Consider the following 121,896-nt stretch of genomic DNA (forward strand, 5'->3'; position numbering starts at 1 on the left):
CGTTACTGACCTTTCTCCATGCCAAAAACAACAGGGCAAAGACAACACTGCTGTCACATTTCTCCTTTTCTCATCAGGTCTCCCTTCTTGAAAGCTTCACTACCAAGCTCTCCGCAGCACACTCAACCTACTAAGCTGTACTTGTGCCATGAGAGATGCTCCCAGTAGCACCAGAGTGCACGTGACTTTCTTGGAAATGCTCACCTTTGGGCTGCTGCGAACACATCTCCAACTCACATCTCAGATGATGAGTTGGATAATCCAGTCAGCATTTCTTCTTGTGGTTTCAGCAATTATATTTATTCCTTGGTTTAAAAGGTTTTGGTTCAACAGTTTTATAAACAGCTGTCACAAAAATGTGCAACATTTATAAACACAGTTCTTAGTCGCAGTGGTAGTAGGAATTTTTACTTGCATCATAAAGTTCACTTCAGCTGCGCAACACAAGGTTGATTTTTCCCACCCCCTTCTCCCTCCCACAACTGGCACTTCATCGTTAATAGGAGAAACTTTAAAAAGAGACAAAGAGTTAATCTAAGCATGATGTTATAAGCACCTTGCCACGGTATTACATTATAATAAGGCGCATTTATTGTTTTGTAAAGTCTGATTGTGCAACTCAGAGACCTATAAAAGGTGACAGAAATGTCAGCCTCCTCCTGTACGGAGCAGGCCTTCGGTTTTGCTTCAGTTTTCACCCTTCCGCACCATCCCCTTTAAAAAACAACAAAGTACAGATGGTAATACAGCAGAATATACCCCTCAAAGGGCAAAAGGAAATTACAGTAGACAAAGGCTGAAAACACAGTGCATAGTAGACAAAAATATGACTGTTCTTCAAAATAAAAAAGAAAGAAAAGAAGAAAAAGGGACTCAACAAGTTACAATCGAATTGTTTCTAGTGGATAAGGATTTAGGGGCTTCATAAATAAGTGGAAAATTACTAAAATACTTTGCTATATAATAAAAAAAAAAGCACTGAGTGTTTTCCAGTTGTCACCTAAGCACTAGATGCAACTTTGTAGGAGTAAGTATTTGGAGGCAGCTTTGAGCTGTGGTTGGTACAGGCATTCCAGCAGGGTAATGCTGCCAACAGCAGAAGAAGTCCTCCCAGTAAGACACACAAGCCACTGAAATAGAAGGCAGTGTCATACTCCTGCGTCCAGTCGTAAAACCAGCCTGAGGGGGAAAGCAAAAGAGAGAAGCATGTCAGTGAAGGGTTCAGTTTTAATGCAGCGTGGTAAGTAAGACTGATGGCACGGGGAGGGCAGCTGGGGAAAGCTGAAGCTAAAATGCAGCTTGACCACCTGTCCTGGTTTTGGCTAGGAGAGAGGGAATTCCTTTCTAGCAGCAGATGCAATGCTGTGTCTGGGAGTTGGGATGAGAGCAGTGCTGATAACACAGGGATGTTTCTAGTTGTTGCCAAGCAATCAAGGGCTTTTCAGTTGTTCATATTTTCCTGCTAACGAGAAGGGAGGGGACATAGCTAGGGCAGGTGACCCAAACTGACCAAAGGGGGTATTCCATGTCAATTAGGTCATGCTCAACATAAAACAGGGGCTGGTGGGGGAGGAGCAGGCAGCTCCAGCATGCGCATTTCTGGGGACAGTCTGGTTTCAGCCTGAGCTGCATGGTTTGGTGAGACACTGCATCATGTATCACCAGTATCATATATTTTACTATAAAGTGTTGTTATTATTATTATCTCTCTTTCTGCTGTCCCAGTAAACTGTCCTTATCCCAACCAGTGAGGTTTTGGTTCCTTGGGTTTTCTTCTCGTTCCCTTTCCCTCTCCCTCAATTACCACCTCCCACCAACCCACACTCCTTCATAAAGAACAGGCGGCTGCATGGTGCCTGGCTCTCAGGTGGGGCAAAACCACAATGCCACCCAGACAAGGGAACGTGCTTTTTGTCAGAGCCAAAACAAGAACATGATCAGCTTGGACAGCTCAAGCAAAACAGGCTTCCGTCTTTGTTGAAGACCCCAACCGCATCTTTCCATCGGTATTAGGACCAAACTGAAGTACTCGTGTGCAAATTAAGCCTATCTGGTCCTAATGGGCTCGTGTTAATTTTATACCATCTACTTCACCCTTACCTACAATCGGTGGTCCGAGGCTGTTTCCAAGCCCAGCAAAGAACATCAGTACCCCGTATGCGTGAGTCAGTTTCTCGATTCCCACAGTCTTTGTTGTTACATACGGAAAAATTGACCAGTTCCCAGTGAGAAAACCCAAAAACCCAGAAAGCATCACTAAGGTAAGGTAATTTTTGGCAAATGGAATTGCAAACAAGGCCACTCCTGTCATGAGCAAGGTAATTACGTATAGATACAAAGTGTTAATCCATTTAAAATCTGCCAGTATTCCTAAAGTAAGCTTGCCAACAGCAGTCATAATGCCTAAAATGGAAATAAGGGGCATATGATAGTCATCTTCGTCAATGCTCGCACTTCTCGCTACGTCTTCCATGAGCAGAGAAGGCGGAAATCCACCAATATCAAAGAGCAAGATGGCAACAAAAAGAGCTGAGAAGACTTTGTTCTTAAAAAGGACCACGGTTTCCTCCCAGTAATTCAGATAGAGCTGCCACTTCCTTTTGGCAAGTTGCTTGCACAAGTTTTTCTGTTCCACAACTTTCTTTTTGTAACTGTCTTTTTCATTTACATTTATTGAGCTTAAAACATTCTTAGCTAGTTTTAGCTCCTGTTTGTAATCCGACATGTGGTTCATGCATTTTCCATTGACATAGCCCTTTTCAAGGATGTTTATATTTTCTTCAACAGTCTTATCTTTTTCCTGATATACAAAATATTGATCTGGGACTTTGTCCACGCAGGTTTTTTCTGGTGGAGGGGAATCGGATGACTCCAGGGGCCTCATTAGGCTGCCACATGCCAATATATTTAGAGATAGCGCACCAACTACTAGCAGACAGCCATCCAGTCCATATAGGTCTATAAGCTCTCTTTGCAGTGCTGCGTATATAAAGAGTCCAACACTTGAGCCTACAAAAGGAAAACATGATCATTTTAAACTGAAGAACTAAAAACATTTCTCAACACTTCTCAACATCAGCAGCTACAAACATACTGTTGCAGGAATGGCAAGTCATTTGTGTGCCTCCCTACACAGTTGAGCAAACTGGTATGTTTGTTCATAATCAACCCCCCCTTGATGTTACAGCTTCTGTATGGAGTATGCACAAAATAAAAAGCCTTTCAAAACACCTGAACATCTAACAATGAGGAACACTAACAGACACTTTAGAAACAAGTCAGATTGATACCGTATCTGAGGATATATGATACTAAGCCATCCTCTTGTGCAGCCACATAGATATATGCCTTCAGGGACCCCTCTACTCTGCCCTGCTCAGACCCCACCAGGAGTACTGTACCCAGTTCTGAGCTCCCCAGTACTAAAAAAGACAGGGATCTCCTGGAAAGAGTCCAGCGGAGGGGTACAAAGATGATTAAGGGCCTGGAGCATCTCCCCTGCAAGAAAAGGCTGAGCGAGCTGGGACTGTTCAGCCTGGAGAAAAGAAGACTGAGATGGGATCTGATCAATGTTTACAAATATCTGAAGTGCGGGACACGGGAAATGGCCAGTCTCTTCTTAGTGTCTGTGGGGACAGGACAAGGGGCGATGGCACAGGAAGTTCTGCACCGATCTGGGGAAGAAATTCTTCCCGGTGAGGGTGATGGAGCCCTGGGACAGGATGCCCAGGGGAGTGTGGAGTCTCCTTCTCTGGAGACATTCATGACCCATTTGGATGCCGACCTGTGCAACCTGTCCTAGGGACCCTGCTTTGGCAGGGGGTTGGACTCAATGATCTCTGGAGGGCCCTTCCAACCACTGCAGTTCTGTGAGTCTGTGATCAATGAATGTGCATTCAAAAATACACAGAATTGGTTTTTCAATTTAAAGACAAACTTTAAATTAAAATGATTTGCTGAAGACCGGCTCTAGGGTCAATTAAAGCCATTTATGTACTTCAGTGCTAAACTCGGGGAAAAATAATTATAAAAATTCTGACTTCTTTTTCTTCCAGGTAACTCAGTAAGATCAGGCCTTAAGGCAAATTATCTGGAATCCCAACAAAAGCCACTCGGAGTGATCCCAATGAACATTTCTGCCGAAGTTCCTCTTTATTCCACTGGTATGGATCTGGCATCGATCTTTCATGAGACTGCCTGTACTGACCAGGCCTCATTACCAGATTTTTCCTTGTATTATTGGCGGTCCGTGTTTCTAGAATCCTTTTAACATACATGGACAAAAAGTAGATTTGGAATTTAGTCTCCTTTTACCTTAAAAAATACGCAATCCTCATCATCAATCCAGGCTGGGAGATGAAGTGATAGGAAGCAGCCCTGCAGAGAAGTACTTGGGGGTGATGATGGATAAGAAGCTTGACCCATGCTGACAATGTGCACTCACAGCCCAGAAGGCCAACTGTGTCCTGGGCTGCATCAAAAGGAGTGTGGCCAGCAGGTTGAGTGAGATGATTCTGCCCCTCTGCTCTGCTCTCATGAGACCCCACCTGGAGTACTGTGTCCAGTTCTGGAGTCCCCAACATAAGAAGGACAGGGAACTGCTGGAACAGGTCCAGGGGAAGCCATGAAGATGACTGGAGGGCTGGAGCACCTTTCCTGTGGGGACAGGTTGGGAGAGTTGGGCTTGTTCAGCCTGGAGAAGAGAAAGCTCAGGGGAGACCTTATAGCGGCCTTCCAGTCCCTGAAGGGCCCCACAAGGAAGCTGGGGAGGGATCTTTTAGAAGGGCATGGAGTGATAGGATGAGGGGGAGCAGTTTTAAATTGGAAGGGGTAGATTTAGATTGGATATTAGGAAGAAATTCTTCACTACAAGGGCGGTGAGGCCCTGGCACAGGCTGCCCAGGGAAGTGGTGGCTGCCACCTCCCTGGAGGTGTTCAAGGCTGGGTTGGATGCGGCCTAGGGCAGCCTGGTCTGGTAAGAGGTGTCCCTGCCCATGGCAGGGGGGTTGGGACTTGATGATCTTTAAGGTCCCTACCAACCCTCACCATCCTATGATGAAAAATGTAAGCTCAAACTTCAACCATCCCTTTAAAAATACAACTGATGTGAGGTTATAGTGATCCAGCATTTATATCCTGCATATTGAGCCTTTTTCTCACCTCATTTTGTATAAGACGCACAAGAAGAGCACTCTACGGAAAGTCTTCCCTCATTACCCATGATGTACAGCCCAAGCTACTCATAAGGCTACTTTCACTTCAGTGAGTATCCTTTTCCTATCGATATGGCTAACCTATGCCATATGCCTGCCAGTGTAGGTACTATTTTATCTGAAGCCTGATTTTATCTGCTTATCACTACTGATGCTTTGGCTCAAGAACTACTTCAGGAAATAACCAAGGAAAATATATCTCCTGTTTTCTACTTCCAGGTTACAGAGTCAAAAATGTTAGGGAGAGTGACAAGTAGAAGTCGTACCTGTTGAAATCAGACCAAGCGCAAGGCCTCTGCGTTTGTCAAAATAGTGGCAAGTGATGGTAACTGTTGCAGTGTACAAAAGGCCACATCCAAGCCCTTCAGAAAGAGAGAGAAATGAAGCATGCACCACTCTCTGGGAAACAAACTCCCCCTTTTATTCTCTAGACACTACAGTGGGGTACCCTGGGTACAGAGGCACCTTTTCACTCTGGCTCAGCATCAGCCATGCAGCCTCATCCTGGCAGGATGTTGAGGCTGCCTGCCCTGTCCCATCTGCCTCTCCTGTGTCCGTTCCCGGCTGCAGGACCTGCATGGACAAGGCTGGCTTTGAGGAACCTACCACCCCAGGTTCCATCCTATGTGAAAGGGTTAACATAGCTTTTGGTCCAGGGGCTAGCCTCAGAAGACAGCAGAGCTACATCTGCGTGGCATGGTGAGCGAGCCAGTGCACCGCTGCTGCCCAGCCAGGTGCCCGCATTCCTGACACAGGGAATTTGGTAAGCTACCTACAGCAGCCCTCTGCAGCGCAGAGGGCCAGGGCACCACCTGCCAGCAGAACAGGACTTCCGTGTCTCTGGCACAGCAGTTGAAGTGCAATCCAGTTATGTAGAGAACAAGAATGCTCCCTAATGATCCCTAATTTATCCAATTAGTGAGTACATGGCAAAATTCCTGAAGAGCTGCTATTCCTTTAAGCCTGGCACTTCACACCTGCAGAAAGCCTGCTTGATCCCATCCCTTATGTGAAGACTCAGTTTCTCCCTCTCTGACCACCACATCAACAGAGGACAGACAGTTTTTAAACCCTGCTGGACATATGCATTCTCTTTTTTCTTTCACTACGTGGTAACAGCCTGCCTGTGCAAAGCCCCTCCCTGCCCCAAGCAAACTATTCCTTGACAGACCAAGTCCCAGGCTGCCTCCCTGAATCAGCTTCCCATTCCAGATTCATAAGCCAAAAGTAATTCAGGTTAAGTCTCTGTATGAAAGGGAGGTGTTTCTTACCAACAACAATCCCGTAGGAAATATATAGAAAGTATATATTAGGTGCAAAACTGCTCATCATGAGACCCCCGGCCACCATAAAGCCACTGAAAATTGCCACTGGTCTTGCTCCAAAAGATGATACGCATATGCTGCAGACAGGACCTAGAGGAAAAACAGAAGCATTCCTGATAAATACTGGCACCAGTTAAGGGCTTCTGAAGCATCTCCATCTGCAGAAATGTTTCCTGAGAAAAATGTTTAAATACATATTTATATTATGCATCAATTCAGAATACTCATTTTTTACAGGATTCGTTTAAAGACTTGGTTATCAAAACATACAAGAACAGGACTGCAAGTTTTTTGCTCATGGATAAACTGACATCAAGGCCATGACATGGTACCAAGGCCAAGAGTGCAACAGCAAGCAAGGCATCCTTTAAATGCAGGATAATACACACGTACTAGGCTGTAATATGGCCACTGCACACCCAAGTACAAAGGTTCTGAAAAGAATCTTCCTCTTTAGGTACCAAACGAAGTTAGGCCATTGGCCAGGCTTGGACCAGGCAGGTGCTTTCTGACAGACCAAAACCTGTTTCAGAAAAGGCAGTATCTGCATTCAGCTTGGCATAAGGTGACATTGATAAAGCGGAAATGGAAGATAGTAACCATGATAATGGTAAGAATGCCACCTGGTGCTGAGATATCTGTGCAGATACCAGATAAAGACACACAGTACTCTTCCTTCGTTTTCTAGGGAAATGGAATACCTGATTGGTAGCACTCTACCTAATACCTGTGTATTACCTACCCAATATTTGTGTACTACTGATCTTGGTTTCTGCTATGGAAAATAAAAGGCATTTATTGAGAAGGTGCAGAGCAATGTTCATGAAGTTTGGAAGAGGTTTCTCCCTTTCTTTAACCCACTCACAATATTTCCTGGTTGGTTAGCTTTTCAAAACAAGAACAAAGTGCAGGCAGCATTCATGCTCTGCCTGTACTCAGCCAGTTCTCCTCTCACAGACGTTGTACAACAAGCACCTACTTTGAGCTGTATGGCCTGGAGTACACCTTGTAGTCTGAAGTAATGTGCAAGCTTGGTGCCATGCATAAATAAGCAACCAGCAAGGGACTTGGCTTGTAAAAGACAATCTCTCATCTGCAGCCCTGCAGTTCCAAATGTTCACAGACTTCTATATTAGCCCCAGGATCCTAAAGTCGGCAACTCTGAGATTAGAAGTCAGATACAGAGATGAATGGCAGTATTTAAAAGCCAACCCCGAACCCTACCACCTCTGTACCTCCTTCGCAGTGGTACAAAGCGTGATCGATACAATCTGCAAAAGCAGTAACTTTAGAGTCTTGTTTGTTAAGGTTTGGTCCTCCCTGACTCACACATAACTCTGATTCTCAGCAGATGAGAGGTGAGCCCAGAGAGGTGATACGAGGTGAACGACAGTTGGAGCTGAGCACATGGTACTTGCCTAGGTCCGCAGACAGGAGCTAGCAGCTGGGAATGTAGGCAAGGTTTTCATGTGGTTACCAGCCACGGGACAAGCAGTCCTGGCAGACAGGAGCGCAGATGCATCAGCAGGTGAAAACATCCTCAAAGGGGAGGCAGGTCAGAACTTTGGCTCTACATAAGAGCTATCTGCCTCGGAAGCGCAAAGGGACACAAGTCTGAATTGGGGCTGATCCAGGCAAAAAGCCAGAGGTAAAGAAGTAGTGAGACAGATCTTCTGAGGAAGTGGAGTATGTTTGGATTTTGGAAATGATGAAAAAAGGAAGATATCAAGGTCAAGGCTCTCTTTCTCAAGAGTCAGCACACACTGTGGGACTGAAAGCCAGCCAGAATAACTTGGGCAGAGCAACTTGCCAAGAACAAAAGCTCAGAGTGTCAGATTGTTGCCGATTCTTAGACTTAAATACTAGAACTGGCAAATTAAGATTGGTATGTTTCCTAAACCCACGGGATTTAAAATAAACAAAGGATTGGATCTGTACTTTATAAAAAAAGATCTTCTATGCTTAAAGAACATTGGGTAGTGATAACACAACTCAATTAAGCAGAGGAATTTGCACTCTTTCTATTCTTTGTTTCTCACCCACTGCCTTGTTAAAACAGACGGTATTTAACTTCCCCCAGACTCACTCTATTTGGACACAGCTACTATCAGAGAGTCTCTGTTCAGCCTAGGGTGGCGGTACCAGTACAGAGTGCCTTGACTGCTAGCAAAGGATCTGGGGTGAAGCTGGACCCTCTGACCCCAGGCCAGAACAAGGGAGAGACAGAGCGGAAGGTAAAACACATCTTCATATTCTGACAATGCCACTCTCCCCTGGAACAGCATCAAAAGCATCTCTGACAGAGTCCAAGAAAAAATCCCAAAGGGAATAGAAAGTACACTTTGTACTTTCTGCTTGGACATGGAAAACAACCTGAACAGAACCAAAGAACCTGCTCCAATAGGCTCAGTATTAATGTGTCATCTCACATAGCAAGAGAGCTGGCAACTCAGCAACAACCCTGTTTATAAGAAGGAACATCAGTACAAGCATTAAAATAGTTATTATAGGTCTCCAGGACGAGAAGGAAAAGAGCTCCATCTTCCCCTATGCACTAGGCCACTACTTTCACTTTCCCCTTGTCATACTGCTAGAAAATAGAGGCCACAAAAGAGAACCCCACATGGCAGCCAGAAGCTTTGTTCTCCCTGCCTCCTCACATTCCTTCTTTCTGTGTTGCCCAAACAGCTGGAGTGGGGGGGGGGGGGGGGTTGGATTTTATTACAATTCACCAGGCACAGCACCTTTGGTTATCACCATGGTGTTTGCACAGGAGTTTGCTGCACAAAACCATGATTCTCTACAAGTAATTCAAGCACAATGGGTTCAAGGCGGTTCATTCCGGTCAAGCAACCAACTTTTCCCAGAGCAGGACTAAGGCTTGCTCTGGGAATTCCTGCCCTGTGGGATTTGTTCAAAGTGGACATTCCAAAGAGTCGATGTGCAGCCACATAAAAAACAGCTCTCCCGGCAGCAGAAGGGTTTGCACTTAGCTGATTCTCTTTCAGAAAGGTCCTTCCACCGACAGTGTACTTGCCACCATAACGTGAGCAGGACAAAAATAAAGTCCCAGTGACCATCCTCAACAGAAAGCATGGGAAATGGCTTTTGAGCCAGTATTTTCTTCAGTTCGCTGAGCAATGCTGGGGGTAGGACAGCATTTGAAGACATCAACAAATATGTACCTCCTTTACAAACAAAATCCCTGGGGCTTTTTTCCTTCCAAATGATCTGTCTTAAACCCAAATTCTAGCAACAAAAAGATGCCAGCCCAGTTTACTTCCAGGAAGAAAACTGCATTGTTCTGAAAGACTACGAAGCCAGTGCAGGCACAGTTGCTGCCCTTCTGTACACAGCCTGTCAGGGCTCAGTTGCCAGCAGAGCAATTATCAGGCTGGGAGGAGTCAAGAAGGTCCCTACACGAAATGGGAAGAAGCAGCGGAAGGAAGATGGGCTCTCACAGATCTTCATGCAGAGAAACCAAAGAAGAAGGACTGCTAGGAAGAATAATATCTACACTGATGTTTTCATTAAGATTTTAATATTTTTTAAATAAAAATCTTTACCCTCATGACTGTGAGTCCTTCCTGAGACAAAAACAATCCAGCTGCTGCTCACACAAGAACTTTACAACTACCGGAATCTACTGCCCTCCTGACAAGTACAAAGTTATTTGGTTTAACAGGCATCAGGAGCTAACACTCTCTTCCTCAATTTCCTCACATGATGAGACAGATTTTGCCAACTAATACTCCTGTCCTCTGCTCACCCATCTCAAGGGTGAAGCTCCTTCACTTCATACACAGATAAAACCTTTTGCCAAACAAACAACACTGGACAGCCCAGCTCTCCTTCTTATCACCTGCATTAATCTGATGCACCCTACTTGTTGGTATCTGTCCAAGCCTGCTGAAACTGTACAGGAGAAGCAACACTCATGGGCCGTAGGTAAAATCCACCGGACAGAAAGCGGTAATATTTGTTTGCATATTAAATGCATTTCTAAAACCCTGTCATAATACGTACAGCATTCTGCACGTGTTTGGCTAAGAATATAGACCAGAAAAAGCCTTTTTCCACTGGACAGTAACCCGCTCCAAACAGGCTGAAAAGACTGCTCCTTTCTGGTAAAGTTATTAAATGAACTGGGCTCCTCTTTGGACGAATCTTTAGGATATCTTCTCCCCTCCCCCCAAACTATGTACAGCTTCCATACTTCATAGCATCATAGAATCATAGAACAGTCTGTGTTGGAAGGGACCCCAAAGAGCACAGAGTTGCAACCCCCTGCCACAGGTAGGGACACCATCCTCCATGCATGACCTAGACAAGGTTGCCCAGGGCCCCATCCAACCTGGCCTTGAACACCTCCAGGGATGGGGCATCCACCACCACTCTGGGCAGCCCATTCCAGACCCTCACCACTCTTCTTGTAAAGAGCTTCCCCTTAATACCCCATCTAAACCTTCCCTCCCTCAGCTTCAATCCATCCCCCTTGTCCTAACATTGCCTGCCCTTTGAAAAAGCTGATTCTCCTCATGTTTCTCTGCTCCCTTCAGGGACTGGACCGATGCAATGAGGTATTCCCGCAGCCTCCTCTCCTCTCCCTCTCCTCTCCCTTCTCCCTTCTCCCTTCTCTTTGCTGGACAAGCCCAGCTCCCTCAGCCTCTCTTCATAAGGGAGGTGCTTCAGCCCTCTGATCTGTCCAAGGTTTGTGTCCAGAAACATGAAGGTGCTGTACAGGTTTTTTTAGTTATGAAAATATTGCTTGAGAACACAAACATTTAACACTGAATGCCTCAGAGTGGGAGAAACACCCCACTGATTTATCAAGGCAAGCCTTTCAAGGGACAATCTTCCCTTTGATCTTTCTCTGTTAACAAAGGGGAGTGTGAAATGGACACATATTGCTGGTGTCTCCTCCTAGGCGAAATACTGTGGGCTCAACTCTTACTAAAAACAGCTGTGGTGCCAATTACAGGCACCAAGGTCTTTCTCTGTTTTGCTTTTAGCAAGTATAACACAGATCAAATTTAATTTCAGGCTCCAAATGGATGTAAAATTAAGAACACTCGGTGCAGGAGAAACACACGATCTTCAACAATGTAACAAATACCATCCTCCGGCCTTTTGTTGTAGGGGAAATGCACTAAGCTCTTCCAACCTTTTCCCTTATAATAAGCTCTACAACATCATCCCCGGAGCCTTGTACCACATTTTCTACGGTCTGATTGGCATTATGACACCTAATATTGTGAGGGTTCTCACCACTGCCCTGCACAATAACACTGATGCTTTCCTTTCACCATTTTAGGCACATTTCTTCCAAGACACTGTAAGGTCACGTATCACAGAAGGTTGTAACCCAAGCTTATCCTTCAAGGAAGAGATCAATCAGGTCCCTGTCCCATTCCCTTTTCCAGCTGATGAGCTCAACGCTCCAGCTCAGTGCTGAACACCGGCCTTAGCAACACTGTGCTGCAAGCAAAGAGGACAGAAACTGAACACCTGGCAGCTAGGAAATTCATGTCCATAAACAAGGTGCCTTGCTGGGTTTCTATGTCTTGGGTCTAAGTTTAGCTCTCACACAAGTGAGAAGTAAACACTGTAGAATGGATACCGACACAGCAAATGCGAAGGGACTCACCTGCATCAGCTACTTCAAAAAACACGTTCCAGACTGCATGTACAGAGGGAAAATGACACGCAGAACCTTTTTCGCTGCCAGCTGGCATACGTATAGGACATCTTCTTTTTGGTGAAATCACAGTACTGATGTAGGAACATCACTGGATCTGCCTCCCACAGTTAGGGAAGCTAGCTAACAGGATCTCCAGTCCCATCAGTGAGAAAAGTCTTCCTTAAGGAAATGGACACCAACTTATTTCCTGCATGTGGCTGAAAATCTACCATAGCCACCATTCTTTTTCCAATCCAGCATCTACAGCTTCAGAAAGGTGATGTTAAGCTGGAGAAGTCTTCAGAAGACCCTTAGTCAAAGCAGTGTAAGTCTCCTCGTATTGATGGCATGAAGACTGTAACAAGGTGTAGAATTAAAAAAAAATTTGGAAGTAATTTGATTGCAGTCTCTAGGCATACACCACATTTAGAGACACTTCAAAATACACCACCTGAAGATAACATCATTCACTGGTTGAAAACCTAAAACTAAAGAACTTGCATTGTAAGGTTTCATGCTTTTAATGAGGGAAATCACTACTGAGAAAAGCAATAAGAGATGGAGAGGGCACTAAACAAACGTGTTCTTAATCATTGAGAATTACAATACTCTCTGTATGCAATGTGGATTGCTTTAAAAGCACTGATACTTGAAAACAGGTCTTTGGATAACAACTAGATCAGAGACTGGAAACGAAAATAAAGGTGAAGACAAAGAACAATTCTGGAGGAGTCAAGGGGGCTACTGAAAGGCTCTGGGGAAAAGCTGTCCTGTTACGAACATTCCTATACACAACGCTGCTGCTGAAGTCAGCTTGTTTGGGGAGATTGTTAAGTAGTTATGTTACAGATAATATCTTCTCACATACACAAAAGGATGCTGATTTGCAAAAATTCAATTAGCTCAGTCATCTACTTAACATCGGCTGCAGTGCATAACGGTCCCACCTGGTCATTAACACTGGAACCTGCAAGAGCAGAAATAAGGACTGAAGTCCTTATTTCATCCCTCTCTGCAAATAAGAACAGAAGTTCTTATTTCTTCCTATATTTAAATGAAAAGGCTGAAAATCTCTCTCTAACCTAACCTTTGTCCCAGTGTTCCACTAAAAGCGCGTATGTCCTTTACACTAATTACCAGGCCTGAAAAAGGCCTGCTATGAAATCTGCGTGAAAAACAGTACCTTATCAAGAGAATTCTAGTTCATAGGCAGAGATTACAATACTTAACAGTGTCCCTCCAACAAGTAAAGTTATTGTTAATGTCAGCTTTTCTTTGAAGGCGTTAAAAATAGGGCTGATTAGTAAGCTTCCAAAGCCCAAATTGAAAGAATAAAAGCACACTGGCAGGCAACACTCCCCTGAGCCATCAAAATCTCAAGTAATTCAAGCATCCCGTACCAAAATCAAAGACAATAGCTTATATTTGCTACGAAGCATACTACTGACAATTGCTCACAGTGACAAGACAGAGGGCATTAAGAAATCGGTAAACTTGCATGGTGTTGACATTCAAGAAACGGGGCTTTAGTCAGAAGTGTCAAGACACTTCTGGTCTCCAGGGAGAGGGTTTTCCTTCAGTCCTTCTCTTGCAATCCCCTTCTAAGTTTTTTTTTTCTCCAGAAACTATCTTGTTCAGCCTTTTTTCCTCCCACTTCTTTCTTTCTCAAGTCTATTTAGGTCTTGATCCCTTAATAACATGAGTTAAACAACTACTAAAATGGGAAAATAAAAAAGTGACATGGAAGAGCAGCCTACAGTCCTTTGCCTACTTAGATCCTGGGAGTGAACAGTCTTCTTGTGGTTAATGATCCACCTTACTTCACCCATTTCTCTTCTGCCCAGCAATATAACACCCTAACACAAGCCTAACACCAGTATTTGGCCGGTTACAGTGCCGTACAAAAGAGTGGTCTTTATTCAGGTCGTATCACCACTTGAGCGCCAACTTTCTTTCGAGGAGAGATTTCAGCAGAATCCTGAGCTGCATTTTGTCCATTAAGCTACATAATTGCTTCTGCCCAGAGCAATTTCTCCACTGGCTGGCAATTTTTCCCAGCTTCAGCAAAATGGAGAATCTTCAAAAAGCAGACGTGATTGATACTACCCAGCACAATATCCATGCTCAATATTAAAACAACAGCAAAACGGATCTACAGACTTTCAAAGCGGTGCTTTATTTCCCTAAAATCCTGCTGTTCCTCTCTTACATTGTCAGTAAGACAATGTCTTACTGGAGAAAAGCTTCAGCTATTATCGTTTTTTATGTAATGCCACTGTTAGCCACAGCACTGCAGGCTTCAAAGAGTTTTTTTCGTCAAGGAGTGGAAAAAAGCCCCTCACCCACTCAAACTGGTGGGTTTCCTTCTAGAGGTGAAAAATTAGTGACTGGTTTATTAACTGACCTTTTCTTAAAGGGCTTGAACCATTTCGGGCTAACACTTTGCTCTGCTATTAAGAACAGTGATGCAAACGTTTGTCCTAAAGGGTCATTAAAGAAAATATTTTAAATCCCATCAACAAAATCACCATTCTGTTTACCAGAGTTTGCTTATTGCCCTAATTTATTCAAATGTAATAATTTTGAATTTTCTAAGGGTGATATTTTTCTTGCTCTTTTACCACTATGTTGGTTTAGTTTACGCGTAGTGGAACTACAAATGTAACCTTCTTACCCATCTTGACCTAAAGCAAAAATGCAGCACCCATGTTCTATCATACGTGGCTGTCTAAAATAATTAAAAAAAAATCAGACGCTGATGAAAGCATCTACTAGAAAGAAACCTTTGGATTTAAAGCAAACTGCATCCGCACTTACTGGCAAGCAATCCAATTCCATTTGCCAGGGATCCAACCCAAGCTGTCTTGCCTTTCCCTTCTCCAAAATTGTCCAGCCACTCTATGTACAAGACCCCCACCGCCAGCGGTGATCCATAACACAAGAACTGAGTGAAGAAGGAAACGACGACAATCACCCAGCCCCAGCCACCATCTGGTGGCTTCCGAAATCCCATCTCGTCAGGTAAGCACAGATGTACATGCAGAACCTGGGCAAACGAAACACAAAAGGAGAGAGCATTAAAAAACATGACCAATTGAAGTTTGCTACACAGGCAAGCTGCACAGAGAAGTACACATTCAGGCAGAGGTTTATTCCAACCCTCCTTCAAGAAGATATCTTCAACACAGCACACAGAAAATGGAAATCAGTTACTGACTGTACTTCTGCCTCTTCTGTGTAATACACAATAGTACACAAAGCATTAGTAAGTCACATGTGCATCAGCAGCGTAGGACAGGAAAGTGCAACATTTTATTTTCCAAGTGTTAAATAGGTTTTGTGAAGACCTCAGATACTAACGTCTGGCACAGTTCAACAAGAGAACCACCAGCTGTTGGGCTCTCAGATATCCCAAGTAAAGCGTAGAGGCTTGAAGGACAAGAAAAGCTATGAGTATAAAACAATCCCAATAAATAATTTAGAATTTTAAAATAAATAAATAAATAAATACCCAGAAGTACAAAAATACTAGTTCAAGGTCCAAAAAAACCCCACAACAAAATAAATAAATAAAATAAATTATCTAGCTGTAATCTGAGCAGAATACCTTGCAGTTCAGCAAGGTGTTTGCCACCAGACAGGGTACTTTGGGAAGGGCAGGCCAGGAGGAAGACTGATGTTCTGGAAACATTAACAGCTCAGTACTCTGCTCAGTCAATGAGACGATGCATGGAGGAGCAATGCATCCAGAAATCACTTTGTACATATCAGTAAGTGAAGAGTTGGCTTGTATGCCGAGATGTAGCAGTATTAAACATGCAGGCAAAATTCTCCTATAACCCACTGCTCTGTCCGCTCTCCACATGGGTTATACACATCACCTGTCCCAAACTGCCACTGGCTTTTCAGTCTCTGTAAACACCTTTGTATGGCAAGACTCACCATCTACACATCCGTGGTTTTAAATAACTGACTGTCCTCACACCTTCTCAATACTCTTCAAGTTTGTGAACTGATGCCTCTAACACCTAGCAAAGGAATTTGAAGTTTCCAGGCTAAAGTGTTTTGGAGTTCGGATGACTCCAGCAATACTGTGAGTTCCTGTGCACACAACTAATGCGCCTTCCCTCTCAGAAAGGGGCAATCTGTCAGAGCGATGATCACAAAACCCATGTTTTATTCCTGGCCCCTGTCACCAGCCGTGTGATTCTCAGCAGTTTTATTTCCCTTACCCTGTAGGATAAAACCAGAGAAGCTCCTTGCACTGTTTCCTTTGTGCGATACTCTCAAGGACCACCTTTGCAATGTAGCTTGCACATTAGGATGGCTGCAGCAACAATTCTGCTCTGGGATACCCCCAAGAAGTAAAGCACAGAAATAAATATGTTGCATTGCCTTTCTGACTTAAGGCCCAGAAGAAATGGGAACAAAAAAAGAATTGCTACATGAAAGCAATGTTGTAAGCAAGTAGACGATAACAGAACTCCCATTCAAGCTCCCCCATTCCCTTTGCTCAGGCAGTTTTTAAGAATTTGCATGGAAAATTTAACAAAAAAGCTATAGAAAAAAGAATAATTTGAGGTATAACTACTGCAGAGACATGAATGCTAGCTTCAGTTTACAGGCACACTTAAATGTTACTTTGAGAATAGAAACTTACAGATTATGACAAAAAATGGTCCTTCAGCTTCCTATAGACGTACTTTCACGTAGCAACTCTACCTGTGGGAAAAGAGCAGCAAAGCACGTTCTCAGAGGAAGTATCACTGCAACGGTGGATGCAACTCTGAGACTCAGACTGAGGTCCTCACATTCAATTCCTTCTTTTTAACAGCTTTTCAGAACAATTTCAGAAGTAATCAAATTATCTCAGTGGAGAAATACTGATCCCTCCTCAATTAATGAACAGCTGACAGCAGCCTTGGGCTCCAAAACAACAAAGACATTGTCTGCTAATGTAAAATAAACTTTGATGCTCTGGGTCCTTTAGGAGTGATGTACAGCTTTCACATGCAGTTGCAAGTGTTAGGAAGTTACATGTTTCCTTTCTACAGGTACAGCTCTGGTTTCTTTCCTCAAGTGTTTGGGAACTGTCCCTTGACTACATCAGATGCGAGGGTGACAGGCGGGACAGACAGAAATCATACCATGCCATAAGGTGTCAAAGCATTAAAAAGCTGCTTATAGGTACTCTCCCTACAACAACCGCCTTTATACAAAAGGGAAAACCTCTATTTCTACCCAAAATACTCAAACTCTGTGTGGGCGCACACCAAAAGACCCAACAGATGCATCTCTCTGAGCATTAAACGCCACTTGGTTTGTGTTTGTCCCTGACTGGAATAAAAACAGTGGGAATAAGCAATGGCTTCAAGAAAAGACACTTGCACAGAGACAAAGAAAGGAAGTTTTCAGGAAGCCACTAAAATAGAGGAAATAGTGAATAATCCAAACTCACATTTGTTTTAAAAGCAACCTTTAGAAAAAAAAAAAACAACCCAGTTTTAGCTGCTATATTGATTTCCATTATACCGGCGCCCTGAAATCTGGCACAGAAGCAACCCAGTTCAATTCTGCTGTTCTTGAACACTTGATAAGGAGAGAAAGGGAGGGCAAAGCAGGCAGGAGAGGAAAGTTTTCACAGTGTTAGGTCATCACATAGCCTTTTCTAACAAAGACTAAAAAAAACCAAACCAAACAAACCTCTGGATCAGTTCCTCATCTGCTGTGAGTCTGCACAGCTTCACTGACTAACCAACTGCTCTCAACCTACAGCAGCAAAAGATCTGACTTTCTATGGCCCAACAACCTCCCATTTTGCACCACCAATCTCCTTTGCATCTTTTAGTTAAATGTCAGTAGGTAGGAAGAACATCTCTGTTTTCTAAATGCTTCAAGTCATTTGCAGTCCGCAATTGTCAAGCAAAAAGTGAAAACCACCGTGGTTCTTCCCCCACCCCCAAAATTGACCTCAAAGGGAAAAGAGTCCCAGAATTTTGTTTTTAAGAGCCACACGACCTGGCTTTTCCTCCCCTTCCTTGTGGGTTGCTCCCACTGTGTGACAATCACCTAAAATAAGGTGTATTTTCTAACTCCCCTGAAGGCATGAAGCCCTCCCTGAAGAGAGCACGTAAGGTGGGAGCCCATTACCAGAGCCCTCAGCTACGATCTGTGGTTAAAGACATCCCAGTCAACCAGCCTCCTGCTGGACTCTAAATACTGTAAAACCTTGTGCCAGCAGGGTATTTAACGCTCCCCTAACAACTTTGCAGCACTGAGAAGAGCTGACACCAGGAGCTAAACCTCCGCAGCCCCCAGCACTGCCCATGTGGGCAATCAGGTCTGGGCATTGACTTGGGAGGGATCCAACACAACTTTTACTGTGCAGAAGGAGGGTGCAAACCTTACAGACACATGTGGTCATGAAAAAATAAAGCAGAAGGTCACGGAAAGGGACCAAAAATCGAGGGCTTCACATTGAGGTAGAAACCATTTCACAAACCTCCCCATTTGCAAAACCCAAGGACGTTGTTTCAGGCTCCAATAAACCTAGTCGCATCAAAAAAATACCAAAATGGAGAAACAAAGCATAAAGGATTAAACAGTAACCTAAAGTTTGCTCAGAAAAGAAGCTTTTCGGTGAGTTGCACTCACTGCGAATAGGAATCCAAGGAAGAGAGCTGCTTGATGAAAGTCTTGCCCTGCCAACAACAAAGAGAAATCCTAGAGAACGGACCCAACGACAGTTTTAATGCAGGAAAAGAGAGGTGTGTCTGACTATTTTTCTTTTATCTAAACAGCTTTATCACAATATCAAGTGTTTTTTCTATAAAATTTAAAATTTGTCTTACAAGACGACAGGAGCACAAAAATAGAACTGGTGCAAAGAACCCGAGCGTGGCTGAAACATTAACCCTCAACACAGAAACTGTATTCATCCATGGCAAAGGGAATCTTGAGAAAGGCAGCAGCGACGCAATTGTTAGCAGTTTTTTACTTGTGCAACTGGAGTCTGGTTCAAGTACGCTGCTTTCTGTAAGCAGCACACGGCTGCAAATAGCGCTGATGTCAGCAGAATCACAACGTGATTAACACGTTACTATTTCAGTTTTGCAAGGCACTGGTACAAATTAAGACGGTACCACCCAGAGCGCCAGCATCTCTCCTTTTTAAGCTGAAGAAGATTTTTGTGTAGATTTCTATTTACTTTTCAAGCCAGGTCCTTACAATTATCCTCTGAAGCTTGTGCTGCGCCTAACTTCCAAGTGCTGCCTAGAGAGTTAGAGCAGCAGCGACATGATACTGCTATTACTAGCATACTTGTTATCCGCATCTGTACTGACGGGACAGCAGAAGCACTGTACTAAACGTGCTTAAAATAAGAGACACATCTGTACTTTGATGACATTAGACTTTAACTGATGTTCTGCCTCCCTATGTTTGAATATTTGCCTTAAATATTTCCATATTGATCATATATTTTCCCTCTCAGCATTCAGGCCTGCATATTTCTCTGCTTTCCCTTTTTTTAAGTTAAGCAAGAGACTCATCAGCATCAATCTTTCCACCTGTTTCTGCCTGACCAGAAAAGAAGCATGGAGTTTAAAAACAAAACCAAGCATCAGAGCAAAACTTAACCCGCCGCATGCTGTTTTTCTATCATGCAAAGTAAGTTCACGTAAAGAAGCCTCAACAAGCGCAGCACATAAACCAACTGGCTTTGTACAAATCTACCCTCTGTGCAGAACCAGTCCTACCTGTTTCCAGAGCCTCACTGCCCCAGAGGGGATGGACACCCCCCACCCCACCCCACCTCATCACCCCGCCCCCCCTCTTCCCCCTCGCGTTAGACACTAGCACTCATCCGTATGGAGATCCAAGCTGACTAGAAATTGCCAGTCAACCTGATTTATCAGAGAACTCTGCAAGGGCATGGGCAGCACATCACAACCTGTGAGGGCTCCCCTCCGCATCCATTCTCTCAGCTGGTCCACACCCACCAGGCCAGGTTCTCCATGGGGAAGGATGTGCTCTTATAGCCCCTTGTTTCACCTTGTCTCTGCCCACGGTCTCCAGGACTGGCCCACATCCCGGCTCCAGAGGGCTGTGTTACACATTGACACCTTTCACCCCCAGACTCAGTTCAATGGGAAGTGCTAATTCGTGCAGCAACATGCGCCAAAAGGTGGCTGAAGGTTGCCCTCGCTGGCCCCATGCCAAGCACACAAGGCACACTGAATTGCCCTGCTCCCGGCCAGCCATAGCCTCTGAGATGCTGAGGAATGCCTTCCAGAGGTGCACAGTGATGCTGATAGGTGCCTACCATGGGCACTCAGCAGCAGCATGGAATCGGTGTCTGCTGTTAAGCACCCAGAAGCAGCATGGCATCAGTGCCTGCTGTACACTCCGCAGCAGGCACTGACACCACACTGCTGCTGGGTACCTACAGCCAGCACCGATGCCATCATGCTGACGCTGGGTACCCACGGAAGGCACTGATGCCAGGCTGCTGCTGGGTGCCTGCATGGTGGCACTTACGCCAAGCCACCAAAAGTCCACTGGATACCAAAGGCCCACTGGATGCAAGGCACACCAGGAGGTACCTGCAGCCAACACCGAGGGATCTTCACAGCAGGCTCCGAGGAATGGACGGCGGCAGGCACCAGGGAGCTGGCCACCCCCGCGGGCAATCAGGGGTGACGGCAGATCCTCAGCTAGCTCCTTTCTCACCGCACGGGAGTCGCGGAGGCGCCCGCAGAGCGCCCCCCCCACACACCCCCACCCCCACCCCGCACCGGGCACCCCCAGCCCCGACTCCCGAGGCCGGGACAGCCCCACCAGGCCTCCCACCCGAGCGCCGCGCCGAGTCGAGCCGGCGGCCCAGTCGGGGAACTCTCGTTGCCGTCCCCCGCGGCTACCGCCGGCTCGGCCCAGCTCGCTCGGTCCCCTCACCCGCAGCCCGGCGGCTCCCTGCGGCCCGGCTGAAGCCCGGAGTCCCCCTGAGGCAGCGCCGTCCCAGTTACCTGCGCCCCGCGCCGGCAGCAGCGGGCGGCCCGTGGGGCGGCCGGGCAGGGGTCAGGGGCTGCCACCGGGGCAGCCCCGCATCCCCGGCGCGGCGGGGCGGGGCACGGCCGACGCCGGCACGAACCGGTTGTAACCCAGGCGGAGGAGGGGGTGGGGAGGCGGGAAGGAGGAGCCGCCGGGGGCCGCCACCGCGTCCGCCCGCAGCCCCGGGGCGGAGGTGGGGGAGGGAGGAGAGGGGCTCCGCTGGCCTGGCCCCGCCCCTCGGACCGCTCACCCCTCGGCCTCTCCTCCGCGAACTGCTGCCCCTCCGCCTTCTGCTCCGCCGACAGACCACGGCCGCGTGGGGGAGAGGCGGACGCCAGTCCTTGGCCAAGGGTCGCTCCAGCCTGGGGCCGGGAAGGCAGCGCCGCAGCTACCCTCGTTCCCCGTGCGGCGGCGGGGCCAGGTTGCTCATCGTGGCGTCCCGCCTCTCAGCCCGTTCCCTGCGCTAACTCCGCCATCTGTACTTTGATGACATCAGACTTTAACTGATGTTCTACTTCACTATGTTTAAATATGTGCCTTAAGTACTTCAGTATGGAGGAGTTAAAGAACTCACACGAGTTCTCTAACCCCCCAGCCCGCAGGGTCTGGGACAGAATCTGGTTTAATACTGAACAAGCACCAGGCACAGCTAGTACCAGCTCTGGGTGCACGGTGTGGCTGCCATCTCTGCCCGAGCAGATCAGCGTGGGTAACTGCACAGCCTGCCTCCGTAAAGACAAACTTTCCTAGAGGTGAGGGAGATTCCAAGGGCCAAGGCGTTCCTAGAGCTGAAATCCTGAAGCAATACCACATTTGGAGGGCAAATCCTATGATGAGCCACTGAGGGAGCTGGGGATGTTTAGCCTGGAGAAGGCATTGAACCTTAGCAACGCCTACACTGACCTGACAGGAGGGTGCAGAGAGGTGGGCCAGGGGACAGGAGATGGGACAAGGGGAAATGGCCTCAAGCTGTGCCAGGGCAGGGTCAGCTCAGTTGTGAGGGAAAAATTCTTCACTGAAGGAGCTGTCGGGGCCTGGAACAGGCTGCAGAGGGAGGGGGTTCAGTCACCACCCCTGGGTGTGTTTAACAGAGGGGCAGATGAGGTGCTCAGGGATATGAGTCAGCACAGGACAGGAACAGTTGGAATTGATGATCTTTAAGGGCTTTTCCAACCGTGTGATTCTGGGATTCTGTGATGTTTAGAGCCTGCGCAGTTCCTACCAGTATGGCATAACTCCTTTGGCAGACCCGCAGTCCAGACCTACTCCTCTGTGCAACATTTACAAAGGTTTGTGACCTTCAAGTATCCATCAAGTGCCTAGATCCACCTCACAAGTGTTCAGACAAATACTGACATTAACGCTAACAAGTGGAAGGGCTGACAGAAGAACGCTATGGGCTCAAGACTTGCTTCCAAGACAGGTCTGAAGTGAAATGGCCTCCGCTGGCATATGGTTCAGTTTTGGGTATCTCATGCCAGAAAGGGCAGCCAACAGAAAATAAATAAAGAAAAAGAAAGTAAGAAAACAGAAACTATCAGAGCTCTAGAAAACTGGTCCAAGGAGGACAACTGAACGAATGTCATTTAATCCAGAGAGAAGACAAAGGAGAAGCATAACAACAGACTTCAAGATCTCTAAGAAGTCACCACAAAGAAAAAGGAAAGAATCCTTCCACAAGTATGTTGGACAATGCCAAGAGATGAGTGGGCTCAAACTCTACCACGAGATTTTGGTTTAGGTACAAGGGAAAGCAAGGCTAGCTTGACACTGGCAGAGATTTCTTTTGGGAGAGACTGGAGTTTCAGGAACACACGTGCACCAAGGTGCCAAAACAAGAAGTGAAGACAGCTGCCCAGATGGCAAACAGCCTGTTTACTTTGATCATTTCTTGGGTGCCATGACACAGCCTGAAACCAAAAGACTAACTGAAACCCACTTCAGATCATGGGCAGCTTTGGACCTGAATAGAGAAATCCCCTGCCTGAGAATTAAAATGCACTTTAAATGAATGCATTTGTCTTAATTGCTTTGACTTCTCTGGATGTCCTCCTGAGGACAAGCCCTCCACTCTTAATTAACTCTGTGAACCTGTGGTAAGTCTGAGAGGGCAACCTCACTGGCAAAAGAGAGACAGGTGAAAACAAGCCACAGAAACAAAAGGCTAGAGGGAAGCACCCCCTCCTGCACGTCTCCTTTGTCCTTGGGTTTCACATCGAGCAAGGCAGCTCCCTCCAATCTAGGTTTTTGCTTGCTCAGCCTACAGTATTTTGACAACTGTTTGGGGTATATTTCACATCACTATTTAATCTTTCTGAAATCCTTCCTACAGGGCCTTCAGCAGTAAGTGCGCTGCAGCAGGGTCATAGCCATGCCTTTCGTAACCGCAGCTTTGCCCCATGCATCGCCAGAATTCACTTTAAAATAGAACACAAAGGGAAGCCTTGAATAAGGCCTATGAACCCCTCCCTCCCCCGGGCTCTGGGGTTTAAGAAATGGAAAGCTAAAGGTACTCAAGTAGCATGGCTGGGGATGAGACCAGTGCCTGGTTAAGAAGTTACCTCATTTTTGGCAAGCCATGGCTGCAGGATGTGCAATTCGAGGTCACTAGCAGCTCTGGTGGCGTACAGGTGATCTAGAAATGTTCTCTACTCCACAGATGGGGCAACAGCAGCTCGTGAGGATACAGAGAGGAAATTTAGAGGGTATTCATGCAGCCATTCTACAAGAGGTCCTTCCCAGGACACAGTACAGCTGGTGTGCTGAACTCCCCAAAACTGTATTATCACCCTGGGTAAAAGAAGGGGGTTTTGGTTGGGGTTCAAGTGTTTGGTTTGATTTTTTTTTTTTTTTTAATAGCCAGAAGGTCCATAATCTGCAATGGAGGAAGAACTCAACCCATAAAATAACTCTAAATGCTTAATCTACTACTGTCCTGTAACCTGTTGTCCTTCTGTACACTTGTAGTCTTCACGCAGTCTGAGTAGGAGGAGAGAGTCTGGAACGAAAGGGCCAAACTGACACATATAAAGTTCATTGTGTTAGGTGCTTTGTTAACTCGCTCATGGAAAACGACCATTAATGATTGAAGGGGGGGGGGGGGGGGAAGGTGAGGGAAGCAATCAGTGGTTTGACTGGAGTTTAATTTAAGCAAATGCATTAAATATCTGTGCACCTATGGAGGCTAAAGGACACTCGTTGGTCTCCAGCAGCCTTAAAAGGCAATACTTCAACAGTTACAATTTAACCCTTCATGTGAGAGGTGGAAAGAGTGAGGCTTGGCAAGCACTGCTTCACTATGTCAAGCAGAGTCATTAAACCTTCTCTCACATTGGTCTGACAGGGAGTAAGATTGTTTAAGCTGCCAAGAATACAGCTGTCCCCCAAGATGCCCATAAAGTACTACACCACCACCCCCGGTATGGTCGTAGCTATGCGACACAATCAATTAATGTCGTTTCAAGGAATGTTTTTCTAATACATTGTATGTATTAGAACACTAAAGAAAATCACGGTAATTTGAGGCTATTTTAAAAAATCACATACACCTCAACTAAAATACGATAGCACACCTGAAATCATAAAATCACGGAATGGTCTGGGTTGGAAGGGACCCCAAGGATCATAAAGTTCCAACCCCCTGCCACAGACAGGGACACCAACCTCCAGGCCTGGATCTACACAAGGTTGCCCAGGGCCCCATCCACCCTGGCCTTGAACACCCCCAGGGATGGGGCATCCACCACCTCTCTGGGCAGCTCATTCCAGCCCCTCACCACTCTCTCTGTAAAGAACTTCCCCCTAATATCTCATCTAACCCTTCCCTCCCTCAGCTTCAATCCAGTCCTCCTTGTCCTGCCATTGCCTGCCCTTTGAACAAGTGATTCCCCTCCTGTTTCTCTGCTCCCTTCAGGGACTGGAAGGCTTCAATGAGGCCCCCCCGCAGCCTCCTCTTGCCTTCTCTCCTCTTGCCTTCTCTCCTCTTGCCTTCTCTCCTCTTGCCTTCCTGAGGCTGGACAAGCTTAGCTCCCTCAGCCTCTTTTTGTAGAGGAGTTATGACAAATAAGCACTGGTGGCAACAGAGCACATCTGCTAAGAGCATGAACTGAAAATAAAATTAGTGTTGCATCTCCAACCAAAGAAATATAGATCAGCTCTGCATTTCTACTGCGTTCGCTTCCAGGAGGTATAAAGACATACACAAATAATGTGGAAAATAACTTCATAAAACATCTTTCCACCTTCTAGATGCCACGCTCTCTCCAAGGTGTATACAGAGCACAAAAAACACTGGTTTAGTTACAGAGAGGCAGACTGGCTTGTAGTACCTCTGCTTTTTTTTTTTTTTTTTCCCAGTTCTTCTGTTGTCAGGAACCTCAGATTTCTTTTCTGTGTGATCTGATCAATCTGCATAATGATCCAGAACAAAGCAGGTACCAGAATGTCCCCTCCATTCCCATGCAACAAACACCAACAGCTGCAGTAGCCAGAGCCATAGCAGGGAGTATGATGATGTGGCAAAAACGCATTAAAGAATGTCCTTTAGAAGAAAACAATGTCTCGTTTGTTACACAAAACTATCTCCAGCTTCTGCCTGTTGGAGCACATGGTATGGAGAGGGCTGTCACCGACCACACCGCGTGTGGCCAGTTTCCCAGTGGGGCTGAGATCATGGAACACTCTGTCAGTCAAATGCCCTAGAAATCTTGAGTTACCCTCCAGTGGAAAGCTTTACTCGTTGTACAAACAATGTCAAAGAGCCTCTGCAAACAAGGGACAAGCTGTAACTTCAGCTTCAGAGCAAAAAGATGACAATCACAGAATCACTTTGGTTGGAAGAGGCCCTTTAGATCATCGAGTCCAATCACAGCCTAACCCTGCCCAGCCTACCTCTAGATCATGTCCTTCAGCACTTCATGCACACGCCTTTTAAATCCCTCCAGGAATGGTGACTCCACCATCTCCCTGGGCAGCCTGTTCCAATGCCTGACAGCCCTTCAGTAAGGAAATTCTTCCTGATATCCAGCCTAAATCTCCCCTGGGGCAATTTCAAGCCATTCTCCTATCACTTGTTACCTCAGAGCAGAGACCAACCCCGACATCTCTGCAACCACCTTGCAGGTAGCTGTAGAGAGCGATAAGGTCTCCGCTCAGCCTCCTCTTCTCCAGGCTGAACACCCCCAGCTCCCTCAGCCACTCCTCACAGGACTTGTCCTCCAGCCCCTTCCCCACCTCAGCGTTATCAAAGGCAAGTACTTTTGCTGCGCTAGTCGCCATGTAGAGCATGACTGCTGGAGATGGCTTCTCAGGAGCAGCATTTGCTTATTCCCCGCTGACAATTCATTTCCTCCTTAGCAGTACGGAATGCTGAAAGTTTAATGGCATGCACTTATCTGTGCAGGAAGCAGCATAATGTGTTCCTGCAAGGCTCTGCAGACTACAGGCACACACTTTTCATCTTGCTTAAGTTCATTTAATAGAGCCAAGTTAGCTTCCCCCCTCTTCACTTAGTTAACTGCATTAAAATATTGTGGAAGGTGTTTATTTTCTGTCAGTGAAATGGGCAGGAGGATGAAACAGACAGAAACCTAAATTTCATCTCAGTGCAACCTTATTCCAATGCAAATGTTGTCTTTTTTTTTTTTTTTTTTTAATTTTCCCCTATATAATGCAGCTCTGCCAGTGAAGTTGTAGCCTTATTTCCAGTTCTGGCCTTAGCCTGGTCTTGGGTCTTCCCAGGCTGGGACTAGGATTCCAAACTATGCTGCATTTTTATAGTTGCGCTTCTGCATCAACCTGTTGGCAGCACAGTGTGTGCTAAAGTGGGTCACAACTTATCTCCAATCACCTGTAAAATGTCCCAAAACCCCTATGGATTTTAATTTTGCACCGTCACAACAGACTCAGTTTGTGGAGGGCCAAAAGGGAAAGTAAGATTCCACAATGGAAGTGGTTTATTTTAAGCTTGTGCTAAACTGCTGCCAGACCTTGTCTAAATATAGCTTTGCCCACTGTAAACACCCTTAGTCTGCATTTAGCGCAAAGACACGCAGTTACTCAGCAGTGGCAAGCAGGATTCACCTTCGCACCCTGACCTGCAGTAGGTCTCAACCATTCCTGAAGAGAGTTTGTAAGGGGGCTTTTGGGTCCAAAGAGATACCTTAACCAAGGAAACCTAACCCTCCTCCCGTTGGCATCATGCCCTTGTCACCTAAGCTTTAGGGAGGTCTGGAAGCACTCTCAGGATGAGAGCAAAGCACACTGAGGGGCTGCAGTGTTCAGCTCATTGTGGCTGGGAAAGGACAAGTGGGCAGGGATGATGAAGACTGTGTTCTTGTGGCTTCTCACATGCCACAAGACAGGAAACAGCCTGCATGGGGCAGGTGTGGGTCATTGTTCTGTCACTCAGAAACCCTGGCATTCATACCATGGTTTCCTGCTAACTCCTGCCCTCTGCTTGTTAACGCCTATTCTGCCTCTGAATCATTGGTCCTTCTGTTCTGCACAGAGATAGTTTCCCTGTATTTATCTCAAGTACTGGTAATCTCCCCACATCTGCAAAAGGCTTGGAAAATTTGCCATCCATAAATTAGCTGAAAATGTACCTGCTCTGACAACTGCGATGTAAAGATAAAGGAGTGTGGCCAGCACGTTGAAGGAGGTGATCCTCTCCCTCTACTCTGCCCTGGTCAGGCCCCACCAGGAGTACTGTATCCAGTTCTGGGCTCCCCAGTACAAAAAAGACAGGGATCTCCTGGAAAGAGTCCAGTGGAGGGGTACAAAGATGATTAAGGGCCTGGAGCATCTCCCCTGCAAGAAAAGGCTGAGTGAGCTGGGACTGTTCAGCCTTGAGAAAAGAAGACTGAGATGGGATCTGATCAGTGTTTATCAATATCTGAAGTGTGGGAGACAGGGGGAAATGGTCAGCCTCTTCTCAGTGGTCTGTGGGGACAGGACAAGGTCTGTGGGGACAGGACATGGTCTGTGGGGACAGGACAAGAACTTCTTCCCGGTGAGGGTGATGGAGCCCTGGGACAGGCTGCCCAGGGGGTTGTGGAGTCTTCTTCTCTGGAGATATTCAAGACCTGTCTGGACGCCTCCCTGTGCGACCTGTCCAAGGGAACCTGCTTTGGCAGGGGGTTGGACTTGATCTCTGGAGGTCCCTTCCAACCCCTGTGATACTGTGATATCCAATGCATTCTACCAGCACGACGTAGTACTCTCTCCATGTCTATGTCAACCATCCACACAGTGACTGTGAGAATGACTGGAAGCCACTGCCTGTTCACTGCTCATTTGAGCTTCCTTACCAAAAAAGTAAAATATGAAACACTATGCCCTCACTGAAACAACCTGGGGACTCCTCCCTAGCTTCTCTGTAAAGCAGGCACAAACGTATAACTGTACCTGTGTCGATCTTTGCTTGGCTTTTCAGCTTTGCTGCTTAAAGATCGTATGGCAGAGATGAAAGGGTTGAGATGCTGTATTTCAGTAGGTTTTCAAGCCAGGATCTTGTTCTTGTGCTGACCCAGAGTCGGAGTTATGTGGGGTCAACATCTGGGGTGGTTCCAAACCTCCATGCAAATAGCTGAGCCTATGGGGGCTTTAATCTGGGGTGCATCATCTCCCAGGTAAATACAGAGCAAGATCTGTCTTTGAAACCTTTGTAACCTCTGCTGAGATGGAGTATTCTAACCTGTCCTGTAACTGTTGCAGCAATTTGTGGAACACCTAGAAAAAGCAGAAAACTAAGTGCTCAGTAGAATACAGGCATGTTGCATGCTCATCCCTGTCCTGAGCGCAGGCTAGGGCAAGAGGTTTCTTCTCAGTGCCATAAGTGACACTTCTGATACAACAAACCCACACAGCCAAGACCTATGCTCCTTTTTCATTTTGGGAGTGGCTGGATTTTGTTTACTTGCCATTATTCATGTTTTTTTTCCCCACTTGAGGAAGACTCCATCCACATCACATATAACACTTCTTACTCAAGGAGTGGGCTGGGGCATCGTAAGAGTCTTACAGAACACCTGCTGCCCACTACAAATGAGGCATCAGAGGCTTACTGTTAGCACTAGGTAGAATCAGGCAGGAGCACTGTACCTGTCCAGATAATCAGCTATCCATAACTGCTGCCAATGTTTAGAAACGTTCTTTCATTTCTGAACAAGGCAGGCAAAGTTTCTTTCTACCACTTGACTTTTGGATGGTTGGTGTTACCCTTACTCCCCAAGAGATGCTTGTCGAACTTACTCCTATGACATGCCAGAAAGATGCACGTGAACAAGGCACAAGTGACCACCCCATTCTAAGGCTGTAAAGCACCAAGTGCACCTACTGCGCATGGGTTTCCTTTAACCTACAGAATTTCATAGAATCATAGAATGGTCTGGGTTGGAAGGGACCCTAAGGATCATAAAGTTCCAACCCCTGCCACAGGCAGGGACACCAACCTCTAGGCCTGGATCTACACAAGGTTGCCCAGGGCCCCATCCAACCTGGCCCTGAACACCCCCAGGGACGGGGCATCCACCACCTCTCTGGGCAGCCTGTTCCAGCACCTCTCCACTCTCTCTGTAAAAAACTTCCCCCTAATATCTAATTTAAACCTTCCTTCCTTTAGCTTTATTCCATTTCCCATTGTCCTAACATTGCCTGCCCTTTGAAAAAGCTGATTCCCCTCCTGTTTCTCTGCTTCCTTGAGGGACTGGAAGGCTGCAATGAGGTCCCCCTGCTGTCTTCTCTTCTCTAGGCTGGATAAGCCCAGCTCCCTCAGCCTCTCTTCATAAGGGAGGTGCTCCAGCCCTCTAATCATCCTTGTGGCCTCCTCTGAACTCTCTCCAACAGTTCCCCATCTTTCTTGGGGGTTGGACCCGATGATCTCTCAAGGTCCCTTCCACCCCCTATGATTCTACGATTCTATGATTCTTGTACTGGGCCCCCAGATCTGGGGCCTCACAAGGGCAGAGTAAAGAGGGAAAATCCCCTCCCTGTCCCTGCTGGCCACCCCTTAAGGATACCCTTGGCCTTCTATGCTGCAAGAGCACACTGCTGGCTCACGTTAAGTTTCTCATCCACCATGACATCCAGGTCCTTCTCAGCAGGGCTGCTCTCCAGGAGCTCTTCTCCCAGTCTGTATCTATGTCTGTCATTCTTCTGGCCCAAGTGCAACACCTGACACTTCACAGTGAACCTCATTAGGTTCACCTGGGCCCACCTTTCCAGCCTGTCAAGATCCCTCTGGACAGCTTCCTTTCCTTCTATTGTGTCAATTTCCAGGCTCAGAAATAGTGGACAAACCAACATGCACACCATGCATCCAAGCAAGGCGCTAAACAGCAAACCAGCATGTTTCAGGCCAGGCAATGCTGAAGTAGAAGCTTCCTAGCCTTGACAGTGAGATGAGGAGACAGAGGCTACACTGCCATCTCTCCAGCCTCAATCTTAAAAAAACCCTGGTGCTAATGCGTACACGAATAGAGCTGCAAGTGACTGATTCAGGAGGCATTCACAGAATCACAGGGTTGGAAAAGACCTTTAAGATCATCGAGTCCAACCAATGAACAATTCAGACAATGTCACTGGAGAACACAGAAGTGAAGTGCACCCTAATAGGTGTGAACAGGTCTGTGTTGGAAATCTTGCAACGTGTTAACATCCAGTCCAAATTAATTCATGAAGTTTCCAGCTAGAGATTGCTCTTATCCTCTTGCCCCTCACAACAGCTCTGAAAACCTGAAAAGTGCCTACCTGAACAGTTAGCAGTTAGACCACATCTCACTCACTTCTAAGCTATAGAGCAAAGCCTCTACCTTGAATTTATGAGGCTTTGGAGGAGATTTTTGTTCCCCAAAGTAAACCCATGTATTTAAGACAAAGAACAACCACAGGAACCTAGAATGCTTCTGGAAAGAAGGAAGCAGACCTACCTTGAACTGCAGGACTGCACAAGTGAGACCCATGACAATGACAAGTCTGAGGGCCAAGCCAAGGTTCTGCACTGCAGTACAATTTAGGTAGGGGTAGGCTGGTCTTAGAGTGAGTGCTTCGGATTCTTCTCCACTGCTAGTCTTGCCTCAGAGAAAGGTTATTTCTCTGTTGATTCACATGGTCATGAGAAGTCCCTCAGCAGAGACACAGTACCTGCAAGGATATGAACAAGATTTGAGAGCCAGATGAAGTTAACTTGATAGACAACAAAGCTATCCGTATTTGGCTCTACTACTTTTTGTCTTCTGAAAATAGTTGAGACACCAGAGGAAGATTATTTTAAATATCTCTACACAAGCTGGGAATTTACTTGGAACACACAAAGCATTCCCATGCAGCTAAGAGGCATGTGAAATGACACATAGATTTTTCTCTTCCATTTTCTTCCTCATTGCTGTTTCCCCTCCATCACTAAAAGAAGTCTCCATACAGTCTCCATATGTCCTTCCACATAGTCACTAACAGAAGTCTCCAGAATCTGCCTGAGCAGCCAATCGCTGCAGATTTTGCATGCAATAGATGTTAAATAGCGTTAAATCCAGGGCCAGGGCCTTGACAGAAAACACCAGCACTTCCAGTCACAGAATTGTATTATTTCTTTAATATTATTTTATATATCCATCACCATGATGATGATGGAACCTTCAGGGATCATGTCCTGCTTTAGGGTGGGCTGACAAACCACCTTAAGTTTCTCCAGCCCAGAGATGGAAAACATACTTAATGGCTTCAGTTAACCTGGCTTTGAAGTCCTGCAGTAATTATGTAACTGCTCTGGAAAGAGAAGAGGCAGCTAAGCCAGGAACCCTGCGCCTCTGAGCAGAGCGCTTGGCAGGGGAAAACAAAAAAAACCCGCTTTGCTGAATCCTTGCTCTAAGCTGGCACTCCTCCCGTGACTCCCCCAACTTCAGCCTGAGGCCAACTTAGATGGGAAAGCTGCAGCTAGTATCAAGCTTTTATCCTCTGCTCCATAGGGGGGGGGTGGGGGCGGGGGGCAGGATTTGATGTGGAAGAAGAAAGTGAAGCCCAAGCATCGCGTGGGCAACTTTAACATCAGGGCATAAATGCCAGGAGAACAATGCCTTGGCTCCTTTTGTCCCCACAGGATTAATATCTCTGTGCTGGGTGCTGAACTCCGGGACCCGTGGCTCAGGGTGGGGCTTTCAGCTTAGAAACCATGGGAAAGTTTTCAGGGGGGGTCTAAAAGACATCAAAGCTAATTTCGAAGCCCGCTCATCCACTGGGAATTTGCAGCCAAACTCAGTTCTCCTTTCTGATTGCCTACGTCCAAAACAACCTTAGTTATTTCAACAAGAGCTGACCCACATTGCGTAGGTAAGTGCTGACTTCAGCCCCCCAAAAAAGTCCAAGTATTTTGGGGAACCGATCAAAGGTTCATTGCTGCATTGTAGCTTAAATGATTCTGTGTATTAATACATTTTAAATAATGTCAGGTGGCAATTCATAAATGCAAGTGGCAGCGCTGCAGAACAGCAAACCATCACAAGCTCTTCTTTCCAGAAAAGTTTTAAAAACAGGTATTTGGAAGATAGAAAACAACTGAAAGTCATGTGAGAAAATGGAAGTTGTATCGTCAGCAGCAGAGGAGACTACTATAGCATGACAGCTAAGCTTGGCAGGTTCATTAGCATCTATAAAGCACGGGACATTTGTATCATTAAAGAAAAAAACCTCTAAAATACAGTTCTGCAGCAGTGTCTCAGCAATTAGAAAAGATTACTAAACACAGCACATCCAAAGAGCAAGATTTAAAGAGAAGTGACCAGCAAGCAAATAAACCTGGCAGCATGATAGCCAAAACAAATAACCCAAACAAAGAAAAATCCCCCACTCCAAACTCAAAACAGCCATCAAAAGCCAAATAAACCAAACAACAACAACAAAACCAACCCCAAACAACCAAACCCGAACAAACAACAAAACCCTCACATTGTCCAAAATGAATAATGATGAAGGCAAGAGGTTTAAATGTGCTTTTATTATACCACACACACACAAAAACACCCAACCAAGCTACAATTTGGGCTACTTGTGCCAGTATAAACCATTCAAGATGCAAATTGTGAACTTCTGAAAGACTCTGTCAGTGGTAATCAGCTCTGGAAGCATATAGCTTATTCAGCACTTGATTCAGCACCCAGTAAATCTTAAGGAAATTCTATTATTACCATCATGAGGCATCCCAACTCTGATAAACTAACTGTTAGGACTCTTACTTTTATGGTTTTTCCTCAAAGAGGTAACCTGGGAAAACGCAGATACCTTCTTACGTTTAACAGAAAGCCTGAGACAGAAAAAAAGCTTCAGAATCGGAATATCCTGAATATTTCAAAAGTATTCTGTAAAGACCGAGTAAAGTGAAAAGTATTTGGAAAAAAAACCTTCCCACACTATTTAGCTCTAGCAAAACTACCGAAATCTGGTCCCTTTCCTGTTAGAAAACAAGTTGGATTTCCCCCTCACTCAGTTATTAGACAAGTATTCCATTCACAGTGTGCCCTCTTTGCCTTTGTTACTCCCCTGGGCATCCAAATTGCTTCCATGTATTGCTTGTGATGATTTGTTTCCTTATTCAAATCAGCACTCTGGAAGATGGAGGGCAGTGAATCCATTCACCACCAGAACAGAAACAGTCTTTCTTCCCTTGCTAGACAGTTCTGTCCTAGAAACAGCAGTCCATGTTGAATGCCAAAAGTTCAAAGGGTTAAAACCCTTCAGAAGCTCTTGCTCTCGGCAGGCAGAAACCAGTTAGCTCCTCCCTGGTTTTCCACCATACTTGTCTCCCCTTGCACTCTTTGTGCACAAAGACAGGATCAAGCCTGAACCAGTTTACCTCTGAAATGAGAGCCCATCATGAGCAGTCTCCACACCAGTCTCCAGCTTACATGCTGGCAGCGCTAAAAATGTGCTACGGTGTTTGATCCAAAGCGGCTTTGGTTTTGCCTTTCTCTTACAGGTCACACAGATGGGTAGAGCTAAGCTGGTGGTAAAACTTGCAGGGCACTAACGATATTCCTATCACATCTGCACGTACATGATTTCCCTGAGAACATCTGTCTGGAAAAAAACCCAAACCTCACATTTTAAAATCATTATGCTTCAGACAAACTTAATGGGGTTATTGCTGTCATGTGACTGGGTTTTCCCAGGAATCTGGGTGAGATTGGGGTTGAAATTATGGTTAACCTGAATCATGCTAATAGGAGCACAAGCCCTGTGAGGAGCAGCTGGGGGAGCTGGGGCTTTTTAGCCTTGAGAAAAGGAGGCTGGAGGGAGACCTTATCGCTCTCGACAACTACCTGCAAGGTGGTTGTAGAGATAGATGTCAGGGTTGGTCTCTTCTTGGGTGACAAGCAACAGGACAAGAGGGAATGACTTAAAATTGTCCTAGGGGAGATTTAGGTCAAATATCAGGAAGATTCACTGAGAACCTTCACTTAGAGGGTTGTCAGGCATTGGAACAGGCTGCCCAGGGAGGTGGTGGAGTCCCCATCCCTGGAGGGCTTTAAGAGGTGTGTGGATGAAGTGCCTTAGGACATGATCTAGAGGTGGAGCACGCAAGGTTAGGCTGTGGTTGGACTGGATGATCTAAAGGGTCTCTTCCAATGGAAGTGATTCTGTGATTCTATGATTTTAGTGCAAGGGGCCATCATTTCAGTTAGGTTGATTCCTAAAACATACCATAAAATGTGCCTCAAAGCTTGACTTAATCAAAGCTTAAATCACACCATGACCCAAATTGCTCTTTCAATATATCAGGGAGACTGCTGGAACAAGGGCAAAGCATTCCAGGAGCACCTCTGGGAAGCTCCAGAGGCATTTCAGCTAAAAAGATGGGTTTGCCTCTTAATTCAGGCATTCAGTTCAGTTATACAGAGTCAAAACAACTACAGGTAATAGTATGAGATGCTTTAGTCTACATAGAAGGTTTTTAAAGGAACTTAATGACTTTTCAAAATATGAAACAGTTAACTTGAAATCCCTCAATTATCTTCAGGAACTAACAGAATTAAGATTGCCCCAAATTAAACACTTCACAGAACAGCCAGACTAATCCTAGAGTTCCTTAATACTGCCAGGAATGCATTAAGTTTTATCAGTTTTCATTCCGGTCGTGGTTTTACCCCGGCTGAGAGCCAAGATCCATGCAGCTGACTGCTCCTTAAAGAAAAAGAGCAGGGGAAGAGGGAACGGGGCGGGGGGGGGTGGGGGGGGGTGGGGTGGGGGGGGTGGGGGGGTGAGAGGCAAGGGAAGGGAAAAGGAAGGGGCAAATAAGCCCAAAACCAAGAAACTAAGAGGCCCGTGGGTTGGGATAAGGATAGTTTACTAAGATAACAGAAAGATAAAATATAACAATGCTAACAGGACTTCAGAGCAAAAATATATGAAGCTGTTGATACACAATGCAGTTTCTCACCGAACCCACAACTCTGGCCGTGGCAGCCAGAGCCGTCCTGGAACCTGACCGTCCCCCCAGAACCTCGCATCCCGGAGCCACCCTTGTTCTTCCTCCCGTAAGCCCCCTGATATCCTGGGCAGGACATAATTGGCAGTTTGAGTCACCTGTCCTGGCTTCGCCCCTCCTTTCTCATTAAGAGCTGAGAAAGTCCTTGACTGTCTGACAGCAACTAACAACATCAGGGTGTTATCAGCACTACTCCCATTTTAACTCTCAAACACAGCATTCCATCCGCTGCTACAAATGAAATTAACTCCATCCTGACTAAACCAGGACATTATCCACCCCTTATTCCATACCATTTACGTCATGACCAGATCCAACCATTTCTTTTGGGTACAACCAGTTTCTTGTTTCAGACACACATATATGTATGTACACATGTATACACACACACGTGCATACAGGTATTATTCCCTTAGTCTATGGACCATTCCTCCGAGTTTGTTGAGTGAATGAACATTTAGTCCATGATGATTTTCAGGCTCCATTCATCGTAACAGTCTCTCATGGTGTCAGTATGCGCCATTGGATCATTGCATGCTGCATCTTGGGCTCTCGACTGATACACCTGACATGGTCCATGTTCATAGTCTGTGAATCAAAGATGTTCATTTTCAAAGGGAAGGAGGAAAAAGTTCTTGAAACACCAGGTCTTGGTCCCATCATCATGGCACTCTTCCTTCATTGACTTGTATGACTCCGGCTGTAACTCCATTGGTAAAACATACAACAACATACAACAATTAAAGCAATAATGAATGTACAGTAATGGGTTATTTAGCAATTATTATAATACAATTTCTACCTTATTAATTATATTGGCTATTCTCACCTAAAATCAAATCCCTTTGAGGTACACATCAGACTTCTCCATCCTTCTGCATTACCCACCAAGTACAACCAGGTCCTTGAGCAAAAACAATCCCAGACATTGCCTGAAGAAGGGATGACCCAAACCGTCTTCCCTAATATACTCTTCATATGGACCACTGGGACTCTGTCTCCTTCTACAGTACGTGGAAATTTTGACTGGGCAGGACCAGCTCGATTGGTGGATCCTCTAGAGTTAACTAAGCACGTGGCTTTGGCTAAATGTGTATCCCAATGTTTGAATGTTCCACCACCCATTGCTTTCAGGGTAGTCTTTAAGAGCCCATTATATGGTTCAATTTTCCCAGAAGCTGGTGCATGATAAGGAATGTGGTACACCCACTCAATGCCAGGCTCTTTGGCTCAGGTGTCTATGAGAGCGTTTCGGAAATGAGTCCCGTTGTCTGACTCAATTCTTTCTGGGGTGCTGTGTCGCCATAGGACTTGCCTTTCAAGGCCCAGGATTGTATTCCGGGCAGTGGCATGGAGTACGGGATGTGTTTCTAGCCAGCCGGTGGTTGCCTCCATCACTGTAAAAACGTAACGTTTGCCATGGCGGGTTTGTGGGAGGGTGATGTAATCAATCTGCCAGGCCTCGACATATTTGTATTTCATCCACTGTCCTCCATACCAAAGGGGCTTCAACCGCTTAGCTTGCTTGATTGCGGCACACGTCTCACATTCATGGATAACTTGTGCAATAGCATCCATGGTCAAGTCCACCCCTCGATCTCTATATGTTGCATCTCTCCCTTGATGAGCTGAGGAATCATGAGCCCACCAAGCTATGAACAGTTCACCTTTACGTTGCCAGTCTAGATCTACCTGAGCCACTTCAAACCTACCAGCCTTATCTACCTGATGGTTGTTTTGATGTTCCTCCATGGCCTGACTCTTAGGTACATGGGCATCAACATAATGTACCTTTACAACAAGCTTCTCTAACCGGGCAGCAATATCTTGCCATAAGTCAGCAGCCCATATGGGTTTGCCTCTACGCTGCCAGTTGTTCTTTTTCCACTGCTGCAACCAACCCCACAGGGCATTGGCTACCATCCATGAATCAGTATAAAGGTAGAGCATTGGCCACTTTTCTCTCTCAGCAATGTCCAGGGCTAACTGGATGGCCTTCACCTCAGCGAACTGGCTTGATTCACCTTTTCCTTCAGTGGCTTCTGCTACTCATCTTGTAGGACTCCATACAGCAGCTTTCCATCTTCGATGCTTTCCCACAAGGCAACAGGAGCCGTCAATGAACAGGGCATATTGCTTCTCATTCTCTGGCAGTTTGTTGTAAGGTGGGGCTTCTTCAGCGCGTGTCACCTCCTCATCCTCTGGTGACATCCCAAAATCTTTGCCTTCAGGACAGTCTGTGATCACTTCCACAATTCCTGGGTGATCAGGGTTTCCTATTCGAGCCCACTGAGTAATTAGTGCAACCCACTTGCTCCACGTAGCATCAGTGGCATGGTGTGTAGAAGGGACCCTCCCTTTGAACATCCAGCCCAGCACCGGCAGTCGGGGTGCCAGGAGGAGCTGGGCTTCAGTTCCAATCACTTCTGAAGAGGCTCGAACCCCTTCAAAGGCGGCCAGTATTTCCTTTTCTGTTTGAGTGTAATTGGCCTCAGATCCTTTGTAGGCCTGACTCCAAAACCCCAGCGGCTGACCTCAAGTCTCCCCTTGTGCTTTCTGCCAGAGACTCCAGGTAGGGCCATTCTAACCGGCTGCAGTGTAAAGCACATTTTTAACATCTGTCCCTGTCCGGACAGGCCCAAGGGCCACTACATGGACTATCCCACATTTGATCTGCTCAAAGGCTTGTTGCTGCTCAGGGCCCCATTGGAAATCATTCTTCTTCCGAGTTACGTGGTAGAGTAGGCTCACAATGAGACTCTAGTTTGGGACATGCATTCGACAAAAACCTATAACACCAAAGAAGGCTTGTGTTTCCTTTTTGTTGCTTGGTGGAGACATAGCTGCAATTTTATTGATAATGTCCATTGGGATTTGACGACACCCATCCTGCCATTTTATTCCTAAAAAAGTGGATTTCTTGTGTAGGCCCCTTGACTTTACTTTGTTTTATAGCAAAACCAGCTTCTAGAAGGATTTGAATTATCCTTTTTCCTTTCTCAAATACTTCCTTTGCTGTATTGCCCCATACAATGATGTCATCAATATACTGCAGGTGCTCTGGGGTTCACCCTTCTCCAGTGTAGTCTGGATTAGTCCATGGCAGATGGTGGGGCTGAGTTTCCACCTCTGGGGCAGACGATTCCACGTGTATTGGATGCCCCTCCAAGTGAAAACATACTATGGCCTGCACTCTGGCGCCAGTGGTATTGAGAAGAAAGCATTTGCAATGTAGATTGTGGCATACCACTTAGCTGCCTTTGATTCCAGTTCATACTGCAGTTCCAGCATGTCTGGTACAGCAGCACTCATACCTGGAGTGACTTCATTTAGGCCACGATAATCTACTGTCAGCCTCCGCTCTCCATTGGACTTCCGCACTGGCCATATGGGACTATTAAAGGGTGAGCGGGTTTGGCTGATCACTCCTTGACTCTCCAGTTGACAAATCAGCTTATGGATGGGGATCAGGGAATCTCGGTTAGTACGGTATTGTCTTCTGTGCACCGTTGTTGTAGCAATTGGCACTTGCTGTTCTTGAACCTTCAACAACCCCACAATGGAAGGATCCTCCGAGAGTCCAGGCAAGGCACACAATTGTTCAATTTCTTCTGTCTCCAAAGCAGCTATTCCAAAAGCCCACCGGTACCCTTTTGGGTCTTTAAAATACCCTCTACGGAGATAATCTATACCTAAAATGCACGGAGCTTCTGGGCCAGTCACAATTGGGTGTTTCTCCCAGTCCTTCCCAGTTAAGCTCACTTCAGCCTCTAACACAGTCAATTGTTGGGATCCCCCTGTCACTCCGGAAATGCTAACAGGTTCTGTCCCTACATGATTCAATGGCATTATCGTACACTGGGCACCAGTATCCACCAGAGCCTTGTACTCTTGTGGGTCTGACGTGCCAGGCCATCGGATCCACACAGTCCAATAAACACGGTTATCCCTCTCCTGCACTTGGCTGGAGGCAGGGCCCCTCTATTGTTGCTGATTGTATTGGTTGTTCACTGGTGCAGCGTTCTTCCTGGCAGAATCTCGTTGTGCGATTCTTTTACCTCGCAGCTCATTCACTCGTGCTTGAAGGGCTGAGGTGGGCTGCATACCCCACTTACTCATGTCCTCACCATGGTCACACAGGTACAACCACAGCATCTCTCGCGGTGTGTACCTTCTGTATCCTCCCTTCTGGGACGATGGACGCTTTCTCCCAGTAGCTGCAACATTGTTCCATACAGGTTGGGAGTTGGACACATTTTTGTCAAGTCGTTTGACCAGTTTCTCTACCGCTGCGATCACAGAGAGGGAAACATTGTCCTGATAATTCCGGAGTCGGCAGGACACCTCATATACGGTTGGTGGATATACATCATCCCAGTCCATTGATGCAAATGAATTGGTGTGCCCTGCTGGTGCACTTCGTACAACCTTATGCCACATATCCTGGGTGCATAGGACGTCATCAGGATCAGAGGGAAGCTGTCAGTTGTCCAGATCATAGTAAATTATCTCCCATACAGCTAATTCTCTCAGGTGCTGGATAACTGCCTCAATGCTGTTACACTTGGGTGATTGACATGTAATATATTCTTTTATGGGATACCTTTCCTACACACTTGACAGTAGTCGTCTCCAGAGGCTGAGGATTTCAGGCTTTTCCCCAATTGCCTTATCAATGCCTCCTTCTCTAGCTAGGGATCCCAACTGCTTGGCCTCCCTGCCATCTAATCCCAGACTACTGGCCCCGTGATCCCAGCATCGGAGCAACCAAGTGATGATGTGCTCACTTAGGTGGCAGCTGAAATCTTTTTGAACCTCACGCAGCTCACTCGGGGTCAGAGATTGTGTGACAACAATCTCTGGTTCTGCCTTATCCTGAGATGGTTGAGATGGCCCCGCTTCATCCTGACATTCTTCAGATGGCCCCGATTCATCCTCATCCTCATCGTCATCCTCCTTCACTACAAGAACAACTTTCTTTGTGCGTTTCCTCTTTCATACTGGAGCAACAGACACCAGCGTGGGTTGATTTTTTGTTTTATCGGCAGTATCTGCTGTAGGGGCAGCAGTAGCTGCAGCATTGGTTGGACAGTTTGCAACAGCCACATTTCCAGTCACAGGGGTTGCAGTAGCCACAGTGCCAGTCACAGAAGTTACAGTGGCCTCAGTGCTAGTCACAGTGGTTACAGTAGCTGCAGTGCCAGTCATAGGGGTTGCAGCAGCTACAGTCTCTGCTGGTCTGTTTTCCTTCCTTTCCCTCTGACAGTGCTGACAGTACTGATAGTGCTGCCTGCTATCAAGCAGTGTTTGGTAAATAGTGGCCAGGGCCCAGCACAGTGCAGTAAGTTGTGCATCACTGGGAAACTTACAGCAATTTCTTTTCAGATATGCAGTCACTTTATCAGGGTCCTGTAACTGCTCAGGGGTGAAACTCCAAACCATCGGGCATGAGAAAGTGCCTAGGTAGTTGCCCATGCTCTGCCACATACCCTGCCACTCGTGATTATCTGGCCTCGCAGAAAACTCTTGAGTGGTATTCATAAACCTTTGCTTAATATTTAACAAAAGCTGAACCATCTGCACCAAAGCTACCAACAGCAAAATGCTAGTTTGAATATCCCAGGGGTATTGGAAATTTTCAAAAACTGCTACCAGAGCTGTTGTATTTAGCCCAAAGGAAAAGAAAGCAGCGTAGATCTTTCTGTACTCCCACCATACCAGCTGCCATTATTAACTCCTCCCTGTCCAAAGAATAGACAGGGCAGCAAAATCTCATACAAACACCAGCGCAAGTTCACGATCATCGATATCACTAAATACCAGAGCATCGTGACCAGAGACTGCTTAAACCAAAGTGCTTATCACAACTTTGTATTAGTTACAATCGGGTCAGGCTCAGATCTACCATTATCCCAATCTTTCGGGCCCCACGTTGGGCGCCAAAAAGACTGTCGTGGTTTTACCCCGGCTGAGAGTCAAGATCCACGCAGCTGCCTGCTGCTTAAAGGAAAAGAGCAGGGGAAGAGGGAACGGGGAGGGGGGGGGGGTGAGAGGCAAGGGAAGGGAAAAGGAAGGGGCAATTAACCCCAAAACCAAGAAACTAAGAGGCCCATGGGTTGGGATAAGGATAGTTTACTAAGATAACAGAAAGATAAAATATAACAATGCTAACAGGACTTTAGAGTAAAAATATATGAAGCTGTTGATACACAATACATTTTCTCACCAAACCACACAACTCTGGCCGTGCCAGCCAGAGCCGCCCCAGAACCTGACCATCCCCCCAGAACCTCACATCCCGGAGCCGCCCTTGTTCTTCCTCCCGTCAGCCCCCTGATATCCTGGGCAGGACATAATTGGCAGTTTGAGTCACCTGTCCTGGCTTCGCCCCTCCTTTCTCATTAAGAGCTGAGAAAGTCCTTGACTGTCTGACATCAACTAAAAACATCAGGGTGTTATCAGTACTGCTATCATTTTAAGTCTCAAACACAGCATTCCATCTGCTGCTACAAATGAAATTAACTCCATCCTGACCAAAACCAGGACAATTTCTTAGCCTGTCATCGTGGCCAACACTTGTTTTGGAAAGAAAACCCAGGAAAATAAATTGAAATGAAACTAATGATTTAAGTCTGCTGCTAAAAAAATCTCTGTGTAGGAAAAGCAAAGAGTTGATTTCAAACTTCTACAGAAATACACCCCAACAAACAAAAGCAACACAAGGCAAGTTTAAAAGCCTCACTGATTTTATTCACCCAGAATAACACATTTCTAGCTGTGGTTTCTGTGAAAATTAAGATTTTTCCCAGTATGTAACACTACAGCTGTGGATTGGGTCATATTGAGGAACTTCAGTTTCTCTGCTGCCAAGGCTGTGATGCATTCTTTCACTTACACTGGGGCCAAGGTTAACTGATAGATTAGTTCAAGAGGTAGGTGTAAAGCCAGGAAATGTACAACTGCAGGGCAGCAACCCCAAAAATCACTGCCAATCTCTCCTTCCCCTACTCACTCATACATGCCGATACATAAATTATAACCTCTTTCAGATTAAGAAGGGTGCTTCATCACTAAGGGTTGTATTCAGCCTTTAACATCTCAGAAATGATGTCCTGGCTCCTGCTCCACCACTTCAGGAAGCCTCCAGTCCTTTGGGATATGCGGCCATCCCAGCAATACCCACTGGGCCCCTTCCCTCCCATTCCCTGCTAACAAGTGCTTTCTCCACTTCTCCATCTGGCATTGCCCTCTCAGAATCACAAGGTTGGAAAAGACCTTTAAGATCATCAAGTCCAGCTGTTCCTGTCCTATGCTAAACCATTTCTCTGAGCACCTCATCTACCCATCTGTTAAACACACCCAGGGGTAGGTACTCAGCCCCCTCCCTGGGCAGCCTGTTCCATATACCAACAATTCTTTCAGGGAAGAACTTTTGCCTCACATCTGATCTGACCCTGCCTTGGTGCAGCTTGAGGCCATTTCCCCTTGTCCCATCTCCTGTCACCTGACTGAAGAGACTCTCTGCTCCTAGCTTTCTGGCAAGTCACTCCGAAATTCATCCAGCTCTAGGTGCTCTGCTCTAGCTGGAGTTTGCTTTGATACTTCCTGGTGCCAGCACTGCGGCATCAAGAGAAACAAACTACTTAACGTCATTCAGCTTCAGGCTGCTCACAGCCAGAAGAGGGGTGGCTCTGTAGTCCCAGCTGGGCAGGGAGGAGAAGGCTAGTCAAACGGATATTTTTTCTCTGCCTCAAATGCCACTCTTCAACCAGGCCCATCTATTCCCCTGCTTATCACGGCAGCAAGAGGCTCTCACTTGAGCTGGTGTCCATGTCACGCACGCCTTTAGATACAGACTGGGGACCAGCGCCATCTCCAACTCAATAGGTGCTTTCTTTGGCTGTCAAGGCAGTTTGGTTCATTCTCTGATTTTCGGCTGAGCAGGCAAGGCCGTGCTGCGGCCCAGAGCTGCGAAGCACAGCCCGTGGGAGAAGGCTGACAGGCTGGCCTTTTACCTGCAGCTTGCTGACAGAAAGCTGACAGTAGCCTGGGGAAAGGGGGCTCCAACCCTTACAAGTACCCAAGCCAGTGGGCTGACTACACGCTTGTGGAACTGAGAGCTGCAAGGTGACCTCAAGCTTGCGCTTCTTGCACACTCCAGATTCCACCTTCCTCCGCAGAGCTGCGAGGGGGGAGGAAAGCGCTCTCACAGTGCTCTCCCAATGGCCTCTGCAGCTTTGGATCTACCTCATGGGGCACAAGATGCCAGACGGCTCAGGAGGTCCTGAGGACCTCAGTCTACATTGGGGTATCCAAGCACAGTGCAACTGTCACAGTGCAGGCAGGTATACAGAAACACCAATACCCTGAGGGCAGTTATCAAAAGAAAAAGGTAACTACCCAGCCATTTTCACATCACGACTGCAAAAATTCACACCATAGAATGGTCTGGGTTGGAAGGGACCCCAAGGATCACAGAGCTCCAACCCCTGCCACAGGCAGGGCCACCAACCTCCAGGCATGATCTACACAAGCAATCCAAAATTATATGCCTTTTTGGTCATGCAGATTAGCAAATCTGCATATTCCAAAGACAGTCAGGTGCCAATCTCAGCTGAAACACAAAATTACTTCATATTACTATCTTCCTTTCTTTTCTAGAAGACAAGAAAAAGTGAACAGCATGTGCTGAAGAGCCAGAGAGAAAATAGGATTGTTTTTTAGGAAACATGGGGGGGGGGGGGGAGGGGGGGGGGAGAGAAAAAAAAGTCACAGCAGAGTTTAAATTCCCATCTCCAGGCAGAAATATAAAAGATTCACTATTGGGCTCTTCCCTGGTTTTTGCAGTTAAGATTCACTAAGATTCACTACGGAGTTACAGCCTGTTTCATTCAACAGCAAGAGCCAAAAAGCTCCCAGATCCAAAATGGCAGGAGCCCAGTTTACAACACTTACTGCCTTTTTGCATTGGATTGAAGTGGCCTGCAGTTACAGGAGAAGAGCCAGAGAGTAACTAGAGGAACTGAGGAAGAAAAGGAGGTAGGATTGGTACACTTCAGAAGCTCAGCCCCAAAAATACCTTCCGTGCTGACTGGACAAAATAAAACTTCACATGTATTATAAAGGGGATTTCAAGCTGAAGAAAAGTGCTCTCTACCATACTGTGACTCCTGAACGCTGTAGTTTCTCTAACTCATCACTAGTATGACAAAGTATTGGTTCTGCACAGTTTAAACACAGGCTGGATAGGAGAGGAGGTGGGGTAGCCTTGTATGTCAGAGAATGTTTTGACAGCCTGGAGCTGGAGTATGGTGATGACAGGGTTGAGTGTCTCTGGGTAAAATTCAGAGAAGAATGAAATCAGGGAGATATAGTGATGGGAGTCTACTATAGACCACCTGATGAGGAGGAGGAAGCTGATGAATTGTTTTTTAAACAACTGGGAGAAGCCTCGCAATCACCAGCCCTCGTCCTTATTGGGGACTTCAATTCACTGGATGTCTCCTGGAGGTACAATACAGCAGGGAGGAAGCAGTCTAGCAGGTTCCTGGAGTGCTTGGAAGACAACTTCCTGACCCAGCTGGTGAATGAACCCACCAGGGAAGGTGCCCTGCTGGACTTGTTTGTAAACAGAGAAGGCCTAGTGGGGTATGTGAAGGTTGGAGGATGCCTGGGGCATAGTGATCAGGAGTTGATAGAATTCTTAGTGCTGGGAGAAGTAAGAAAGGGAGACACCAGAACAAGCACCTTAGACTTCCATAAGGCTGACTTTCGTCTGTTCAGAAAGCTGCTCAATAAGATTCCATGGGAGGCAGCCCTTGAGGGCAAAGGAGCCCAAGAGGGTTGGTTGCTCCTCAAGAAGGAAATCTTGGCAGCACAAGAACAGGCTGTCCCAGTCTGTCAGAGGAAGAGTCAGCAAGGAAGGAAGCCAGCTTGGCTGAGTAGAGAGATCCAGAAAGATCTTTGGGAAAAGAGGGAAAAATATGAGCTTTGGAAGAAGGGGCAGGTGTCTTGGGCTGACTATAGGAATTTAGTGAGATCACGTAGGGAGAAAGTCAGAAGGGCTAAAGCTGAACTGGAACTCAGACTGGCCAGTTCTGTAAAAGATAATAAAAAGTCCTTCTGTAGGTATATTAACAGCAAGAGGAGGGTCAAGGAGAACTTCCAGCCCTTATTGCATGATGAGGAAACATTAGTGACAAGGGATAAGGACAAGGCTGAAATCCTTAATTCCTTCTTTACCTCAGTCTATAATAGTAAAGATGGATATTCCCTGAGTACTCATCCTCAGGAACTGGCTGACAGAGAGGGGAAGAATAACAAAGTTCCCATGGTTAAGGAGGAAATGATTAGCAACCTACTTGGCCAGTTAGTTACCAACAAGTCAATAGGGCCAGATGGGATTCACCCAAAGGTGCTGAGAGAACTGACAGATGTGCTTGCCAAACCCCTTTTCATCATCTACCAGAAATCCTGGCAGACTGGAGAAGTTCCACCAGACTGGAGGCTGGCACATGTGACACCCATATGTAAGAATGGCTGGAAGGAGGATCCGGGGAACTACAGGCCTGTCAGTCTGACCTCAGTCACAGGGAAGATCATGGAGAGGGTCATCTTGGGAGCTATCATGCAGCACATGCATGATGGCCAGGGGATCAGGCCTAGTCAACATGGGTTTACAAAAGGTAGATCCTGTCAAACTAACCTGATCACCTTCTATGACAAGGTGACCCGCTTAACGGGCAAGGGGAAGGCTGGGGATATGGTCTACCTGGACTTCAGTAAAGCCTTTGACATGGTTTCCCACAGCATTCTGACTGAGAAACTGGCTGCCACTGGCCTTGACAGGAAGACCCTCAGCTGGGTTAAAAACTGGCTGGATGGGCGGGTCCAAAGGGTGGTGGTGAATGGAACAAAATCCAGCTGGAGGCCAGTCACGAGTGGCGTCCCCCAGGGCTCAGTCCTGGGTCCAGTCTTATTCAACACTTTTATTGATGACCTTGATGAAGGGATTGAATGCTCCCTCAGTAAGTTTGCAGATGACACTAAACTAAGAGGAAGTGTTGATCTCCCTGAGGGTAGGGAGGCTCTTCAGAGGGATCTGAACAGACTGGACCGATGGGCTGCGACCAACGGGATGAAGTTTAACATGGCCAAGTGTAGTGTGCTGCACATGGGACATAACAACCCCATGCAGTGCTACAGGCTTGGGGGACACTGGCTGGAGAGCTATCAGGCAGTGTAAGACCTGGGGGTGTTGGCTGACTGCAGGCTGAATATGAGCCAGCAGTGTGCCCAGGCGGCCAAGAAGGCCAATGGCATCTTGGCTTGTATCAAAAACAGTGTGGCTGGTAGGTCTAGGGAAGTGATTGTGCCCCTGTACTTGGCCTTGGTGAGGCCACACCTCAATTACTGTGTGCAGTTCTGGGCTCCCCACCATAAGAAGGACATTGAGGTCCTTGAGCGAGTCCAGAGAAGGGCAACCAGGCTGGTGAAGGGGCTGGAAGGCAAATCCTATGAGGAGCGTCTGAGGGAGCTGGGGCTGTTTAGCTTGGAGAAGAGGAGGCTGAGGGGAGACCTTATCACCACCTACAACTACCTGAAGGGAGGTTGTAGAGCAGTGGGCGATGGTCTCTTCAGCCAGGTGACAGGAGATAGGACAAGGGGAAATGGCATGAAGCTGTGCCAGGGCAGGTTTAGATTGGATATTAGAAAAAAAATTTTTACTGAGAGAACTGTCAGGGCCTGGAACAGGCTGCCCAGGGATGTGGTTGAGTCACCTTCCCTGGATATGTTCAAAAAAAGGGTAGATGAGGTACTTAGGGATATGGTTTAGCATAGGATGGGATTGGTTGGACTTGATGATCTTCAAAGGTCTTTTCCAACCTTGTGATTCTGTGATTCTGTGGAATTGGTCCCACTAGACAACAGTACATTTCGTCTTGCTGGGAAGGGTGGAGACAGTCACACAAGATACTTGAAACTCTCACAGATCACTGTTATGGTTCCATTAAATTCACAGGTCAAATTTAGTGCAAGCCGTAGAGAAAAAAATAAGTAATATAGGGAGCCCTGTACAGCATTTTCACTGCCACAAAGAATTCGGAACTAACCTCGTTCCACTCTGCCAACACAGGCCATACCTAACTTCCACTTTTTACTTTTCATGGTAATCCCATCTCAGGTTCCCCAAGACTCCAGTCAACTGTTTTCTGTGCTCCAGTAACTAATGGTTTTTATACACACCTTCAGGCTCCAGCTGGGAAATGCTTCAACCTCTTCTTGCTTCTGGGCTGAGGAATGTACCCTGTGCCTTGAGAGGTATAGGAGGGCCTCAAAAGCATCGGACAGACTGACATCCAAGCTAGCATCTTTACAGGAATGATTAGGCTTCTTAAAATTGCTTGCTTTGCAATGCATCACTCCTTGTCCTGCTCTCAGCAGTTTACCAGAGTGTCTCAGATAATCCTGCAATGCCTAGAACCTGCTTTCCTTCATGAAGGGGTACGAGCACTAGGAGTAATACAAAACCAGCATCTGAAGGGCAGACCATCTGGACAAGGCAGCCTGAAACAAAATCAAGCGACTGCATGCATCATCCTTCCCTTTTCATCTGGTTTTCTGGAAGCATTCAAGGACTCGTTTCTGTTCAGACAAGACGCCAGAGAGAAAACAGACAACAGACACGAAGACAGACAGCAACAGCACAGCTCATTCCTCCAGTCCACTGGCCTCTGGCAGCGTTGGGCAGGGTACTCGTGAGGACATAGGCCGAACTACCAACTGCTTGGTCTTCACAGTGGCAGAGAGAGAATAAAGGTGTTTCCAGAAATACTGCATGTGTTCTCGGAACAGGGAGTAACATGGACCAGCTAGACTGTCATTCACTGAAGTACTTCCGTGGCCTGGTGGCCAACAACTCGCAGCCATCATGATACAGAGATTTTACTAGTCAAAATGGAATAACATGCAGAGGAGAGGATGGTGATAAGTAGAGCAGGGCATGCAGTCAGAGATATGCCTGAGTGGCAGCTGAACGGCAAGATACAGAGAAGTGTATTCAACCAATGAGTTTAGCAAGGCTCAGACACCGAATGCAGGGTAAGCACAGGTACATGCTACCGAGGCTTTAGGATCTAAGGCCAGAAACTTGGCAATACAGCAAATACTGCTTACAGAAGCTACTGAGAAAACCAGAGGGGTGAGCTCTGTGCTAAGCTGATCACGGACACATACAATGAAGAGCTGACAAAACCAGAGATTTCACAAGGGATGACACAGTGAAGCACACACAGAACTTTCACAAATGCATACTGTTGTCTTTAGGCACCTAAAGTTTATAGGTCAAGTGTCAATACAGTACAAGATGCATGCTTTTCTCCTGCTCCTTCCCAAAGACAGTTAATGTGATGTCCAGTATCAAGAACTTACTATAACTAAGATACCAGTAAACTCAAGCTGGTTAATGCTTTAATAATTGTAAGCATAATATTTAATGTTTTAGTAAGAAAAGATGACAAAAAAGTAGAAATCATGGAGGATCCTTAAGACAAATCTCCATTAGAAAATGACTGGCAGAACTACTTAACTAGGTTTGGTTGCAAGACAAATCAAGAAAAGCTGAAGGAGCCCATCAGGTATCATAACCTTTTACTACTACAAAGAAATAGCAAAGGCACTCTGTTTTGACCCATGAAATACAGAGCATCTCCTTTAACACAGGCAAGGAAACATCTTATTCATTTTATTTCCCTTTTCTCCGCCCCCCCTTTAAATCAGATTAGAAAAGTAGCCACGCTGCTGTGCTTTTGACTCAAAACACGCAAGATGAGTTTTCCTGTAACTTTGCACAAATGCACAACAACAACAAAAAAAAAAGGTGAAAGTGTTGTTCTTCTACCTGCCTCCCCCTCAATACCAGAAAGCAGCCCCAAGGTGAGCAGGCCTACTAAGACTAAACTATCCCACAGTTCTTGCTGTGGCAAAATTAAAAAAAAACCAAACCCTTAACTCTTGACTGGAAGGCACCTGTAAAAGGTTAAACATACATGTTTAATTCAGGGGGGGAAAGACATTCTGGGATTTCCCCGCAATACCGGCTCAATAAATCTAGCTACATTCTTCCAAGGCAGAAGCAAGGCTGGCGGAGTCAAATATGCATCGCAATACTTGGGTCGTCCACCCCCTCCAAAGCAAGGAGCATTTCCTATGTGAACTTGATTATGCAAACAGGGTAATACCCAGGTTCCCCACTCAGAAAATACAAGAAATGGCCTGACTAGCAATCAAAGACAGCACAAATAAAGACAAGTACCTATTTTTTGCAGGTTCCTAGTTGTCATTTTCTTCCTCTTCTCCCCAGTGATGGCAGGCTAACAGAGAGAAGGAAACATACAGCCACCTCACAGTCTTCTGTACAAGTAAATACAAAAAAATCAAGTGTTTATTTGAAGTCTGCATGAAGGCACAGATGAGCTTGATTACAGACACATCATAACAATTACAAATATATGTAAACACCTCAAGATGTACAACAAAGCAATAATACAGCTAATGCAGGAATAAAATGAAACCTGCTAAGAAGGGAAAAAAAAAATCCCAAACCAAACCCAAAACACAAATCCAACCAACCCAACCCAACTTCTTGGTATCTGAGGTTCTTTCAACGATAAGCTCTGACTCACACCAACACAATGTACTGCTTTTGGCGGCATCGCTTGGATTCATGATCAACAAATCTGCATGTTGTTAACCAGCAGATTTATAAATTTGATCCCAATTTGAATAGGCTTCCTTCATTAGGATCCATGAAAACAGGAATAACCAGCTAGACACCCAACTAACATAAAATGAGCCTTCATAGAGTCTCTGAAAACACAAGAGCAACCACTGAGGGTCCTGAAATCAACTACTAGCTTCAGAAAAGCTCAGGGATACTTGTTCCATTTTGTTTTTACTTGCATTCGAAGAGTGCTGTATTTCTACAGGAAAGGAACAGTATACAGCTGTCAGGTAATTTTTTTTTTTCCCTTCCTCCACAGGAGGCTTAGATTTCATCTGAAACACCTGCCAAACAAAAGCCAGCAATCACAAACTAAAGTGCCTTGGACAGCTTAGGTTTTACTGCTAGAATAAAACACCTGTGTTTATAGATACAGTATTAATTTCTATTGTGAGAAAACCCGCCTGTGCATGTAGACTACTTTCAGTATTTCTGTAGAAAAGGGAATTGCCTTTTTTTGGTTTTGTTGGTTTTTTTTTTTAATTAGATACCAATGCCAGGAACATAAAGATCTGCAAAACAGTGCTTTTTTAAAGGAAACCACAGAGAAAAAACATCTAGTTTTAGTACAGGCAACTCCCAGGTCTAGCCAAAGTGTACTCTGAGTAGGAATTTACTAGAGAGACACACAGTTTTCTCAAACTCAACCTTCAACCATCTCCCCACTCCTCTACAAAAGCTTTATAACCTCTAAAGCCCAGTTCTAGTGATGAAAGACCCCTAATCCAGGTAATACGTGTAGAACAAAAAACCTAGCGCAGCTATGATATGTCTCCTTTCCCTGTGGCCACAACATCCCAACCTAAAGATGAGGTAGTACTTTTCTTTGGAGCCTAACTAATTGAATAGGAGGAAGCACTATTCTCCCTAGTATAGCAGCTGTCTGTTAACACAGCGCCAAACTCCGTAGTTTTCTCTCCTCTTCAGGGCATGCCACTAATGCAAAAACAGCAGCAGTCACTTAAAAAAAAATGATTAATATCGTAAATATGAGAACACAGTCCCACTTGAACTATGACTGCATTGTAAAGGCCACGGTCTGGCATATGCAGTGACTTCTTCTGATCCTCAGAGTAGCAATGACTCTTGACCTCCATTTGTACTGATAGTAGTGGTTATTACCCAAAAAGAACATGATGAAGGATATCCTGAGTACTTCTTACAGTGAGATGTGGAATTTAAAGAAAGAATAAAAATAAACCCAAAAGATTAAGAACTCTAGCTCAAATCCAGAAATGGTTGGAAAAGGAATACAGCTCCTTGGGGATCCAAGGAAACCCGACTGTCTCTAGGCATACAGTCCATTTGGTAATTAGGGGCTCTGTTTCTCTCTTCAGGACAGATTTTCCTCTCGAGAAGGCTGCTGTAACATATGCACATATTATAATTTTGTAGCTTACACTCATAAACCTTCTGGTTTCTTACAAGATGGCTTGAACTGAAGAAACATGCTCTGCATAGTCCGTGCTCTGTAGACTCCCAAGGATCAAAAAGAAGTAAGACTGCCATGACTGAAACAAAAAGGAAACATCAAAAAGAGTTGAACAGTATTAGGACTCACACTGCTTGTAAAACTAAGCATTAGGATTAGAAAAAGCACTACAAGACTTAAACAAGGTCCCTGGTATGCATCCTCTTAGCAAGCAACAATCCATACTGAGGATGAGAGACTTCATTCTTTGATTGACAAGTATTCAAGGCTCCTTCATTTGTCTCCATGAGCAGTTTGGATTTACTTAACAAAATATATGGAGTCTGTATTGTCTGACAGGGGTGCAGCTTGCAGGTAGCAGGAAGTTCTCACTTTCCCATTGCTCCCAAGACCACATTTTTAGTTCAGCTGATGCGCATAGGGATTCCACCCAGGCTGGTGAACTCCTGTATATGAACATTTCAACATGAAAGAAATCCTGTTCTGTTCAGCTTTGCTACAGCAAATGCCAAGAGAAAAGCACTGACGCTCTCTTGAAAAACTCAGGTTATTCCCTTTCTGCCTCTGGGAATACACTCTCAGAGGAGTACGTGTAATTAAAACAATCTTATCTGGCTCTTAGCTGGAAGAGTACCTCTGAACAGTCCCACCTCTTCTTCCAAATAACTTCTCTGGAACAAATTGTGGATAAAATAAACTCTTATTGCTCTACAGAGTACCAGCTGTATTCCAGTATCCAAGCCCTGGAGAGAAAAAAAAAATAAAGCAAGGAAAACACTGCTGAAACAGCAGAAAGGTTTATTTAAAAGAAAAAAAATCCCTTTAGCTGTAAAGGGGTACACTGAAAATGCTCATAACTGCTAAAAACTCCTGTGTGTTTACACAACTAGGGATGGTGCAACTGCCAGGCATCAGTAATGAAAAGGACAACAGAAACCCACCCAGGTGCTTCTGAAATAAAGAAGCCAAGCACTTGAGCCATGATTAACAAACTGGACCTCACTGCCAAGTGAGTTTCTCCAATCTGTAGGAGGTCTGATAAAAATCACAGCTGTAGAATGGTAATTCATGACTATAATTCACAAGGAAAGCCGAAAATCCATTTACATTTATTAGGAGATGGTTGTGCACAATTTCTCATCTTACTCAAAAAGTCTACAAATAAAAGAGTTTAACACTTCTGATTGCAAGCAAATATTTGTTCAACATCCTTAGGAAAGGCAAATTTAGTGCCTCATTACACTTTCCAAGGTTTCATACAGGTTTGTCAGTTCTTTACTTTCCTCTGGTAACAGTCTCACCAGAACAGTGAGGAGAGCTCACTAAGACACTTTGTATCAGCAGCTGAACTTGGGTTACACAAATTCAGTTTTGGTATATGCTTCAAATGCAAATTATTCCAGGCAACTTTCCATTTTAACATCTTAACGTACCACTGCCAAAGGTTTTCCCCTCTCCCCACTCCATTTATGCTACAGCCACTATGAGCTTGCGCTCCATGAGCCATGTGGCCAAGAATCCCAAAGCACTTCAGAAAGGAGGGCACACTTTCAGATTGTAGTATACTTGAGCTGGAATCCTACGTACAAAAGAGTTGGCTTTTTTTTTTCCTTCATCTTATGTTTACAAAAGGACAAGTGTCAAATCAACCTATCTTGACCTCAGTCCCACCTCTGGGCTGCCTGTAACTTTCTCACATGCAATCCAACCTCCGTTTAATTATGACGCTCACCGCTGAGTCTTCTCCATGGAAAGGTGAGCTTCTGCTACGGTCAATTGTTTTTCAGACGGAAGCCCTGGTCAAATTTCAGGCCTGCCACAATCTTGAGAATCATTTAATTGGAGAGTCATGATCATAACCGATGTAATTTGATAATGCACTTGATCCCACATTGGTTTAAGAAGCATAATAGACTACATACACATTTCTCTCAATCCTCTCAGAGCTGACGCTACACAGATACAGTGAAGAGATTCTAGTTCTGTCTTACGCGGAACCTTTTACAACATTGTTTTAACTTACTGTTCCGATTTAGAGTGCTAATTTTATACAGATTTTCAGTTTTCAATTCTTATTGAATAGGTGAGCAGCAAACATGAAAACTTTATCTACAAGCGTTAGTATACCTCCAGAATGCTGCACTTCCTTCTTAAAAATGTCCTTAATAAAGCGATAGGCATGTCAGACAAACTTTTGTAAACAAAAGATAAATTTCTCATGTTCTGCTCTGATTATAGCCAGAAATATTCTCATAAAATAAACATTCTCTTGTCATTTTCCATGGCCCACATACTCATATATATATGAGGTAAACCATTTAAAATCATCAATAATAACCTCAGTACTCAACAGCAACCTCAGGAAACATGTTAACTAAGATGTCAATACCAAGAAGTGACACTATGTTCCACTGCAAAGTGAAACCAATTTATTTGTGCTAAATGAATGGAAAGAATGTATTTGGAATACATTTCTTTATACATTGTACCGGCTTAGGCTGCTAAATATGCATTCATTAGTGCCATGTTGTGCTACTTTCTTGTACTCTTGTTTCTACCAAGCAATACAACATCGCGGCTGTGATGCTGATATATTCCTATATGCTCGTATCTTATTTTCTAACAGAATTTTTCAAACATTTAGAATACCTGCTCAAACTTTGCCTTGGGGGAATAACAATATATTTTAACGAGGAATAAAAAGAAAAAATCATCAGCAGCAGCTATTCTCTACAATCACGTTGCTTTCTGCAGCAAAAAAAAACCCCAAAGAGCACACTTTAATCAGCGATCAGTAACCTGGGGGCAGGACCACACTTACCAAAGTTACTCGTGACAGATCACACAGTATGGGCAGCTTACAGGTTAACGTAAAAATCAAGTGAAATCATCAAATCTTAAGGTCCACGAATCATACATTCCACAGTCTCCGAACAAGCCAGTTTCCTCACTGTAAAATTCAGGCTGTACCATATGTCTGAGGTGCTTTTAAACAGAAGTATGGATGTATCCTGTGTGCTGAATTAAGCTTATTCACTACATAATACAATAGAGTAGTATGTGTCTTGGGTACTGATTAGGTATCTGACTCACTTTTGCACTAGAAGCTGTTACTTCAAATGACTGAAACGTAGTGCTGATTTTCCATAAGCTTGGTAAACACTGTAATGTTTTGGAATTTATCATATAAGCCCATCATGCCTTGAATTTTCTGCAAATTGTCATGAAAAAATATAAAAATGTATCCCTTTAATTTTACAAACTGAAAAGCCAGGAAAATGAAGCTTTGGAGCCAAGCAAAACGACATAGTGCCGTATTACCAAACAGAGTAGGAAATGTTCCAGCCAGAGAATGGACATACATGTAGTTCAAGTAAACACTGATGGAAAACTTTTAAGTTAGTGTTGTAGACCCACAACACTGGCTGCATTTTAAACAAACGTTTACAACACAACTAACAGTGAAGCCTATATAACCTCAGTGCAAATAAGTCAAATCCAAATATGCCAAGTAAGCCTTTGGCTTTTAGTAAACTGCTCCATGTTACGAGTCCACTTCTGACACACAGACTGCTGAGCACATGCACTAAGGCTGAGAGGAGGGATGCACTGAATGTTGAAAAGTGGCTGACTGCGACGCTGCGGATTGGACTGAAGGTTGCACTGGTGGTGGAGGTGGTGGCAGAGGTGGCTGCACTGGGGTCTGCGTGTTTGGAGAAGGAGGAGGAGTGGGACGTTTAAATTTGTCAGGGCTGTTACTTCTTCGTGGCGAAGGTCTCTGCAGAACAAATATTGAAATTATGTTTAACACACTCCTGAGCAAGGCTAGGTGCAAGTCCTCTCATCAATTAATTGACCTTGGCATAGGTAAAAATGTAAGTAAATAAAAAGAACACAAAAAAAAATCTCAACTGTTATGCAGGAAGAATCCATTTCAAAATATTGCAAGAATCACAATGCAACTTTTAACATAAAATAAACGTTACTCTGAATTAAATAATGCGAGAAAAGGGAAGTACTTCTGAGGTCAAAGGGAACATGCATTCCTTCCTGGCAGCTTGCAGGAAACAAAACACAGACATACATCCTGAAGACACGTTTACCTACAATGACCAGCTACCTAAAAAGAAACAAGAGATGCCATAGGGACCGCACCCCTCAGTTGTGCTTGCCCAGTACGCAGGTGCTGATGGACTTTTAACTTTACACTGCTGGCTACCAACATGGTACCTGAGTGTGGGTGGAAATGTTTTGAATGCCAGAGAGCCTGCCCAGAATCTCTAGGTTTCTGAAAGACTCTCAGCCTGCACCCTGGAGCAAGATCGAAGCATAATACAAGTTCTTTGGAGGACAAAACCAGACAGATTACAACCCTTTGAGCTGCAGGGGTGAAAGTTAAGAGATCTCCCCTCGACAGAAACCACAGATTTTCAACAACCTGCACATTTAAATAAAAGCTTTACAAACCAGTAGGGGGGTTAAATCCTCTTTAATGTTTAGCAATTAAACCATAAATTACACTGCACAACACTAACTTCTGCACTTCTGAAACCAAAATGCTCCATACTTACTGATCCAGTTAGCATTAATCGATAACCTTCCGGGGCATAGAATCATAGAATTGTAGGGGTTGGAAGGGACCTCGAGAGATCATCGGGTCCAACACCCCTGCCAAAGCAGCTCCCTAGGACATATCACTCAGATAGGCATCCAGACGGGTCTTGAATATCTCCAGTGAAGGAAACTCCACCACCTCCCTAGGCAGCCTATTCCAGTGCTCTGTCACCCTCACTGGGTAAAAGTTCTTCCGCATGTTGGTGCGGAACTTCCTATGCTCCAACTTGCAGCCATTGCCCCTTGTCCTGTCCCCACAGACCACTGAAAAGGGGCTGGCTGATTTCCCCTGCATCCCCTGCTTCAGATAATTATAAACTTTAATTAGGTCCCCCCTTAGTCTTCTCTTCTCAAGGCTGAACAGTCCCAACTTAGCCTTTCCTCATAGGGGAGATGCTCCAGGCCCTTAATAATCTTCGTAGCCCTGACGAACTACCTGCCCACAATTAAGAACCAACCATGGGTGATCAGCTCTGGGGAGAAGGATGGTTACAGTGATAGACCAAACGTACTATGGGCAAATTCAATTTATTCTGTAACGGAGGTAAAAAATGAAGAGCCAAGAATCAGACGGCTGTTTAGTCAAGTAATGTATATTGTATCTACTTTTCTGCACAGCTATGTACAATAGATTAATAGTCTATGCAAAAAGCCAAAGGATTCTTGACAACTGATCGATGTCTCCGAAACACTTAAAATAATTTATTGCACTTGCATACATCTAAAAAGAAAACGGGACCTGGTTTCGGTATTGAGACAAAGCCAAGAGCTTCTTAGCAACACCTTTCTCAAAATGATTACTGTTTTGTCCTGGAGATGATCTTTTTCATAGTGACTCAGCACAACACCAATTCATTTACAGTTTCAGACAGAGCAGTATTTCACAGAGACTGAGCAGAACAAGTTCCTTGAAAAATTTATTTTTATAAAATTAGGTTTTCCAGAAGTATAAAAGATCTTCCTGTGATTAACTCGTGTGACATACAGTGACGGGCTGAACCTGGACCAGGATTCTACCTTCCTGCTGAGTTCCAGCTTCTCTCTTGTTATCTACCCATGGTTATAGTGTCACTATCTCACTTTGCTCAGTAAAATTAACAATTTCCTTTGCACATTCACCTAAACAGTTCAAAGCAGCCGCATTTTAGCAACCCACTAAAAGCAATATGGAAACAGTTTCACAACTGAGAATGACAAGCATAAGCCAAAATCTTGCAGGATATTTACATACTAGCATTAACTGTTGAAAAAAAGCAAAATAGTCTTGATACAACAGGAAGAAGGTGTTTTCCCAAATGGTCAATACTTAGGCTCTGTTTGTTCATTAAACTCCACAAATACTCAGAAGAAACACAAATATATAGAAATGCATCACACAAGGCAGGTAAAAAGGAAATAAATCCAGTTAAAAGATATGAGAAATTGCCCTAACAAATGTTTATATTAACCTCTTCTTTGCCAGCGAGAATAGAAAATAAAAGTTAACTGCCTGTTACAGTGATGGAAGCATTGTGTGCCATCCTGAAGAAACCCTGAGCTTGGAGCAACCTCAGATGACTCATCCATCAGATGGTGGAGACTAGGAGAAAAATGAAAGCAATGTTTTTACTTCCCAGGACAGGCTTAAGTAGCTTAGAACATCACTTCTCACACCCTCCCTGCTGATCCATAAGATGATACCTATTACTGTCCTTAAGATGATAATACATCCTATTATTTTGCAGAAAATAAGGTTCTCCAAAAAGAAACAGTTTCTGAAGGGTGAAGAGGAGAATCAGGGTTGAAGAAAGCAGCAATAGGTATCTTGGAGCAAGGAGACAAAAACAAATATTTACAAAAATGTCTTGTAAAAAGGCTTAAGGATAAGCAATTGTGGCTTTTAAAAACCAAACTGACTTTGGTAACAAGTATTTACTAATTTAAATACTTACTGTAATACCATGGGATGGTCCCATATGTTGCACATGAAGGCCTGGGGAATTGTAATACGACATTCCAGCTCTAGTCAGTGAAGTTGGTGGTGTGAAACCAACTGTGTGACTTGCATATGACAGACCTAAAAATTGTTAAAACAAGGTAACATCAACACACCTGTTTCATATTATAAACCAAAGCATAAGGTTTTTTAATTTTTATTTTTCTTTAAGTTCTGAATCAATGATAGGTTAAGAAATGGTTAACTGCCACTATGTGCTTCAAAACATACATTACACAATGTTAAACATAACTTTTCTCTTAAAAAATGGCGTAAGGCTCCCCTGACAGCTTAGTTTCAGCCCAGGCATATCCATCTACTCTCCCATTTCTCCTAGGAGGAACCGGCCCCCTGCCTGAAGAAGCATAGAGGTTGTGCCTGGAGAAGCCACCTAGTACTGGGCCACTGCAAGTGTACACAAAGAAACTGGATGTGGGTCACTCCTCCAAGGCATACCAGGCTACCTCCTGGGTAGCCTCAGCTTTTACAGGCAGGGACTGAAAGATCTTTCAGGGCTGTGAAGTTAACGCATTCTGGGATGAGTTACTAGCTGGACTGGGTTAACAGCTAACATTTAAAATTACAGCTTGTTTTATCCACACTAAGGAAAGACTAACATTCAGAAGTGCAAAGATGAATTCTTTCATCTAAACAGTTCCTTTCTGCAAGAACTACTTCCTAACAAAGACGAGTACTCGTAAAACTAACCGATATAAACAGAACAGTAACTACCAAGTGCCTAAAGGCCAGACCTTGAAGCATTCTGAACATTCTGAGTATTTCTCAAAACAGCACGTTCCAAACTTTTGGTTCATTATTCCTTCCTGACGAAAATATCAGTAAGGTAGGAGACAAAAACCTTTCCTCAACTGTTCAGCATCAGACATAAGCAACTTTTTTGCAGTTTCAACTGTTTGCAGCTGTTTCAAAAGGTCTATTAAGCTTTTATAGCTCCACACTGGTTTTGTTTTCACGCTTCTTCAACACCACAATACTGTGAAACAGTGCCACTGCAGATGCTGGTATGCACCAACACCCAGTTTTGCCCTTTAACCATACCTATCTGTGGTTATGGCTGCATTTGATAAAATGAGATCTTGTGGAAGAAAACAAAACAGAACCCACCCCACAGAACCACCCAAATAACACCCAACCCCCGCTCCACATCAGCTCACTAATGAAGTCATAAAAGAAAACATACTCCCCTTCTGCTTCCTTCACAGAATCACGGAATCTTAGGAGTTGGAATGGATCTCAAAAGCTCATCTAGTCCAACCCCAGTTCCAGAGCAGGATCAGACTAAATCACTGTCATGGTTTTACCCTGGCTGAGAGCCGAGATCCACGCAGTTACCTGCTCTTTAAATGAAAAGAGCAGGGGAAGGGGGGGGGTGGTGAGAGGCAAGGGAAGGGAAAAGGAAGGGGCAAATAAAAACCCTAAAACCAAGAAACTAAATGGCCCATGGGTTGGGATAAGGATAGTTTACTAAAATAGCAGAAAGATAAAATATAACAATGCTAACAGGACTTTAAAGCAAAAACTATAGGAAACTGTTGATACACAATGCAGTTTCGCACCAAACCACACAACTCAGGCCATGCCACCCAGAGCCGTCCTGGAACCTGACCGTCCCCCAAAAACCGCGCAACCCGGAGCTGCCCCTGCTCCTCCTCCCATCAGCCCCCCCTTTCTACTGAGCAGGACATAATTGGCATGGACTACTCTCTTTGGCCAGTTTGAGTCACCTGTCCTGGCTTCGCCCCTCCTTTCTCATGAATATGAAGAAATATGAAGAACTGAGAAAGTCCTTGACTATCTGACAGCAATTAAAAATATCAGGGTGTTATCAGCTCTGCTTTCATTTTAACTTTCAAACACAGCATTCCATCCGCTGATACAAAAGAAGTTAACTCCATCCTGACCAAAACCAGGACATTATCCACCCCTTATTCCATACCATTTACGTCATGACCAGACCCAACCATTTCTTTTGGGCACAACCAATTTCTTGTTTCAGACACACATATATGTATGTACTCATGTATACACACACACGTGCATACAGGTATTATTCCCTTAGTCTATGGGCCATTCCTCCGAGTTTGTTGAGTGAATGAACATTTAGTCCATGATTTTCAGGCTCCATTCATCATAACAGTCTCTCATGGTGTCAGTATGCGCCATTGGATCATTGCATGCTGCATCTCGGGCTCTCGACCGATACACCTGACATGGTCCATGCTCATAGTCTGTGAATCAAAGATGTTCATTTTCAAAGGGAAGGAGGAAAACAAAGTTCTTGGGATGGCAGGTCTTGGTCCCATCATCGCGGCACTCCTCCTTCATTGACTTGTATGACTCCGGCTGTAACTCCATTGGTACAACATACAACAATTAAAGCAATAATGAATGTACAGTAATGGGTTATTTAGCAATTATTATAATACAATTTGATTCACAGACTATGGACCACTGGGACTCTGTCTCCTTGTACAGTACGTGGAAACTTTGACTGGGCAGGACCAGCTCGATTGGTGGATCTTCTAGAGTTAACTAAGCACGTGGCTTTGGCTAAATGTGTATCCCAATGTTTGAATGTTCCACCACCCATTGCTTTCAGGGTAGTCTTTAAGAGCCCATTATATGGTTCAATTTTCCCAGAAGCTGGTGCATGATAAGGAATGTGGTACACCCACTCAATGCCAGGCTCTTTGGCCCAGGTGTCTATGGAAGCGTTTCAGAAATAAGTCCCGTTGTCTGACTCAATTCTTTCTGGGGTGCTGTGTCGCCATAGGACTTGCCTTTCAAGGCCCAGGATTGTATTCCGGGCAGTGGCATGGGGTACGGGATGTGTTTCTAGCCAGCCGGTGGTTGCCTCCATCACTGTAAGCACATAACGTTTGCCATGGCAGGTTTGTGGGAGGGTGATGTAATCAATCTGCCAGGCCTCGACATATTTATATTTCATCCACCGTCCTCCATACCAAAGGGGCTTCAACCGCTTGATTGCGGCACACGTCTCACATTCATGGATAACTTGTGCAATAGCATCCATGGTCAAGTCCACCCCTCGATCTCGAGCCCATCTATATGTTGCATCTCTCCCTTGATGACCTGAGGAATCATGAGCCCATCAAGCTATGAACAATTCACCCTTACGTTGCCAGTCTAGATCTACCTGAGCCACTTCAAACCTACCAGCCTTATCTACCTGATGGTTGTTTTGATGTTCCTCCATGGCCTGACTCTTAGGTACATGGGCATCAACATAATGTACCTTTACAACAAGCTTCTCTAACCGGGCAGCAATATCTTGCCATAAGTTAGCAGCCCATATGGATTTGCCTCTACGCTGCCAGTTGTTCTTTTTCCACTGCTGCAACCAACCCCACAGGGCATTGGCTACCATCCATGAATCAGTATAAAGGTAGAGCATTGGCCACTTTTCTCTCTCAGCAATGTCCAGGGCTAACTGGATGGCCTTCACCTCAGCGAACTGGCTTGATTCACCTTTTCCTTCAGTGGCTTCTGCTACTCATCTTGTAGGACTCCATACAGCAGCTTTCCATCTTCGATGCTTTCCCACAAGGTGACAGGAGCCATCAGTGACTCTGGAAGTTTGTTTTAAGGTGGGGCTTCTTCAGCGCGTGTCACCTCCTCATCCTCTGGTGACATCCCAAAATCTTTGCCTTCAGGACAGTCTGTGATCACTTCCACAATTCCTGGGTGATCAGGGTTTCCTATTCGAGCCCACTGAGTAATTAGTGCAACCCACTTGCTCCACGTAGCATCAGTGGCATGGTGTGTAGAAGGGACCCTCCCTTTGAACATCCAGCCCAGCACCGGCAGTCGGGGTGCCAGGAGGAGCTGGGCTTCAGTTCCAATCACTTCTGAAGAGGCTCGAACCCCTTCATAGGCGGCCAGTATTTCCTTTTCTGTTTGAGTGTAATTGGCCTCAGATCCTTTGTAGGCCTGACTCCAAAACCCCAGCGGCTGACCTCGAGTCTCCCCTTGTGCTTTCTGCCAGAGACTCCAGGTAGGGCCATTCTAACCGGCTGCAGTGTAAAGCACATTTTTAACATCTGTCCCTGTCCGGACAGGCCCAAGGGCCACTACATGGACTATCTCAAAGCTCAAAGGCTTGTTGCTGCTCAGGGCCCCATTGGAAATCATTCTTCTTCCGAGTTACGTGGTAGAGTAGGCTCACAATGAGACTCTAGTTTGGGACATGCATTCGACAAAAACCTATAACACCTAAGAAAGCTTGTGTTTCCTTTTTGTTGCTTGGTGGAGACATAGCTGAATATTTTATTGATAATGTCCACTGGGATCTGACGACGCCCATCCTGCCATTTTACTCCTAAAAAGTGGATTTCCTGTGTAGGCCCCTTGACTTTACTTTGTTTTATAGCAAAACCAGCTTCTAAAAGGATTTGAATTATCCTTTTTCCTTTCTCAAATACTTCCCTTGCTGTATTGCCCCATACAATGATGTCATCAATATACTGCAGGTGCTCTGGGGTTCACCCTTCTCCAGTGTAGTCTGGATTAGTCCATGGCAGATGGTGGGGCTGTGTTTCCACCTCTGGGGCAGACGATTCCACGTGTATTGGATGCCCCTCCAAGTGAAAGCAAACTGTGGCCTGCACTCTGGCGCCAGTGGTATTGAGAAGAAAGCATTTGCAATGTAGATTGTGGCATACCACTTAGCTGCCTTTGATTCCAGTTCATACTGCAGTTCCAGCATGTCTGGTACAGCAGCACTCATACCTGGAGTGACTTCATTTAGGCCACGATAATCTACTGTCAGCTTCCGCTCTCCATTGGACTTCCGCACTGGCCATATGGGACTATTAAAGGGTGAGCGGGTTTGGCTGATCACTCCTTGACTCTCCAGTTGACAAATCAGCTTATGGATGGGGATCAGGGAATCTCGGTTAGTACGGTATTGTCTTCTGTGCACCGTTGTTGTAGCAATTGGCACTTGCTGTTCTTTGACCTTCAACAACCCCACAACAGAAGGATCCTCCGAGAGTCCAGGCAAGGCACACAATTGTTCAATTTCTTCTGTCTCCAAAGCAGCTATTCCAAAAGCCCACCGGTACCCTTTTGGGTCTTTAAAATACCCTCTACGGAGATAATCTATACCTAAAATGCACGGAGCTTCTGGGCCAGTCACAATTGGGTGTTTCTCCCAGTCCTTCCCAGTTAAGCTCACTTCAGCCTCTAACACAGTCAATTGTTGGGATCCCCCTGTCACTCCGGAAATGCTAACAGGTTCTGTCCCTACATGATTCAATGGCATTATCATACACTGGGCACCAGTATCCACCAGAGCCTTGTACTCTTCTGGGTCTGACATGCTAGGCCATCGGATCCACACAGCTCATTTACTCGTGCTTGAAGGGCTGAGGTGGGCTGCATACCCCACTTACTCATGTCCTCACCATGGTCACACAGGTAAAACCACAACGTCTCTCGTGGTGTGTACCTTCTGTATCCTCTCTTTTGGGACGATGGACGTTTTCTCCCAGTAGCTGCAAATTCTCTCTATACGGGTTGGGACTTTCTTGGTAGATAGGTCCTTGCGGTCGAAAGATTTCGGGCTGTACGGAAAGATAGGACCCCTCCACTCTCCTCAGGTAACCAATAGTAGGTAGTCGGTGAGGTAAGCAGACGGAAGTGACATCCTAGCCCTAGGCTATAAAGCACCGTGCCCCTCTCTAATAAACGCCATTTGCTGTCCACCACATTGGTGTCTGTGAGCTGATGGACTGTGCTGCCAGAGTGTGGCGCCATTGCTGTTCCTGAACCAGGTCGCCGCGCCTAACGAAGGCACAAGTGGTGCCGGAAACCTGGGAAACTCGCCTGGATTTGGGTGAACGGCGGCCGGAGCGGCAGGACTTGCCCGGCGGGGCAGACACTTCTGGACCAACAAGGAGGAAGGAAGCCCTTGTGAAGGTCGTATTGGAATTGCATAAGCCTAAAGATTTTACGCTCGCCATTGCGAGACTTTTAAAAATCGGGGTAATTTACCAGCCAGTTGATATTCTCCATCCTGAGGTGTGGGATAAATGTACTAAAGTTTTAGCCGAGGAAACTATGTCCTCCAGCAGTGGGAAAAATCTGAAATCGTGGGGGAGAGTCATGCAGGCACTCCGGAAAGCGATACAAGAGCAGGACACTTGGGGGGCGGCGAAAGAATGTTTGTTGGTCACCCCAAAATTGGGAATCGGGGCAGCCACACAAACTTTGCAGCCCCCAGACAGTGATAAGCCTGCCGAGCCCAAAGATCGAGAGGGCGATACGCCTCCTCCATCCCCGAACCCCGATCCGCTCATGGAGAGTCAGGAGCGAGCTAAAACTTTTGCAGGGGGGGAGGGGGGGAGGAGCGAGCTAAATCTTTTGCGGAGGAGCAGGAGCGAGCGAAATCTTTTACGGAGGGGCAGGAGCGAGCGAAATCTTTCTGGGGTGGGCTAGCTGAGGAGGCCAGGGCTGCCGCTAAGATATCAGAATCTCAGGAAGCCTGCTCAGAGCCACCTCCCTATATGCCCAAAGATGGCGCCAACAGCGGAGAAGAAGGGCGGGGAAAGCATACTTCTGGCGCAAAAAGGGAGGAAATGCCAGAGCTGCCTGGATCACATGAAAAGGAAGGGGAAGAGAAGGGTGGTAGAGATAGAGAAGGAAGGGACAAGAACAAGAGCGACAGGTGGAGAGCCAATCAGAACCCGCTCAGGAAAAGGGGCGGGTTAAGGGGGAGGGAACGAGGATCCACCCACAAAACTGGTGGGCGGGGTCAGAGCCTGACAAAAAGCAGGGTAACACCGGAAATGGCCAGTCAGTCGAGTTCCGGCTCCGACTTGGACACTAGTCAGGGCGAGCGGCTCGTAACCGATTCAGACTCAGAGGAGGAAATGAGAATAGACAAAATCATACGCCAAAATATTCGCATCCAAAATAAAAAAGAATCACTAGAGGAAAATATTCCTCTTACGGATTGGAAAAAAATATAAATTGCGTGTGCCAATTGGGCCCCATCAGCCGCGTTAGGGTTCCTGGTCCAGGTGATGCCTGGGAGACAGAGGGCTCACTCGCCAATAAACCCTAAGGATATACAAGCAATCGTTACAGCAATTGCGGGTAAGGGGCTTAATTCGGCCATGGTCTCCACTCTCATAGATGGGGTTTTTGGAGGAGATGACCTACTTCCCTTTGACATAAAGCAAACTTGTAGACTGATTTTTGACGGGGAAGGAATTATCGTTTTTAAACGAGAATGGGAGGATAACTGTGCGAGGCTACTGGCCCAAGTAGTTGAGGACAATCATGCTCTGCGTGGCTCTAGCCTGCAGTGGCTAATGGGTACAGATCCAACAATGCTTACCCCCCAAGCACAAGCACAGGGCCTACGGGCCCCTGAGGTCGCGGCAACTACTTGTGCAGCCAGAGAAGCTATTAGCGCAGTCTCTAGAATCATCACTAGGCCATCACCATGGACCACAATAAAGCAAAGTGAAAGCGAAAGCTTCACACAATTTGTGGATCGCCTCCAAGCAGCAGTAGACTCATCTGCACTGCCTCTGGAAGCAAAAGGCCTGGTCATAGCAGAATGCTTACGTCAGCAGTGTAATTTGGCAACCAAACAAATTCTCCGATCACTACCAGCAGAGTCAAATATTGCAGACATGATTAAGCATGTCTCAAGGGAAGAACATTTAGTTCCAATCCAAGCAGCTGTTCGCGCCCTAGTAGTCAATGCAGCGGTGTGTTTTAAATGCAGTCAGGCAGGCCACATTGGGAGAAATTGCCCTCAATCTGGATATTTGCCAACAGCGCTCCCCCCGCGCCAAACTCGGCCCAGGGGACAGTGCTGGGCTTGTGGAAGGAGGGGACATTTTGCCAAGGATTACGGGGGTAACAACCAGGGAAACTTCAGGGGGAGGGGACTGCCAGGCCGCACCCAGCCCTCTCCCGAGTGGGACATGAGGCGTTCCAACTATACCAGCCACAAATGGGGCAAGGCGATTCCGAACTCGTTGCCCCCTCAAGAAGCGACCAATTATATAGCCCAACCAACATTGCAAGCAAACCTGCCTCCACCTCAGGGACAGCAGGGACCACCCTTCGGGGACGGGACCCCAGGGTGGCCCTGGCTGTAAAATGTGACGACCCACCAGTTGTGTGGGGAGTCTGCTCCCTTTACAATGCTTTAAATGACACCACCATCAGTGTTCGCTTTTTAATTGATACCAGAGCAGACGTCACAGTCATCCCCGAAATGAACTGGCCCCCACACTGGAAATTGGAAAATGCCCCCATGGTGGCCGGGGTTGGGGGACTAACTCAAGCCAGAAAGAGTGCTCAATTGATAGCAATCATACTCCATACTGAAAAGGGACCAGAAAAAAACATCACCCTCTTTCCATATGTCATGTCAGGAGTCCCACCCTTGCTGGGAAAGGACGCTTTAGCCCTATTGAAAGCCAGGGTAACAAATTTATTGTAAGAGCCACTGCAGTATACCCACTCCCACCAATTAAACTGACATGGAAATCATCCGACCCGGTGTGGGTCGAGCAGTGGCCCCTGCCAAAGCCTTGAATGGATGCGCTTATTGAGCTAGTCGACCGCGAGCTACAACGAGGTCACATAGAGCCATCTACTAGCCCATGGAACACCCCAGTTTTTGTAATACCCAAACGAACCGGTGAGGGGTTTCGCCTCCTACATGACCTACGGGAAGTAAATAAGAGAATTCAACCTATGGGTCCTGTCCAAACACTGCTGCCCATGAACTCTATGGTACCGAATGGGCAACCTTGTGCCGTCCTTGACATTAAAGACTGTTTTTTCTCCATCCCTTTACAGGAGGAGGACAAGGAACGGTTTCCTTTTTCTGTTGTATTCCCAAACAGCCAATGCCCCAACCTGCGCTTCCAGTGGAAGGTGCTGCCTCAAGGAATGATCAACTCGCCCACTATCTGCCAGATCACGGTGGATCGAGCACTGGCACCGGTCCAACTGCGACCATCATTCAGTACATGGACGACATCTCGATCGCTGCACCAACAGGAAGTCAGGTAGACCAGTTAGTCACAACGGTCTCAGAGACCCTGAAATCGAACAGGTTCAAAATTGCGAGCGCAAAAATCAAAAAGGGGCCATGTGTAAGTTTCCTGGGAGTGGGGATAACAAGTTCCTATGTAGCCCCACCTCTAATAAAAATCTGCTGAAACATTAAAACACTCCATGATATGCAGCAGTTGGTGGGATCCCTGCAATGGCTCCGTAACATTGTCCTAATCCCTCCAGAAATCATGAACCCCCTATACGATCTCTTAAAGGGAAAAAACCCATGGGAGCAAAAATCTTTGACAGCAGAGGCAATGAACTCTCTCGATTTTATCGAGCACCAGATATCATCAAGCACGCTCACCAGACGGAACCCAGACGTACCACTTGATTTGTATGTACACTTCACAGAGGGAGGGGGAGTAGGAGCACTAGCCCAAGGCCCCCATGAAAAAGCTCAACCGATACAGTGGGTAGTCCTGGGAAAGTCATTGCGTGCATTCTCACCAGGAGTCGAATGCCTCGGTAACCTCATCATGAAAGGTAGAAAACTTGCCCTAAGACACCTGGACATCGAACCAGCCAAGATATACCTACCTTTCCGCAAACAGCTCCCAGCACAATCAGTGGCAATGTCAGAGTACCTAGCCATAGCCTTAGCTGGATTTGGCGGAGAAATCGTGTATGCTACAAAGCCCCCGTGGACTCAGATGCTGGCGGTTATCGATATAGAACTTCCACAAAAAGTCTTGGACCGACCCCAACAGGGACCAACGGTCTTTACAGATACATCCTCAGCAACCTCAACAGCGGCTGCGGTATGGCAAGCAGAAGAAGAATGGCACTGCGTTAAAATGACTGACTGTGGGCTTTCAGTGCAGCAGCTAGAAGCAATGGCCATTGTGCTGGCGTGCGAACTGTTTCCAACGGAGCACCTCAACATAGTGACTGACTCAATGTTTGCAGCCAAGCTTTGCTTAGCCATGTCAGGACCTGGTGTGTCAACATCTGCAATAGCCTTAATGCTAGAAGAAGCGCTTTCTTCTCGAAAGGGCACCGTATCAGTCATCCACATCAACAGCCACAGCCCGGTAAAAGGGTTTTTCCAAACAGGCAATGACAAAGCAGACGCCTCTGCAAAAGGGTTGTGGACGCTAAGAGACGCTCGTCAGCTACACGAGTCTCTCCATATAGGAGCTAAAGCGCTAGCAAGGAGATGCGGGATCTCAGTCACGGACACAAAACATGTAGTAGCCACGTGCCCTCACTGCCAGAAATCACCGCTGTGGTGCAGTGGAGTCAATCCCAGAGGCCTCAAGGCCTCCGAGGTATGGCAGACAGATTTTACACTCTGTCAGCTGCTGAAACCTCAAGCATGGCTAGCAGTAACTGTAGACACATATAGTGGGGTGATCGTAGCTACGCAACACCATAAGGCTGACTTGAAAGCAACCATTCAGCACTGGCTAACAGCCATGGCATGGCTTGGCATCCCTAATCAGATTAAAACAGAAAATGGCTCAAACTTTGTCTCCAAAACAGTCAAGGCATTCACTCAGAAATGGGGTACTACCTTAACGTACAGCATCCCGTATAATAGCACAGGGCAAGCCATAGTCGAGCGAGTGAACCAAACAGTAAAATCTAAATTAGAAGTGTTAGCAAAGACAGAGGGTTTTACCAATGTCATTCCTCCAGAAGACCAAGCACCCCTGTTGACAACTGCTCTGTTAGCACTGAATCAGTTCCCCAGAGGAGAGGAGGTAAACAGTCCTACCCAAAAACATTGGGCCACTAGAGCACTAGAGGAAGGCCCACTGGTTGTAATCAGAAATCAGCTGGGAGAATGGGAACAGGGATGGAGGTTGGTCCTTACGGGACGAGGGTATGCTGCCATTAAAAAAGATGGCAGAATTAAATGGTGTCCGCTTAAGTCCATTAAGCCAGACCTCCGGAATAAGACTAATGAAAATGGTGAGTCTTTGTCCACAGGACTGGATCATCGGGCGCCCCTGTGACCAATACACCCCGGTGGCTGAGGAGGACGACAACCCAGCAAGCATCCCATCTGCATCCAAGATTCCCAAACCGGCAGAACCCAAACAACAGCAAAACAGTCCCCATGGCAAAGGACCACAATGTCTCTGTGTGATTTTACTTTTAGGGTTTGTCGTGCCGACTACTGGTTTGTATGATCATCGACCACGGGAATGGATGTTAGGAAGATGGGAGGATGAGGAAATGGAGGATCAGAAAGTACTCCAGAAAATCATCACCTCAGGCCCTCCTAGCTTTAACGTGCACCTCTGTAGCTTATTCCCAGTGGACCCTTGTCTGTGGGACGCAAGGTACTACGTATGTCCTAGCTTTAATCCAGGCAGACCTCAGTGATACTCTCCTAGTCAGTACCATTGTCCTACTTGGGGATGCGAGACCATAGCCTCTGACTGGACACCGGCAGCAGGACCAGACAGGTACCTCAGAATGCAACTCGGACCTCACAATTGCGTTAGGTAGAGAAAACTGATAGTGGGGAGATCTTGGAGGGCTCCAGGTGTAAAAAGACCTAAGGAGGGAGAGTTATGTAGATATTTTATACTCAATGTTACAAATGAGAATGACTGGGGATGGACTAATGGCAAAACCTGGGGCTTTAGGTACTGGGAAGGTGGCATTAATAGGGGAGGACTATTTTTATTAGAAGACAGGAGCTGAGAACCACCTCAGCAATCGGTCCCAATGTCGAGATTGAAAGCAATAACCGACAAAGCAAAGACAACTTGACAGTTCCTACTTTGGCCCCAACCAGTCCCCTACCAGCTAAACGAAAGGTTCCCTTAGGCAATTCGATCACAGACTCTCACCTTTTGGCCGGCAAATCATTCTTAGGTGTGTTAGATGCTACTTTCTGATCACTGAATAAATCCAACCCAAATCTTACTAATGCATGTTGGCTATGTTATGATGCGTATCCCCCTTTCTATGAGGGTATTGCTCTCAACACTCCTTTTAGCTATTCATCAAAAGATAACCCAACTCAGTGCAAGTGGGATACACCACGGAGAGGAATCACTTTGACCCAGGTTAAAGGCCAAGGCATATGTTTTTGCAATGCCACATTAGCGAGCTGGAACAGTGTGGTCTGTGCAAAAATCGTTGCGATCGATAGAACCTATAAATGGGCGATTCCATCCGCATCTGGGATGTGGATCTGTCATCAGGCAGGTCTAACCCCCTGTGTGCCCATTAAGCGTTTCAACTTCACAACTGCCTTTTGTGCACAAATTTTGATTATTCCCAAGGTCCTATATCATTCGGATGAAGAAATAAGCTATCATTGGGGAGAAGTAGACAACAGAATTCAAAAGAGAGAAATACTGACAGCACTGACAATAACAACACTGCTCGGCCTGGGAGTAGCTGGTACAGCTACGGGAGTGACCGCTATGATGAACCATCAGCGAGACCTGGCTCAACTACAAACTGCCATCGATGAAGATCTGCAAAGACTCGAGGAATCTATGACCCTTCTAGAACCATCTGTCTCTTCACTCTCAGAGGTTGTCTTGCAGAACAGACGAGGATTAGACCTCCTGTTCATGCAACAAGAAGGCCTTTGTGCCGCCCTGAAAGAGAAATGCTGCTTTTATGCTGACCACACTGGAATAGTCAGGGATTCGATGGCGCAACTGAGAGAAAGGTTAGCTCAGAGAAAAAAGGAAAGAGAGGCCCAACGAGGATGGCTGAAATCATGGTTTAACTATTCGCCATGGCTAACCACCTTAATATCTACCTTGTTGGGACCAGTTGTAACGATCATAATAGCACTGATTTTTGGACCCTGTGTACTAAACAAGCTCGCAGCATTTGTCAAGAGTCGTCTTGAGAGGGTTAATATTCTCTTTGTAGAAAAACAGACAGATGCTTTGAGAAAGTAACCACTGAGCACTACCTCTACTGTTCTGTAGTTGTCCCTAGTACACCCTACTGTCTAGGCTACCTCTGACTATATCATTCACCTAGCGTGCCTTATGTTATCACTATTATAAGCTATCAATATTATAAGCTATCACTATTATAACTTATCACTATTATTATCACTATTATGTATTATCACTATTATATATTGTCACTATTGTAGACTTAACACTGTTATAAGCTATCACCTTTATATATATATCTGTATTGTGTGTCACTTTTGCACCTTGAACTTTGCACTGTGAGTAGTTTTAGTGAGCACGGGGAGGGGGGAAATGTCGGTAGATAGGGCCTTGCAGTCGGAAGATTTCGGGCTGTACGGAAAGATAGGACCCCCCCACTCTCCTCAGGTAACCAATAGTAGGTAGCTGGTGAGGTAAGCAGACGGAAGTGACATCCTAACCCGAGGCTATAAAGCACCGTGCTCCTCTCTAATAAGTGCCATTTGCTATCCACCATATTGGTGTCTGTGAGCTGATGGACCGTGCTGCCAGAGTGTGGCGCCGTTGCCGTTCCTGAACCAGGTCGCCGCGCCTAACAAAGGCAACAGGAGTTGGACACACTGTTGTCAAGTCGTTTGACCAGTTTCTCTACCACTGCGATCACAGAGAAGGAAACATTGTCCTGATAATTCTGGAGTCGGCAGGACACGTCATATATGGTTGGTGGATCTGTATCATCCCAGTCCATTGATGCCAGTGAATTGGTGTGCCCTGCTGGTGCACTTCGTACAACCTTACGTCACATATCCTGGGTGCATAGGACGTCATCAGGATCAGAGGGAAGCTGTGAGTTGTCCAGATCATAATAAATTATCTCCTGTACAGCTAATGCTCTCAGGTGCTGGATAACTGCCTCAATGCTGTTACACTTGGGTGATTGACATGTAATATATTCCTTTATGGGATGCCTTTCCTTCACACTTGACAGTAGTCGCCTCCAGAGGCTGAGGATTTCCGACTTTTCCCCAATTGCCTTGTCAATGCCTCCTTCTCTAGCTAAGGATCCCAATTGCTTGGCCTCCCTGCCTTCTAATTCCAGACTATTGGCCCCATGATCCCAGCATCGGAGCAACCAAGTGATGATGTGCTCACTTAGGTGGCAGCTGAAATCTTTTCACACCTCCCACAGCTCACTCAGGGTCAGGGATCGTGTGACAACCTCTGGTTCTGCCTCATCCTGAGATGCTTGAGATGGCCCCACCTCAACCTGACATGCTCCAGATGGCCCCGCTTCATCATCATAATCATCATCCGTCACTACGCGAACCGATTTTTTGTGTGTTTCCTCTTTCGTACTGGAGCAACAGACACCAGCGTGGGTTGACTTTTTGTTTTATCAGCAGTATCTGCTGTAGGGGCAGCAGTAGCTGCAGCATCGCTTGGACAGTTTGCAACAGCCACATTTCCAGTCACAGGGGTTGCAGTAGCCACAGTGCTAGTCACAGAAGTTACAGTGGCCTCAGTGCTAGTCACAGTGGTTACAGTAGCTGCAGTGCCAGTCATAGGGGTTGCAGCAGCTACAGTCTCTGCTGGTCTGTTTCCTTTCCTTTCCCTCTGACAGTATTGACAGTGCTGCCTGCTATCAAGCAGTGTTTGGTAAATAGTGGCCAGGGCCCAGCACAGTGCAGTAAGGTGTGCATCTCTGGGAAACTTACAGCAATTTCTTTTCAGATATGCAGTAACTTTATCAGGGTCCTGTGGCTGTTCAGGAGTGAAACTCCAAACCATTGGGCATGAGAAAGTGCCTAGGTACTTGCCCATACTCTGCCACATGCCCTGCCACTCGTGTTTATCCGGCCTCACAGAAAGCTCTTGAGTGGTATTCATAAACCTCTGCTTAAAATATAATGAAAACTGAACCATCAGCACCAAAGCTACCAACAGCAAAATGCTAGTTTGAATATCCCAGGGATATTGAAGATTTTCAAAAACTGTTATAAGAGCTGTTGTATTTAGCCCAAAGGGAAAGAAAGCAGTGTAGTTATTTCTTTCTGTACCCCCACCATACCGGCTGCCATTATTAACCCCTTCCTGTCCAAAGAATAGACAGGGCAGCAAAATCTCATACAAGTACCAGCACAAGCTCATGGTCATCGATATTACTGTATCATAGACTGTTATCATAAAATACACTAAAATGAAGTACGGGAACAAAAACAGGAGCCACAGCCCCGACACGGTAAAAAATCCTGCCAGGACTGCATACAGCATACAGTGGTTTTGCTGCAACAGCTGTGACCCGATCATGCCCCAAAAACCACAAGTCCCAGAGCCGGCCCCCTGCTCCTCCTCCCATCAGCCCCCCTTTACACTGAGCAGGACGTAATTGGCATGGAATATTCTCTTTGGCCAGTTTGAGTCACCTGTCCTAGCTTCGCCCCTCCTTTCTCATGAATATGAAGAAATATGAAGAACTGAGAAAGTCCTTGACTGTCTGACGGCAACTAAAAACATCATGGTGTTATCAGCACTGCTTTCATTTTAACTTTCAAACACAGCATTCCATCCGCTGCTACAAAAGAAGTTAACTCCATCCTGACCGAAACCAGGACAGTCACACAGGAATGCGCCCTGGTGAAGAGAGACTCCAGAGAAGGAGACTCCACAGCCTCTCTGGGCAGCCTGTCCCAGGGCTCCATCACCCTCACAGTGAAACAGTTCCTCTTTATGTTCACATGGAACTTCCTTTGCTCCAGCTTGTACCTGCTGCCTCTTGTCCTATCATTGCCATCACTGAGAAGAGCCTGGCTCCATCCTTCTGACTCTCATCCTTTACATATTTATAGACATTAATGAGGTCACCCCTCAGTCTCATCTTCTCCAGACTAAAGAGGCCCAGCTCCCTCAGCCTCTCCTCGTAAGGAAGGGGTTCCACTCCATCTTGGTGGCCCTGTGCTTGGCAATTTAAATTCTGCTACAACCCCGATGTATGTCTGCAAATTATAAACTACTCCAACAGAATGACTGTCACTTTTTTTCATCTATTACTGTATTCCTACATCCCAGAACAAAATTCCCTATTGTAATCATTAGTTCTCTAACAAACTGCTGCTTCTGTTTTTCTCACGTTTGAAACTTCCTAATCGTGGATATTAATTTATCAGATGCAAAAGAGAGTCATATAGCTGCCTGTGCTGAGGTGTTAGCCCAGAACATTTTCTGCATCAACATCACCAAAATTGGAACTCCATCAGAAACAAACATATCAACTGTGCTGTTTGTACCTCTTGCTTCAGACAGTGTTTCAGCATCCTGTCTGTGGGACGTCATTCCCACTAGAACACAGCACTCTTGTATCACCTAGTGATGGGGAAAGTCTGCAGGGAACAGGGACTATCAGTATGGGAACAAACTGACAGTACTCCTGCACTGACATGTCAGAATCTATATTGGGTGTTCTTCTACATAATCTGGGATACAAGCCTCTAATTTACCAGATTGTCATTCCTAGGGAAATTTTAAACTGTAACCACTGTGTGGACTGCAGGATACAAAGCACAGTTGCGTACTGCATTAGTATGAAGGCTGCACATGTATAACCATTAATGTCTACAGCAGGTACTCCAGGACAGCTGTTTCTGAACACTCCGGTACAGGAAAAAGATAAGAAAATATACATCCTTTTCTTTGTAACACACCCTGCAAGACATTGAAAGTCAAGTGATTCACTTCATTCCTGAAACCCAAATCTCCTGAAAAACCTCTATCCTAATGCTCATCACTAACACTGTAACATGGTTTATGGCCATAGCCAGTTTGCACACATGCTTACTCCTGCAACACATGGATGAAAACTATTTTGAGTCCTTAAAAACTAAAGTTAATCTTGAAAAATTATAGTTTAAAGACACTTTATACCTTCTAGCAGAACCAGATAATAAAATGTCCCAATCCCATCTTGTGGAATGTGGTCAACATACACCACATCTGATGTGCCTTTAGTGTAGGACTCGGTCTGACAGGTTCTAAAGGTGAACTTGGAAAATCAGGGCATGCAGGGCTCGCTTCACTATATAAAAGTGAGTTTGTGACCACCATAACGCATCCATGAAAACAACTTGTAATCAATGTCCAAGTGCAATTTTAAGGGATTTTAAATTTCAGTCAGTAAGTGTCAGTAACACAAATACATTTCCTTTGAGTTAAAAGTATATCCAGTAATTAAAAACTGTAAAGGCTAGTTTGACTTTGTTACACAAAGTACTAGAGGCAGGAATTCTTAATTTTATAGCTATTGTTTTACAATAGCAAACTGCAGAAGTACAAAAGCTCTTTCTTTACTACAGAGAAATGGAAATTGACTTTTCTTCCAATGTGATTAGACTGCTATAAGGAGTTTTGATTCAGAAGATAATACATTCTTATTACTAGTTCATCACCAAACTCTAGAAATCTGATTGACCTATCAACCCAACTTCTACAGAGAAAGAGAAAAAGAAACAAAAAAGAGACAGTACGAGAGAAAGAGAGCAAAAAAAGAAATAGAAGTTCAAGCGATAGCTACGTATCTGACTTCTAGCATCTGTTCACGGTGTGAATCAGCACCATCCTGAAACATGCTGCACCATGAGACATCTAAGGCAAAGCTATTTTAGATTTAGGGTGTATTTGTTTTCTCCAGACTACCTTTGAAAGGCTACTAACCTAAATATATTCATAGGGCACATTACTATGCGATGCATACAATAAATTCAGAAACCTAGTTTAATACTTACCAGGTGATATAGGCCTGCTAGAACTTGGTGAGGGTGTATAAGGGATAGGACTGGACACAGTGCGAGGTCTTAATCCTTGTGCAGACATCTCATTGAAATATCTAACAAAAAAGGTAAGGAACAGTTAGATCAAACCTTTTGAAAATGCACGTTTCACTCAAGAATCACATTAGATTAACGAAGTCACCTTCAGGAAGTCATGACAGGAACTCTGGTTGCTGCTGAAGGCTCAGATACTGGTTTAGCTTTCAGTACAAACAGCTGGACTTATCTTCGTCATTAGCAGTTAAAACTGGACAAGTTACATATGGTTAGAATGATATATTTACATATTATTATGGTCAGAGGTATACGTCATGTCATCCAATCTGACCTACACCATGTTCCTGCACTTGACACATCATTTCTACATTGAACTCAATAGCTCACCTGGCCAGGAGTGGATCTTCCACAGAGGCATTCAGCACTCATCCAAAATCATGAAAAAGGGGGAAATTAAGCTACATTACAGTATTAACATTTTTTCCCAATGCAGCCCAGCCTCCCAGTTAAAACATGCTGTTTCCTATACAGATCCCTCCGGTCTCAATATTTAGCCATTTGCTGGTGGACACTTTTGCCACTGGAACAGAGAGGCATTTTGAACCCAGGACTTTCCTTTCAGTTGTGTTGCAAGTCACCTCCTGCCGCAATGGGAAGGAAGAATGCAGCCAATCAATGTGATTGATAAAGCACTTCAACTTTATTGCAAGCACACACTTCCTTTTATACTATTCCTACCACTTGTTATACTTATCATATTTTAATTGGCTCTTAACTAAAGGTTATATTTACATACTCCACCCATCTTGCAGCCTGGGAATCATGTCTCTTTCTCAGTCCCAGGAGCACTGAATCCTTATCACACCTCCTGCTCCCACATCCCATGGCCTTGCTACATGATACACAAGAATATGCTGACCAATTGTTGATCATTTTGTTCTCACCAAGACAGCGTAGGGCCTAATTTTACTAGACTACACAGGCGACTGCTTGAACAGCTGCTCCATAGGCTCATGGCCTTGCTTTTCAAGCCATTCTGCAACACACCTCCCACATTTCACGGTGCTAAATTAACAGCTCAGAACCTTGAAAATGCATTCCCCCCCACCCCGTGATAATTTCAGTGGTATTTATTCGTACTTTCCACACTGAATACAGTGAAGCTTCTTCACAGCCACCAAGTGGTATACAGAGACAAAAAATCGTGCCACAAGCTCCTATTTGCCATTACATGACTTGCTATTTAGAGCAATTATGTCATGGCTTTGTAGCACTAAGAAAATCAACATGACAGTGAAATTTCTGGAAAGTACAGAACAGTGAGTCAATTTTCCCGCATTTTATTGTGTCCTACGACCTAGAACTGATACACAAAAAATTACTAGGGTGCTCTACATTTTTTCATTGATACTGGTAATTCAGGTAGATTTAGGCTTTGGCTGTATTTCCATTACAACGTAGATTGTGGCAGAAAAGGTTAGGCTAATAAAAATAGACTGAAATAAGAGAATCCTGTGTTTCAAATAGTATAATTTACAGAGTGTTCACTACATCTTAACACCAGATGCTAGTGCAATGTGTGTCAGTTGACCAGAATTTCATTAAAATGAACACATCACCTTGACCTTTAAGGGAGCTCCTTGAAACAAAATATCTGGTACTTCGTTTCTGGTAAATTATGGCTTATAACAAATATACTGATGACCTAAGTAGTATCTCAGTAGCAGAAGAATACACAGTACAGGGTAACTTTTTTTTAAAGGACCACTAACAATCCAAAATAATGTAGAACAGTACAACAAACTAATGAACTTTTGATAATAAGAAAGAATGCTTTATTCAAAATGTACTTGAAAGCCTCTGGCAAGATATAACACTGACACATGACTATGATGCAAGAAAACACTAAAAGGCATCACATAAACCCATGAAACGCTCAAAGCCTATCTGTGAGGTCACTGCAAGCAATGCAGTAGAGAAAGAAAAAATAATCAAGGCTGTTATGGTTTGGACATCAAGAACAACACAACAGCTCTGTAAATGCTTCCCTTCTCTAAGGCTTTACATAGTATCCCTTTGCATGTGAGCAAACACTTCCAGCAGAGGATAAATGAGCCCAAAGGACGGTGTTCCTACTTCACAGGATCCCCTGTGGTTACCGGGTGAGGAGCAAAACCAAATCACCCTGATTGAATTATCCTGAATCTCCACTCAAAGGCTATACTTATTTCAACATATGTTACCAAAACCTTAAGCAATCTTCCGATACAACTGTTTTCTTTCTGTTAAAAAGAATGCATTTCTACACAAATTTGGCACAGTTCTACTGAAGATATTTTTGGAATGTAATGAAATCTGACATATATTAAAAATATATACAGATTATTTCTATAACTACTTATTCCGTAATATTCAAAAAGAAGTATGAGCATTGATTAATAACCTCAATGCCGATGTATTTGGATGGCTTGAAAATACAAACCTTTCATCATCCATTTCTAAGCTGGATTCACTTTCTGACAGTTGCCTGCAGAGTGCTTCCCTACGTTCCATTTCCCTTTGCAATTTTCTTTGAAGTCTTAAGTTTTCTTCTCTCATATGTCGCTCCTCTTCTAAATATTGTGCCATCTTCTCTGAATCTGAAATTCAGAATTTCATTAAAGTTTGATTAAAATTCAAATTCACAGACAGGCAAGTACATTGTGCTGAACTTTACTCTGGTGCTTCAAGAATGAGAGTGTAGAAAATGCTCAGGATGGAGCACTCAAAATTCTCATCTCTAAGTCATTATTTCAAAGCCTAATTCAGAACTGGAGCTACTAAAACATTGCCAGTTGACAGAAATTTTGGGAATAAGAGGTAAAAAGCAAAAAGTGTTTGCCTACATGATTTTTTTAAAAAAAGAAAAAAGGAAGAAAAACTTGTATAAAATTGCTACTTTGTATGTATTCCGCAGCGCTCTTTCAATGATGAGCTTTTTTTGTAGATTGGCCAACAGAACAGGTACCACTATTAAAAGCCAGTAAGTGGTTTACTCTTTACATCAAAGGGCAATTCGAGCTTGCAAGTTCAGCAAACATCACAGGCTATTTGAAGTGATAAAATCAAATTATTGAACCCGATGAAGTATTTTGACAGATTAATTAAATAGAACGGAAGGCATGATAAAGACTTATGATACATGCAATATATTTCGTGAAATTTTCTAATGTTTGATCAAGTTTAGAGTTAATTGCTTGATATAAAAAAAAATTACAATTCATGAATGTAATCACTTTGTGATCACACCTTTATGCAGCACCCTTCAATTTAAAGAATATTCCTGTTTTAGATGACCATTCCCAAACTATCAGCATTATGTGATTTCTCCCTCTCATATGGAAATATCACTTCTAAATGTAACAGTATCACTTAAGAACTATTATTACACCAAAACTAGCCCTTGGACTAGAAGGAAGTGTTTTGGAATACAGATGTTAGACCAATCATGGAGAGCAGATTATATTATGCATATGAATAATAGTAGAGGATCTCTAACAACCGCATACTGCAGACACCAAACTGAAAACTGGCTAACACATCCACTGTTTCTACCAGTATTCCTTTGTCATACTGCAGCTCTGTTTACAAGAGTACTTTTAAACCTAGATCATATCTGCAATGAGAATTTGACATGAAATGCTTCTAAATTTTTACTCTGAATCACACTAATTGAAAAAGAATCTACTTAAAACCCCTGACTACTTGGAATGCAATTAATTAGGCTACATTTGTACAAAGAGTACTTTACATCTAAGGCCTTGCTCTCATTCCGAAGTTCAGTACGTGAAGGCTGCGGTGCAGAACCAGCAAGTACAAAGATTAGCAGTCCTTATCTTCTTAACTAACATAAATTATTACTACCATGAACTTGTGCACAAGGCCTCTGCAAAAAAGCTCTCTCCAATCAGCTCTGTCTTTAAGGAAGGCCACTGCCTCTCGCAAGCTATTTCTCTAAATAGGGGTCAAACTATTCCATCTAACCTGTCAAGACCAGGATGCTAGAGGGGGAAAAGATTGCCTGTTTCTCACTTGGTCAAATTTTGTAATCTTCATGGTTAGGTGGCTCCTTACCTATCATGTGAACCATAACTCTACTGACAAGGAAATAGGCAGAACTGACAAAACCCAAATAGAAACTTTAAAGTTAGCATGAAGGAACGAAGGCTTTGCATTGCATCACAGAAAGGTTCAAGCAACCTTCCTGCCAGGTGATGCCATGTGCTCAGAGCCATAGCCACTTGCCTTGAAAGGCTGGGCAAAATGCAGGCCTTCCACTTCTCATCAAGGGTCTGCAACACTTCTCACAACAGAAACACACGGACTTTTACAAGACTATTTATTCTGCCCACCTTCAAAGCACGCCTGTGCAGGCAAGAACAAAGTAAGATTGCTTGTTCTGCTAAACTGTGACGTCAAACAGCTGCCTGAACAATTAAGTTTAATACAGCTACAAACAATTAGAGGTAGCTGCAATAATAAGGGAAATTCTTATACACAACTGAGCTTTTTTTTGCTAGCTGTTTATTCTTTTGAGAAACTTTTTATTTACAGTAAGAGTCCAACAAAACAGGCCATAAGCATGCTTTGAAAAATCTGTATGTTTGAAATATTGCTAAGTCTCTAGGGGGAAACAAAGGCGATATACTTACGGGCCAAGAAAAAAAGTTTCTTTGTTGATTCTTCCACACACCCTTCTAGTAAAGTTAAAAAACCCCCAAACTGAAGTTTAAATGCATCAGTGAGCGATAATTCATAGGATCACAGGATTGTAGGGGTTGGAAGGGACCTCCAGAGATCATCAGGTTCAAGCCCCCTGCCAAAGCAGAGTCCCTGGACAGGTCGCACAGGTTGGCGTCCAGACGGGGCTGGAATATATCCAGAGAAGGAGACTACACAGCCCCTGGGCAGCCTGTCCCAGGGCTCCATCTCCCTTACAGGGAAATACTGCAATTATGAAAACGTTTTAATATAAACCTGCCTTATTTTTCCCATTTCTACCTTCAATTCAAACTCATGAAAAGTACATAAAAACATCTTACATTACACAACTAAAAAAAAGACTTAAGCTGTTTACTCACGCTGTAACTGTGCAGCCCTCAGTTGCTTCTTTAACCGCTCTACTTCATTCTTTAAAAATCTGATATGTCTCATCATATTTTCTGGAGAATCTATCTCCATTGATATGTCTCTGGGGGATGGTGGAGCAGATACTGGCTGGTCTAATTTCTCCTGCAAAATTCTGTATGGAAAAATAGTTCAAAATTTACCTTCATTAGAACTGAGGAGAAAACCCCTTATATTCCCCACCCCACAAGAGCCACTGCAAGGATTCTGACAGGTATACAAGGTTTATTTTAACCACTGCTTTTTGGGGGGAGAATTTTGTGTGCGTTTATAATGCTCTCTTTCTTAACTCAAAATAAAAAATAATTTTAAAAAGAGGTAAAATGTGTTGTCCAAGCACAGATATTTTGTAAAATATTCAGGCATTTAGACTCACAAGCATTTCTGCACACAGTTCAAGAAAAATTCGTATACAGTTACCTTAGTTTTATACTCAAACACTACTTATTCCGCAGAATCATTTTTGAGCAAAGTCATGCCTCATACTCATACAAACCATGCACAGTGGTACTACGGTATGGCCTGACTCCACCACAGCACCTCATAAGGTAGCACACAGTCTGAGATAAATTAAACCAGAAATGGTTTGGCTCAAAGAAGGCTTTAATTTCTATTGAAGAAGCAGTGGGATGTCTCAATGACATGAGTGCACACCACTGAGAGGAAAGCACATCTTCTTCAAGCAGACAGGGAAAACCCAATAGCTTCTCCTATAACAAATACACTAAAGTATCATGTTATTTTCTCTAGACCATGAATATAAAGTTGACCCCAAACCAAAAGCTTTAAAGAATCTATCAGCAGTTGAAAAAATTCAGCAATTCCTTCAAGTTTTCCCAGGTAATTTCTTATACTATTTAGTTTTACCTACTTTAAGCAATCAAGGATATGACATCACATAGACAAGTAGCTTTACAACTGCTTTAACTTCCAGGTTTTCATAGATTAGATGACTCTTATAGGACAGAGATGAACCTATTTAATCTAGAACATCAGCTACTGAATGATCTCTCTCCCACAGAAACAAACACCACTGCAACAAGACAAACCGTTTTTCTGCTTCAAGCTTATCCATTCTCTTCCAGAGGCGATTCACTAGTGCTTCTTGTTCTTGTTCCAAAGTATTTTCAAGGTCAATCTTCTCACGTCTTAACTGGAAAGGAGAAACAATCAATGAAAAGGATAAAAATACATTTTTTGCAATGAATTGTCATTAGGAAAGATAATTGCTGTGATACCACCATTTTGCATAGTAGGACAGCAAGCAGAAGGTAATGAAGACCAGACAACACACTGGTCACAAAGCCAGTGAAAAATCAGGATATTCAGGAGTTGCACAGTTGCCATCTCCTTAACAGAGATTTTCCTCACACAACTCGCTGTCTCTGGCCAATAAGGGGTAGCTTGAAACCTGGACATGTGGTCATGACAAGTCTATTCCAAGATCAAGATATCTCCTATTCCATGCTTGTCTTCAGCTCAAAATGAATCCACTGTCCATTACACTATTCACTCTTTTGAAAAATGTTAGGTGTTGGCTGCCGTGTTTGCCTTGTGGTAGATAAAGAAGGTATGTCAAAAAAAAAAAAACCAAAAACAAACCAGTGTCTGTATCAGCTTTTACCAACAGAAAGAAATGTATTTCTATCTTAACAAAGGTCTTATAAACGTCATTATTCCCGTTTACTTACGGTGTGAACATTGACTCTACAGTAAACTAATAAAAGCAAGTATAGTGTAGAACCACACGTAACAAAATCTATTATTAGCACTTTAGTGCAAACACAATGCATATAGTAGTAAGAACACACTAGAAATATTAAGAAGCACAGCTGATTTTACTCAGTAACCCTGGCAGCTGAACTCCAGAAACTGGCAATAATGAAACATACAGGAGTGGATCAACACTTTTTAAGGTGGAAAATAGTGTGGAGATATTTTTCCCAGGCTAGCCTTAGTTAACACTGACCACTCTTCCTGATGGGCAAATAATCCCACGTTACAAAATGGAAAGCCTGAAAACAGGTTAAGCGATTTCCTTGCATGTTCACCACGTCACTATGTCAGGTAGTACTACAGCAGCTAAATCTGCAAGGGCTCTGTGCTAAACCACTAAACCAATACTGAATTATTAATTTAAAAAATTAGACTTACACACTTCAAGTAATGGTGCAAGTTTAATGAATGTACAACCTTTTTCATTAAAGCTTATAAGAATTAGTTACTGTAAGTAAAAACAAACATAGATTGAGTAATGGGGAACGTAATAAGGAAAAGAAACACCGCTCAGAATCACAAAATCACAAGGTTTTAAAAGACATCAAGTCCAACCATTCCCGTGCTATGCTAAACCATGTCCCTAAGTACCTGACCTACCTGTCTGTTAAACACATCCAGGGAAGTTGACTCAGCCCCTCCCTGGGCAGCCTGTTCCAGGCACTGACAACTCTTTCAGGGAAGAACTTTTCCCTCACATCTGATCTGACCCTGCCCTGGCACAGCTTGAGGCCATTTCCCCTTGTCCCATCTTCTGTCCCCTGGCTGAAGAAACCATCGCCCACCTCTCTACAACCTCCTGTCAGGTAATTGTAGGTGGTGAGAAGGTCTCCCCTCAGCCTCCTCTTCTCCAGGCTGAACACCCCCAGTCGATCCTCATATGGTTTGCCCTCTATCCCCTTCACCAGCCTGGCTGCCCTTCTCTGGACTCATTCAAGGACCTCAATGGCCTTCTTATGGTGAGGAGCCCAAAACTGGACACAGTACTTGAGGTGTGGCCTCACCAATGCTGAGTACATTGTAAAGCTCAGTGAATCTTTCCATGCTTGAGTTTCCAGATGTGCCTTAGCAGTTGAGGAAACCTACACTTCAATAAAAGAGAAGTCAGAAAAAACATGCTTCAGCCTCCCACGAGGGATGAGAATTTGGATCCTGACCAACACTTTATTTCCAACACTGGCTAGAGTGGTATGAAGGTAAAAGGTTCAGCCCAAGGAGATACAGGACACCTTGCCTTAGGGCACTGCTCTTGGCCAACTCTTGGGGCCAACAGCACTCAGAGGGAAAAAAGTACATAAACCATTCTGGGAATCTATCTGTACACCGTGCTTCTACACTGCCAACACGCAGGTCTTCACAGCATTCATAGAATCATAGAATGGTCTGGGTTGGAAGGGACCCCAAGGATCATAGAGCTCCAACCCCCCTGCCACAGGCAGGGCCACCAACCTCCAGGCCTGGATCTACACAAGGCTGCCCAGGGCCCCATTCAACATGGCCTTGAACACCTCCAGAGACGGGGAATCCACTACCTCTCTGGGCAGCCTGTTCCAGCACCTCACCACTCTTTCTGTAAAAAACTTCCCCCTAATATCTAATCTAAACCTTCCCTCCTTCAGCTTTAGTCCATTCCCCCTTGTCCTGCCATTATCTGCTCTTTTAAAAAGTTGAATCCCCTCCTGCTTATAAGCTCCCTTCAGGTACTGGAAGGCTGCAATGAGTTCCCCCCGCAGCCTTCTCTTCTCCAGGCTGAACAAGCCCAGTTCCCTCAGCCTCTCTTTGTAGGGCAGGTGCTCCAGCCCTCTAATCATCCTTGTGGCCCTCCTCTGAACCCTCTCCAACAGTTCCACATCCTTCTTGTATTGGGGGCCCCAGATCTGGACACAGTACTCCAGATGGGGCCTCAAGAGGGCAGAGTAGAGAGGGACAATCACCTCCCTGTCCCTGCTGGCCACTCCTCTCCTGATGGAGCCCAGGATACCATTTGCCCTACGAGCTGCAAGAGCACACTGCTGGCTCATGTCAAGCTTCTCATCCACCACAATCCCCAAGACCTTCTCAGCAGGGCTACTCTCAAGAAGCTCTTCTCCCAGTCTGTATCTGTGTCTGGGATTCTTCCGGCCCAAGTGCAACACCTTACACTCATTAGGTTCCCCCAGGCCCATCTTTCCAGCCTGTCAAGATCCCTCTGGATGGCTTCCTTTCCTTCTGGGGTGTCGACCACACCACTCAGCTTGGTGTCATCCACAGACTTGCTGAGGGTGCACTCAATTCCATCATCGATGTTACTGATAAAGATGTTAAAGAGCACCGGTCCCAAGACAGACCCCTGGGGGACACCGCTTGTCACCGGCCTCCACCTGGACATAGACCCACTGACCACCACCCTTTGGCTACAGTCTGTTAACCAGTTTCTTATCCACTAGATGGTCCACCCATCAAATCCACTTCTCTCCAATTTAGAGATAAAGGATGTGGTGGGGGACTGTGTCAAAGGCCTTGCACAAATCCAAGTACATGACATCGGTCGCCTTCCCTTTATCTACCGATGCTGTCACTCCATCATAGAAGGTCACCAGATTGGTAAGGCACGACCTTCCCTTGGTGAAGCCGTGCTGGCTGTCCTGGATCACATGCTCTTCCCTCATGTGCTCCAACATGTTGTTCAGGAGGATCTGTTCCATGATCTTCCCAGGCACAGAGGTGAGGCTCACCGGCCTGTAATTCCCTGGGTCTTCCTTGTTCCCTTTTTTCCAGTCCCCAGGGACCTCTCCTGACAGCCACGACTTTTCAAATCATTGCATAGCTATTGATACGAACATGCGATGAAAAAGGTTTGACTAGATCACTACTGCTGCAGCCATGGTTATTGCTTCGCTTCAATGTGGCATGGTCTAGATTCATCTGCTCTGACCTAGTCTTTTTATAACTACATTATTGATCTAGCACCAAATGAACCCACAAAAACATATCGATGAAAACAAGTTTGTTTCAGTTAATGATGGGAAGAATAGCACACTGGAATTTGAAGACAGAATAAATTATTTAGAACCTCGGATTTTAAAAATCTAAGACTACATTTAGTATTATAGTAACCATCACCAAGGTAGCAGAGTCCATCAATTAGAAATCTGCATACAGGCAAGCACGCACAAAGTCAAATCACATGCAACGATGTAGAAATGAGCTTTGCACTGTGCCACGAAGCCTGACAGACAAGCTCTGATGAAACACCAATCAAACCAGGTTGTGAAACAGACCTAAAAATCCACATGTCCAGAAAGATGAAAACATGCTGGAAGCAACTATCTCCCTTTCCTGATCTTGACTGTTGTCTCAGTCCCTTCCATTGTAAAGCTTTGAGGATGAATCCCTTGAATTGAACCTACAGGAGAAGTGACTGCAGGATCCTGACAGAGAACAGCTGTATTTGTTTTGTTGTAGGCAGTTTCAGATGTACTTTGAAATGCAGTCTACCCCTAGTCAATGAATTCATTAGGAATGTGACAATATTCTTGGCTAAAATCAGTGGGATGGGATTATATTTCAAGACTAAACTAGCAGCTCTGTCAATACTAGTGTCATTCTAGCTGGGCCCAAAGTTACATGCCATCAACAACATCACCTAATTTTTACCATTGCAACAGGGAAACAAGCAAAAATCAGTTGCTTTCTTGGACCTTAATTTTCCATTCAGAAGAAGGGAAAATTGCCTTTTAAATTTTCCTCACTATCCAAATTTTTTTCTTCTCACCTGTCTATGCCCCTTTCACACATACAACTTCCTTTACATCAAATGCAGCGAAAATATCCATTGTTAGTGTATTCCTGGACTACGGCTTCTTCAACCTTCTTGCCAACTTGCTAACCAGCACAAGTGTTCCATTCTGAAATGGAGATCTTCCAAGTCATTGAAAGCTGACTATGATCTCTGCCTAAACCCGCTATCCCAAACTTCACTTCTCTGCTTCTTATCTGCCCCTTTCCCTTTGTAGCTTTAATCCTTTGCTGGTCTCCAATAATATCTTTCCAGAAAATTTTACACATTGCATATTCTTTTTCTTTCTACGAAGCAGACACAGGAGATGATTATTAGCAATTTAGTTCCTATTTCTCATCTCTTATCTCCTAACCATACCAATTCCACTTTCTCACTGTATTGTGTGCAATAGAAACAGCAATTAAAAAAAGCAACACCAAGCCTACACAAACTTGGCCTCTGAAGGACAAGACTGACAGCAACTTATTTTCTATCAAACCACTGAACTATATAACACAGAACATTATTGCTCATTTAAACTGAAACATCTGGTTAATGAAATAGCCAGATACTACAAATTTCTTCACCATGAGCCATCAGAGAAGATCTTCTGCCGCTTGAAACTGACTTAAGAAACTAAGGTCAGGTCATATTTGAACCCTAAAATCCAACTTAATTTTTTACTTAGGGATAATATTTTAGGGAACCTTCACTGCTACGAACTGGCTACCTACCAACACCCTGTGATATAAGCTCAGATGAGAGAAAGCAGAGGAAGAAGGACACAAGCCACAGAAAATTCATGTTCTGTATTTTTAAAATAAGAGTTTAGGGAACATACGCTGCAAGTATCTGCTCACTAATTACAGCAGCAGATCCAGTAATGCAGTCCCAGATTATGCTCAGAGCATTGCTGAAGTACTCCTTCCAAGCCCTGTTTAACAGGTCTCCCAAACGTTACACTGAAGTGTTGTGGCAATCTGTCTTCCTTAATACCCTCTGTGAACATTAAAGGCTATACTGCTCTGCTCACAACTTTTGGTCACTTCTTGTTAGGCATGGCACATGTCCCCATGGCTGTTGCTTCAGCTGGTTAATTAGCACAACAATTGGGTTTGTTATTTTTTTACTTGTGTAAGAGAATAAAGCCCGCTGAAGTTCAAAGTGACATGAGATTTGCTACACTTTAATGTGAGAGAAAACATAGGTACATGTTGCACTGAATATAAATAAAAATTTAATTTCTAAGTAAGACTGATAGCCAAGTGTAAGATATTTGAGAGAAAGGCATCTGAGCACCCATGCTTTTTGAATGATCTATCACCAATACTCAAATGCAGCAACAAGTTTTAAACTTGACAATTCCACAGTCTATTTGCCCAGAACAAGGATACAAAAATAAATACCATTAGGATTTAAGCTGTGGCCCATGCTAACATTTCAAAGACTGAAACAACTTAATGTGTAAACTTACTTTGCATTTTGATTAAGGGGCCACTACCACCACCTTGTGGCTAAGGGAGTTAATTCAATATCAATTTAATTTCCACACTGGTTAAGGTTTTGCTGGCAACTACATCTTCCTACCTTTCCATTTTTCTTAATTTTTCCATCGATCTCTCCTTATAGAGTCTAAGTATGTAGAAAACCCATCTCATCATTAATAAAGCCATTACATAATTTATCCACAATGTTAACAGGAGAGTCAGACAATGCGGTCTGAAGCTGCGTCAGGGGAAGTTTAGGTTGGATATTAGGAAAGATTTCTTTACTGAAAGAGTTATCAGATAACAGGCTGCCCAGGTAGGTGGTTGAGTCACCAACCCTGAAGGGGTTTAAAAGAATAACAGATGTTGTACTTGGTGACATGGTCTGGTGTTGGACCTGGCAGGGCTGGATAGATGGTGGGACTCTATTGTCTTGAAGGCCTTTTCCAACCGAAACCATACTATGATTGTATGGAAACACAGACATTCAGATTACCAGATTCCACAACTGATAAGAACAGCAAAAAAAACAATCACAGAAATAATGTGCTACAATTATGCTACTGAAATTATCGGACATGCACAATACTGAAAACCTGAAGTTCTTTAGCAAGCCCATATATTTCATCAGCTTGCCTTTTAAGTCAAAAGGACTCCTACTAGCACCGAGATGCTCTGATGCACATGCCTAAAATTAGACATAAAAGCATTTCCAATGTCTAAAATTCCAATTGAAACATGACCAAAACAAGTGGTGCTTTATCTCTGTAATCTTTTTAACTGCCTAGGGAGAAAAGGAGTTGGGTGTAGTTGAACCTCAAATCTTTTTACGTATACACAGAGCTGACATCTCACAGTTTGAGCCCTGTGCTGTCCAAGTTGGCGCAGAAAGGTGACCTAGAGCACAAGTAGACCATCGTTTACTGTCAACAACAGACTTTTCTGCATTCTTGACACTGACCAGTTTCCTACATATTTACAAAGTTAAGTCAAATCTAATACAAACCATTGTTTTTCCAGAATCCCTTGTTTTACAGTCATACCATTCTGAAAACAAAAGTTACCTGCTCCAGGGTGAGCTGTTTTGAAATTGTATCATTTTCCAGTTTTTTAATCTTCTTCATCAGTTTGTTCACTTGAAATTCCTGTTCCTGCTCTAAATGCTGCTCCAGTTCAGCTTTTTCATGCTGCAGCTAAAAATTTAGGAGACACGGAAGTATTTTAAACAGATAAATATGAAATGTTATGCACCTTCTATAAGTTTATTTATGCATTTATTCTTATGTCATTTATTCTTAAATTCTCTACCGATAATTCTTCTAAAAAGATTTCAAAATGCAGAAACCACCCAACAACCCTTCAAAAAGCAACATTTTAAACTTACACTGCAGATGGAAGTAAACTACATTTCCAAATATTTAATACAGTAAAATCAAAATAGATACATTATATATAGCATATAAAATAATTACAGACATTTCAAAAGTCAACAAGAGTGTTAATCTTAATTTAAATGCATCATCTTAAGAACACCCAAGCACAAAATGCAGGTCTTAGCACTTCTCCCAATCAGCTGAAAGTTTAAATTCACCACTGAAGTAATCCTACTGAAATCGTTGCACAACAAGCTAGCAAATAAATAAAATTATTAAATTTCTATTCCTATGCTATCAAGAATCAAAAGATTTTGATGATAAACCCAGTAATTATTTCAAATCAATGTTATAAATTTTCTTAACACTCAAGGGAAATGTTTTTTTTCAGTTAGTAAAAAAATCTTTATTCTTAAAGCTTTTAAGCAGATGGAAACAAAACAGCACTCACCAACCAACCCCCCCACATTTTAACATAAGTTATGGCTCGGGAGAGAGTCACTTTTAACATTAAAATCAAAATCACAATGGAATCCCTCCAAGCCAGGGATGCAAGCTTTCCCATGGATAAAAAAAAGAGTGTGACTGGCACCATGGTACGAGCATATGAATCTGACTTAAAGAAAAACGTCACCAGAAGACAGTGGTGTAATTACACCATGTTCTGACCATCCAATGAAAATTGCAGGTACTTTTTTCCACCTGCTTATTTTCTGACTATCACCTAACAATACATGTTATCACAAAACAATCATGGTGTTTAAAGGCACAAGGAAAATCTGAGGAAATGGAGAAAGACCTCAGAGTCACAGACGCAAGCTGAGGTTTGTTTTTAACGCAAGTTAGAATTGCTAGTTTGTTAATTCAGTGCCTTTTGCTGCTATTTAGAGACAAAATGGCCCAGGAAGTGCATCCTGGCAGAGAGTTCGGAGCAGAGAGGCTTGCGTGGAGAGAGCACTAGGCCAACAATAACTACTTGGCAATATGAATGTGGGAGAAGTCTGCAGTTTTAATTGTCTTTTGAGAGCTTATTATTTTTGAGATTTTATTTTTCATAAATGAAATGCCAGAACAGTACTTAAAAAGAGATTTTTTTTTTCTTTCACTTACTAGATTACAGCATATTTTCCCAAACCCCTGATGTTGATGGGAATTCCCATGAGCTTGAGGAAGTAACTTAGACTCCAACATGATAATCACCAAGGCTATCAAGGCAGCTCTTCATCAAATGGTTTGGAAGTTTTGCTAAACCATCTAGTTGGAAATAAAGCTGTTCAATTTATTGTAGAGAGAAGCATACAGGGCTGCCAAGTCAGATCTTCATTAGAAGAAAAATTGAAAAATTTATATTCACATTGTGTGTTACAATAATGAAAAATTTTATCTTCTTACTTCAGCACTCAGTGAAGCTTGGTTGGGAAAAAACAGATTTAATATGAAAATGACATTATTCTTATAATTGTGTAAGTCACTCTCCTTTCCCTCCCCACCCCTATGCAGCAGCTACACTTTAAGACTCAAGACCGACTAAGAGCCCAAGGAGCAGACAGCCTGAGGATTACCACTTAACTCACAGTACCTGCTGTGCTTCCATCAATCTTCCTTTTGCTGCATTACAAAAGCTGGATGCTTTCTTTTCACCTAACTAAAAATTCAGACCAAAACCTGCTGTAATCAGCTTATGTTTAGTTAGCAAATTAAGCTGTGCAAAAAGGCACATCACGAGAGTCTCATACTCAGCCCAAAGTGAGATGCTGCTAAAAGAACACATGTGGTTGGGGTCTGCTAGCAATTGCAGACAGTCCAGTGAGTGGGCAGATCCCACCATCATGTGAAGGCACCTCAAATCAACAACAAAGAATACTCTCTCTTGCTCCTGTGTGCTTCATGCAAATGCAAGTGCCATATTATTTAAACCAAACTGAGCTGCAATAGCAAAACCTTGCTTGTCAGATCATTCCTTTTGAAGCTTGCTGAAATTTCCATCACAGAGAACTGATGAGAACTCATCAGATCTGTAGCTGCTGTTTAGGATCTGCTACACCCTACCTTGGGATTGTGAACATGCTGCAGCCAAAGGTCTGCTCCAGCTCATCAGAAACCTAAGTGAAGCCAGGAGACATCTACTACAGGAATATATTCTCTTCTGGTTTTAACCTCAGTGCACCACAAAGCAAAGTGACTGGGAGCAAGAAGAAACCTACATACACAGCTAAAGAGAAGTAAAAAATGTCTTAGAACATGTCACCTTGATGACAATGTCTTCTCGACCTTGAATTGCATATGAAAACTGTTGGAAACATACTGGGGAAATTTTGGTTGGAGATGGGTTTGGTGCAAGATAAACAGCTAATGCTTTGAAGTGAGAACAGGGCTACCAAATACAAAACTTCACAGCAGGAGGGTGTACAAGTGTTAGTTCAGGTAAGTCCTATACATCTACAGTAATATCCTTCCCTCTCTACAAAAACAAGTTTCCCGATATGACGCAGGACCATGTTTACCTTACTGCTGTACTGTACTGGCTTGTTCTGGGGCCGCAGAAAGGGGTTTTATGAAATAATGGAGCTAATGGCTGAAGTTTCCCCCTTAAAAAAAACAAATTGCATTTATCCCCCAGGCTATGACCTTGGGCATTGTATCAAACAGCTTCTTTTTATCACTCCAGCCTTCAAGTTGTCCAGTTCCTCCATTGCTGCATTCTGAATGTCCTATTTATTAACAAATTTGTATCAGCAGTTTGCCTCCTCTTTATGTCCAGATGTTCATCACATAAAGGATAGATGAGCTGACTCTGTTGACTCCACAAGATCACATTTGCATCCTTGAGCTGATGCATCACATTTTGGAGAGTAGGAAGGGTAAGAGCTTATGTTTACAGACTTGTAATTTTTGAAAGAATTGTCAAGAATCAGACTTACACAAGAAACTATGCTGTGTAGCCTCCCAATTACTTAATCTGCCTGACTATACATTATGCTGTTATCTTGGTATGTTGTAACATTTTACTTTCAAGGACAGATACTTGGACCAATTCACACTTGCAAAAATATAAAGGCATTGGGGAAAAAATAAACCCAGCTATATTTGATTTTGAAAAGAACTGTTGCACAATTTTAAGAATAACTGACGTTATAAGCTGAAAAATATTAAAAAATTAATAATTCTTCTGAGCAGCCTTGTTTCACAAAAGATAACTTTTCAAGATTTACGACTTTGTATTTCAAAACAGTAACTCAACAAATCCACAGCTGCAAGAACAGATCCTGCATCAAGACACTTCTAGAGATACCCCGCAATGCATTATTACAGTTCTGTAATGACTAGGGGTCAAGGGCTCTACAAAAACATTGTTCCAAACTTTCCAGAGACTAAGGTAGAAAAAAAAAATTAGACTAAGTGCACGGAAAAATATAGTGAATATATGTGAGGCTTATAAGGACTTTATCAGGAATGTGTGTGACAAAAGGCTTTTGTTTACTGCAAAACCTCTGTTGAGATGCATGTACTCCATTATCCCTGCAGCATTCAGCCTAGAAAATGAAAATTTATGCTAAACAAAGGAAACGTAACTAGTAAAAACATACACTTATTTATTTGGCTTGTAGAGGCAATAAAAGTTAATACCACGTAGTTATAAGCAGGTATTATATCAAGCAATGGTACGGCACCAGAAAGCCTGGCATCAGGAAGACAGGAATATTCCAGTGCAAACACCTTTCACGTGCTACTGTGTGCATTTAGAATCAGTCTGGCATAGAGTAAGATGTTTCAAAATTAATTTCTCACAATACTGCAAACCTGCCCTATACCATGTTTTACAGTAACAATGCGCATCATGCCAAACTGAGCAAGTTCTTGTTCGGCTGGTAGCGAGGAGCACTGCAGCTCCTGCTCTGGCAGGCAGCTTTCACATTGAAAATGTTTTAATAGTCTGGGAGCTCATTCCAGATGCCACTCTGACTGTGAAGCATAAGCATCAACGATTGTGACGAAAAAAGTTTTGACATAGCAAGAAACGCACCAGCACAATGGAAAAAAAGCCTCTCTTGGTAGGTGGCTTTCAACAGAATAATACGGCAGTGATTTTGGCACAGCCGCAGACTAGAAACTGCTTGAAAAAATTAAGAGACTGCAAACTGTATGCAGCTTACCAAAAGTACACCCCTCCCTCTGTTCCAAAAAGAGTTCTTAGACAAAACAGATTCATATGGCTGGTGGGGTTTTTTTTCCCCACTTAGTCATACAAAAAGCAAGAAGCCATTTGATGCACAATGTCTGACAACAAGAATTTTGAAGGTCTACTTCCAAGTCAGACCAATGTTGCCTGACACACACAGAGATTAAGAGCTCATCCCCAAATAGCAAAGAACAGCGGAGCAACAATCACTGCTCACACTTCCACTGGAAACTACAGGATTTCTAGTTGAGTCATCATCCAAAGTCTGCATCCTATTTAGCTACAGTCCTCTCCAGAGCAAAGATACCAAAAATGGAAGTGGACATTTTATTAGTTCATTATGAGTCTTCTAAACTGCTTCCTCAGTCTTCTATTGAAAAGAAAGAATTGCTACCTTCTAGTAAGTAACAGTTAAGTGCTGGCACTCACAAATGTCAGGAAATTCAAAAATGAAAAATGTAATTATCTTAAGAGTGTCCCAAACTGGGACTGACAGTCTAATAAACACTGACTACGTGACTGTGGCGGTTTGGCCCTGGCTGGAGACCAGACGCCCACCAAAGCTGCTCCATCGTTCCCCTTTTCAGCTGGACAGGGGAGAAAATAGATACTGAGAGGCTCAGGAGTGGAGCCAGGGAGAGATCATTCCGCAGTCAGCGTCATGGGCAAAACAGACTCAACATAGAATAAAGGACAGACACCCTCTAATTTATGGCACTGCCCTGCACTACCAGTGACATCAGAGTCGGGTGACGAGAAGTGTGACCAGATCTTAAAGCACCTCCCTCCACTCCTCCCTTTTTAGCAGGCTTCACTTGAGTCCTGATTTCGCTCCCTTCTTCCCCAGCCATTGTGGCACATGAGGGGAATGGGGGGGTTTCAGTCAGTTCCTCACAAGATGTTTTCCTTCTTAGCTGGATGGGGGTATTCCTCACACCCTTTCCCTGCTCCAGCATGGGGTCTCACACATGGGAGACAGCCCTCCACGAACTTCTCTGTGAGTCCTTTCTGTCGGGGAATCAGCTCCTCACCAACTGCCTCAACGGAGCTCCCTTCCATGGAGTGCTAACCTTCAGGCCCAGATTGCTCCGGCCTGGTCCCCCACAGAGTCACAAGTCCCCCAGAAAACCTGCTCTAGTGTGGGTCGGTCTCTGCACAGGCTGCAGGTTCCTCTGCCAGGAGCTTACTCCAATGTGGAGCTTCCCACAGGGTCACAGCATCCTTCAGGTGTCTCCACCCACTCCAGCATGGGATCCTCCACAGGCTGTAGATGGGATCTCTGCTCCCCATCATCATCCATGGGCTGCATGGGGACAGCCTGCTTCACCACGGTCTTCTCCAAGGGCTGCAGGGGAACCTGTCTCTCCAACACCCAGAGTGCCTCATTCTCCCCCTTTCCTTCTTCACTGACCTTGGTGCCTGCACAGTTCCTTACATCTTCTCACTCCCTTCTCTGGTGGCAAAAAAGCAGCTGATTGCAGTTTTTTTTATCCTAAATGTGATTCCCAGAGGCATTGTGACAATCACTGATGGGCTCGGCCTTGGTCAGCAATGACTCCAGCCTTGAGCTGGCTGGTGTTTGGTCTGTGGGGCCTGCAGAGAGCTTCTGGCTGCTTCTTGTAGAAGCCACCCCTGCAGCCCCCTCCTCCACCAGAACCCAGCCATGCAAAACTACAACATTCCACCCCTCATCTCTGCAAATCACATATTTAAGAATGATCATTAAAATCCTCATCCCAAAAGAAGTTCCCCACAATCACCACACTACCCACCCATGCTCAGTCTGTTCTTCCTGTTCCTTCTTCCAATTACTGTCCTTATCTCAAACCTCTCTAGCCTCATGTTGGGCACCAAAAAGGACTGTGGTGGTTCAGCCCCAAGCAGTGGCTAAACATCAAAGCTGCTCACTCACTCCTGAAGGAGAAACAGAGTTGGGATAAGGACAGTTTGCCAACAAAAAGGACCAGACTGTGAAAGGGGAACAGTAACAGCCAATTACACTCACACCCATTGATAACAGAGTGCTGCAAGACACAAGGACCAACCTGACACTCCCACCCAGGAGCACCCTTCCCCAACTAGCCCCTATTATGGGGGAGTGATGTTAGGTGGTGTGTAAACAGCCCCAGCTAATTCACCTGGACTGGCTGCCTGGGGAGGTTGACGCTGTCCTGGACAGAGCCAGACAGTGACATGTACTAATAAAGGCCTCTTTTCCACAAAATGGATTTATTTGTAACATCAGGAGGTTCTCTTTTCAGAATTTTTTAATCTGGGAGGCTACATGGGTATAACTTCCAGGATTCATAACTGAAGAATCCAAACTTCAAAGAAACAGATAAGCTTTCAGAAAACAAAAATTAATGTCGGTACTATCTTCGGTTCTTTGCTACTTAGGAAAATTGCCTACAACTCACGAATAATGTAAAAGCAACTTAGTAAATTCGTCACTATATCACTATAGAGATAAAAGATTATTTTTGTGGAAATACACTGCAACTTTCAAATGTTTCCTAATTCTACAGGTAAACTCTTTACAGGAAGGGACCATTTCCTTTGTATAATTTATAAGCTACTGCATGTTAATAATGTTTAAGACAATATAGTAATATGCATTTTTTGCACTTCACAGCAAGTTTAACACATCAAAGACCCAATCAGGCCATAAAAGGAGATCTGCATTCAGCATAGACATCAACTAGTTTTAATACTGAACTGTTAGCTTTAAAACAAAGACAGAAGCCCTCCACCTATACTGCAAAACTTGAGCCACTGTATAAGTACGAAAAGTCAACTGGACTACAAAACCTGGTGACTAGGCAGATTCCTCTGACACACCCTAAAACATGTTTTGCAGCAGAGCTTGGACATATCCCTTATCATCATCTCCACTGAGCAGTGCGGTTCACAGATGAAGCTGTAAGCAAGGCATGCCATGCTGCTCACCTTCCACAGGCACAACCGCTACCAACATTGGCGGGATGTTGACAGCTCTTCTTTTTCAAGTAAGCTGGTTTAATTATTTAGCTAGATGATAAGCTTACAATTTACTTCCAAAAAACTGCTAGCTAATGATGCTGAGAGAAATGACAGGTTTAGGACTAAAAATCTGAAACACAGGTGCATTTAAGAACTGTCACCTTTTAAAACTTCTGGTTGACATGACCACATTTACCAGATGCTCACTGAGGCTTACAGGAAGGCCACAGGAATCGAAGTGTAAGGCTGTAGGCTGAGGTCCTATTTAACAAAAAGCAAGCGGTGGTCAGATTTTTACCTCCGTATTACTGCAGTTATGGATACGTAGTTACCTCATGTCAGCAGCAACTTGCACCTTGCCTACTGAATGCTGGATAATGTTTATGGGATGACGTTCAATCCAAAACTAAGGACTTTCTCTAGATGCTGTACAAAATGCAAGAATAAGTTCACCACTTTTACGCCTGCATTCTGTTTCAGTTACGCATGCTTCTCTGAACCTTACTCTCACTAGGGAGAGTAAAAGTATACCTTTACAGGTTCCCAATGGATAAGCAGCATAACACCCTTGAATTATTTCATCCAGTACAACAAGGCACCCCCTGGCTATTTTTAGAACAGTAGATTGGTATACGTTTCCTTACTTTGGGGCAAAAGTCAAAGGATTCACAGATTCAAAGAACTGTAAGGGTTGGAAGGGTCCTCCAGAGAACATTGAGTCTAAGCCCCCTGCCAAAGCAGGGTCCCTAGGACAGGTCGCGTAGGGAGATATCCAGATGGGTCTGGAATATCTCCAGAGAAGGAGACTCTACACCAACCGGGGCAGCCTTTCCCAGGGCTCCATGACCCTCACCAGGAAGTAGTTCTTCCTCAGATTGGTGTGGAACTTCCTGTGCTCTAACTTGAGGCTATCGCCCCTTGTCCTGTCCCCACAGACACTGAGAAAAGACTGGCCATTTCGCCCTGTCTTCCACACTTTAGATATTGATAAACACTGATCAGATCCTCTCTCAGTCTTCTTTTCTCAAGGCTGAACAGTCCCAGCTCACTCAGCCTTTCCTCGCAGGGGAGATGCTCCAGGCCCTTAATTATCTTTGTACCCTTCCACTGGACTCTTTCCAGGAGATCCCTGTCTTTTTTTTACTGGGGAGCCCAGAACTGGATACAGTACTCTAAGTGGGGCCTGACCATGGCAGAACAGAGGGGAAAACTTTCAGAAAGTCCACCACAGAAAAAAAAAAAAAATAAAAAAACTGTAGTTCTAGGTCAACAAGGAAAGTTCTAGGAAAAAGGCCAAGTGTATTTTAAGCTATTACTAGATACACGAATTTAGTTGCCACAGAATTTGCATAGTACAGATCTGGGTGCAAAGTCGTTCTATGAGTTCAAAACCCTTCAAGCCAAACCAACTATAACTCATGCTTTTGCCTTTAAAAGCAAGCTTTACTTTGCTCTACACAATGAATAGTACAGACCCAAGTGACCTGGTTCTGTAACCAGTTTCTACATAGCCCTTACAATTAAACAACATTGCTCAACATACTGTTTCTCCCCTTATTAGAAAAGACTTTATCAGAAAGCTTTTTCTATAGTGATACATAAATCTTACTTCAATTAGAAAAGAACATCGATACCCCTATTTTACTGCCATCTGCTCCTCTATTTTTCAGAAAAATCTGTGATTTTGAAAGCAAACGTGTGTCTTATTCAGAAACATTCTTGTCAGTCTTCAAGAACAGTAGGGGGAAATAGTTATACAAGGACGATGATACTTCTTGATACTTTGCTATCTAATGGGCACCAAAGTCCCAATTTTCAATAATGAAAGGAACAGATGGGATTAGCTGTAATGTTGTTTCCAAACAGCACATACCTTAAGCCTTCAGCTGCACAACATAAGAAGTGCTTACAACATACAAAGTAGGTTCCTTAAAATGGATTAGTTTTCCATAATAAAGTAATGGTATGGTAAAAGCCACAGTGGATGACACCAAGTATACTCCTAACTTAGTACCCTGTCTCCTACAGGGGCCAAAAGCAGGTATGTAGGCAGGTCTATCAGAACAGAATAGCATGTACAACCTCTTCCAATTTCAAAAATCTGCAACTTGGGGAATGAAAAGAAGTTTCTCTGCCATAAATTGTCTCAGCTCTTCAATTTTTTCCTTTTAGCACCCAAGTGATAAATATTTTCATTCAGAAGAAGCAAGTGTTTTGTTAAAAATATGGATAAACTTACAGACAAAGTCACCTTCAAGCATCGCTGCACATCCTTGTACATAAAGTTTAACATTTCAGGGTTCATTTTAAACATCAAATCTCCGTGAAAAGAAAGTGTCTGTTACACTAACATTTTAAATTAATCAGTAACTCTGTCCTGTAAAACAGTTAACATTTACTTTAAGCTACATCTATTTTGTTGCATCTATCTAGAAATCTTCAGGTCATCAACACTACAAGTTTGCAAATGCAACCTTTAAAGCAACAAACTAAAAAGCACTTGCTATATACTTCTCCTACTTGGCTTTTATCAAGTGTCAGCTGTAGGATGGTTACAACCTGTCCACATCATCCTTCTGACTGCAGTTACAGCTACAAAACAAAAAAAATCAGCCACCAGTTGGTCCTGAGGCTCCTGGGAGAACCTGGGGTAAAGGCACTGATTACCTGCATCAGTTTTCTTGAGAGCTCGTTAGTGAGAAATTCCTCTTCCTTTTCATAGTTCACCGCCAGCGTTTCTTTTTCTTTCTGCAGAGCTTGAATCTTCTTAAATAGAGTATTACTGATGAATTCCTCTTCCTGCTCTGCCCTTGCTTGCTGTGAAGTAAAAACATAGTTTTAAGAAAAAAGGGAGCAAGTTTCTCTATTAAAAGTTGTGATTATTCCATTCCCCTGTAATTGCCTCCCACCTCATTTTTTTCACCTTGTTCAGCATCCCGGAGACCAGCAGGCTGGACCTAAGTACTGCTGCTGTCCCCTTTCCTAACACAGGACCTTTCTTCCTTTTTTGTTCCCCATCTTTCACCTTGGGAAACTACACACTGGGGCTTTAAAGTGGCCGTCTCTGAGCCAAAGCCACAAACTCCCCAAATGTTTAAATGTTATAAAAGCGTAACTGATTCACAGATACTTATTTTACCTGCTCTACTCCTAAACATAAACTCCTCTCTACATTTTGTCCATCACCACCTGAAGCACAGCTCAGACTGCTGGAATCATGCTTTCTTTCCAGATCCCTCAGAATGCAGTACTGCTTTCTAGGACACAACCCATTTATCCTTTCACCCAGATGTGTCTTGCTTCTGAGCCACAGGCAGCACAGATCTTCCCAGGAGGATTTCTACCCAACCGCCAGCCCAGGAACACACCCTTACCTTACTTCGCAGACTGTTTATTCACTATATGCAACATCAGCTTTATAAAATGACATGTGGTAGCTTTACCCTGAGAATTTCCAAATTACACAAGAGGAGAGCTACTCTAGAAACCTTCCGCATGAAGGGTTGCTAATTAAGACAACCTCAATTCCTGATCTCCTCTCGCACCTATGTACAGCTCCACAGCAAGCTCATTTCCTCACACTGACCACAGTTCGGACATTTGTATGGGGTTTTTCATGTACATATTAGAAATGTGATAAATGGAGCACAGAATTTATGTTTTGAAAGCCTGCTCTAAAAGGCCACAAAGGGTCTTTCACGTGGGCAAATGAAAGATCACAGCCCAAACACAGCCCAAAACAACAGAACGACAGAAATACAGACCCTCCAAGCCACCAACTTCAACAAACAAGAAAACAGTGTTGTGGGGGTTTTCATCCTCTGCAATAAAATCCACACCACTTAAACTGCAGATTTGTGATCTGTCCTAACAAAATGATACCAGCTTATAGCGTACAATATGTAAAGATCCAGGAAGTTTAATTTCAGCAAAATCTGAGAGCGGAAAATTTAACAATTGAAACAACCGCATAACTAGGATTTTAATGAAAACTTTGCTTACAGAAATCTCTGCCCAAAACATGCCCAAATAACTGTCTCTCTACACTGTACACTGGAAAACACTTGAAACATTTCTTTACATCAGTGATCTTTTAACTGGAATGATATATTCCCCAGTAGTTCAATAAACAATTGCTTACACAGAGACACCTTCTATGCCTACAAGAAAAGTTAATTAAAGAACATGTATGTCTTTAAATTTGGAGAAACAATAGGAAAGTTGTACATTTTCCTTATGATATCACCAGTAAAAAATCTAAAGCACTGGTTTGGAAACTTCTCAGCTAAGTCCTCCTTCTATCAAGTCCTTCTCTTCATATCTTTACCTTTGCCTTCTTGTGTCTTCTCCCACCTCTACCTTCTCTTTTCTTGGCCCCTTCCTACTATCTATCTGCCACCAGCTCCCTTATAGCAGTCACCAGCAGAGCTGGTACGAACCCAACCTGAGACAGGAAAAAGAAAGCTTAGGTCCTGCACAGCACCTCCTCTCTAATGTCTGTGGATCCCCTGGCAGAGAGCTGCTACTCCAGCGCGTTCAACATCAGTTTTACAACTTTTCACATCAAGACAATGTAGAGCTGTCCAAGAGCACTGAAGAAAGGCTAAATTGTCAGCTTACACCTCAGAGGATGAAAACTCAAGGAATCTAACTGATCTCAATAACATTGTCTATCATTTTCTAAATGTGGATTTACTTAAGGCTAGTAACAATCTTAAATCCTCAGAGACATTTCAGAACAGAGTAAATGAATTGTGAGGGTTCGTTGTCCTCAAATTGTTACAATACACATAAGCTGTTCCAAGATCAGCTCCAACATTGCCTTCACTACACAGAATTTCTACTGGTGTCTGCTTTCCAACACTTCAGACAGTAAAGACAGCAAGACAGACCAATCTTACCTAAAATTAAATTAGAAAGCACTTGGTTCTGAAAAAGAAAAGAATCGGGGTGTTTCTACTGTGAGTTCTGTTTCTCTTTAACTTGCATGGATTTGTTTTGCTCATGCTTTGCACGAACAAAAACCTCTAAAATGACATTATTACAGTACCAAGGCTGCACAACCCTTCACAGCCACATCCTACTGTTACCTTCACGATGGGTGCTCAGGCCAACACAAACACGGGTGCCAAGATCCCAGCCCACTCCAAGCCAGGCACCCTAGTGCTTGCACGAGTGCTCACACATCCAGGCAGCAGGTCATCACAGGCAGAAGGAGACACCCAAAAACTAATCCTTTCCCTCCCTCCTCCCATTTTTCTTTCCTGGATGTTATTCCTCAACCGGCTTACCACACAAGCAGAGTGCTAACATGTGGAAACTAAGAATGAACAGCCACAATTTAGACCTGTTTAAACTGTTCAGCGATAACCCCTCTGCCTACACCACACAGGACATGGACTCGCATTCAGCTGGCTCAAAGGGAAAAGCTAAGTATGATTACATCTGCCTCCATTACACAAATGATGTATTTCTCAACTGAACAAACAACAGGAACTCTATAAATCCAAGCATGAACTGCAAGTTCCAGACATCCACACAACTTATTAAATATGATGAGCATCTACTTCAATTCACCAAGGGTTGGCAATTTCAACACAAACATTTAGGGCCACAAAGATGATTAGAGGGGCTGGAGCACCTCCCATACGAAGAAAAGGTTGAAGGAGCTGGGCTTGTTCAGCCTGGAGAACATTGCAGCCTTTCAGTACCTGAAGGGAGCAGAGAAACAGGAGGGGAACCAGCTTTTTAAAAGGGGAGACAATGGCAGGACAAGGGGGAATGGATTAAAGCTAAAGGAAGGAAGGTTTAAATTAGATATTAGGGGGAAGTTTTCTACAGAGAGAGTGGTGAGTGGCTGGAACAGGCTGCCCAGAGAGGTGGTGGATGCCCCATCCGTGGAGGTGTTGGATGGGGCCCTGGGCAACTTTGTGTAGATCCAGGCCTGAAGGTTGGTGGCCCTGACTGTGGCAGTGGGGTTGGAGGTCTGTGATCCCTGGGGTCCCTTCCAACCCAAACCAGTCTCTGATTCTATGATTTTAGTCAAAACATGTATTTATTAAAACTGGGTACAAAAGCACATTATGCATTACCATGTTTCTTCTAAATCCACGTATCCTCATTCTGAAACTTTCCCTTCATCTCAGTACTTGGAGCAATTATGTTAAGTAGTAAAATAATTGATGTTTACCTTAATATTGCCTCAAATCTTGAAACATATTACTCGGCCCATAACCAAGCTGATGTTGTAAAATAGTAATTAAAAACCATCAGGTTTTAATATTACTTCCTGCACAGATTCTGCCACTACAGTATTTTTCTGGACACATATACATTGTGTTTCCATATGGACAATTGGCCTTAAATTAAGTATTTGTATTCAAAAAGGGGCTTTGATATGATCAGCAAGAAAAGGAAGCAGCGCATGGAAATCACAGACAGCAGATCTTCTATGAGGGTACAGAGTTCTTGGTTTTCTCTGTTACCCATATCACATTCAACATCCAAAACCAGCAACAACAATTCACTCTGTTCTGTGTATCGTATTACAAAAGAAATTGTTACAGTGCTGAGTGATAAAAATTGGTAACACCTGATCAGTCCATCTCTAGAAATCTGAAACAAGCATCTACTTCCAGCACAGATTTATTACATACCCACCATCACATCCACCTGTCTCCTATGTCTCAAAACACCATGTACAGCTAACTCAGAGCATTGAATGGACAGATCCACTAAGGAAAATCTGTGATTACTGTGGTCAAGACCATAATGGCAAAATCTAGCATGTTACATTGTAAGGAATCAAGAATGAATAGGGGCAAGGGGTGGGGAAGGAGAAGCACCTTGTGCACATAAAACACACAAAAGCTCTTACATTTTCTAGGAAGAAAAATCCACTGCAGTAGCACGTGAAATCCTCATCACTAGTAAAGCTGATGCACAAAGTGTCATAAAACCCTGCCCTTGTGAGCTTACACTCCAATGGGCTACTTTTAAAAGAATTAAGAAACATACTTCTCCTAAACTTTTTAGAGTAACTGAGAATCATACTAGGAAGTGAATAACATCAGAAGTTATTTTTCCACATGCTGCATATGCTAGCATGAACTGTGACAACTTCATAGTGTTAAAATATTTTCCCTGCTCTCAGGTATTCTTCCTGTAAACACACCTTTAGCAGACCAATTTCACACTGCTAGATTTCCCCCTGCACTCTTGGCTTCTGGTACTTTCAGCACCTCACAGTGGGATGCTCTCTTTCTGAGCCACTGGACCACCACTCCAGTGGCACTATTTTATGAAGCAGCAAAACCTATTATTTCTGAGAAGAGATCTGCCTGAACACGATCAAATACAATAAAAAATTAAAACCAAACCAAAACACAGCTCTAAACTCCCTTCCCTCCCCACTACCTAGTAGTCCTAGTTTAGTAGTTCTTCTAAAAGCTTCACAAATCTTCCGAAACTGCAAAATAAGCAAGCAGGTTCAACAATTGCAATTAACACCTACTTCTTAACAAATACCAGTACAACATTATCAGTGATCTGACATGAAAAAATCTTGCATTTTAGTTTCAGCTCTCAGTTCAGAAACAATTTCAGCAACAAGTGTTTCACAAACTGCTCCAGTCACCTACACTCAACCATCTGAAAGCCAGATCCCAACCAACAATGCCTGGCTTGCACACTGACAGAGCATCACCTGTCTACAGTAGCATGCAGAATAGAGGTAACACCAGATTGCAGGGGATCTTGTTGGAAACAGCCTACTACGCACTGTTTTTCATCCAATCCCCTCCTGAAGGTCCCTCATCTCTAAGGGAAGCGCCACCATGGCCCATTTACCACTCAATCCATCCTTCTACCCTGCAGTTTCCATTGACAGGACCCTATGGACAACACAAGCCTGCAGATGGAGCTGAAGAGCAGTTTAATCTGGTTGCTGTACAGAAGAAACTCAATCTTTACTGAATATAGACTGAAAGGTTGGGGCAGCTTTGAGAAGAGATGATCTCAGTTGCTACACATGTTACATTGAAATAAAACCGTCACTTCAGAAAGCAGCGTTTGCCAAAGTCCTACTAGAAAATATGAGGTAAACAGGGCACAAAGTGCAGAAAGGCACAATGACATGGTGTCCTGGTTTTGGTCAGGATGGAGTTAATTTCATTTGTGTCAGCGGATGGAATGCTGTGTTTGAGAGTTAAAATGAAAGCAGTGCTGATAACACCCTGATGGTTTTAGTTGATGTCAGACAGTCAAGGACTTTCTCAGCTCTTAATGAGAAAGGAGGGGGCGAAGCCAGGACAGGTGACCCAGGCTGGCCAAAGAGAATATTCCATGCCAATTACGTCCTGCTCAGGATATCGGGGGGCTGATGGGAGGAAGGCCGAGGGTGGCTCCAGGACGCACGGTTCTTGGGGGGATGGTCAGGTTCCAGGACAGCTCTGGGTGGCACGGCCTGAGTTGTGTGGTTTGGTGAGAAACTGCATTGTGTATCAACAGCTTCATATATTTTTGCTCTAAAGTCCTGTTAGCATTGTTATATTGTATCTTTCTGTTATCTTAGTAAACTATCCTTATCCCAACCCACGGGCCTCTTAGTTTCTTGGTTTTGGAGTTATTTGCCTCTTCCTTTTCCCTTCCCTAGCCTCTCACTGCCTCCCCCCCCCTTTCCCTCTTCCCCTGCTCTTTTCCTTTAAGGAGCAGGCAGCTGCGTGGATCTCGGCTCTCAGCCGGGGTAAAACCACAACACATGGGTTTAGAATATGCAGTCCTTAGCATTAAGGAAAATCTAAGTTTCCCAATTCTCCCAAAGTACACACTTGCCCTGCAGCAGTACTACCTGAAATTACTGCTCTAGCCATACTTTCTGGCACCAGTTTAAAATAGTATGGAGAACTACTGGTCTACTGTGGTGTTCTAGCCCTGGCTACAGGCCAAATACCCACCAAAGCCGCTCTCTCACTCCCCTTTTCAGCCGAAAAGGGGAGAAAATATGTATTGGGAGGCTTAGTATTCAAGATAAGGACAGAGAGGGATCACTCTGCAATCAGTGTCACAGGCAAAACAGATTCAACATGGAATAAAGAAAATTAATTTATTACACTACAGCTACACATCCAGTGAACCAGAATTAGGTAATGAGAAGTGCAGCCAGGTCTTAAAGCACCTTCCCCCCACCCCTCCCTTCTTAGCAGACTTAAACTTCATTCACGAATTTACTCCCTTCTTCCCCATGCAACATGGCATGGGGAGGAGCAGGGAATGGGGGGGGTCAGTCCGTTCCTCCCAAGTTGTTTTCCTTCTTAGTTGACGAGGGCGTTTCACATACACACACTTCTCCTGCAGCACGTTGGGGTCCCACCCACAGGAGACAGTCCTCCACAAACTTCTCCAGCATGAGTCCTTTCTATTGGAGAGTCATCTCCTCACCATTTGCTCCAGCACAGCTCCCTTCCATGGGGTGCTGACCTTCAGGCACAGACTGCTCCAGCCTGGTCCTCCCCCTCAGTCACAAGCCTCCCCACAAACGTGCTGTGGCATGGATCAATCTCTTCATAGACTGTAGATGGTCTCTGCTCCCTGTCTTTATCCATGGGTTGTGGGAGGACACTCCATGATCTGCAGGGGAATCTCTCTTTCTGGCATGTGGAGTGCCTCATTCTTCCTTCCGCCTCGGTCTTTCCTGGCCTTGATGCCTGCACAGCTCCTTACATATTCTCATTCCTTTCTCTGGTGGCAAAATGCCTGTGTTTTTTTTTTTTTTTCTCCTAGATGTGATTCCCAGAGACACTGTGACCATCTCCAACTGGCTTAGCCCTGGTCAGCAGCAACTCAGGCCTTGAATCGGCCGACGTTTACTTTATGGGGCCTGCAGAGAGCTTCTGGCTGCTGCCTGCAGAAGCCATCTCAGCAGCATCCCCGTTCTCCACTAAAACCCAGCTACACAAAAGTACTACATCTACACATGCAATAAATATTCCACTGAGCTAACACTGTTCCATTGCAGCAGGAACTTTTACGCTGCGGCTTTCCCAGGGTGGAGCTAATTTTTTATCCTATAAACCTTCCAGCTGCACCTGAACGAGCCACACTGCATGCAATGCGTGTTTCCCACAAGGAGACACATGAACCACCACAAACAACTTGCTAGGAAAAAAACAATTCTGAAGAGCAGAAGCCAACAGTAACTCAGAGACTAAAGGCTCACACTACTGCCAACTACAGCAACTGCCCAGCAGAACATTTCCATCTGGAAGGACTGGAGGACAAGGAAGTTCTCCCTACATCCCAGTATGACGTGGGTGCAGCTTTCCCCCCAACAAAAAAGTTTTTGGGCTTTTTTTCAGGCGAATAGCCCATCTGCAAAGAAAAGAATGAATGTTCTTGTGGTTAAAGTGGTGAGCTGGAATTCAAGTCGTGGGTTCAATTTGTAGTGTGATTTCCTGCCTAATCTACAACAACCCCTAGGGTCACTTCCTCAGTTCTGACAGAAAAGTATTTTTTTAGGGTTTGAGGTTTTTTAAATTTTATTATTTTTTCCCCCTTTTCCCTATTTAAGATGCATTTTCAGGAGTATCAGAGCTACAGAAATAACAGAACTGTGCATTTTTAGCTTTGGCAGCAGCTCCTGGAAGGCCCACACTTTTGAAAACAATAAGCAGTGATACCTTGGTCTGTTTCCTACAGAACCCCAAGTTGTTCAGCTTTTTTTAAAAAAAAAAATCAAACCAAAACAACACAAACCTGGCAGATGAGAAAGGGGGTTTGTTTATTTGTTTAAAACTAACAAAAAAAACCAACCCCCAAAACTGAAGTTATTTCCAAAACACACTAAGGAGAAAAATATAATCACTACTGAATCTCAGCCTGGTAACTTCAACTACTCTAAATATTACCTATGATCTCCCATTAAAGCCACACACAGAACTTCCTGAAAGCACAATTCCTACGCATTTCACCTATTCAGTACATGAGTTCCACTGCAAGAGTTAGAAAAGATAACTGTGTTTTCTTAGAATAATAAAGGAATATCCGTATGATAAGTAATTATTTCAAGAGTTAAAATACTGTTCCTTTCAACTCCATTTACAGTTGGAAATTCTCTTTCCTCTATATTCCCACAACACCCTCCTTTTCAAAAGGTCAATTAGGTTTCGGCTGGACACGTCCAAATGCTTGTGTCAACAATCTTACTGCTACCTCCAGTCCCAGCAATTCACTTGATGATACGAAGTGATGCAAGCATAGTGCTGAACAAACCTGCAGTGGCCACAGACCAACTACAGAAACACACGAAGTCAAACGACACAAGACATACGTTTTTCTCCCAAGGCGGTTTTAACCATGCTCAGATATCTTCAGCTTGACATCATTCGTGCAGCCTTACGAGACCTCTCAAAAATTCAGTTACCTTCAAGACACGGGTGCATGCATCTTGTGGTTTGGAAAGCCACACAAGGAAGAGCACTTTAAAAAGAGTGCTCAGAATTGACCAGCTTTCAAAACAAAAAGAAAAATCAGTAGTACACACTAAACAATCTCCTAGCATCAGCAATGAAGTAAATCGTTTGACGGTACACAATTCCATTCCACTTCAGATTTGTAAACACTTCACATAGCTGCTCTCCCCACACTTTGATGTTCACCTGCAAGAGCCTTGCACAACATGAGTGGTGATGATGAAGTTAGTTATGAGAACAGGCTCATTTCACAAACATAAATATTTATAAAATTAATGTGTTTGGTTCATTACAAACAACGCATAGCAAGCTATATGAAATTCATAATACAGACAATTCCTGAATTAAAAATAATTTAAAATCATCTAAATGCCTTTCTTCAAAACAGGTGAAAAACTAGAGCATGCTCTCTGCAAAGGTTTCTATTATATCCACATACTGGCTTTGGATAGTTAATAAAAATGCAGCACATTTAAAAAGCCATTGTGATGAAGAGAATGTCAAGACAAGGTCCACCCCCCAAAAAAAAAGTCAACCCTCAAATAACTTTTACTGAGCAGTTTAACCATGACCACACACTGTTAAGCAAGTCAATGCAATTAAATAGTATACCGTAATAAAGCACCAGAAAGGTAGCAAGGTTGTACTGGCAAACGTATATTTAAACATTTTCAAACGCTCAACGTTACAACCTTAACAGCCTGACTATTCGTTAGACACATGCCTCATAGCGCTTATTTTTCAGTCACTTAAACATCATCATGTAGAACAAGCTCCCAGATGGTTATCAGGGCTGGAGCCTCTGCTTCCAGCACACAAGAGCTGTAACCTGAGCCAACAGAAGTTACAGTCCAAGTTAGGAATGACCTAGCAGGAAAATTAAACCTAGCCCACAGACCTTTCCAAATCACTGTTTCATGAAGTGGTTCCTCCATCTCATCACTGCACACGCACATGAAGTATACATTTCCTGCATATCTTGTCTTTCAGTAGCAGTGGGTTTCCAACACATGTTCAAGATGAGTACAGCACACACAAGCAACAAGCCCAGCTCCCCTAAGTCCTCAAGTGAACTGCATACAAGCATAAGATTTCTTTAAAACACACTTAAGTTAAACATTCCTCAGAAGGGCCATGATAACTGCATGTGGAAACATGGCCAGGAAGGCAGCAAGAATGGGGCCGTATTACACAGCCCCCTCTGAGCCCAGCAGAGGCCAGTGGCTGTTCTCAGCACAAAGGTCAGGCAACCCCACTCCAGAAGGTACCCGTGCTTTTTGGAAGGGTCTTCCCTGTTTTTGTGAGCGTGCAACCCATCAACTGAAGCTTTACTTTGACAAAACAGAAAACAAAAATCACACCGTCACATCAAACACTGAACCAAAGTTTGAAATACCTCTCTGTATCAATACTTCACTGATGACTACCTGAAAGGCTTAGAGTGCCAGTGGCAGGGGTCTATGAGGACAAGGCTTTTCCCTAATGAATCAATTCCTGGCAACATTAGCCAGGACAAAGTATCCACCCTTCATTTTTAACAGATGTGAAAACCTCATACTGTTTAAAGCTCCAGGAAAAACATAAAAAATCCCTCTATTTGGCAAAATTCATAGTAACTGCTTTTGCTGTTTAGTTGAAAGTGAAGGGAAACAAAGTGGAAATCCCACCTACAAAAATCCAAACCACACCACCAAACAAAACCTTCCAACATCCTCCACTGAAAACAGAAATTAAACTGTAAGGCACTAAAATAAATGTAACTTCATACTACAGCCTAATAACTTTGTTGACTTATCATGTCTGATTTGGTAAGAAACACACATATTTATATTCAGGACCAAAGTGGATCATTGAGGGAACTATTTATGTGGTAGGACTGGCGTCAACAACAACAAAGGAACTAGAAAGATCTTAGCTTTACAGTAGGAAAGCAGAAACATTGCATTTTTATGGCAGTTTAAAGAACCAAAACATCTGAGGAAACTTTACAGATAGCTGAAACACTGCTAGGCTTTTTCAATGTATAGCACAGCTGAAGAGATACTGATCTACCTCACTAAGACTACCCCAAACTGAAAAACAGATTGCATGTAATGTAAATGCACCGAAGAGAAAATTCCATTGTCAAATTCAGAGTGGAGAGGGGAAGAAAAGGCCTTACCCTAAGAGTTTTCTCCATCAGTTAAGAGTATCAGTCATTGAGCTGAGGGAATAACCTCTTTTACGGGGACAAAACTGGTGCAATGGAAAACATGAAGGGACAGAGCTGAAAGGACTGTCCCTACAGACAAATGTTAGCCTATGACAACTGTATTTTATGAAAAAATTACAAACTCAACTGTCAGGATTAAAAATTGCTTCAGCATTTCTGTAAACAATTTGCTTTAGTTTTCATCAAGGAGTCCCTGTACTCCACAGAGAGAGATGTGAAACCCGTGCATCTGGGATTTGTACTTTGGAGTTTCCTACTTAGACACTTTCCATTTTACTGCAGAATAGCTCACCTCAAATGTCTTCATTTTTACTTCATTCTCTCTCATCCCATACACTGAAACAGGACAGTAGCAGTCCAGCTAATTAAAACTAAGAAATCTCTTCAGTCAGACGGAAAGACTTGACTGAAGAAGTGTTACTTGAGATCCTTCTGGACATGCCAAGGCTGCTGCACTGGAAGCAAGGCGTCACAGGAACATTTTCAGTTACGGATCCATAGGAATTTGCTTTATATTTTATTTTCTGCTTCTCTTCTAGAATGTGTCTTTGTCTCTTTTGCAGTCATTCTGTTTAGATCCCAACTCCCGTGTATAATGCAACTAGTGGATTCTGACCCTCTTATTCTCCTCCTTCAGCTTTTTTTTTTAATCCATTCATGAGAAAGGCAGAAAGGATTCACCTCTTGTTCCGTCGCTAAATTCAGCAACTTCTTCCCACACCGCCCTCAGCCCAAAAAAGAGCAGCATAGGAACTCTTTTTCTCACTGCTTTTACCAGGCTACGCTGCAATACATCAGATCTCTACTGCTGACGATTTTCACTCCTTTGGCAGAGCACTGTCTCGTTTCTTCATTCCAATCACATGGAGAGATCTCTTTGAGAGAAACAGGCACTACATCTTTCTGTAGTGCTCCACAGACCCAGCTGCCCAGCCTGACTAAGCCATGCTCCAAGCACTTTCTGTCTTGCCAACCCCACCTGAAATCCCACCCAAGCACACCTTATGAGGTACGGCACGAAAACAAACACCTCTGTTAAACTCTCTGGGAGATGTACAAGCTTGCTCAACACAGCTGAGTGCCACGTGTCAGTAGTATTTCTCTAGTGACCACAAGGAGCTTTGGGACTTAACAGTGTAGAAGATGGAGATAAACCCCATGGACAACACTTAAAACTTTGGACTTTGAAAAAAACAACTTCAGTATTAAGTGAAGTCAGTATCAGCGCTAGCAGGAAAAAAGCAATGAGGCCAAGTAAGCAGAATTAACAAGTGCAAGAAAACCACAGAGTATGCACCTCTTCTTGAAAGAAAACAAAAAAAAAAAAACCCACCCCAAAAAAAAAACAAACAAAAAAGTAAAAATAATTTTCATTTGGGCTTTGAAATCAGCAGTAAAATTCAGACTCCATTACAGTCAACAGCTGAAGTGAAATGCATAATTTCCAGGATTTAAAAATTATTTTAAGGACTTGTCTGTACTGTCTTGCCAACACTGGGATTAGTAACAATGCTAGAACCTCTAAAAATACCTAACCTTTTACTCTACCATCTAAATCGACGTTTAAAAAAAACCTCTCTGTATTGGGAACACTCATTTGGGCAAATGCCTTGTACTGTACCAGTGGAAAAAATCCATTAAAAATTCTAGCGTTAGTATTTTTTTCTTCAGTCCAAGCAAACCTGCTAGGTGTACAATGCAGAAATAAATAAAACAACTCCTCCCCTTCCAAATGTTTTACAGTTAGTGGAGATACACTAAGAAAGAATGGCCATTAGTGTTTGTAAATGTTCAAACCCAACATTAAACACCATTCTTAAAACAAAAAGCTGACTATAAACCTATTCTGACACAATTCAAGATACAACATCGATGAGAAAGTTCGCTTAAAAAAGCAAAATTACTTTCCACGCAGAACAGTGAGCCCACAGAAACACCAAGAATTTACGTTGTTAAAAAAAAATTCCCAATCTACTCTAAAAATTTCAGTTCTTATTTCACTTCCATCCCCAAAGTAATTCAGAGCAACCGAACAGTATGCCTCCTGACTGAAGACATTCCACCATTATTAAACACGGGAACACCAATAAATTAACAGATTTAAAAAAAAAAAAAAAAGTAGAACTCCTGTGTAATATTTAAAGGCAAGCAAAACAGCAAAACACAGGTGGTTATCAGAGTTTGGTATTAACCCAGTGGCAACACTGGAAACAAATTAATTTACTGTCTAAAACCCACAAACATTAAAAAGGTCATTTGGCATTGTTTCAGAGAGAACCACCTGTAGCAGATAAGCATAGATTCATCTGCAGCCAAGGATGACATGCAACAGCTGCAAAGGTGGAGGACATTTATACAGCATCCATATGACTTTTGATGTAGTGATGTATGCCGTACATTACTTAAAAATGGTTATAAAAGAATCAAAATACACAGCAGAATTTCCAAAGTGGCTTACTGACCTCAAAAATACTCATCAATGGGAAATTTTGTTAGAAATTTCATAGCAAAATGTACTAAGATGTTGTTCAAAATATTCACTGTGCATTATTATTCAGGAGGTCACATCTGAAACTGAGAGACTTAAATTAGCGAGACTGTAAATATATATATAATAAAACCCAGACGCCTTCACATTTTGTTTCATTTGAAGCAAACTGAGTTCTACTACTAGAATGCCCTTCTGAAAAAAAGGACCAACCCTGTAAACCAAAGGTTTCTCTCCAAGAATCAACACGAAGACAAGGAACAAGCAACTGCTCCACATTAGTTTCGCACATGAAGCTGTAATGGGACTGCTATCCAAGGTCCAATAGAGAGACAGCTCGCTTTAACTTCTAATGAAATTGACACAGGCAGAGAAATTTAAGGGGTTGGTACCTTTTTGTAAAGAGAAACAGAAGTGTTGCAAAAGAGAGCCTCAAAAAGTCCCAGAAAAAGTGAAAATACTCATGCTGACCGTGGCTCCACAATTATTAGCACCGAATCAAGTGTTACTGGACAACCCTGCAGTATAAATGAGGCCTGGACGAGGCACAAGTGTGCTACTGCAGTTCTGCCCAACTAGCCAGAGCATACAACGGTAAGTGGAGGACAACCAGCGATACTGGATAAAGAAGGAAAAAGAAAAGAAAAAAGGAAAAAAAAAAAAAAAAAAGAAACACTACCAGTTCCAAATTAAGCTATCAGAAACATCTGTGCAAAATGGGCACATCATACATAACCTCAGCATTTTACATCCAGCACATTAGATTTCCAGAATCTCAGAGCCTGAGAGCTTAGTTTAGGCAGGACATCAGAGTCTTTCCAAGCACAATCTGAGAGTCTCCAAATTAAAACTGGATACCCTTCCCAAAGACACATTTCAAGGTATGTTACAAGATCCAATTCACAAACAACTCAGAAAAACATGAAGATGTAACCCAAAAAAACGTGAAGACGTGACCCAAACCAGAGCAGGTGATTTAGTAACCCACTGAAGCCTCAGACTCCCCAAAGGTAAAAGCACCCCTGCTCCAGAACTCACGTTTATTAACTATATGAATCAAGTTCTACACAGGACAGAAACAGACCCACTTTTCCTCTGTGTGCTGTTCTGTTTGGTTGGTTTTGGCACGTGTTTCTTTTTAACCAGCACGGAAGAAGTCATGCAACACAGACAAATGGTAAGGTGCCATTACCACTGCATCGATGTGGCTTTAACCTGGGAACGCAGGATGCTAGTGGCTGTGCGTAACTACCAAATGGAAGCAGACAACAATATACCTGCCTATGATTAGTTCTCCATCCACACGACAAGTAACCTGCTTTTACCCTGTTAACCTAAGGGCAAAATCGGTTAACACTGAAGTGCGTTACTAAGCATCCTTTTTCATTTACAGACATTTTGTTGAAGCTCACAGAAACTTCCTGAGAATCTAAGGCAAAGGTAAAATTCAAACACAAGACATTCATTTCTCCTGTCTTCCTACTCTTCCTGAAAAATTATGGATGGAGTTTCATCGTGCATGACCGTTAACCTCCGCAACAATGCTGCCTTTAGTCAAAACAGCAGGTAAGCAAAGCCCTAACTAAAATAATAAAACTAATCTAAGTTATTTTTGTGTTAGACTGTTAGTTTAGTCTGGCTACAAACTAGAGTTACAAATGATGCAGCTGGACACAACATCCCCACACATGTTTCTTACACCTACAGAAGATACCACAAAATGGTAAGTCAGCCTCTTTCACACAAGCAAGACCTACTGTAAAATAAAAAGTAAATAACAGAGTTACAGATACTTCTTAAAGTATTAATCACTTTGCTCTATTGATTTGCTTTTTACCTCTAGCCATTACTAACTGATTTCTTCCATTCACCCCCCGGTCCTTAAGTGGCCACCATGGTTGGTATTTGGATTCAGATAGCCCATCCTCCCCTTTTTTCTTCTATGTTAATAGACATATTCTGTAGTGAAACAGATGTTCTGCTTTGAAATTCTCCTGCAAACTCCAGGGGAAAAAAAAGCTGTTAAAAAGCATTTTTTTGCAGTGGATTTTCAACAATACAGCAGACCCGGTCACTTCCCCAAACTATCTATCCAGATGGACATTTTCCATGAAGACCCCCAAGAACGGATTGCACGCACGTGCACACACACACACAAAAACCCCACTGTACACTGCCTTGAGAACAAAGTGCTAAGACCATATTTATTTCCAGCATCTAAATCTGGTTGTTTATTGAGCAAACTACAATAAGTCTGCAACACCACACAGGACTCTTCTGATCTGCAAGTCCCAGAAAGGCTGTTTGCTTTCAGGAGACGGTTATTATCAGAAGCAACAAATTTCTCCAGGATTTCTGAGCAGGAGCAAGGAAATTAGAGCCAAGCAAGCCTTTTTCTTCCATGGTTTCTCCCAACTGCAGAAACACGGGGTTGACTGAGAAACCAGGAGGTGTAAGCGCTCTCTGCTAACACTCAGGGAATAGAAAAAGCCAAGCAGAGAGCCCAGGAGCAGAGGCGCCAGTTTAGCTATGGAGAGAAGGGTAGCAGAGGTCTTGCAGTAAAATTCTGCCACGTGCAACCCACAGCGGCATGCAGCAATCCCAGGGCCCAAGGCCCCCTGCCAGCACATGCTGCAGCAGCCCCCACCAAAAACCAGTATCCAAGAGTTACTGATGCCTCCAGCATTTTGGATCAGGCAGTCTCATCTGAATTGATGATCCTTCTGGGGATCCACACAGCTCCACACATTGGGATTTCTAGGAGAATTCCCTTCTCTACAAAGCAGACTGGGAGGACAGAAATAACCCCAAAACTCGAAAACCAACCCTGAAAAGCTGTTCTTGTAAAATCTATCTAACAGAGCATGAGAACTGCTACATCAAGCATTCTGGAGCAGGAACATTTTTAAGTGAAGGCTTTGCAAATACCCTATCTTCATCTCAGCTGACAAATTAAGTAGCAGAGTAAGACACTTTATTTTTCTAACACTACAGAAGATACCTGACTTTAATAAGCCAATTTACTCAAGTTACACTACCGAATCTAACATCCAAGAGTAAGCATGTATGTACCCATAAGCCACCAGGGACTAAAACTCTTCTTGTTATTAAAAGCACCCCTTTTGTATGAGGCCTGTCAGTTCAAACAGTAACAAAGAAAACCAACATGCTTCAGCATCAGTTAAAGGCTTTCAGGCAAACAGGATGACTTTACTACATCAAACACCAAAAAGTAGAAAGAAGATAGAAATCCAAGTTCTACTGACTTCAAAAGCAGCCTTCCAACCAAGACGTACCTCCACCCAGCTGAAGTATTTCAGCTTTTGTCACACACAACGATTCAGTCTTTTGAAAAGCAGTGGCACCACCACCACCACCCAGTTTTGAGAGTTCTCTCCTTGAACTAGCTAATTAGTGCTGTCCCGGACTTAACCCATTAAATATGGCATCTCCTTGGTAGACCTTTTCCCACCAAAAAATTAAGGAAGCTCACGGAGGAAATCCTCTTCTAGTAACGCAGCATTATAACCAAAGCTCATTGCTTCACATCTCAAAAACACAGCATCTCAGGTCTCAGTGTGTGTGATTTTTCCCAACCTTGGCACCATCTGCTCCATTTCCTGGTCTCAGTCATAAGACTTTGCAGAAACATACCCTGAGACCATATAATTAAAGATTACTAAGTACCTAAACTCTCTGCAAATGGGTTAAGTGATCTTAGTTATTTCTTCTGAATACTTGATCTGAAAGTCCGCATCTTGTAACACAATGTTCTTGAACTGCTAGGTAACACTCCAAATTTACCTAGCTTTCTCCCTGCTTTGCTCCTTCCCTCACAGCTTGTTACCAATAATAGCAGGTGAGATAAAGTTATCAAGTATATTTACCTAATTTCACAGCCTTGCACGCAAGCAAGAGCAGAATTTCATTTGCATTTCAGGCTCCTGGAAGGAATGGAGTTTGCACATCTTTTTGGAGGTACAAGATAGCTTTACCAATTTCAGTATTAAAGCAGCATCTGTTTTTACACTTTTAAGATGAGAGCTCATAGGACACTGGTGAGCACACAAGCCTGCCAACCCAACACCTTTTCTCTGTCAGTTTTCCAAGTGACTGCTTAACATAGGTCCCCTAAACTTGCTTAGTTAACACTTACGTTTCAACCGTATGACACAAGGGTTTAACTACAACATGGAACTAATAGGATCCCATGCATCAAGCTATCTAACTTCCCAAACCATACACATCCACACCAACACCAGTAATGCTATACTTGTAAGAACAGAAACAAGGAAGAGGATGTTGTATCAACACACCAGCACAGACACAAGAGGAAGGAGGAAGACCACCGCCTTCTACCTGGTAAACCATAAAGGGAAAATACTCAAAACCATTAAAGAGAATGGTGGGTGCTAGTGAAAGACAGGAGTCTCTGCAGCGCTAACACAATGCCACAGCGCTTTATGGCTTGCAGATGAAAAGCTGTGTGGTGTGTGGAATCCCCTTCACCTAGCGCTCACTGGTTCAGTCATTTCACCTGCTGTTCTGGCTACCTGTCAGTTATGTTTGCACTTCACTGCTCATCCTCAACACTTAATAAAAGTCAAAAGCTGGTTAGTGACATTACAATGTCTGCATCAGGAAGCTAGTACACAGCGCCCATCTGCCAGCATGGCATCGCGTGGAAGAGCTTGGCCTGGCTGGTGGAGGAGTAAATTGACAAGGGTTTAGAATCACAATGGAAAGAAATCAGAAAACTTTCTATTTCATTACATTTGCATGCAAGTGGCACACATGCCAACCTTCCAACAAAGTTCATGTCCAGTCACTCGTGCACTAGAGCAACACCACAAAGTATTTTGGCTGCAAATGTGTTTACATTATGGACTTGCGGACTACGTAAACTGCCACACAAAGTCTCAGTGGCCTGAAAAAAGTTATGCTTTGCTTTCATTATTTTGATGCCTGTTGAATTAGAAGTGGTTTACTCAGTTTTGTACATAGTTTGGCAGTCACCCTGTCTTTGATATGCTAAAGATGCCGGTTTTCCAGACAGCCTACAGGTTGCTATAGAAGTATAACACCTTTTCTCACTATCCAAGATGTCAAAAACATACAGGCTGAATTTTAGATTTAAGAAAAACACTTCCTTTTTGTAAATTAAAGTCTGATGATGATGTAAGATAATCAGCCCCCACAGACTGCTTCCAAAGAACTTTAATGCGCATGTTTTTACAAGCTGTTTACAAACAGTACACCTACCAGGGGTTCAGAAAGATGCTGTGCCTTCCTAACAGGCAAAGAGAAAATGTCTGACTGACAAAATGTCTTAGCCTCTTTCAACATCAGAAGGCACTCCACTGCTACCTAATTAAGACACATTCTCTTCTCATAAAGCATTAACAAAGCACATGTTTCCCTGACTAGCACTATATTTGTCATCCTTGAATAAATTACTTCTGTATTGTATTTCATGCACTCTTCCGGCCCGCATCCTGCTAGACACTGAATGCTTGCTACTAGGAACAGGCGAGAGGTTTGCCTGGACAAGCTCTATTTCTTTGCTAGAGCTAGACAATAAAAAAAAACGGATTATCAATAAAGTAGCCATTATGCTTTCAACAAAGTAACCCCTGTGAAGAATCAGATGGGAGGAGAATGAGCACATGCAGGTGAGATCAGCCTCTCTCTCCAGGCATGTCTGTCTATGCTGGCAAGGGTGTACAGGGCAAGGTATGTAAGTATCAGGGTTACCTTTAATCACTCTTTAACAAGTCTCATGCAGGCCATAATCATTACAGCATTCCAACCACTGAATTCAGAACAAAACCCTCAATCTAAACTCCTAAACTCCCCATAGAGGAGAAAACAATGTCATGTTTATTGCATTTTCATAGATACTCTACCGAGGATTGACATATAACAGCATCGTATAAAACGATGTTAAATTCCAAGTTATCCTCACAGTGCTCATCAACCAGGAACCAAGCTCTTCCCGGGACAGTGATTGTGTGTGTTACTCGCACTGGCTTTAAATGGGGTTATTTTAATAACCCCTTGAAATACCATGGCTAACAAACCAGTTACAAATGGATCAAACATTTCTTCACGACCAAGACGCTATCCCATCCTCGTTGTTTCTGCAGCAGCCGAGGAGGTGACGGCTGAAGAGATAATCCGTAATCTCCGCAGATCACTTTTACTCGAAGAAAATCTCTACTTTGAGAAACTTCAGGGAACATCCAGCATCGCCCTTCCTCCCCTGCATGGCTCCTGGCTGGCTGCTCCCCACCCCACCCCAGCGCCCCGCCGCGCCGCCCCTACCCGAGCCCTGACCGCCCGGGCAGCCGGGTCCAGGGGCCACGGAGGTGGGGCCGGCTCCCCGCAGAGAGCTGTGCCGGCCACGCGGGTCCGGGGCTGCGGGGAACCACCTCGGCACCCCGCCGGTTTCGCTCCGGGCCCCGCGAGGAGCCTGGTCCACGCTGAGGCCTCAGGGGCGGCGGGAAGGGCGCAGGGTGACCCCACCTGCCTCCACCCGCCCCCCCCCCCCCCATCCCGGGCGGGCCGCGGTGACAGCCCGCAAACTCGCCTCAACCAACGCCCCCGGGGAGGAAGGGCCGGAGGGGCGGCGGGGGGGATGGGGGGGGAAGGGCCGCCCGGCGGGGCGGGCAGGCCGCAGCCGGGGCACAGCCAAGGGGAGGGCGGCGGCAGCCATGCCCGCCTTGCGCGGACACCCCCGCGGGAAGGAACAACCTCCCCCCGCTCCCAGACACCCCGCACAGCCGCCCGCCGCCGGGCCCGGAGCGGCGCCGCCCGCACTCACGATGGTGACGCTGGCCTTGCGCAGGTCGCGGTTCTCCTCCTGTAGTGCCTTGCACTTGAGCTTGTAGGTCTCCAGCTCTATCTTCAGCACCTTGTTCTCCTGCTGTAGCGAGGCCAGGCGGTTCGTCAGCTCCTCGAGCCGGAACGGCGATATCACGATGCCACCCGCCTTGCCCCCAGAGCTGCCTCCCGCCGACCCCGAGCCGGGCCCCGCCGCCGGGCCACCCGCTGTCAGCGGCCCCACTGAGCCGCCGCCCCCGCCACCGCTGCAGCCGGCGCCGTCCGTATCACTCTCGCTGGCGCTGTCCGCCATAGCCGCCGCTCCCGCCGGCCGCCGCGCCACCAGGCGAGCAAGGGGGCGGTACGCGCCGGCGCCGCGGCCTTCCTGCGCGCCAAGAAGGGCCGCCTGCCCACAGCGCCGCCTCGCCGCCCGCCCGGGCATCGCTGACAGCTCGGGAGCGTGCAGCGCCTGGCGAGGGCGGGCGGGAGAGGAAGCGCGTGCCCGCAGAGGCAGAGGGGCACGGAGGGTCTGGGTAGAGAGGGGACCACAGAGCTCCAACCGCCTGCCACAGGCAGGGCCACCAACCTCCAGGCATGATCTACACAAGGCTGGGCAAGCACCTATCCAAGCACCTTGAACACCCCTAGGGATGGGACATCCACCCCTTCTCTGGGCAGCTTGTTCCAGACCCTCACCACTCTCTCTGTAAAGAACTTCCCCTAACTTCATCTAACCCTTCCCTCCATTGTCTTCATTCCATCCCCCTTGCCCTGCCAGTGTCTGCCCTTTGAAAAAGCTGATTCCTCTCCTGTTTCTCTGCTCCCTTCAGGTACTGGAAGGCTGCAATGAGGTCCCCCCACAGCCTTTTCTTCTCCAGGCTGAACAAGTCCAGCTCCTTCAGCCTCTCTTCACACAGGAGATGTTCCGGCCTTCTAATCTATTCAAGGTTTGTGTCCAGAAACATAAAAGTGCTGTAAAATTGGGGGAGTTTTTAAAGGTTGTAAAAATATTGCTTGAAAACACAAAGTCAAGCCTTTGAAACATTTAACACTGGACAAGCCCAGCTCCATCAGCCTCTCCTCTTAGGGAAGGTGCTCCAGCCCTCTGTGCTCTGCTATAGTGCCCATACAGGTGGCCTGGCTGCTGCCTGCAAGGCCTGGTTCAGGTACCAAGTTATCTCAGGAAACAGCATTGCCTGCAAACCCTGGGGTTTTTTACCTCAGTGTATGGAACACCGGCTCGCTGCTCAGTGCTGTCGGGTAGGAAATCCCTAGGCTCACCCAGCATGTAGTACAGCTGCTGGGATTCATTACGCACATTCCAAACAACACAAAACCCCTTTTCTCCTTGTTTTTTTGCTTCTCTTTGAAGAGAACGTATCCATAAATTAACATGATACCGCATGAGCGTAAGGGAGCATGTGGGTCGACAGGCCCCAGGGCTACCCCATACCTGGAGCTGTATGTACCTCCTGGATACAAAGCCCCCCTTTGCCTGCCTGCCCTTGGGGCTTGTGTTACCCCAGCTCACTGAGGCAAAGTGAACATGGCAGTGGCCCCAGCTCCTCTCCCCTTTACGGCGCAGGGACAGAGTGGCATGTCAAATCCATGCCTCCAGACCACTGTAAAAACTGCTTTAAATTAAGATATACCCCTACCCGTCTCTCATTTAGGATAATGTATTTTCTGATACACTATATGTGCTTTAGTTTCTTTTTATTGTTACTTTGTGAAGTGGCTGATTAAAGACGCAAGCTGTGGTGAGCTTTAACGGAGTGTATGCTGCTGTTCATTATATGGCGTAATGTGGTCCATATTGCTCCCAGATAAA

The 121,896-nt window shown here is 44.4% G+C and overlaps 2 protein-coding genes across 2 annotated transcripts; both read right to left on the bottom strand.

Moving 5' to 3' along the window:
* Positions 1 to 488: 488 nt before the first annotated feature.
* On the bottom strand, positions 489 to 15,133 carry SLC16A9 (solute carrier family 16 member 9). The gene is made up of 5 exons (XM_084265615.1): positions 15,036 to 15,133; positions 6,485 to 6,628; positions 5,480 to 5,575; positions 2,101 to 3,009; positions 489 to 1,179 (listed from the first exon to the last, which is right to left on the bottom strand). The coding sequence occupies exons 2-5, from the start codon at positions 6,561 to 6,563 to the stop codon at positions 1,001 to 1,003; spliced, it is 1,263 nt and encodes a 420-aa protein (XP_084121741.1). The 5' UTR covers positions 6,564 to 6,628; positions 15,036 to 15,133; the 3' UTR covers positions 489 to 1,000.
* A 40,404-nt stretch (positions 15,134 to 55,537) lies between these two features.
* CCDC6 (coiled-coil domain containing 6) lies at positions 55,538 to 120,378 on the bottom strand (the record flags this gene model as incomplete). Its single annotated transcript, XM_084265628.1, has 9 exons — positions 55,538 to 55,734; positions 58,502 to 58,626; positions 76,313 to 76,413; positions 78,837 to 78,993; positions 81,475 to 81,635; positions 82,570 to 82,673; positions 89,608 to 89,736; positions 99,743 to 99,892; positions 120,067 to 120,378. 9 exons carry the CDS (start codon positions 120,376 to 120,378, stop codon positions 55,543 to 55,545), a joined length of 1,431 nt encoding a protein of 476 aa, XP_084121754.1. The 3' UTR covers positions 55,538 to 55,542.
* Between the last annotated feature and the right edge of the window lie 1,518 nt (positions 120,379 to 121,896).

The sequence above is a fragment of the Gallinula chloropus genome (assembly GCF_964237585.1).
Source record: "Gallinula chloropus genome assembly, chromosome: 5".
In the NCBI taxonomy this organism is placed as follows: Eukaryota; Metazoa; Chordata; class Aves; order Gruiformes; family Rallidae; genus Gallinula; species Gallinula chloropus.

Bases quoted from the DNA above. Each gene is read 5' to 3' on its own strand.
- SLC16A9 (XM_084265615.1), bottom strand. From the start codon at position 6,563: ATGGTGGCCGGGGGTCTCATGATGAGCAGTTTTGCACCTAATATATAC. The intron at 5,576-6,484 runs GTAAGAAACACC...CTCTTTCTGAAG, and splicing joins TTCCTACGGGATTGTTGTTG to GGCTTGGATGTGGCCTTTTG. The intron at 1,180-2,100 runs GTAAGGGTGAAG...TTTCCCCCTCAG, and splicing joins CCTCGGACCACCGATTGTAG to GCTGGTTTTACGACTGGACG.